This window comes from Lycium barbarum, chromosome 4 (genome assembly GCF_019175385.1).
Source record: "Lycium barbarum isolate Lr01 chromosome 4, ASM1917538v2, whole genome shotgun sequence".
Classification (NCBI taxonomy): domain Eukaryota; kingdom Viridiplantae; phylum Streptophyta; class Magnoliopsida; order Solanales; family Solanaceae; genus Lycium; species Lycium barbarum.
In genome coordinates, this window is record NC_083340.1 from 56,891,779 (window position 1) to 57,035,957 (window position 144,179).

General features: G+C 39.2%; 2 protein-coding genes and 1 pseudogene across 5 annotated transcripts; 1 reads left to right on the plus strand and 2 right to left on the minus strand.

The window, feature by feature from the left end:
* Window positions 1-7,048: 7,048 nt before the first annotated feature.
* Window positions 7,049-11,399, minus strand: LOC132636040 (uncharacterized). Its single transcript, XM_060352700.1, has 5 exons — window positions 9,758-11,399; window positions 8,835-9,671; window positions 8,582-8,731; window positions 8,001-8,066; window positions 7,049-7,867 (listed from the first exon to the last, which is right to left on the minus strand). Exons 1-5 carry the CDS (start codon window positions 9,758-9,760, stop codon window positions 7,172-7,174), a joined length of 1,752 nt encoding a protein of 583 aa, XP_060208683.1. The 5' UTR covers window positions 9,761-11,399; the 3' UTR covers window positions 7,049-7,171.
* Window positions 11,400-11,609: 210 nt separating this feature from the next.
* On the minus strand, window positions 11,610-54,418 carry LOC132636039 (electron transfer flavoprotein-ubiquinone oxidoreductase, mitochondrial). 4 transcript variants are annotated; one of them, XM_060352697.1, is made up of 17 exons: window positions 54,021-54,418; window positions 53,706-53,782; window positions 52,561-52,667; window positions 49,791-49,872; window positions 49,610-49,718; window positions 30,321-30,367; window positions 30,139-30,213; window positions 28,640-28,825; window positions 28,413-28,505; window positions 27,786-27,888; window positions 17,912-18,036; window positions 17,567-17,616; window positions 17,384-17,450; window positions 12,997-13,076; window positions 12,297-12,425; window positions 12,153-12,219; window positions 11,610-11,910 (listed from the first exon to the last, which is right to left on the minus strand). In XM_060352697.1, the coding sequence occupies exons 1-17, from the start codon at window positions 54,304-54,306 to the stop codon at window positions 11,827-11,829; spliced, it is 1,767 nt and encodes a 588-aa protein (XP_060208680.1). In that variant the 5' UTR covers window positions 54,307-54,418; the 3' UTR covers window positions 11,610-11,826. The 4 variants fall into 4 exon arrangements, with proteins under 4 accessions (XP_060208680.1, XP_060208681.1, XP_060208679.1 ...); XM_060352698.1 differs by having other exon boundaries at window positions 11,610-11,902; window positions 49,601-49,718; XM_060352696.1 differs by having other exon boundaries at window positions 49,601-49,718.
* LOC132636041 (uncharacterized exonuclease domain-containing protein At3g15140-like) lies at window positions 15,210-16,367 on the plus strand (annotated as a pseudogene).
* Window positions 54,419-144,179: the final 89,761 nt, after the last annotated feature.

Sequence of the window (144,179 nt, forward strand, 5' to 3'; positions counted from 1 at the left end):
CTCAAAATATTCGTCCCTTCGAGGTGAGACAAGAGCGATCACGAGTATTCCATAATGTAATCGGAGGTCATCGGCCTTACGCCGCTCCGATGGCTATATGATTTTTCCTTGGGCTCCCTTGTGTTCTTATAGGATATATACATATAGAAAACATGTCTATGTATATAAGACATGTATATATAAATATATAACATGTATATGTATATAAGATATGTATAAGTATATAAAAGATATATATGTATATAAGATAAGTAAATGTATATAAGACATGTATATGTATGCAAGCTATGTATATGAACCTGGGTTGGGGGGAAGGGATACATGGGGGAATGGGAAGGGAAACATGTTTCATTGCTACCTGATTAGCTGGCTTATCATCCCGGACGCGGGGTGCCCGGACGCGGGATATATGGGTGAGCCGGTGTATATCGGCGCTATGTGGGTGAGCCGGCATTGATCGGCGCTATGATATGACCTACCATGTCATGACCAGACATGCTATGATAAGATATGCTATGGTAAGCTATACTATGACATGATATGCTATGATCTGCTACGACAGGACATGATATGACAAGCTATGCTATGCTATGATACGCTATGATATGCTATGCTATGGTAAGACATGCTACGACACGCTATGCTATGACACGACATGCTATAACATGCCATGCTACGATATGAGGTACTATGTTATGATATACTATAGCCTGACACTCTATGACACGATATACTATGACGTGATATACTACGACAAGACAAGATAAGATATAATACGATATGATACGAGATGATAACATATGACATGAGATACGTTCTATCTTCTATATTCTGTGACTCCATGACATTATTAATTATACATTATGTTATTGCTAGTGTTATCTTTCATGCCTTACATACTCGGTACACTATTCGTCCTGACGTCCCTTCTTGTGGACGCTGCGTTTCATGCCGCGCAGGTCAGCAGATAGGTGGATTTGATCCTTAGGAGCCTTACCAGCAGTGTTGACAGCGCTCCAGTTGTTCCGGAGCCTCACTTCTGCGATACTATTTTGTGTATGTATATTCGGGCACGGCAGCACCCGGCCCTTTCTATGTATAAGTGTACTACGTCTAGAGGCTCGTAGACAGTTATGTACAGTCAGTTAAGTACAGTTAGATATATGGTGTTTTGGCATGCTAATGTTGATGTATAATTGATAACGAAGTTTATTAGTCTATGTTCAGAATGACGCCGCTAATGTTAATGTTCAAAAAAAAATGGCTCTGTTTACATGACTTGCTAAGAGGTAAAGGTAAAACGATAGACAAGGGGTGCTCGGTACAAGTATCGGGTACTCGTCACGGCCCCTAGACGGGTCGTGACAGTATGCCGACCCCGGCAACCTCATATTACATAACCACCATAAAGTTGTGATGCAAAGGGCATAACTTTGGTTTTCAACAAAATAACAGCATTACGTGACAAATAATCCCCAATAAATGCATTTTGGCTGGTCAATAACTTCAAAGGGTTTGTCTTTGTTGCTGGTTTTGGCAACTTTTCTGAACTTAAATTGTGTCGTGATGGGCAGAAATTCTATTTACAAAATGAGAAACTAAGCCGACCCCGGCAAAATTCTATTACACAACCACCATGAAGTTGTGATGGAAAGGGCATAACTTGGATTTTCAACAAAATATCAGCTTTTATGACACAGATAAGTTGAGATTAAAATGAACACCATCATATTACAAAGGGGCTTAAAGTTGAAATTTATAACACAAACAAACTATACAATCTTATAACATTTACAAAAAACACAAAAGGCGCACGAAAAAAAAATTACATGGTGCAAAAATAACTAAAACAAACTATTTTTTTCCTTTCTTCACAGATCTAGCTCAACTAAAACAAACTATATTTTTTCTTTCTTCACAGATCTTGCTCTCTTTTTCATCTCATAATCACACTCCATATTGTTATGCTCATGATAATCACTTCCAGCTGTATCTGGTGGCGTGTCATAACACTCTTTCAGCTTATCTTTCCCATGACAAACCAAATTGATTGACCACTCTTTCATGTAGTCTATCAAACCAGAACCATCCCAATCAGCAGGATTTTCACCACTAATCAGCATATCAGCAAACTTGATCAAAAAACGACCACAATTATAATCTCTGAAAGTCATAAAAGAGAGATGTTTTAGAACAACAGAAAACCAAAAACAATAAACAAAAAATAAAAATCAACAAAAAACAATGGAAAAAGCTAAAAAAGATAAGAATGAAACGTACGATCCTTGCTTTGGACAGGCAGCCCAGGTATATGTCAGATTACTGAAGTTATTGAATGATAGCCTGAATAATTGAAAATCATTGACCTCCAACAACTTAGGGATCATACCACAGTAGGCCTCGAGAATGCGAACCAAACGATCATCATTATGATTGAGTGAGTTATAAACTACCAATTTATGCTCATCAATCATAAAAACAGCAAGTACATAGTGAGAAATTGCTTTAGGATCATCAGATCCTGGGCGAATAGGAATTAATACCCTGTCGACATTCTCCCACGATATACCACATTTTCCTCTTTGCCCATACACAATATTACTCAGCAAAAATGCATCATCACTGCCGCCAGCGTACCAGTGGTAATTAACCGGGTCTTGGTAGTATCTATTGATGTCAAATTGCACAAGCTGATCAAACATCATATCTACGGTTGTGTACTTAACAGCATTGGCAGCTGGAGGATGATACATCATTTTCTTCCTCAAATAATATAGCATCACATCAATATGTTGTGTTAAGGAAAAAAAAATTAGTGATTCAGCAATAAAGAAAAAAAATGCAAGAAGCAATAACTAATAGAAAAATAAGAAAAGAAAAAGTAAAAGACAATCACGAACCTCATCATTAAGCGCATAGACATCATGGTACAGCTCCAAAAAAAACATCCTATATTTTGGCTCAACATCACCCAACTTATAAACTTCACTCAGTTGGTTCAACTTTCCAGGATACATTACCTCATCTTCTTCCCTGATTAAAGAAAAGGGAACAAAAATTAGAAAAATACAAACAGAAGTTTGGTTCACAGAAAGGAAATTTTATGAATAAGGTTTGCCGGAAGAGGCAAACCTTATGCTTGAAAAAGGGAAAAGTATGCCAGAAGGGGCAAGATTTGGGTTTCAAAAAGTAAAAGTATGCCGGAGTGGACAGAAAATAACTTTTAAGAAAGCACACAATAACTAAAAACTTACCCAGTAGGTCGAAATATACTTGCTGGAAGATTTTGAGGATTGATAAAAAATTTCCAAAAGTTCACGGCAATTTTGCTTTTGAAGTAATGGAATGGGCACATCCTTCTGTACTGTTCATCCCAGTCACTTTCGTCCTTCCGTGACCCAAAAGGAAGATCTTTTCGTCCAGAATATAACATCCATCCGGGTGCCGGGGTATCACCCACTACTTTCCTTTTCCTCTGGCGCCTTGTCTTCAAGGAAGATAGCACTTCCGCCACTTCAACAACTGGTTCTTCTTCAGCAATAGGAGGGGTTTGACTAACAGTACTCTCTATGACAGCAGAAGAAGCGACATTTACAATATCTTCAAAGGACACATATCGAAAATTGTCCTCCATTCCTTGAGAGTTCTCACCCTTTCCATCAACAACAGCTGACTCCTTTGGAGTACTGACTTGAACCGGGTCTGCATTGGCTGGTTCGCTCCTCAATGGCTCAACCGTATTAATAGGCTCGGGCAGGTCTGCATTGGCTGGTTCGCTCCTCAATGGCTCAACTGCATTAATAGGCTCGGGCATAACCCCAATATGAGGAACAACATCATGTTCATCACCCTCGTTAGAAACTTGAGCTTCAGGTGTTTCACGTCTTATATGCTCAAGATTTTCAAGTGTTGTTTGCTCAAGATTTTGAGTCATATCTCCTTTTGGTGGAGATACAATGGATTCTTCGCAATTGGCATCACCAAACTGTTCAACGCCCAATTGTTCCTCCTCAACAACCTACATAAAGTAACAAATTAAGAAACACAACATCCGTCATCAAAGCAAAAATATTAAAATAAAAAATAAACAAATTCTGCAAGTGGTAAAGGATTATGTCGAAACAAGCAGAAATTAGGTTCACAAAAAGGAAAATTTACGAACAAATTTCGAAAAATATGCCGGAAGGGGCAAACCTTATGCTTGAAAAAGAAAAAAGTATGCCGGAAGGGGCAAGATTTAAGTTTCAAAAAGTAAAAGTATGCCAGAGACGGCAGAAAATAACTTTCCAAAAGAGATGAGTATGCCGGAGAAGGAAGAACATGAGTTTCCATATAAAATGTGAAAGTATGCCGGAAGGGGCAAGAGCTAAGTTCAAAAACTAAAAGTATGTCAGTATAGGCAGAAATATAACTTTGCGAAAAAAGATAGTATGACAGAGTAGAGAGAAAATGAGTTTGCAATAAAAGGGTTGATTATGCCAGGAGGGGCAACACTATCATTTGCATAAGCAAAACAGAAAAGAGCAAACAAAGTGTTAAAAATAACAAAGTATAGAATGTAAATTTACCAAAGGCAATTCAGCCTCAACATTTCCAGTTGCATTTCTTTCAGCTTGAGATACAATGGATTCATCATGATGAGGCGACACCAACGTATCACCCTCTTCTATCCTATCATCTCTGGCAGGAGATAAATCTCGTTCGAGATGATCAGAAACCACCATATCTTCATCTTGAATTTGCTCAAGATTTTCAAGCATATGTTCTTTCGGTGGAGAAACGTTGGATTCTTCACGATTGGCGTCACCAAACTGTTCAATGGCAAATTGTTCCTCCACAACAACCTACATAAAGTAACAAATTAAGAAACACAACATCCATCATCGAAACAAAAATATTAAAATAAAAAATTAACAAATTCTGAAAGTGGTAAAAGATTTATGAACAAGTTTTGAAAAAATATGCCGGAAGGGGCAAACCTTATGCTTGAAAAAGGGAAAAGTATGCCGGAAGGGGCAAGATTTAAGTTTCAAAAAGTAAAAGTATGCCGGAGTGGGCAGAAAATAACTTTCCAAAAGAGATGAGTATGCTGGAGGAGACAGAACATGAGTTTGCATATAAAATGTGAAAGTATGCCAGTGTAGGCAGAAATATAACTTTGTGAAAAAGGTAGTATGCCGGAGTAGGCAGAACATGAGTTGCAATAAAAAAGGGGATTATGCCCGGACGGGCAAAACTATCATTTGCATATGGGGAAACAAAAAAGAGCACACAAAGTGTCAACTACCAGAAAAGTGTGTCAGGCAACTTAGATTTAGAAAACAACAAAGTATAAATGTAAAATTACCGAAGGCAATTCAGCCTCAACATTTTCGGTTGCATTTAGAGATTCAACTTGTTCAACATCTGTCTCCATGGGACATGTCACATTTGCTTGGCCTTCTCCAAAAACATCTTCAAATGCCACATTTAGAGAAGCATTTGCATCTTGTAATGTTTTGCGTAATTTTCTTCTCTTGTAAAACAGGATTTTGCCTCCCAACTCTGTCTCATCAACGATTCTTTCACTAGAACCAGCTTGCACATCTTCCATCTGAATTTCTTGATTACTTTCACCCTCAACATTAGACAAATCAACACTGTTGCCCCCCTCATCTCCGGTGGCAGTTTCAGATTCCCAAAATGCCTGTTCAAGATCAGCAACATCTTCCTCAACATCAGACTGCACCGATCTTCTTCGTTGCCCAACGGAAGATTGCTCAACATTTTTAGGAGGCATGGCTTGTTTAGTTTTCCTTTTAGCAGCAGCACTTTTACGAACAGATCTTGTGCTCTTGCGCCTACCCTTTTCAACATGACGAGGAGAATCAACATGTCGACGAACATTTTCAGCATGAGAAGCAGTTTGGGATTCAAAATTTAACCCTGCTTTTTGCAAAGCAGAAATCAGCTGATCCATCCGGGTCTTCTCCTTCTGTTGATTATTCAAAATCCTATCCAATTTAACATCACAAACATTTTCTAGGAACTGTGAATATAAACAAATACAGCAAAGTGTTAAACTCAAGAGAAAAAAAAAAGGAACAAAACTTTTACAGGAAAAACATAGAGGACCCGTGAGAAATACCTCAATGTGACGCTCTAGAGAAGAGCTTTCACTGGATTTGCCAGCAATATTGGCATCTTCAGATTCACTTTCATCAGCACTTGAATTGTCCGGAGATTCATCAACCACCCCTTTACCTCGCTATTGAAATAAAATCCATACAACAATAATAATAAATAATGACATCAAAATAGAAAAAGAAAAACCACATTAGAAGTTCAAATTAGTGCATTTTAAATTGGAATAACTGTTGAAACGATTGGATTTCAATTGAATGAGGATACAGGGAGTTTTGCAGTTTTTTCTAAAAAAAAAAAAAAAAAAAAAAAAAAACCAAAACAGTTAGTGAAATTTGAATTGAGGTAACTGTTGCAATTATTGACAAAAATACAAAGAGTTTTCAGTTTTTTCTTTTTTTTAAAAAAAAGAAAAGAATTAATACATTTTCAATTGGAAGTAAATGTAGAAATACCTATTAGAGATATTGGGAATAAGAGTCACTTTTTCATTATCTTTTTTTATTTCTAGCGAAAAAAAAACTGTTACTACGAATTTAGAAGTATGCCGGAAGGGGCATAATTTCTGTTCCGAACGGGTAAACTTATGCCGGAGGCGGCAAGATTAAAATTATTGATTTTTTTTTAAAGCAAAAACAGTTACTAAAATTTAAATTGGAGTAACTGTCGCAACTATTGACAAAAATACAAAGAATTTTTCAGTTTTTCTTTCCATTTTTTTTAAAAAAACAAAATAATTAATACATTAATTGGAAGTAATTGTCGCACTTATTGGAGATGTTTTGGAACAAGAGTCACTTTTTAATTATCTTTTTTATTTTTAGGAAAAACAGTTACTTCCATCTTAGAAGTATGCCGGAAATGGCAGAACATCTATTGAGAAAATGGCAAAAGTATGCCCGTTAAGGCAGACTACAGAACACAATTTGAAAAAGTGAAACTTCATTATATGTACAGAAATGAAAGACCAATTTACATATACACTATTCGAAAAAGGGAAAAACACAATAACATAACCCTTGCCGTAAATAACAACAAAAAAATCAATTCACTTTCCTAACTCTTCTGCAGTACAGTATATATCTTCAGCAGCAGAACTCAACCGTTTCTCAACTGGAGTACTGCTTGGTGTAAGCAAATACCAATTAGGATAACCATCATCTTCTTTGTTTCCATCTTCGCATCTCGGACGTTTTCTACTACCATCTTCTTCTTTGTTTCCATCTTCGCATCTTGGACGTTTTCTACTATCTTCAACAGCAGCTGCTACTTCATTTACATTTTGTGATGCTTCATTAGAAGAAAACAAAATATCTCCGCGTTGAAAAGCATCATTAATTGCAGCAATTTCATTAAGTGCTTCTTTTTTTGTGCGGTCTTTATTTTCTTTCACATATTCCTTTTCAAACTGAGAAATAGTTTGAGTTTTATCAGACAATTGACTTGATGAAGAAACAGCAGCATCACAGAGCATATCGAGCATGGGAGATGTCTCATTTTTTGTAGACCTTGCTTTACAAGATTTCTTTTCGCTATGCAGTCGAACTAAACTTTCAACACAATGCATCACATAATCAAATTTACTTTCCAAACTATCAAGTCTACTTTCTAAACAAGTTCTTTTAGCACTTTCAGAAGCTGCTACACCTGACTTTGTTTCATCATGTATACGAACTAAGCTATCCACAGCATTAATCGCGCCAACAAAATTTTTATCCAATTCTTCGAAACGGCTATCCAAAGACTACAAAAAAACGAAGAAAAAAAATTAAACAAAGAAGAAAATAAAATGAGAATAAACAAAAACAACAAATGCAGCATGCAAAGTATACATATCATATTAACAAACTCAAAAATAAAAAAATAAAAGGTCATACCTTTACTTGATTGACAATTGTAGATCGTTCATCATCAAGTTGCTTCTTCACACTAGACAAAACACCCTGTATAACAGATCAATAAAACAACACATTACTTTTGATGTCACTAAATTAATGTTGAACAAGTATGCCGGAACCGGCAGAACTGAAGTCTGAAAATGAAAATAGTTTGCCGGTAGGGACAGAATTCAAATATAAAAGGAGAACTGTATGCCGGAAGGGGCAGATTTTAAGTTTGCAAAACCAAAAAATATGCCTCAAGAGGCATAAACTTTCATTTCCAAAACCAAAACAGAGAAGACTGCAAAATGTGTTACCTACAAAAATTAGTCTCAAAATGAGAACAGTATGCCGGTAGGGGCAGAATTGAAAATATGAAAGGAGAAATGTATGCCGGAAGGGGCAGATTCTACGTTTGCAAAACCAAAAAGTATGGCTCAAAGGGCTTAAACTTTAATTTCCATAACCAAAACAGAAAAGACTACAAAAATGTCTCCTACTAAAATACTATACCACAAGGCCTCTAACTCAGAATTCAGTTAAACAACCAAAAACACAAAAAGCAAAGTACAACTTACATCAACTATCTGAGAAGTAACTTCAGATGGCAAAACCGCACGGGAAGAACAAGGTCCTGAATCATCAGGAAATTTAAGTGCAACTGGATAATCCAGCATCTCTTGTTCCGTACCAACAACAACAGCATGGACAATAAATTTCTTGAATCTCTATAACACAATATAAACACATCAATTTAGACAAAAACACAAAAAATAACAAGAAGGAAAAAGAACCAAGAAAAAGAAGCATCAACAAAAGGGGAACACATACTTTTTCAGCATGGAAGAAATTATCAGTAATAACTTTATAATCAACTTGCTTTGAAGGACCCCAAGACAACATACGAGGAGACTTCAGACCATGAAAACTTGAAAACCCTCGAAAGATAGGGAAAACCTCCAACAGCCACACATTTAAAGCGTAAGGGAAACCACTAATCATATAACGTGTAGATGGCGTGCTCTTGAAAGTCTTCACACAACCACGAATCGACCGTACCAACCAATTAAAACTAAGAGAACCCCAAGGATAAGACACCCGAAGACTGTCATCGTCAATTATCTTCATTAGATGACCTTTAACAACACATTTCTCGTTACGACCCAACAAAACCCTCTCCAATATATAGACCTCAGCAAGTCTAATAGGATCACTAGATCTTTCCCAAAAACCACCAGTACGATTACTTGACTTGATCTGTAAAAAACTCCTGAGATCACACAACCTTATTCTATCCTGATTTGGAAAATAAAGTCTCAACAATCTATTTGGTCTGCTAGACACAACACTAAAATCGCCAACACAAGAATCCAACCCAGTAATAAGACGGAAAGACTCGGAATCAAATACACACACGCGATCAAAAATCTTAAACTTTAACGCACTATCATTACTAGATGTAAGTTGCGATAAGATCAAGCAATAGAAAATACTATCACTCAGGCGGACATCAACCAAATCCATAAACTGTCCAAACACACCCTTTTTCAACAACTCCAATTGAGAGACACTCAAAAAGGACAAAATCAAACTCCGAAAATGAAAATCACCACTCCACATGCCACCTCCTTCAACCCAATGTTCAAACTTAACCAAGGGATGTTCCTCCTATAAAATAAAAATTAATGTCAACAGAAACCAAGAGTTTAGATAAGAATAAACCAAAAATGAGAATGAAAATAATTAACATATACCATGATAAAAAATCAGCCCCTAGACTGGTACACAAATACCTGCATAATAGAAGAAAGAACCAAAACACATAAGATTGCATAAAAGGCCAACATTATTAACAAAACAACACCAAAACACATAAAGATTGCATAAAAACCAAAATTATTAACAAGACAACACCAAAAAACCAAGACACACATAAATTAACTTAATTCATGAAGTTATGCCGGAACAGACATAACTTTATGCCGGAACAGGCATAACTTTATGCCGGAACCGGCATAACTTCAGTTTCAAAAAGCAACAACTCTGCCGGACCCGGCATATGTTGCCTCAGACAAACACATTCTTCACAAAACCTAGATTACTAAACAAAAACAACAGCAACAACATAAAACAGTTGTTCACATACAAAACTTCAAAGATTCAACAAAGAGAAAACCAAAACACATATCAAAATCAACTAAAACATATTACGACATTCATAATACGACATTCAAAAAACCAGAATATATACATGGGGAACGAAACTAAAGTTCAAAAAATCATACAGACACTGTAACAAAAACACTATAATTTTAAATAAAAAAGGATCAATTAAATATAAAAAACGACAAAGACAAAGATATCAATTCAACATAAAAACAAATATTGAAACAAGCAAAATATCCAAATTCGTACCTAAATTTTAGAACAGATAAGACAGACACAAAACAGATGAGGAACGAAGAAGCAAAAAAAGAAAAGAAAAGGGCAAATGACGAAATAGAAAGGGTTTTAATGGGGTAAGGGTAATTTCGTCAAAAAATATTCATTAAACAGGCGGCAGGGGCAAAAATTAAAGAAGGCATAAATGAAGGGCAAAATATAAAGACCAGCCCAAAAGAAGGGCACTCTGCGCAAAAAAATTGTCTAAACTTTTTAAATGGCATTTCAATATTTTCAAACCATAAGAAGGCAAAGACGCCACTTGTGTTTCTCAAAATTCTAATATTATTATTTCTTCTTTGAAATCTAAATATTATTTCCATATAGAAAATTTACTAACGTTTAGTTTTATCTTTATTATTTTCTTTCTAAAGTTACAATTGAGGCTTAAATTTATCTTATGCTCAGGTATAAGTTTTTTTTGTTTAATTATTATTTATTACATGTCATATTTCTATTGGATGAAAGTAAAATCCAAACATACCCGACTTTGTCATAAAACATACAAATTATTGTATTTGTTTATAACAAATAATTTATTAGTTCACCAGAAAAACAGCAAAAAATAAAATTATTATTTTATTTGTTCACCCAACTTTGTCATAAACCATATAAACTATTTTGTTTGTCCACCACAAGGACACGAAATTAATGTCATGAACAAAAACAACGAAAAATAAAATTAAGGCTGCTAATTGGTTCAAAAAGGGTAAATTGTTATGAAAAAAATAACAAAAAATGAACAAATACAATAACAATTTGTTGTTGTGGTGAACAAATAAATAATTTGTATATTTTATGAATAAGTTGAATATGTTTGGTAGGGACGGGTTTAACTAAAGGGCAAACGTTTTAGTTTCGTCTAATAGGAATATGACACGTAATAAAAATAATTTTAAAAAAAATTATACCTGAACATACGACAAATTTGAGCCTCAATTGTCACTTTAAAAAAAGAGAAATTTTTTTTTTTAAAGCAAAAATAATATTAAAAATAATTAAAAAAGAAATTTGTTAGTTTTAAGGGCAAAAGTGAGCCAAATAGGCTAGTGGAAAGGTATTTTTAGCAAAATAGGTGAATGAAGGGTATATTTAAACCTTTTGAGATAGTTCGGCAGCATTTTTGGCCTTCTTCCATTGATTAATTTATATATCGGGAAACAATTGAAGGAAAGATGAAAATGGTTACGCACCATCGCATTACATTCAAAATGTTTTGGCCACACAACCTTATTCTTAATTTCCTCTATTTACAATCCAGCAATTTATAGTATCCAAGATAGAGTGTGAGCGCTAAGAGCTTCATTTTTTAACTTTTCCATTCATCTTTACTGCGTTAGGAAGAATCCATCATTAGCAGTTCATGAGGGCTGAAAGTCATCTACATGATTGTGTAACCAGGGCCTCCTCCACCTTCAGGAACTGTCCATTCGATATTCTGTGTCGGATCTTTAATACTGCAGGCCTGACAGAATACAGATTTTTGGATGCCATTATGAAACGTCATAAAGTAGCATATAAGCATAAACTAAGCAAGTGAACAAGAACTTCCAGAGGACTATCAGCAAGAACCCTAGCAGCTTGCTGCACACACAATTATCTTTAATGGATTACTGCATTAGGGATGTCTACACAGGTATCTGAAACAAATTTCACAGCTTTAACTCAGTGCGGGAAGATTGGACCACGGACACAAGACAACATTACCTTGCAGTGCACGCAGTTTTGAGCATTGATCTGCAACTTTAAGTCACCCGTGTCATCCGGTATGTACCTATCATTTTGAAGAGGACAACTGAACACACATGAAAAGGAAATGAAAAGTTATTTCCAGACGAGAACGAATATTACTCATAAACTCGTGCAGGACAATATCGTGCCTCAGGTCCAGCATACTTGGGCAAGTTGACTTTTTCTGGAACAGCAGGATCTCTCAGATGAAGATGAGATGGTTGGTCATGATCATGATTTGTGTTGCTCCTATGGGAAGGAAATTAGAAAGAAAAATCAGCACTTCTGTTATGAAAGAAGATCTGACCACTCAAGATCCTTCAGTCCTTCCTCAAACACATAAAGAAAGAAGGCAATGCAAGGGAACTTCTCCTTTAGCAGGACACTATGTGCTTTTACCAAATGGATCTTACCTCACATATTTTAAGTAATTCTATTTGGCACAGTGATGTGATACGTTCAACCTTGATGGCAACCTCTATTAAACAAGAAAATTAACCAGGATTTCAGTTGATGACAAAACTTAATAAGATTTCAGTTGGCCAAATAATTCCTGATCTGCTCTCAAGAAATTCATTGTTTCCTGCTTCACCATTCTATTCAATTTTTTTTATTTTTTTATTTTTGGTGAAACTGTGCATTAATAATAAAATCATTTAATCGTATTGCATCGTCTTTAACCAAACTATTCCATTTTACTTGCTATAAATTCATTTTCATATAGGGGAAATATAGCTATTATACAATTTGCAGGAGAACGAACAAATTAATCACCCACAGCAATCAGAAAATGTTTTTGACAAACAAACAGATGGTTTACCTGTACAGAGAGGTCGGTACATCAAAAGATACAGCACCATCTGGCTTTGGGTACTCAATTGGTGAGGATAATTTTGCTTCCTGCAGATAAAGGACCAAATTCATGTGATACCTATACTTGATTGGTGAGCTATACTAAACATAACCAACTTCTCTAGAAAGTGCACACTTAACGTCAGCTGGATATTGTGATACGAATAAACACGGAATAGTTTGGAGTCGGCTTGGTAAACAAGAAACTACGGTGTGTGGTTCATTTGATAAATCAGCAACATAGTCTCTTTTAGTTTTGAAGAGAATATACATAAGTATACTTTGGTTTTCTCCAAAGATGCCAATCAATACATGAATGTACTTAGATTTGCAAATCCACAAGAAACCTGATCTGTAGTACTATGTTTACTCTCCTACTTTTAATTTCTCATATAAACAGCTAAAAAGTTCCTGTGCTCTATGAAAAGGAAAGTGAGTCGCTATGCTATTTCCCCATTCGCAAATGAGTAGCATTTACTGATCTGCTTCGGTTTCTATCTTCACCATGAACATTCTTTAGGTCAGTGCAATCAAATTTCATAAATCACACAGATCAACGACAGGTCAACCAGAGTGCACTTCTTCCACAATAAGCAAATCAAGTGAGCCCCACCCATAAGCTACATCGCTGATCTAGTGTCTCAAAAGAATGAACCACTTCAAAGAAACATAGAAAGTTTCCCCAAAAGAGAAGGAAAACAATATCTGAATTTCATTTTGCTGATGATAAAAGTCCTTCAAGGTAATGACTGAATCCATGCAGGGAACGCTAAAAACAAGTACAATTAAGGGAGCATGGTCGTCTGTAGCACAGCATCCAATCCGGAGACATTCTAAAAGAATGCAGCAGGACTCTTGAAGGGGAAAAGAACATCAACTCAACCTGAAAGTTTTTATGCTTTTGTATATTTCTTGGATAGATGATTTTTTAAGGTTTGTGAAGGATACCACTTTTAGATGTCTTCCACAGTCCAGAACCAGAGCATAAATTACATCTATGCTTTAAGCAGGAAAATTGCAAACCCCGTATTGCTCTATAACTAGCTTGGACTAATTTAAGGGCTTAATGGTTGTAGTTAATGAGAGGCCGAGGTGTTTGAGACTTACTCAGGGATGACGGTGTGTTAACGGACATACGATAAGATTTAGGACTTAGTTGGAGTGGTAGGAATGGCCAAAAGAATGCAAAATGGGGAGAATAAATGTTGTCCCAGGCAAAGCAGAGGCCATGAGCCGCATGACCATCGCGTCGGTTGACAGAATAATTTCAGCACTCCCACGCTGTGGCCATGCGTTGCAGCGAAGGTCCCCAATCTTTCCCAGGATAGGTCCATGCAACGCATGGCCGTAACATGACACGTATCAGTATATATGACGGGATTTTTTTTTTGCTGGGGGGGGGGGGGGGGGGGGGGGGTAGGGGTAGGGGTAGTAGAAAACACATCATTTTCGGACTTGGTTGAGAACTTTTGAGAAGGGTTTTCGACCTAGGTACTTCAAGGTACACCAAAAGTTGAGTATTATTAAGATTATTCCACTTCATTAAACATACTCTTACATGGATTTACATCAAAAACCCATAAAATTCACTGTTGGAGTTTCAAACCTTGATTAGAACACCCAATCGAGAATCTTCAAGGTTTCACTGCATTGATGTAATTCTACACCTATTGCATCACTAGTATTAGATTATGATTGTTAACCACGGTTGAATTAAGGTGGTTATTCAACAAGGGATTGAACAAATCCTAGAATTCTATTGATGGGTTTGTTAAGGACTTGGAGGACAACGATGAAATCCTTGATTAGGTGTTGAATATGTCGATTATGAACATCATTAATTATGGTCCCAACCCATTGGATTAGACAGTTGGTAAATTTAGTTCCAACGAATTGGTAGAAAACTCACAAATTAGAGAAATTAAGCTAATGTATTAATGTAAGTTGAACCTGGTTATCATGTAGATTGTGAGTTTGTGATTCGTCATTGCTTGAAGGAAGCGTGAAGTGAAGTTAAGCCTGTAGCTTGAGATAAGTTGCTTTTTTTTATCAGGTAAGCAATTTCATTTCATAAATCAGAAGGCCAAAATCGGCCGTACACAAAAAGTGTACCAAAAGGTAAAGAATCTACAATGAGATATGGTTCTCTCCTTTAGCAGAACTCAAGAGAGCCTTTTTTCCATGGCTATGGGAATTTATAGGGTGCCCTTGCTATGGCGGTTCCGTATTTCTTCTCCAGCGCTACCTTATTTGCTTCCTCACTTACACCTAACCGTAAAATCAACATTATCTCCCCATCTCTTTCTACAACCGAAGAATCAACTTCTTCTTCTTCTTCTTCTTCACTAATTCAGCCTATGCAAATCTCGCGTACTAGGTGGAAGCCAATGTGTCTCTGTTTTACTCAAGGTAAGTGCACTAAGATGGATGATCCTATGCATATTGATACGTTTAATCATAATTGCTCGTTGGAGTTTATGCAAAATGCTGCTGGACTTAAGAATTTGAGGAAGCAGGAGTTGGAGTACTTTTTGGTGCTGGATTTGGAGGGTAAAGTTGAGATTCTCGAGTTTCCTGTTCTCCTTTTTGATGCTAAAACCATGGATGTGGTCAACTTGTTCCATAGGTTTGTGAGGCCAACAAAAATGCCCGAAGAAAGAATAAATCAATATGTAGAAGGGAAATATGGAAAGCTAAGAGTTGATCGTGTCTAGCATGATACAGCTATACCATTTGCGGAAGTTATCGAGCAGTTTGAAGTTTGGCTAGCTGAACGTCAGTTATGGAGAAATGAACAGGGTGGCTGTCTTAATAATGCTGCCTTTGTTACTTGTGGGAACTGGGACCTGAAGACTAAAGTTCCCCAGCAGTGCACCTTAGCAGGGATGAAATTGCCCCCGTATTTCATGGAATGGATTAATCTGAAGGATGTGTTTTTGAACTTCTACAAAAGAAGGGACCCAGGAATGCTCTCAATGATGATGGAACTCCAGATTCCTTTGTCGGGAAGCCATCACCTTGGAATAGATGATTCAAACAACAAGCAATAGTAGTACACCGCATGCTAATTGATGGTGCCCTTTTGCAGATAACAGCTAGAAGAGACCCTCGTTCTCCTGAAAAAGTTGAATTTCTTTTTAAGAATCGCATTGTATAACTAGTTTCTGCTGAACCGTTTTGTTATCACCGAAACATTTTTAGATATCCTTCCCCTTAAGTTGTTCTCAAGTTTCAGTTGAGGTCTCTTGTATTCTGCAAATCATCATACTCACCCATGCACCCAACCCCTGCCGAGAAGTAGAAGGAAAAGCAAAAAAGAAGAGAGGAAGAAGGTAAAAGAAAAAATCTATCAGTGGAAACTTGCATCAGTGTTTGTACGTTAATATCATCTCCTTTCAATTGGTAGATTATGCACCAAGATGGTGTTGTTTTTACTGGGAAAATCATAAACTTTTCTTGGTTGGTTGGGCTGGTTCTACGGATTTTTTCTTGTTTGATCAAAAAAAAAAATAATATATATGGCTCTCTACAAAAGACACCAATCCTCTAAACATCCTGAAACTATATGGGTGCACCAAAAATAAATAACGGATCGGAGGCTACTCCTCAACTGCCAAAAACTCATTTCTACCCTTCCAAAAGCCCTCTTATTGGGATAAGTTGCTAACTTACTAGTTGACTTTTTGATAAGATTACGCCCTCTATGTGTTTGATAACTTAAAAGAAATAAATCATGCTATACCTATTGCCTTGTGTGAACAACCCATATAATCTGTGTTGGTAGTAATCATAAACTTGTTTGTGTGAGCATGTTAACTTGTTCTTGTTATTTCCATTGATTATATGCTTTACCCACAATCAGTTACTGGTGTGATCACATTCATTTTAAAAGAAGTAGCCCACCTCCCCGACCATGAGAGACATACAGGCCACGGTTAGCTACCCCATGCTTGCTAGTGCTAATTGTTTGCCAGCGGGAGAACTCAGTAGCTTTGATTGAAGCGCGGTATATATGTTAAAATATTACTAAATATGTACAAAAATTAAATTCAAAACTCAGTTACTAGCACTCGAGGTCGTTTCAGAGAATCCATAACCCGTGAGGCTCAAATCCTGGCAATGCCTCTGTTTATGTTCATACTTAATATGGAATCACTTATTCAGTTATTGGGTTTTTTTTTAGTATACCATTTCTTCTCAGTTAATAAACTAATTAGAATAACCACAACAGACAGGTCCAGGGTTCGCTTGACTGGTAGTGAGAGCCTGTACCAATCACGTCCAAAGAGGTGACAAAATAAAGCATCTGGTTTACATTACATCAAAAGAACTCCTATGATATAAAAACTTCTTACCCTTGTTGCTTCATGATCAGGTTTCCCATGATTCAGAGTGACCGGAAATTTTCCCTTGAGTATGTAACTGCCAAATATAAGCTGATCCATTAATCATACAGCTTAAGAACATAGTATGGAAAAAAAAAAAAAAAGAAAGAGTGTTGAAAAGACAATTTGACTAAGTTAAATGTGAAATCTTACTGCTCTACAGCACTTAAAGCCAAACCAGGATAGAGCCCATACTTAAATGCCTGCAGCAGAGAAGGTAATTAAAACAGAAGATTAAAACGAGAATATTAACAGGCATCCTGTAGCTAATCTAACAAAAAAATAGTAGCTGACTTCAATCTATAAGAGACAACAAAATGTTGGTCATCAGAGCCATTTGTCTCACTATATCAGGAAAGGCATAGAGGAACCCCCTCTCCAGCACAAAAATATGCACCATGCTCCAAAGGTATGGCAATAATTTTGAGAAGATGCAATGTCATGATTGGTTTACCTAACAAATATGCTCCTAAAAGGCTTTCGAAACACAACACTCACAGGGCGATAATTCCTTGCAGTATATAGTTCTTCCCATATCCATGAACTTCGTAAATTGTCCCAATAAGTTTCCATCTTCAAACCTTCTTGGAGCACGCTGAATGCAGATTCTGCAGCTAGCATTCCTGTGTCAAGACTTTTTAAGTCAACAGGTGCATCATTCATTTTCTTATAGACAAGGAATATTCCCAAAGCACCAAGTACAGAACTTATTACCAACAAAACTAGAAGTGTAAATCACCACTCACGCTCAACATCAACATAATGGAGCGGAATTTCATCAAATTTTTTCTTGCAATATTATTTCCAGCTTTATCCAAAAGAGTAGGCAAACAACTATTGATTTTTGCTCACTTTTTATTACTCCCTCCATTCCACCATTAACTGATACAATATTTTTCAGCTTGATACATTCTAAAAGGTCCGACAATATTCCATCAATAGTATTGTTCGACACAACTTTCACCACTTTGAAGAATTTAAGCTTCATTTACCTATTCAAATTGTTAATATTATTCTACAGAATCTTCACCACTTTGAAGAATTTAAACTTCATTTACGTATTCAAATTGTTAACTTTGATGTGATGTTTTCCTACTAAACTAACTGTAAAATTTGAGAAAGAAGAAAAGGCTTCTTTGTATTTCTATATTGTTTTTTGATGAGTAATAAGGAGATACTATTGATGTGAAACAAACCAGCATTAAGCAAATGCTGGGGAAAAAGTACAACCAAAAGAGAACTTTACAATGTATGTAAAACGAACAAAGAAAGTAACAAATCATCGACTTCCAATAATGAAATGGTTTGGGTATGACACCAATCCCCATACATCAATTAAATAGTTGTCAAAGGAGTTGTACTTTTATTATCACTCAAGGGATAAGAGTTTGTAATATGCTTGCCATATTCACAAGTAACACAAAACAAAGATTCAAAATTAGTTTTGAAAAACAAACTAGGACATAAATTATTTCAAAAGAAAAATAATGGGTGTCCCTACCATTTATGCCACACTATTTTTGCTTTGTTGACATCCTTATTTCCTAAAAGAAGTTTGACCAATGTCTCAAGTACCATCAAACATGTATAAGTCATCATGCAATCTACTGTGGCTAACCCTCTTCCTTGTTTGAAGATACTGAAAAACACAATAATCAGGAAATAACTCGATTACAGTTTAGATCTTTGGTGATTGAGCTAATAGATAACAGATTAATAGGAAACTCAGGTACATGGAGAACGGATGATAATATAGTATTTGGTGTACAAGCTAGGAGCCTGTTCCAAAGACAGGGTAAGAGAGTCATTGGCTATTCTGATATAATCGCCATTGAGACATGGAAAGTAGTTTTTAAAGCCTTTAGGGGAGCATGTCATTTGTCTATTCGCACCAAAATCAATCACCCAAGATTTAAGGTGAGCAGTGAAGGCAGTACTTAAGTGCACATAATTAGATATGGCAACAAAATGTGAGTCAAGTTTCATTAGGAGTTGATAAAGATGTGCATCCGAATACAGTTTCTCCAGAAGCAATTTCCCTACATGTGTCTACATTTTATTTATACATAAATGAGGATGACAAAAACTTGTCGTCCTCACCGTGTCACGACCCATTCAATTTACAGATCAACGATGTGCCCATAACATTCACTTAATAACCGAGTAGTCTTTTAACATCAACGAGCCCATATCAAGAATAACTTTTTGCACCAGTCGTAACCTTATCCTGACACCCATGTCAGATACCAATTTTTTTTTTCCCCAATCTCTCGAAAAGTACTCATGTCCAAGATAGTCTATGAAATCTCACTCCGCTACGCGCTTTCCACAAAGTCTTCCTTCCAGTCCTTATTGTCAACTTCTTTTCTTTATAACACGCGATCACAATACGCTTGTCCACATTCGGTGTCATCACCGAACTTACACTTGTTCTCACCTACCAAAGTCTAATACTCTACCATTGCTGAATCGTCGACCCGCCATTGGTTCACCAATGCCACGCACACCATCATAAAGCCTTGACGAAGCTGAAGTCAAACCGATCATATCATCGAGCAACCCACTATTGAAACATGGAGACCCTGTAACCCTCTAAACTATCCTTCCCATTTCTCACGAACTCTCACAATAAACGAGTCTAATTGTGACTCCGCACAACTACCGAGTCTAATCACGACCCACACAATCGAATCCTTAAGCCATAACTAAGGACTAAACTTGATCACTTTCCCGAATCAGAATAACATATCTCGCACCCAACCCACAACACGCCATAGATCAACCATTCATATAAGAATTTAGGGACAGATGTTCATCTTCCGAGGACGATCAAGATAAGAGGGTCCAGATACCAATTGGAATCGACTAAATACCAATTTGATTAAGGTCGCACGAGAGAATAAAAGAATTCAAAGTTTCCTAAATGTCTTATAGCCTCTCACTGATAAGTACGGAGCTCATCGTACCAATCCACAAGACTCTACTAGACATGCTCTTGTATTATAGACTGCGTAACCTAAGGCTCTGATACCAACTTGCCACAACCCATTTTACCTTCTTCATGAAAAACCCTAATTTCCTACTTTAGAAATCATGGATTAAAGCCTAAACCAAGGGAATGAATCAAAGGGAAATACTTAGATTATAGTTTAGACCTTACCCCATGGAAGAAACCTGAAGAACATCCCTGAATTCTCCCAAACCCAAACTTTCCAGATGAGAAAAACTCCAACAACATTAATAGCCAAAAACGCCCAGCTGTTCTTCCTCGTTTCTTGTGCCAAACGATCCCGAAACTCACTTTTGATGCCTCCAATGGATTCCTTGTGAAATTCCAGTCAATTTAGGCTTTTGAATCACTCCATTTGACCTTATAATGAAGGAGATATGGAAGTTTCAATATTTGAAACAGTGCATATTTTTAAATACGAATTCAGTGGCATTTTCGTAATTAATCTGAAACATCTGGCAACCCAATTCTTAGTAAAATGACCATAAATCCCTCATACGATGTCGAAACTTGATGATTTCAGTTGCTATGGTTCCAAAATTACGATACGGATATAATAGTTCAATTGAAACACGAATCAAAGGCCGTTTGCTCAATATGGTACCCTTTATGCTCAAATCGACATCGAAAACGAAAACAATCACCATACAACCCAAATTTATCCAAAACTCATTGGAATCTAACCAAACTTTGTGGACATGTCCAAAATCATCATACAAACTTATTGAACTTCCAAAACATCGACACGGGATCATCTTGACCCGATGTTGACCGTGGTCAACTCCAATTCTAACTTAACCAGTTTCTTAACTAATGACCCAAATCACACCCGAACCCTTCGGGAACCAAACCAATGATACCACTATGTCATAAATCACCCCCCAGACCTAATGGAACTGTTGGAATTCAATTACGGGCACCCAAAAGTCAACTTCGAGTCAAACGGTTTTTGCTTTATGGCCAAATTTCTAAAATTCATTCCAAAACACAAAATGATGCATAGGGAACTGTGCCACCGGTTCCCGCAGGTCAAAATAGTACTAACAAGGCTCGGGGATGAGTCAACGGGGCAAAAACGATAAAAACGCAATAACGACCAAACGGGTCGTTACACACCGTGGCATTACAATGTAATTTTTCATCCTGCTGCTGTACAAGTGGGCCGTGGCTATTGCCTATTGGATCTTTTACGTAATATTGTCAGTATTTTTTTATGAATTTCTTATTGTCTTTTATTGTTTTCCATTTATATTATATGATATTTTTAACATTTTTATTTAATCCGAGAAAGATAATTATTTATGTAATCAAGAAGATAATATATTTTTTATAAAAGTATTCCTATTTGGGTAAGTGAATTTTGACATAACCTATTAAATAGGTATTAATTAAGCGTAATTTAGTGAAAACACTCTTTAAGGGGTTTTGTCCAAGCTAAAACACCATATAATATGGGCCGAAAAAAATATTAGATTACTCTTTACATTACTTGTCATAATATATATAGGTAAAATTTAGACAACTTTGGAGCCATATTTTCGTTTTCAGCTAGAACATTTATTAGATCTTACTAATTACTCTCTCTGTCTCTCCGTTTCAATTAATATCTTTAAGTAGCATAAACTCTTGCAACATGAATTATCATGAGTAGAATTAAAACTCAATAAGTACAAAAAAATCCATTTTTATAAATAAAGAGATTATATACTCACAAATTCATAAAAGAAAAATCATTTTTTTTTTATGATAAGGGAACCCGCAACCGCTACCCTTTGGGTGCGCACAGGATAAACCCCCCTCCTGTGAATAGACCAAAAACCACATAGGAGAGATAACCCATACTAGGCAAGCCCCGTGCGACGAGCTCGGCCCAGAAGGAAAATCCCCTGCTGTCGTAGACAGGGGATTTCGACCTACATTATGGAAATCCCATGCTCAACCAACTGAACCACTGAATTGTAATTAATTTACATAATTTAACTCATATTACTTTACAGAATGCCGAGTCACTTGTGTCTCTTCGGGATTTACTAATTCTCCTACCAAACTTTCTCCTTCATAAATAAAATTTTGTTTAAAAATTATCTAATTAGGTAGCTACGAAACTTTGATAACTATGAAGACATATCAATAATACATATTTAAATGCCACTAAGTCATATTAATTATTCGACAAAGAAAATACGATACAGAAAATACAATACAAATTATACTTCTTTAATTAAAATATAAATATTTTTATATTTCGTGTTTGCGCCGCATGTAACTAGTAATGCAATATTAGTCAAGCCCCTTGATGAACCTAATTTTTTTCCTCCATGACCTCTAGTTGGTCTACCATGAAGCTTACAACATGTCTCTTTTGTATGACTTGACTTTCCACAATAATCACAATGCATATGATCTTTATAAGAAGTTATTGCCCTAGGTTGCTGATGAAACACAGTTAACCCCGACTTCCTGGTTGGCGCTGAATAAAGCATGAGCCCTCGCCAGCTCTCTTTCTATTGAATATAGGTGTATGCATCTTCAGGAAAAGGAAAAAGAATTTAACCGAGAACTTGAACCCTGATTTTCTCATACTCGTTGATTCAAAAGACCCTTTCCTTTTCAACATATTTTTGAAAGAGAACTGCATCACTACTTTACTTGGAGGTTGATAAGTGATAATGTTTACCCACTTATTACCGTCTTTTACTATTTTTTTAGTCGGAAAGTAACTATTTCATGCTAAAGTCGAATGGGAAGTGCTTTATTTCAGGCTTTGAAGTAATTAACTGGATTAAATAAGGAAAAAGCTGAAAAAGATCAAGTTAAAGCCAAAAGAAGATTGTTGAGTAGGGTGTTGGCCGCACTCACCAAGTGTGGACCGCAAAAGACGAGTGCAACAAAAATACTAAAATACAGGAAACTATCAGAAGTCCTAAATGAATCAAATGTGTACTAGAATACAAGAAAATTATCTATGTAATATTGAACCAGCAGATAGCTAGAAAATGGGAACTAGTAACAAACTCCTAAACTAAAAGATAACAAATATTATCCATTAATAGGTATAAGACAATGATTTTATTGCAATTCTATTAACCTGAGGAAGTTAAATAAGGTTAGACCATTAAAATTGAGGAATAGTGAGTGGTTATCTTAGGATTGATGGTCATAATAAGACCAATCACATAAGTAAGCTTGATTAGTATTAAATCTTTTAGACTCATATCTAGGAGAGGAGAACAACCCTAGGCCTCGTCTCTACTTCATATTACTCTAGTTATATTACACATTTGATTGTTGGTTTTAGATTTTGAGGTGGGTTTTCCTTCCTATCTGGTAGTACTGTGAAAACTTGGATTACTTGTCCTGCTCGTGCCGTTAAGAAGGAACCTGGGGGGAGAGGAGTGGCTCCTTATGATGGGACCCATTTGCTCAAGCTATTGGTTGGCGGAAGGTTCTTGGGATGACCGGGATCAGTGGATTCCTTTTCTTTTTTTTTTATGTTTTCTTTAGTTTTGGCTTCCTGCCGCTCTTTTCCCGATCTCTTTTCCTTTGTAATAAGGCTTTATAAGAAGATACCTTGAAACAACATTTAGCCCCTCCGAACCTCCCAAAATAAGTTGACCCCTTTCAGACCCTTCTCCTACTATCTTGAGAGCTCCGGAATTATACCTTTACTAGACTTTAAGGTCACGGAAGAAATGGGTTGAGGAAAAATTTCAGAGCCACCTGGCTTTGACCCAACCGAATTACGGGCAGATACCAGCGCCGGCATACCTACCAAAGTGGGTCTGGGTGTCGAAACAGTAGCTCGCACCCACTCTTGCCTATATTACTTTGCTTTTCTGCCATTTCAGCGGTTTCAGGCTAAGTTGCTCGGACTCTTTCACTTTGGTGTCGCACTCGTGACGACACCGCGTGGGTGTGGGTGTGGTTATGGGATCCGTACTGGGTATGGTCAACCAATTTTGGGTATTTTGACCAAAATCAATGGAGAAATTTGGGATAGATACAATGATTTTTGTAATCAAAACTAAAGCTAAGGTGAAATTAAAGAAAATGGAATACCTTGCATATAGAAATTTCTATGTGAGTCCTTTTCCTTAAATCTCCTTCTAGGATTCTCCTCTTATTCAATATTTTCTCCTCGGAATACCTTGTAACTTTTCCACATAATGTCTCATAATTTAGACATATAACTATACTTTTTGATATTTGAATTATTTTTAGCCGAATCCCTACCACCCAAATCCATATTTGGACCATATCCCCGAATCTTAAAATTTAGATCATGAAGAATCCGACATCTAGATCTGTACCCGTACCCGAGTTCGAGCAACTTAGCTTTCAGGACTTCCTCCGAAGCTTTCAAGCTTTATCCAAAGTTTCCATGGCAGACAGAGATAGAACTGAGGTATTTGGACAAGAAACATGCGAGCCTAGATGGTTATGAGCCTTGTCACAGGATTGCGACCCCGCATTCCCCTTCTCCTTGAGATTTTGCATGCAGCTGCGTCGCCGGAGTATTTTTTGACGTTAATGGCTTTTTCCAGCAACCTAAAGTGAACTTGTGCGAGCCCTAGATAGAAAAAGATCTGTCTCTTTTGGACCACTAGACTGGTCGATTTTTTGAAAAAAGGCCGGTCTGACCCATTATAATTAGTAAACCGTGATTCACTTAAATGAGGGCAATAGGGTCATATTGCCTTCAGAGGCCCCTTTTCTCCCAATTCAAAATGCTCATCAATCTTATCATAGCTACTAGTCGTTACCGACCTACCAGTTATGGACCAAAACCTAGATCTAAACCCTCCATTGATGCTAACCCTTTCTACTCTCTTCTTCGTATTCCCCATATCCATATACAGAAAATACCTGAGTTTCAAACTCCAGCAAAGCACACACCTTATACCCCAACTCACTATCGTCTAGCACCATAGACACTAGAAGTCTTACCGCCTTTTTCACTACCATTCTTACCCTTGTTAGGTCATGCATACTGAAGATGGCATCCATAAAGCCACCACAAATATCTCCAACTTTCCTGAAAAAATCAAAGTAGCACAAGTGTATAGGCACGCCCGCTAGGTTTATGGTGGCAATGTTGCCGGCGAAGTTTGAATCTGCACACCCGAACATTTCAGACCACCTACTTCAGAAATCGTCCTTCCATCCATCTTTGGCCTTCGTAAAGTACCCGACATGCTTCTTCTTCACCAAAAAATCTAAACCAAAACTGAGTGTCTCCTAAAAGTGATGAGTGTCTCCTAAAAGTGAGGAGAGGTGTGTCTATTTCAGAGAACCAGTTCGGATTCATGCCGGGACGCTCAACTACAGAAGCCATCCATCTTGTGAGAAGGTTGGTGGAGCAGTATAGGGAGAGGAAGAAGGAATTACACATGGTATTCATCGACCTAGAAAAGGCTTATGACAAAGTTCCAAGACAGATCCTATGGAAATGCTTGGAGGCTAAAAGTGTACCTGTGGCGTACATTAGGGTGATCAAGGACATGTATGAGGGAGCCAAAACCAGGGTAAGGACAGTAGGAGGAGACTCAGAGCACTTTCCAATTGTGATGGGGTTGCATCAAGGATCAGCTCTTAGTCCGTTTTTATTTGCCTTGGTGATGGATGAATTGACACGACAAATTCAAGGTGAGGTGCCATGGTGTATGTTGTTCGCGGACGACATAGTCCTGATCGACGAGACTCGTAACGGAGTTAACGCTAAGCTGGAAAGTTGGAGACATACTCTGGAGTCTAAAGGGTTTAAGCTGAGTAGGACCAAGACAGAGTACTTGGAGTGTAAGTTCAGTGAAGCACCTCAGGAGGCTGGCTTGGAAGTGAGACTTGGTACCCAGGCCATCCAGAAGAAAAGTAGTTTCAAGTACCTTGGGTCTATTCTGCAAAGCTGCGGGGAGATTGACGATGATGTCACATATCGTATTGGGGCAGGGTGGATGAAATGGAGGCTTGCTTCCGGAGTGCTATGTGACAAGAAGGTGCCACCAAAACTTAAGGGCAAGTTCTACAAAGTGGTGGTTAGACCGACTATGTTGTATGGGGCGGAGTGTTGGCCGGTTAAGATCTCTCACGTTCAAAAGATGAAAGTTGCCGAGATGATAATGTTAAGATGGATGTGTGGCCACACCAGGAGTGACAGGATTAGGAATGAGCATATTCGGGATAAGGTGGGGGTGGCCTCGGTGGAAGATAAGATGCGAGAAGCGAGATTGAGATGGTTTGGGCATGTGAAGAGGAGAGACACAGATGCCCCAGTGCGGAGGTGTGAGAGGTTGGCCATGGATGGTTTCAGACGAGGTAGGGGTAGACCGAAGAAGTATTGGGGAGAGGTAATTAGACACGACATGGCGCAACTACAGCTTACCGAGGACATGACCTTAGATAGGAGAGTTTGGAGGACCCAAATTAGGGTAGAAGGCTAGTAGATAGTCTCGTTTTCCGTTCTTATTAGTAGTCGCATTATCGCAATATAATTTCTTCTGCTCAGATTTTTGCTATTATCTGTTATTTCCTGTGCTTTGATTATCCTGTGTTATCTGTGTCGCTTGCATTATTTCATTTCATATCGCTTTGATTCTCTTAACCTTATCTGACTTCTTTTTATGCTTTTATTGAGCCGAGGGTCTTTCGGAAACAGCCGTCCTACCTTGGTAGGAGTAAGGTCTGCGTACACTCTACCCTCCCCAGACCCCACGATGTGGGATTTCACTGGGTTGTTGTTGTTGTTGTTACTTACGCCCCAAGCCTCAGCCCCCCAGTTTCTGATGGCTTCTGGGGGCCCAACCCACTCAACGAAACTCCCAACCAAACATGTGTTTAGGAAATTCTTCCTTCTCCTAGTGTGTTCATCAGAAATTCTGAACTTGGGTGCCTTTCCGGCATCCAATTTCCAACAGCTCCCTTCTAGCTCCAGTACCGGCCAAGCTAGTGCTCCTTTAAAAGACATATTCTCTTTCTTCCTGCATTCTAGAGAGAAGTAGGAGTTTATCTCACTAGACTCCATTTTCTTGAAAGAAGATCTTAAAACTTCTATAATAAAAATCCAAAATGTAATCTATGTGAATCTTTTAATATTGAGTCATAAGAGACTGACGATTTTCTGTTAAAACAAGTTTTTGTAATGCAAACTTTGGGTATTATATTCCAGCAATACTTTAACTGACTTAATTTTTCAATCCCATGTTCATCATGAATCTTGCACTCGAATAGCTTAAACTATACATTCTGCAGAGCAAGTTTAAATTAACTGAACATCGTGAGTTCAGTAAATTAACTCAAATAGTAAGCTATTAAACATATTATTCTGATTTTCCAGGTCAGAATAAGTACAAGAACAATAGGTAGTACCTGATTTCATAGCTGTATGAGTGCCCTTAATCTTTGGTACATTTAAGAAGCCAGCTGAGCATCCTACAATTGCTCCACCAGGGAAAACTGGATATGGAATAGACTGAAATTTAACAAAATCAGTTGTATTTGTACGACCAAGAATAAGTTTAATAACATGCCTCAAGTATGTCAAAATTAAGTATGGGAAGCCACCTAAAGAGCATTCAATATATCAGGTGTGTCCTCATATTGAACTAGGGAAGCCCGGTGCACTAAGCTCCAGCTAAACAGCAGGGTCCGGGGAAGGGCCAGACGACAAGGGTCTTTGTATGCAGCCTTACCCTGTATTTCTACAAGAGGCTGTTTCCACTGCTTGAACCCGTGACCTCATGTTCTTATATTGAACTGATATTCACAAATTTCTTTACTAAAATCTAATAAACATATTGGAGTTCGGATAAAATGGAAAGACTAAGCATCACTCATCCTTGTCAGCCACAGCATAGATGTAGTCATTACTATATGGCAAAGTACATAATGCACCAGCTCTTCAGAAACACACTATTGAAGCAGGGGAGATGCTATAACTATGATAAGCAAGATGTGAAAGCCATAAAATAATAGAAAACGTATTATCCAACACACCTGAAAACCTCCTTCATTTAAACACCGAGCACCATATTGGAGAACAGTTCCACCCTCAAGAAGCGGTCTAATAGCAGGATGACGTTTAAACCTCTGAGATTTGGATATGTAGGGTAAGTAACTAGATGCTTAAAACAAAAGGAATCTTGAAATAGCGTATTCTTTGAGGGAGGACCAAAGAGAACAGTAAAGGAACACTATATAAACGATAGCATCCTCATATTTACCTGATATTCCTCATAAGGATTCAAGAAAGGGTTCTGATAATCTAGAGCAACCACAAGGCCGACAGCGACCTGTCTGTCTTTCATATGGTACAAGAAGGAACCTCCATAGCTCTTCTGGTCCAGAGGCCAACCAACTGTGTGAAGCACGGAACCAGGTTGATGTTTGTCTGCATCAATCTCCCAGACCTGAGCTAGAAACAAGTTCAGGAATCCACTAAAGTTGATATAAGTTCATAGTCAATTTAAAGTTTCAGGTGAAGGGTGATGTATATTTTGAAACACTCCCTCTTTATAAGTTTTTGAGAATAGATGAACAACCAAAGAGAAAGTATTTAACTAGACTCTCAAAACCAATCAATGCAGGGGCCTTCAACTGGACAAAAAAGGTTGAAGCAATGAGAATAAAACAATTACTAGTAGAATAGGCTTATTTATACGTTGCTATATCAGGTTATCTGAGACTCTATTAATGGGAATGGACTTTTTAATATTTGATAAGAGTGATGTTCGGGCCAACTTACACGCATCTAGATTATTCTGCCAGGTACCTATTATCTTCCACCAGCACAAGTACCGGTAACTCCGTCCACCCAACCTTAGGCTAATGGGAAAAGATCACCAGCATTTTGTCTCTGTCGGTATTTGAAACCTGGACTCACATAATTTTCACTAACTTAATTGCCACGTATGAATTGTGATATCCATTAGAAGGAAGCTAATATAAATCCAAGAAAGCCTAAAGCACATATGCTCAATTCTGTCTCTTGCAGACACTAGAAAAAATTAGAGAGGAATTTTCTGGGTTCAACAGTACTCATAAGAAAAAGAGAGCAGAGAGGTTGAAGAAAAAAGTAATAGACTGAGAGTACGGCAAATAAAGAGGATAACTTGTTAGAAGAAAAATTGATGGAAAATGCGCTAGTTGCCATTTCACCAAAGGAATGGTGTTCCTAGTTCCTCCTTCTAGAAGTTCGTCCACAAAATGGGACTTATTTCTTAAAGAAAAAGAGAGCAGAGAGGTTGAAGAAAAAAGTAATTGACTGAGAGTACAGCAAATAAAGAGGTTAACTTGTTAGAAGAAAAATTGATGGAAATGCGCTAGTTGCCATTTCACCAAAGGAATGGTGTTCCTAGTTCCTTCTTCTAGAAGTTCGTCCATAAAATGGAACTTATTTCAAAGCAGGTAAATAATTTATATAGGTACCAGGCCTAAGAAAATGAAGAAAGCAATGCCTGCAAGGTAAAGGTTATCTCTGGTGTAAGTTTGCATGTTGGTGAGTTGCATTTTCTGCATACCCATGAATCCTTCCTCCAGGCCCCCCCCCCCCCCCCCCCCCCCTTGTGGTGATCAGGAGACTACCCAGATGACATTGTGAGCTTTATGACTGCCAGGCTGAATCAGGAATTGGATAGATTGACATATCTAATAAATAGATACTTGTGTCTCTTTGTATCGAGTAGCAAAAAGGAGAAAAGAATAGAGATAAAAAGAAAAATACCTCTTTAATTCCTAAAGCATAGGTCTGATGTTGCCCCTGCCCTTTCTCTCTCAAGTTGTACTTCTTGATCAATTTCTGTCAAGAAACATAAGGGTCAACAAATTCAGTACTACACTTCTAAATGATGTCTAAGCCACAAAAATAATTTATGATAAAGACAAAAGAATAAACCTTCATCATACCTCTGATAAAGATCCTCTACATCCTTCTGCAAGGAGAGTAACACGCCCTGCACACCATCACAGATGACGGGGGTTAGTAAACTTGGAAGTATAGGTAATGAGCCAAATGGTGTAGCGTCCCACAATTTTTTTTAGTTTGTTTGGGATTAATACATGCTTAGATCCGTGCTAAATGATGAATAATATATGTGAATGATATCAATATGATATTGAAAGTAGAGATGAAGATATATGTGTTGGGAAGGATTTGGAGTGTTTTAAAGTGGTATTGTAGCAAAAATATGGGAAGATTTTAGAGTTTGACAAGAAAATTACTCTCAGGTGATTCACGCCATACTTGTGCATCATACAGTTATCGCGCAAAGGTCATTTTGGACTGGACAATTTCATGCCAAGGGCCAAAATGGTGAGGCAACGCAGTGGAAGAGAATCGTGTGACACGACAGCTCAGTATGAACAGTTGTATCTCAGGGAAATAGTCAGGTTGCATGGTACTCCAACGTCGATTATATCATACAGAGATGCTCAGTTCACCACATTCTTTTGGTAATCCTTGTTGAGTCCCAAATCGGTTATTAAAGGGACAAGTGGTCTCTTTATATGGTCTTGGGCAATACGCCCCTCCGGAGCTAGATTTTGGGATTGTCTTAGGCCCATGATCCACGCCACAAATAATTGAAATTTAATTTCTTGAAAGCATGACCTGTTCTAATTCTCGGTTTCCCAATATTGGGCCCCCATGTTATATTGTCCATGCTATAGATGTCCAGTTTTGGCCGTGTGAGGGAATGTTGAGTCCCGCATAGGTTATAGCAAATAAATAGAATTGAATGGTATGTCAATCCCATATAGCAATTGATATTCACATATATCAAGATAATATTGTAGATTGATCTATACTCGCGGTAATAATTGTGCCAATTTGCCTAAATGATCAATGGGGCTCCCTTTTTCAATAGATGAGATTAGGATTGGATGGTCTCTCTGTATGATCTTGGGCAATCCTCCCCTCAGAAGCTAGTTTTGGGGTTGAGTTAGACCCAATGACTTTCTTTAATAATCCTTTCTAGAGATTTCGACTTGAGCACGGTTTATCACCCTTAGATCGATGGGCAAACCGAAAGACCTACTCAAACACTTTATTTTTTTTTAATAAGGTAACATTTGTATTTCATCCAAAAGTGTCGGCATATAAACTGCTGCTCAAGGTACTTTACAAGTAAAACCACAAGCAATGGCCTAGGGTAAAAGTCAAATTACAATTTACATATTGCCTAGAAAACCTACCAAATCTCCTATCTCCCCAACTATATCTTGTTTACACCAAAAATACAAGAGACTAAAACATTTTGTTTTAACTATCTGAATAGAATTTTCTTTGTCATCAAATTGCCCCGAGTTTCTCTCCTTCCATATTGTCCACCAAATACAAGCTGGAATGGCTTGCCACCAGTCTTCTTGTGCATTTCTTCTTCCAATTGCTTTCCAATTGAATAAGAGTTCTAAAGTTGATCTTGGCAATACCCAATTCACCCCAAGTATACAAAAGAACATGTGCCACAGATGTGCAGTTGTCTCACAATGAAGGAATAAATGCTCATTTGTTTCTGGATTTTTCCCACAAAATAGACATCTTGAGCATATCTGTAGACCTCTTCTTTGTAAGGACTCTTGTGTAAGACAAACCCTCTTCAAAACTAACCAAACAAAAGCAGAAACCTTATATGGAATTTTGACTTTCCAAATAAATTTCCAGGGCCAAATCAGTGATGGGTTCACAACCTTGTTTTTTCTCCCAGTATAGTGACTTAACAGTAAAGTTCCTTTGCTGCATAGTTTCTAGACCAGGATGTCTGGGGTATTTGTGGTACCAGTGAAGGAATTAAGCAAAAAAAACAGATATGACACTCCCTATTTCCCAGTCATTCAATGCCCTTCTAAACACCAGATTCCATCCCTGTTTTGTCCACATTTGAGATATTGTTTCATTCTTTTGGAGACTGATGATGTGTAAATCTTGGAACAAAGTTCTGAGATTACAAGGACCAATCCATTGATCTTCCCAGAAAGAAGTTTTTGTCCCATCCCCCACCTTTAGGCTCAAATTCTCCCTACATTCATTCCACATTCTTCTAATAGCCTTCCAAACACTGCATCCTTAGGTAGCATGCACTTCATTTGTTGCCCATTGGTTCATCAACCCATATTTATGAGCTATGCAATTCTTCCAGAGAGACCTATCTTCCTTGCAAAACCTCCACAACCACTTCTGTAACAAACTCTGATTGTGTAAACTAAGATTCTTAATCCCCAAGCCCCCATGTTGCTTATTAAGGATCACAGTCTCCCATTCCACCAAGTTGTAACCTTTTTTTTCTTAGTTACCTTGCCAGAAAAATTCCCTTCTAATTTTGTTCAGCTTCTTCTCTATACCCCTAGGATAGGGAATACAGACATCATGTAAGTAGGCAAAGCATCCAAGACTGAATTTATCAATGTCAGGCTTCCCTGAAGTGAAAGGTATTGACTTTTCCACCTTGATAATTTCTTTTCACATCTTTCAAGCACATCATTCCACATCTTCTGTGCCTTATGATTAGCACCCAATGGCATTACCAAATATTTTGTGGGCAGTGACTCAGTTTGACACCCCAGATTACCTGCCAACGCTTGTAAATCATTCACCTGATTCATCGGATGTAAACAACTTTTATTCCAGTTGACATGAAGCCTAGAAATGGCTTCAAAGATGGTCAAAATAGCCCTTAAATGTCTGATTTGATCAACCTCTGCCTCACAGAACACCAAGGAATCATCAGCATACAATAAATGTGTTATTTCCGTGTCTTCTCCCCTGTTGTTTTGAGCCCCAAAGCCCCTTATCCATCCATTTATTTGGGCTTTTCTGATCATGCAATTTAACCCCTCCATAGCCAGTAGGATAAGTGTATACGGTAAAAATCGGATATATGCTAAACCGGTAAGACCGGAGACCGAGGGAAGAAAGAAACAAGCACGAGCATGAAGACTTTCTTTCGGAACCGGAGGAGTGCTTGAACCGAAGAAAGCGAAGGACATCGTTTGGTCCGGTTTCTCCATAGCCGAGTTGGTCATGGCCGTTGGCCCGGTTGATCGTGGTCGTTGACCTGGTTGATCGTGGCCGTTGGCCCGGTTGATCGTGGTCGTTGGCCCGGGTGATCCGTTACACAATTGCCACGCGTCAAGACCGTTCTGCCACATTGTACTGTCAATCGTATGGGTATCAGACCGTACGACCAACCTTATCCTTTTAGGGTTTTTCTTTATTCAAAAAGGCTTTATGTTGTATGAGGCCCATAAGGCAAAACTATAAATAGGGGCCATTACCCTACTTTTAGAGGTTAGCTTCTTCAGATCTAGAACATTTGTAAAAGCAAAAATATATAAATCTCTCCCTCTTATTATCTGATTTTGGTCCGGATTTATTGTGTTCTTCTTTAGATTTGTTCAATCAAACGATACTCAATATATTGGCACATACGTTTAGTGTAAATCATCGATTACTATTCAGATTATTCATAGCTGATCCTACTCCATTTTCTCTCAATTAAAATAGATTAAAGTTCAACCACATATCCTATACCTCATTTACAAATTCAATTGATTATCCAAATTCGGGATAAACAGTTTGGCGCCCACCGTGGGGCTAGGATAATAGTGGTCTTTGATCTTAATTTATCTCTCACCCGTCAGAATCGAAAAAAACTTTTGTTCGTCTCTTTAAAAACGGACCAAATGGTTAACAGGGGACAATCTGGTCACATCAACAACAACGAGATTGTGGCCGAAAATGAAGACAGCGGACCACGAGGATTACCAGCAAATCCCGCTGACCCGAACCCCGTTAATTCGTGGGAGGGCCTCAATCGGTAAAACACCGTGAATCAGGAGAATGCCGCCCAACCGGCCACCGATCCTTTAAATACTCACAATTCAATTACTTTGTCCCGGACACAAGGCCGGAAAGAACCGGATACCCCGGATGATAATATTGACTTACGTTTAATTTTTGAAATGTTGTAGGAACAGAGAGTAGCGATTGCCGAACAAGGAATCGCAATAGCCCAGTTGCAAAACAGAAGTGATAAAACGACCCCGGAGAAGGCGAAGGGTGTTACTGAACCCAGAAGGGATGAGGCATGGATGGTTGAGAGCAATGGGTCCGGAGCTGGTTCATCCACCGAGGTTCTGAGAATGCTCGAAACATTGGCGAAGCGGGTAGACTCGACCGAAAAGAGGGTGGAAACATATAACTCTCGGGTGGATCAAATACCGAGGGCTCCGTCTATTCTCAAAGGACCGGATTCGAAGAGGTACATTCAGAGGCCTTTTCCTCCCAGTGCGGCTCCGAAATTGATCCCGAAGAGGTTCAAGATGCCGGATATCCAGAAATATGACGGCACAATGGACCCTCAGGAACACGTGACTTCATACACCTGCGCTATAAAAGGCAATGATGTGGAAGAGGATGAAATTGAGTCCGCGTTGCTGAAAAAGTTCGGGAAAACACTATCAAATGGAGCATTGACTTGGTACGACCATCTGCCCGAGCATTCGATCACTTCTTTCGAAATGCTCGCCGATGCTTTCATAAAAGCTCACGCCAGTGCCAAAAAGGTGCAGGCCCATAAGGCGGATATTTTCCGTATAGCCCAAAGAGACGATGAGTTATTGCGTGAATTTGTCAACCGATTCCAAAGAGAACAAATGGAGCTTCCTCCGGTTCCAGAGGAATGGGCTGCACAAGCTTTCACAAAGGGTCTCAATCCTCGGAGCTCGACGGCCTCGTTCAAATTAAAGGAAAACTTGCTGGACTACGAGGCTGTGACCTGGGTGGATGTCCAAAACCGATACGAGTCAAAGATTCGGGTAGAGGATGACTAACTCGAGCTTCCCCCGGGGCCCATAAATATGAACAAAATCTCGGAAAGATCACGAAAGAATTACGAACCGGAGGCCAGACCATCGAGGGAAAGGTATCGGCCATACCCTCATTCGGAAATCCGAAACCAAGCTTCAGAACGGAAAAATCAAGGGTTGGCCTGAGTCGTTTCTCCGAGAAGTGGGGAGGGGTGATAAATGGGCCGAGCGCCCGTCGAACAGTCAAGGTCTCTCATTCAGGAGCGAAGCCGGAAGCTCGGCCAGCAACAAAGACTTGCCGAGGATATCGGAGTACAACTTCAATGTCAACACTTCGGACCTCGTCTCGGCTATTGGCCGTATCGCAGATGTAAGATGGCCGAGACCACTAAGGCCAGACCCGGGCCAACGGGATCCGAGCGTGATGTGTGAATATCATGGAACCCATGGGCACAGAACTGAAGATTGTCGCCAGCTAAGAGAGGAGGTGGCTCGGTTACTGAAGAACGGCCATCTCCGAGAATTGCTAAGTGAACGAGCCAAAAGTCACTACAAGGAAAGGGAGACTCATAAACGGGCCGAACCAGTAGAACCTCAGCATATAATCAACATGATAATTGGGGGTACCAATACCCCACGAGGGTCGGTGATGAAACGGACCAAGGTTTTTATTGTCCGTGAGAAGCGCAGCCTGGATTATTTACCCGAGGGTTCCATCTCTTTCAGCAACGAGGATGCAGAAGACATTATCCAACCGCACAATGATGCATTGGTAATCTCTATACTTATTTTTAAAACTCAAATTAAATGTATTTTGATTGACCCAGGTAGCTCGGCCAACATCATCCGGTGGAGAGTGGTCGAACAGCTAAGGCTACTCGATCAGATCGTACCGGTAGCCTGGGTACTCAGCGAGTTCAACATGGTGAGCGAAACCACAAAGGGAGAGATCTCATTGTCGGTAAACATTGATGGCTCTATCCAGCAAACGGTGTTCTATGTAATCGAAGGAGATATGAAGTATAATGCATTGCTGGGAAGACCTTGGATACATAGCATGAGGGCTGTGCCGTCGACATCACATCAGCTGCTGAAATTCCCGACCTCGGAGGAGATAAAAACCATCCGAGGTGAACAGCTCGCTGCAAGGGAGATGTTCGCGGTCGAGGAAGAGACACCTCAACCCAAAAAATTGGATCAAAATGAAGAAGATTCAACCGGGGGAAAGGACACCAAATAGCAATCAAAGCACACGGGGTTAGACCCGGGATATGAAGAGGATGATTTCAGTGTACCCAGATCATTCGTCATGCCGAATAACTCGGATGCGACCAAGTCAACAGTAGAGGAGTTGGAGCAAATCACCTTGTCCGAATGTCTACCGGACAGAAAGGTATACCTGGGCACGGGGTTAATGCCGATTGTTTCGCATGGTCCCATATAGATATGACAGGTGTGCCACCGGAAGTAACAACTCACAAGCTCAACTTAGACGGGAGGTTTCCCCCGGTGAAGCAGAAGAGAAGTCTCATGGCAGAGGCAAAACACGCCTTCGTAAAGGATGAGGTAACGAAGCTTTTAAAAATAGGCTCTATCCGGGAGGTAAAATATCCAGACTGGCTAGCTAACGTAGTAGTGGTGCCGAAAAAAGGTAATAAATTTCGAATGTGCGTTGATTATAAGGATCTAAACAAAGCATGCCCGAAGGATTCATTTCCGTTGCCTCACATCGATAGAATGATCGATGCGACGGCCGGGCATGAAATGTTAAGTTTTCTCAATGCTTACTCCGGGTATAACCAAATCGGAATGCACCCAGAAGATCAAGAGAAAACATCCTTTATTACCCGATATGGGACTTACTGTTACAATGTCATGCCTTTTGGATTAAAAAATGTCTGTGCAACTTACCAACGCCTAGTTAATGTAATGTTCGAAGAACAAATAGGGAAAACAATAGAAGTTTATATTGACGACGTCAAGTCCTTGGAAACAGAGGACCATTTAAAGCATTTGTAGGAAACCTTCGATGTACTCCGCAAGTACAACATGAAGCTTAACCCGGAAAAATGTGCCTTCGGCGTCCGATCTGGCAAATTTTTGGGTTTCATGGTGTCAAACCGGGGGATTGAAATCAACCCGAACAAGATCAAAGCCATCGAGGATATTGAGGTGGTGAATAACGTCAAAGGAGTGCAAAGGCTCACCGGAAGGATAGCGGCGCTGAGTCGTTTCATATCGAGGTCCTCGGACAAGAGTCACCGCTTTTTCTCCTTACTAAGGAAAAAGAACGACTTCGTTTGGACACCGGAGTGTCAAAGAGCTTTACAAGAATTGAAAAGGTACTTGTCTAGCCCACCGCTATTGCACACACCAAAAGCGGACGAGCAGCTTTTTCTCTACCTTGCTGTCTCCGAGGTAGCGGTAAGTGGTGTTTTGGTCCGAGAGGAATCAGGTACGCAACTCCCTATATATTATGTAAGTAGAACTTTGGGGGCTACGGAGACCCGTTATCCCCACTTGGAAAAGTTGGCATTGGCATTGGTAAGTGCTTCTAGAAAGCTCAAGCTTTACTTTCAATGCCATCCGATATGTGTAGTGACCACTTACCCCCTAAAAATCATCATGCACAAACCGGAGTTATCGGGTAGACTAACTAAATGGGTCGTAGAAATTAGCGGATATGATATCGAATACAAGCCTCGGACGGCCATCAAGTCCCAGATCTTGGCCAATTTTGTGGCGGACTTCACCCCGGCTATGGTCCCCGAGGTTGAGAAAGAACTTCTGTTAATCTCGAGTAAAGCTTCGGGTATTTGGTCGCTGCACACGGACGGAGCCTCAAACCTCAAAGGTTCCGGGCTAGGAATCGTCCTTAGAACCCCGGCCGGGGATGCCGTTCGACAATCCATTAGAACTGTTAAATTGACTAACAATGAAGCCGAGTATGAGGCTATGATTGCCGGTTTGGAATTAGCCCGGAGTATGGGGGCCGAAATAATCGAGGCAAAATGCGATTCTCTTTTGGTCGTTAACCAGGTGAATGGCCTTTTCGAGGTCAAGGATGAACGGATGCAAAGGTATCTGAAAAAAATCCAAGTGATACTACACCGGTTTAAGGAATGGACCATGTAGCATGGAAGGAGCAGAACAGTGAAGCCGATGCATTGGCCAATTTGGGATCCTCAGTCGAAGGGGAAGAAATCAACCCCGGGACTACGGTGCACTTGATGAATTCAGCAATAGAAAACGGACATGCCGAAATAAACTCAATGGGTTTAACTTGGGATTGGCACAACAAATACGTCGACTACTTACGAGATGGGAAGCTCCCGAGTGACCCAAAAGAATCACGGTCACTAAGGACAAAGGCTGCACGTTTCTGCTTGGTAGACGGTCAATTGTATTGACGGTCTTTCTTCGGACCCCTGGCCAAGTGTTTAGGTCCCGGAGAAACGGAGTATGTGATGAGAGAGGTGCACGAGGGGACCTGCGGCAACCACTCCGGTGCTAAAGCCCTGGTCCGGAAGATTATCAGAGCCGGTTATTACTAGAATCGAATGGAGGAAGATTCGAAGAATTTTGTCCGAAGATGCGACGGGTGTAAAAGATATGCCCCAATGATTCATCAGCCCGGAGAATTGCTGCATTCGGTGGTGTCACCTTGGCCTTTCATGAAGTGGGGAATGGACATTGTTGGTCCACTGCCATGGGCACCAGGTAAAGCCCGTTTTATTCTGTTTATGACTGACTATTTCTCCAAATGGGTTGAAGCGCAGGCCTTCAAAAAAATTAGAGAGAAGGAAGTCATTGACTTCATATGGGACCACATCATTTGTCGTTTCGGCATCCCGGCCGAGATAACTTGTAACAATGGTCCTCAATTCGTGGGCAGCAAAGTCAATGATTTTCTCGAAGGGTTGAAGATCAAGAAAATCGTATCAACTCCATACCACCCGTGTGCGAACGGACAGGCGGAATCCACGAATAAAACAATAATTCAAAATCTAAGGAAAAGACTTGAAGCGTCAAAGCATCACTGGAGGGAAATACTACCGGAGGTACTGTGGGCTTACAGAACCACATCGAAATCAAGCACGGGGGAAACACCTTTCTCGTTGGTCTACGGGGCCGAAGCCCTCATTCCCGTAGAAGTTGGTGAACCGAGTCTCCGATTCAGGTATACCACCGAGGAGTCAAACGAGGAGGCCATGGCCGTAAAACTCGATCTCACGGATGAACTTCACGAAAACGCGTTGGTCCGTATTACAGCCCAGAAGCAGAGAATGGAAAGGTACTATAATCGGAGAGCCAATTTTCGACATTTCCAAGTTGGGGACTTGGTGCTTCGAAAAGTTACCTTGAACACTAAGAATCCCAACGAAGGAAAACTAGGTCCGAACTGGGAAGGACCGTACAAGATAACCGAAGTAACGGGCAAAGGATCGTATCAGCTGGAATCCATGGACGGACAACGGTTGCGCAATAACTGGAATGTGGCCCATTTGAAGAGATACTCTAGAATCCACCAGCTCATTTGCAAGTAAAGTTGCATCCATAATTTGTCTTCCCCTTAAAAAAGCCATTTGATGAACATCCACTAGCTTTTCCATGACAGTCTTCATTCTCTCTGTGAGTATCTTGGGTATGATCTTGTAAATGCCCCCTATCAAACTTATAGGTCTGAAATCCTTTAATTTTTCAGCTCCAAACTTCTTAGGGATTAAAGCTATGAAGGTAGCATTAAAGGATTTCTCAAATATCTCATTTTGATGAAAATTGTTGATGGTTTGCATAATGTCACCTTTTAGTATTTCCCAGCAACTCTTATAAAAACACATGAAAAAACCATCAGGACCTGGAGCTTTGTCAACTGCACACTGATTCACTGCTTGCAACACTTCAGATTCTGTAAATGGTCTTTGGATCCATTCTTGTTCCTCTTGTGTTATATTTGGAGAGTCAAGATATTCAAAAGATGGCTTCCATGCTTCAGCCTCTGAGTATAGCTTCTCATAAAAATCAACCATAGCCTCTTTGATCTTTTCAGGTTCTTTTATTTCTTCCCCTCTAATCATCAACCTGTCAATTGTGTAATACCTCTTATGGGCAGTTGCTATCCTTTGAAAAAATCTAGTGTTTCTCTCCCCTTGTTGTAACCATAGAGCTCTAGATTTTTGCCTCCAGCTGGATCCCTCTTTTTTTGCTAGCTCCTCTAATTCCACCAATACAGTAGCCCTTACCATTAATTCTTCCTCATCCAGGACTCTATTTTCTTGTACTAAATCTAAATCTGCCCATTCATTTAACAGACTACTCTTTTTGTTGGCTAGCTCTCCAAACTTCTCTTTGCTCCAGACATTGATTTTGTTTTTCAACATTTTGAGCTTGGTGCTCAACTTGTAATCTGGCCATCCTTCAACTTCAAATTCATTCCACCATTTGTTTATCAGATCAAGAAAACCTTCTTCCTCAAGCCACCAGTTCTCAAATTTGAAGTAAGAATTTTTCCTCTCCCAATTGCCACACTCCACACTCCAGAATTATTGGACTATGGTCAGATCTTGTCATTGGAAGGATTTTCTGCCTAATATTCTTGAAAGCTTCATCCCATTCCATAAAGCATAAAAATCTATCCAATCTAGTAGCACTAACATGATTTAAGCCTCTGAACCAAGTGAAATTGCCTCCATTAAGATGTGGATCATGTAGTTCCACCTCTTCAATCCACCTGGAGAAATCAGACATTATGTTTGTGATCCTATTGCATCCCCTTCTTTCCACCGTAGTTCTGTTAGTGTTAAAATCTCCACAAGTGATGCAAGGACCCCCACATAAATCTCTCATTGCAGGAATTTCCTCCCAGCAATCCAATTTTTCAAATCTTGTGTGGGGAGCATACACATCTGTAAGATACCAACTAAAAGTATGATGAACTGAATCAAATCTATAGGTAATGGAATATTTCCCTATATCCACCAGTTCCCTAGCCCAAAGTCTACTGTCCCACATAATCAGAATACCACCTTTGCTTCCTTCTTCAGCCGGAAGAAAACAAATTTTCATCCATCTACAAGACCATAATTGTTTAGCATATGCTTCCACTTCTTTTCCCAATTTTGTCTCTTGCAAACAAACAACCTCAGCCCTCCACTTCAGCATAAGACTCTTAACAAGCTTCCTTTTAGAGATTTTGTTAAGGCCCCTCACATTCCATGATATCAAACTGACTTTCATTGATAGGTCAAATTTTGAGTTTTCTCCCTGCTTCTGACCCCTTTAACTTCTTCATTTAAATCTGAAGCCAAAATTTTCAGTTCATTCTCCCCGATAGCTCTGCTTTTTGGGGTCTTCACCTTATCCAACTGGTTTTGTTTCTCCAAGAATTCTCTTCTGGCATCGAATTTGGTTAGAAGTGCCATAGCTTCCACCTCGTGGCCTTCAAACGCAGCTACATATATGTTGCCCAATTCCAAAATATTAGAGTTGTGAGCTCGCTCACATTGCCGGTCTCAAGCCCGGATAAAGGAGGAGGGTTGCCGAGGGTCAATCGGAAACAGCCTCCCTACCCAGGTAGGGGTAAGGCTGCGTACATCTTACCCTCCCCAGACCCCACTATTGTGGGATTACACTGGGTAGTGACCAAGACCCAGTTAGAAGCTGCAGTCTAAATCGCCCGACCACTCTGGCTCTGAACAGCTACTGGTTCCACTTCATGAATTTTTCGTATCTGCATGTCTTGGTCGATAGGTGTTGATTGGCTTTCTCTGTTGCAGAGATTTATCATCAGTGCATGACAAATATTATTAGCATCTTCCTTCGCTCTCATTGCCCCGCTTGATTGTATGGAATTCCTTCTTGGTTTCCTCTAGTCGTGTTGACTGTATCTTGTGAGGTTTCTGATCTTTCCTCCCACTGTTTAAAAGACTCAAGAAATTTGGTTGCCATGTCTTTTAGGGCTTTAAGTGATTCATCCACTTCTAGCCTCACATGCTTGTCACGTGCCTCATTTAATGAAGAGGCTGAAAGCTCGCCTATTTCAATTGAGAATTGGCCCATATTAGTTTGGCCCAAACCACTTCCGTCCCCTTCAAATAAATTGTTGAAGTCCATATTGCTTATGAACCGGCCCAAGCTTTGTTCAGATTGTGGATCACGTGGAAACTCACGTGCTGGGACCACATAATCTTTAAAAGCCAGGTTGTTATGCTCCGGTTCTTTACCCTTTGTGGATTTCATCGATATCAGACTTGGTCCCTTTCCAATTCTTCGATACGAAATCTTACCGGCAATTCTGACCATATATGGACTTTGAAGAAAAGCCCTCCATTCTCGATAGTTACTTCCTGTAACACCTCGTACCATTAAACTAGATTACGTTCATGATTTGAGATTTAGAAGACCAGATGAGAAGTGTGGGAAATAAATTTGTCTCAGTTCAGCAAAGTTCCATTTATACTACCAGTTATACGGATCTTATGTTATTATGTGGGCCGTATAACCAGTCCGTGTTACGCAGGAGGAAAAATTCTAATTTCTGCCAAGTTGTGAGATTCTTCTATACGGACCGTATTTCAGTTCGTGGAACTCAATTGGGAAATTCCAATTTTTGGGATTTTAATCATGGTCAAATACGGCCGAGTTATACAGACCGTATAAGTTGACCATATAAATTCCCGACACAGTTAAGTACAAATACGTCATGTTCAGTTCTTTTTCCACTTTTCACATTCTCCAAGCCCTAGAACGAAGGTTTTCTTCTCCCAACAATCCAAAATAACAAGGTAAGCCTATTCCAACCATTCCAAGTGAATTCTAACATGTATCCATGAGTTCTAAGTAAGAGTTCATCATTCTTAACCTAGGGTTTTCAAGAAAACCCATCCAAGGCTCAAGGTTTAACCTTTTGGAATTCTACTACAAGTTTTGGAGCATTACCTGGTATGTAGGGTTTCTATCCACGTGTGGGAACATCTTTGTTCTTCTCCACGCCACGTTCTTCCATGGTTATATAAGTTACACCAAAACTAGGGTTTTAGCCATGTTCATGATACCCCTAAGTGCTTGTACCATGATATACTATTTTTGTATGATTACTTCGTTATTGTGTTCTTGATAGTCCCTTTTGGTTATTGAGAATCTGTCCGTAATCCATGAGAACCCATACTTTGCATTCCATGGGTTCTTACATGCAAGTTATGAAATATTATGGTTATCTTCATGAAAATCCTACATGGTTCCATGGTTTCATACAAGTTATATATATATATTACCTTCATGTTATAATACAAGCAAGTTATATAATTCATGGGTTACTAAGCCAATTATATCTATGTTCATGAAATTTGGGAGTTGCACAAATTACCGAGAAGGTTTCATACCTGAAACTACGCATGCCAACGTAGGATAAGGATCGCTCCGCCCAGTAGGATGATTCCTTCATATTTTCCCCATTGAGGGATTTGGATCCATTCATGTTCATGTTCATGTCTTGTACCCCAACAAGGTACAAGATGGCTTAGCTGGTCGGGCAAAGATCAGATGCCATGTACTAACATGGTAGTTACATGTCGGTTATACTAATGCTCTCCCACAGATACTTTTCTCCTGTTTTATATATATATATATATATATATATATATATATATGTATGTATGTATTTACGTTCATGCTCATGATCAGGTTTCAGTTTCAGTTTCAGCCCTTACCATGTTATTTCATGGCACATGTCTATTTCATTTAGTTGCTTTACATACCAGTACATTCAATGTGCTGACATCCCTTTTTATTGTCCGGGGGGCCTGCAATTCACGATGCAGGTACGGATATACAGGACGACGCATCTACTCAGTAGGACAGCATTCGTATCAACTTTTGGGTGAGCCCCATTCTCTTCGGGTTTAGTCCGTTATTTACTTTCATGATTCGTTATTCATTAAAGGTATGCTGGGGGCCTTGTCCCAGCAAGTATGTTTAGCAGACTCACGTTCATGTTAGAGGTTTCATATACTATGCAGTCAGTTGTGTCAGATTCTTAGAGTTGAGTAGCCACCTTTGGCTCGGTTTTGATATTTCTGCATTCATGATTTAAACAAGTGTTTTATTTAATATTATGACTATTCTTGTTTTATAAAGGCTCATCATGTTCTCATGTTATATTTCGCTCATGTATGCTTCATGATGATTCAGCAAGCCATGTGGTTCGCTCGGTTACATGCAGGCACCGAGTGCCGTGTTTCGCCCAGGCCATGGTTCGGGGCGTGACACTTCCTTCGGGATAGATGACCGTCTCCATGAATTTTGATTCTGGCCCATTTGAGATGATTTCTCAGTTGCGTTTCTTCTTCTATTTCTAACCATCCACTGCAAAAATCTCCGATGGCCTTGAAATTCTTTTTGCGACCAAAGATGCGGAGGAAGACCAACAATTCTAGCCCATGTTGAGTTAATATTTGCTTTTTCTTCGACGGCTCCAACTGTGGGGCTCCACCACTGGAACCTGCTGCGTAGATGCTTCCATAACCATTCTCCAATCATCACTTGTTCAACCGCAGCTTTAGAAGCAAACTCAAAAACGAAGAGGCTATTTCCCATTTCATAGATATTCAGCCCAAAGATTTTCCTCCAAAGGTAAGAAGACCATCTTCTAATCTCTGAGAGAGTTGGAGTTTCAACAGCCTTGAAGTTGCCGACCAGACTCCTATAAATAACTTCATTTTGGTTGTTGGGGTCGTCTTTAATGCAAATTACTCCTCCCTTCACTGAAACGTCTGCATTAAATGAGGTTTCCCCTCTGTTGGACCATTTAATACTTCGAAGGGCTTCAGAATAAGGAATGTTCTTGTCAGCCAGCCTTGGTTCCATTTTATCTTTTTCATTCCTGTGGGAGTTAACAAACCTTTCCAACTTTTCTGCAATGAAGCTCCAACCTGAGTTGAAGAATAACTCAGGAATTATCAACACCGATCTCCTTCTGCCATTCAGATTAATGATGCTAATATATCTGCCAAACTTGTTGAAATTCCTTGCACAATAAGTTTCAGAGAAACTTCCTCTCCTCTTCCACCTTCTCACTGATCTTCCCTTTGATAAAGAAGCTTCTTTCAATCTTTGGATCAACCATATCATCGTCCTTCTGGTAAACTGAGTTCTTGTGTTGGAGTTCCTACTCCTTTCAGTCCATTCGTACCAGTCCCCCCCTACATCTGAATCTCGTGAAACATCAAAAGATTTGAAACCAACAGCAAAATAAATGATATCGTCTGCCATCAAAACTGGAGGAAGTGGGTGTCAAAAGAAAGAGGAGAGAGAGAAAGAGAAGAGAAGGGAGGAGAGAGGGAAAGAAAGAGAAGAAGAAAGGTTGAATCCGGTGATCAGAAGGATCACCGGAAGGGGAGCAGGTATCAAGAAGGGAACTAGGTCATATTCTTAGGGAATATGCCTGGGAGAGTTTGAAATAGGAGAGAGAAAAATTACTTTTTCCACTTATTCCTATTTTCATTTTTCCTACTCAAACACTTCAGGATATATTATGGGCATGTGTCATAGACTTTGGTCGCAATTGGGATGAGCATCTACGATTAATAATGTTTGCTTATAGCAATACCTTTAAAGTGAGCATCAAAATGGCTCCATTGGAACTTTGGAGTATTATATGGGTGTCAGTGTAGATCGTCCATTGGATAGTTTGAAACGCGGGAGACAAATTTCTTGGCTTGAATCTAGTACAAGAATCATTGGAGAAAGTTAGACATATTCAAGAGAGGCTTAGAATGACTCGAAGTAGCGAAAAGTCCTATTCTGACAAAAGGCACTGAGAGGTCGAGTTCATGGTTGGCAACTATGTGCTTTTGAAGATTTATCGATGAAAGAAGTAATAAGGTTTGGTAAGAATGGTAAGTTGAGTCTGTGGTTGAGCCTTATGAAATACTCAAGAGGATTGAAACGTGGCCTATCAACTTGCCTTGCCACTAGAGTTGTAATTCGTGCATCCTATCATCCATGTATTGATCCTACTAAAATATGCGTGTGAGCCTTCGCATGTGGTTCCATCTCTGACTGTGGAACTTGATGATAAACTATAATGGGAAAAGACATAAATTAACCCTTAAACTATACCCCAAAAGTCATTTTCACACTTAAACTATCTTGGCAACCCATTACACACCTAATATATGAAAAAGTGATATTTTTTACTCCCTGATACAATATGACCAGTTGCACTAAGGGAGAGTGTACACACTCTCTCCCCACATCAATGCCACATCAGTCCACATCAGTGCCACGTCAAAAAATCCTCTAATTTTTAATTTTATATTTTTTTCCCTCCCCCACCCTCCTTTTCTTCTTCATCCCTACTCCCTTTCTTATTGCATAACCACCATTGTTTCCAATGAGCTTTAATATTTTTCGGTGAATTTCAATATTTTCCGGTGAGCTTTCATTTTTTCCGATCTTCTTCATTTTCCCGTCACCAAATTTGCATCTAATCTACCTATAAAATAATAATGAGCTTCAATATTTTCCGGTGAGCTTCAATATTTTCCGATCTTCTTCATTTCCGGTCACCAAATTTGCATCTAATCTATCTATAAAATAAAATGGGAAATATTGAAGAAATTTGCATCAAATGGGAAATTTTCCGGTCACGAACTGCCCATTCAAATTGCACGGACTGCCCTTCAAATGGAAGTGAAGAAATTGCACGCACTGCCCTTCAAATGGCAGTGAAGAAATTGCACAGACAGCCCTTCAATGGGCAACAATGAAAAAATTGCATGAACTGCCCTTTGGGGGTTGGTGGGAAGGTGGAGGAGAAGGGGGTGGGTGGGGTTAGGGGTGGCGGGAATGTGGAGGAGAAGGGCGAGGGGTTGGGGGGGATGGTAATAAAGAAGAAGAAGTTGCAAAAAAAAAAAATTATAATAATTTAAAAAAAAAAAAAAAAAAATTGACCTCACTCTCTTATTATTTAAATATAAATTTTATTTATGCCACATCAGCTTTGGAGGGGTAAAAAATATCACTTTTAAATATATTAAGTGTGTAAAGGATCGTCAGGATAGTTTAAGTGTGAAAATGACTTTTGGGTTATAGTTTAAGGGTTAATTTATGTCTTTTCCCAAACTATAATATGAAGCAGTTCCTATGGCCATACTTGACAGGCAAGTTCACAAATTCAGAACAGATAGAGCTTGTTTCCGCCAGCAATGTTGCAATGAAGAGACAATTGGGATAGTTGCGAAGGACATGAAAACAAAATATCCTCACCTATTCCAAAACACAATTATTCGAGGATGAATGTTTTTAAGTGGGGAGAATGTAGCGCCCTACAATTTTTTTGACTTGTTTAACCTTAATACATGCTTAATTACATGCTAAATGATGGAAATATGCATAGTTGACATCATATGATGTGGAATAAGTTGAGATGATTATATATGTGCTGGAAATGATCTGGATTGTAATGGTGTGGTATTGTAGTAAAAAGGGAGAACAATTTTTGGAGTTGGAGATGAAAATCACTCCGTACTTGGGCGTCGCGAAGGTGTCGCGTCAAGGTCATTTTTTGACTGGACAATTTCACGATATAGCACAAGTAATGTATGAAGCGTGATAATGACCAAAGCTCCAAAAAGGCAAGGCAAGGCATCGCAGTGGAAGAGAACTGCGTGGGTAACACAAACGCCAAATATGAATGCCAGACAGGGGCAAGTAATGGCCTCACATCGCACAAGCAATCCAAGTAATGAATGTGATAGCTCTGCATCGCGCGACTATCGTGTCAGACGGAATTTAGGTAGGGGCTGGCCACGGACGAGACGAGACAGTACATTAAGTCCCAAACACGTGATTATTGCATAAGCCTTTCCTGGTGGTAGGCCATTAAGACACACGTTGAGTGAGTATTGCGCGAAGTCCTTAGATGGCTAGCTCTATAAATAACCAAAGAGGGATTTCTTGCTCCAAAAACAAGACTAAGAGCTAGGGCGTACTGTTCTGAGAGCAAGTTCTCCCAAGATCAATTTCAACCACCCAAGTAAGTATATTTATAAGGATTGGGTGCACTTATGATTCTTAAATGCTAGCCTAACAACCCTTAAATATTGAATTAGTCTAGAATCTTGAATCTCCCATGAAATCTTCCAAAACAAAAAAACTTGAGTTGGACATCAAAAAAGCACTTTTATCCCTGGTAACTCATTTATGTCGTATAATGAGCATGGGTAGAGCATCTACAGGCTACATTTATGATCGTATTGATGTTTGGGATGAGCCCTAATTTGAGGGACAATAATCGTGGTTTTTGGGGATCAGTAACATCGCGAATAGTAGTTGGGTGAACTAATTGGTCTTATAAGACCACAAACGACTTAAATAGTTTTTTGGGTGAACTGAGAATGGCATGGGTGAATCTAGATTTTCACCCTACACTAAAAGTTGGAATTTGGGTGGCTTAGGGCCAATACCCAAAGTGTTGATTTGGATGAATCGGTATGTGAATTGACGCGTTTAAGTTATAATTAATGTCGACTGACTTGTTTGGAACGTGTACTGATTTCCTATTAGTTGTCATGTCTTCTTCATTTCCGTATTTCCTTTCTCAAACTGCTTTGAAATGTTTTACCTGAGCCGAGGGTCTATTGGAAATAACCTCTCTAACTCCACGAGGAAGGGGTAAGGTCAACATACACTCTACACTTCCTAGACCCCACTAGTGGGATTACACTGAGTATGACGGTACGGAGCTGCATGAAGTCTCATTTGCATGTGCTTGCTGGTACGAGGATGCTTAGATCCTCATTATGTGCTAATATTGTGTATGTTGCAATAAGTGTTGGTTCTCCTAATGTGGGAATTTTGGCATCGGTTGCCGTCCATGTGACCCATATTTCGGGGCGTGACAAATGGTATCATGGTCTAAAGGCATACGATTAGTATTTCTTGTCCTTACCATACGAGTTACCTTTCTGCCCCATAAAGATCCATATGAACAGCATCATGTTCCAACTGATACTAATTGAACTGATGTTCCAGTTTGCATTTGTATCCGATGAGTTTCCATAATACACACAAATACTGACCAGAAACTTCAGGAATAACTAAACTGAATTGGGGTGTTGTAATGTAAGTCGATATTTGATTAACTCTTTCTCGAATCTTTACAGGGCACAAATAACATTGACAATTATACTCAATTTTACTTGGATTCTAGAGTCAAATCACATATCAAAATTATCACGGGGGACAGTTAACGTTAACGTAAAGGAAAATCTAACTTCCATTTGATAGTCATCGAACAAACTGCAATAACTGTGGACAGAATGTAATTTTGGAAAGCTTCTTTGCAGAAAACAGAACAAGGAAAAAAAGAATTCAGTAACTGAACTTGCCCTTCAGTGCAACACCACACTGGTAGTTCTCTTTTCTGGAACCATCTTTAGCCACTCCCATATCATTAGTAGCAATACCAGTAACCTCGTTATGTTCGTTGCATAAAATCTGAAACTTTTCCACCTTAGCAAGCAAAAACTAAGCAAATAATGAAATAATCCAGAAAAATGAGGGTAGTACCTCACTAGCAGCAAAACCTGGGTATATTTCAACTCCTAGTTCTTCAGCTTTCTGCCCCAGCCAACGAACCAACTGACTCAAACTGCATTACCATGATTGTAATGATATATAAGATATACAGAAAAGTCATAACTATATCAGTAAAATGCGCGTTCCATTAAAGAAGAAAACCATGCACATTTCTGTCTGTATGATGATACCAGTGTGGGTATGGACCACAGAGTCTGTAAGTGGGGATCCCCATCTAGTGTTTTAACTCTTACATATTTGCAAGGAAACTGAACTCGCTTCCCTCTTCACATACAAGGAAACACCCATCAAGCACCAGTCAAGGCCAAAATGGACCAAGTTAACCATTGGACTAATTCCTTACCCCTCCAACTATGTTACCCCACTTAATCAATGAGTATGTGAATATGCCCTGGCCCAGCAATCATTCGCTATAAGTTGAAGCTTCATGGTTAGTAAAACAAAATAGGAGTGTAGTAGGCGTTTGGACATGAATTGAGTAATATTTGAAAAAAAGTACTCCCTCCATCCCAATTTATATGAGGGTGTTTGACTAGGCACGATGTATAAGAAAGAAAAGAAGACTTTTGAATTTTGTGGTCTTTTTCGATAAGGTAAGATATAATTTAAAAGTGTACCAGAAGGAATTGAACTTGCGACACTGGAGAGGAAACATGAGTTTTGAATCTTGTGGTCTAAAACAAGCCAAAGAAATTTTTGTGGCCAGAAATCATTTCATTAAGGGTAAAATGGGAATTTTAGAGTTAAATTGTTGCTAAATATAGAAAGCTGTCATTCTTTTTGGAACTGACTAAAAAGGAAAAAATGTCATATCAATTGGGACGGAGGGAGTAGTATTTAAAGTTAAGTTAAAAAAAGGTATTTGGAATTTATTTATTTTTTGATAGGGTAAAAGTTTTATTAACATAAAAGGTATTTGGAAGTTGAAGTTGTGTTTGGACATGCATTTCACTTGAAAATATATTGAAGTTTTGTGAGGGAAGACTTTTTTTATAACCAATGTATAACAAATAGGCTTTTGAAAAAGAAAAAAAAAACTTGAAGAAAAGCAAAAGAAATTTCATGTCCAAAGGGTCCTAAGAAGGAAACAAATATTCCTTTCGTCCCAATTTGTTTGATACTTTTCACTTTTCGAGATTCAAACTTCTTAATTTTGACTGTGCGTTTGACCTAGAATCTTTAAATTTTTCGAAATAAAACTTACTTATTTGGAAACTACGTAAAAAGTATTATAAGTCACCATAGTTAATAATTTAAAGTATTTGAAAGACATGAAAAAATTACGGTCAAAGAACAACTCATTTGACTCTCGAAAAGCGAAAAGTGTCAAACAAATTCGGACGGAGGGAGTAACTTGTAGGTCGAATGTACATCCACGGCATACTTTGCTTCTTCTCAATTTTCAAAAAGCACCACCATTCAGTCCCTACACATTTCCATATCTCAAAACTGTCCCTGATACGTCCGAAAAATAGTCAATCGAGAACTTGTGGCCAATCTTTTTTCTTTTTTTGTCTTTTGATACCATGGTGTCTGGGTCAGCTTGCGTGTGCACATTGACTAATTCCACGAGGCACCTGTTACCTCTCACCAACAAAGGGGATACTCTATGCACCAAGGTTTGGATAGATAGGAAGGGGCTTGTGGCCTAATTTAATTACCATAGGAAGGGGCTTGTGGCCTAATTTTATGACCAACTTTACTCTTAACCATTTTCAAACACATCCAACTTCTCTTTCACCCACTAGCAGAGCTCCTTCAACATTACCAAGACCTTATTGCTGCCTTTGCTCCTTTTCTTTTGGTTTATGTCACTTTAAAAAAAAAAAAAAAAAAAGGCTCTTCATTTTCCACCCCTGTTGATCAATAACAGTGCGGAAACTACATTGATGTTCTCTAATTATATCAGTACTAAAACAGTCAACCCTGCACGCACCAAAGCCATGGCCTCGCATGCACAAAATCGCAACTAAAACAGAACCTAATAGCTGTTGAAAACCTAGACAGCGATGCATAGCACACAGTGATACAGGAACACATAAAACACCATGCCTTGATTCTCAATCTGGTCATTGAGAATCCTATAAGACTTCTGGTTGTTTTCTTCAATATCCTAAGTATTGGACATCAAAAACTAAATGTTAATTGGCTGATATTGCATTACCCATGCAGCAAGAAGTTTGATTATGGATACCCCTTCCAAGGGAATTTACATAGTGATTTACAAGGATTTTTTGAGAAAAAGTTCTATATAAAAAATAAAAAAAAAAGGTATTTTATAGTAGATCAATCTTCTTTTTCTCATGCAACCGAGCACGTCTTATTCAGTCTACACTTTTTCTTTAATCAGATTATTTTGTCCACCGTCCTTGTACAAGTTCTTCTTTGTACAATAAAATATTCTTCTATCTCGCAGTTCCATTAGTTTTTGTCACTTTTCACTGGATATTCTGTCGTACTTATCCAATTCTGCCTCTAAAAAATTGCTCAAATACCTTTCATGCATCTAGATTAATATGAAGTGAATACATTAGTACGATATTTTGGAATAATAAGGATCATCTGCAAGAGGCAATTTAAGAATCTTTTCTCCAAAAGCCCCCTCCACCAGACACCAAAACAAAAAAGGAATAATACTAATCAATAAAGAGAGAAACCAAGACTGGCAATTTGAGGCAAAGGAGTAATATCTTTACATGCACACTTGAATCCAAATGTTTCAAAGTAAATATAAAAGTACCTTATGACATAGTTACCATTATTATCAAATGGGCTTGGAAGTGAAAAGGTATGATTTTTGGAAAGCAGCCAAAAATTATCAGAAGTAACAGGGACATCAACTGGAGCCTGCAATCAGAAACAGAGCTTTAGCAAATGATGGGATTACACAAAGACCAAATTGTTATTTGCAACTTCATGTTCAAAATATAGAAGTAAATACAGACCACTTTATCTCACTCCTAACTTGATATTAATTTTAGTTCTGAATTAGCTATTTGAATGGCAAAATCATTGGTCTTAATATAGAGAAATCATATGCATAAATAATCATATGAACTATGTATGTCAAGAAAGAAAGAGCCTTTTGGCTGCCTAAATAACCAATCATTGAAGGCTAATCAAGTAACACGTCTGGAAACCTTACCAACTTCCTTTCATAGCAAGGTGAAGTGAAGAAAATGGATGAAACTGAATTAAAATAAGGGAGTGTTCGGTATGGAGGAAAACATTTTCCCATTTTCTCATGTTCGGTTGGTCAAAAATTTTGGAAAACATTTTCGGTAGGAAAACAAGTTCCTTAAAAATGAGGAAAATGAGTTCCCTAGTGGAAGGAGGGACAACAAGTTCCACAAGTTGCATTCCACATTGATTGTGATCTACCCACCCTCCAACACCCCTCTTCACCCCCAAACCCGTAGCCCCCATCCCCACCACCCCACCACTCACGCCACATCTCATAGTGTTTGTCTAGATTATGTACAAATGCTTTTAGGATAATGTGCTTTTGCTTACATACCGAACACAAAAAAATAAGTAAGAAACTCACTTATTTTCCGAGAAAACATTTTCCTTCATACCGAACACACCCTAAATGCAGCAGAATTTGTATACTCCCTCTGTTTCAAAATGTTTGCCTGGGCACGGAGTTTAAGAAAGCAAAGAAAACTTTTGAATCTTGTTGTTAACTGAAGATATATCAAATGTACCAAAATGTCCTTTAATCTTGTGGTCTTAAACATATCATGTGGAGAATTGAAATTAAAGAGTTGTCAAAAAAAGGAAAGAGTAATTCTTTTTTAAACAGACTGAAAAAGAAAGCTAGACAACATTTTAAAACCGAGGAAGTGCATGATTAGCATGTATATAGGTAGAATGAAGTAGTACCTCTTCCTGTTTCCAGTGGGGAAAGAGTTCATCAAGTGCCCGTGGCTCAAATACATTTCCTGACAGGATATGAGCACCTGTACAATCCAATCCAATACAATCAATAAAAAAAGCAGCCCGATACACTAAGCTCCCGCTATGCGTGGGTCCGAAAAAGGGGCCGCACCACACGCAGTCTAACCTGCAAGAGACTGTTTTCACAGCTTGAACCCCTAATCTCCTAGTCACGTGATAGCAACTTGACCAGTTACGCCAAGGCTCTCAATCCAATCAATAATCGAATTAATAACATTAAGAAAAAGGATTTTAACATACCAACTTCAGCTCCTTTCTCTACAACACAAACTGATAAGTCAGCATCCTTTTGTTGGCACAATTGTTTGACCCTAATAGCTGCTGATAAACCTGCTGGTCCACCTCCAACTATCACCACATCATAATTAATTGCTTCTCTATATGTATCTGTTGATGATGATGATTCACTACTACTATGACTCCTTGAATATTTACCCAAAACCAAATTTGCTGATTTATACAAGGTTGACTCAGATAAAAGGGGTATCAATCTTGATTTTGAGCAAGAATTTATCAACTTATACATGATGAACAAGACTGGTCCGATGATTTCAATAATCACAATGATACGAGGGAAGATATCTATGCTTGAGTGGAAATATACTTCATGCTTTAGGGATGGTACATAACTGTTAAGAGCTGAGTAACAGTTATAAGTTTAAGTTCCTTTATATACGAATAAGTCCCATTTGGGTTTTAAGTACAACTTTGGGTATTTACATATGTGACCCCATAATTGTTTAGCTTTATTACCTTAGTCCAACATAGTAATTACACTTTGTCAGTAGCTAATTCCTATTTTGCCCCAAAAGAATAGGATATATCTCTGTAATCGATTATTGTTCACTATCAATGAAAAGTATCTCTATTTTGTTGCCTTAATTTCCTTAGCTTGTAGCTGTAATTTTCTCTTTTCTTCCTGTATTTCTGGTCATGCAACAGTGGTATCAGAGCATTTTCTTGGCTCTGTGGGAATGATGGCAAGTGATTTGCTGGAAATTCGAAGCTTACTGCAACAAATGACCAGAGAAATGGCCAGCTTCAGTGCTCGACAAGATTAGGTGGAGGTGAACCATGAGAGATCTCTTCGCAAGCTAAAACAATCAGTGGAAGAAGGAAGGAGACCAGAAAGAGGCAAAGATCCATTGTTAACTATACCAGAAGATGAACTTTACTCCCCCTCGGATAACCCTCTAATTTATGTGAATTTATCTCCCCATAGCACTCCTAGATCGCAATTAAGAACCCTTTTGAACAACTCCCCCCCCCCCCCCCCCCCCCAATCGATTTTGCAACCCCCAAATTCTAACCAGTATAACACCTTACCCATTTATTCTTCACAAACCCTAAACCCTGTTTCCAGCACTACACAAATTCCACCCCTAATCCCCATTTCTAGATTACAGAACCCCATGATTTCAAATAGCCCAAGATTTCACATTCCACCAGTTTACTCACACAATAGTCAACAATTCAAGCCTATATATTCCATAGCTCCAAGCCCCACCTATCTAAATGCACCTATGCCACCTTCCTTCTCTCAGGGATATAAGTCCTCCTATATTCCTAACCAGTTTTTTGGACCCCCATTTCAACAAACCCCATCTTTAACTCAGCCAAGTCAGTATTATACCCCTCTATATGGCCAACCAAATACTCATAACCACAATCCCCTTTAATATCCAGCTTTTACCAAGTACACTAGGGTGGAATTTCCTAAGTTTGATGGGAGTGATTTGAGGGATTGGTTGTATAAAGTCGAGCAATTTTTTTCCATTAAAGAAGTTCCCACTCACCAAAGGCTCAAGTTAGCTGTTATACACTTTGAGGGAGTGGCCTTGCAATGGCACCAAGGGTTTTTTTGAGAAGAAGGCCACCTGGAACACCCCTTACATGGAAGGAGTACATATATGCCTTAGCTGATAGATTTGGGGCGGAATACACAGACCTAATGACTTAATTAATAAGAACTAAACAGACTGGATTTGTCAAAGATTTTCAGGCTGCTTTTGATAATGTTATGACAAGGGTATCCTTATCTACTGATTATGCTATTAGTGTGTTCTTAAATGGACTCAAACCTAAGCTTAGTGATGCAGTTAGAATAGGGAGGCCTTGCAATCTTCCTCAAGCTTATTTTCTGGCCAGGTTACATGAGAGTTCATTTGCTGCTCAAATCAAGGTGATGAGGAACTCAAACCCTAGATATGTACAAGGACAAGCTCGTGGAACTCATGCATTTCAAGGTGCTAAGAAACCTTATCCTGCAGTTATAGATGCCAATAGGAGAAGAAGGTTGACCCCTGCTGAAATGGATGCAAAAAGAGCTCAAGGGCTTTGCTATTCTTGTGATGAAAAATTTATACCAGGTCACAAATGCAAAGCAGCAAAAAGGCATTTGTACTGTATTGAGCTTGAAGAACCAGAAGGGTTGTGCCCTGAAGAAGTAGAGGCTCCTGTTGAGGAGGATAGTACTAAATCCTTAGTGAGAGATTTTATTGAGAATTGTGAAATTTCATTACAAGCTTTGAATGGAACAAAAGGATACAGAACATTAAGGATCAATGGGTTAATTTATAAAAACCTATTAATATCCTTATAGATTGTGGTTCTACCCACAATTTCATTAATGAGCAAGCTGCTCTAAGGATAGGGTGTAAGGTGAAACAGATTAATCCTCAGGATGTGAGTGTAGCTGATGGAAGAACTATTCAATCATTCACAGGATGCTAGAAATTTAAATGGTTGATGCAAGGGTCCACATTTGAAGATGAATTCTTCATACTACCTATTGGTAGTTGTGATGTGGTTTTGGGAGTACAGTGGCTATGCAAACTAGGGGATATTCACATGAATTTTGGGAAGTTGTTCATGCAGTTTGAGTACTTAGGGAAGCCAGTGAAACTGTAGGGTAATTACCCCTCATTTAAGACAGTAGAAGCCAATGCTTTGTCCGGTGTTTCTGAGGAGGGTGCTCAAATTTTCATGATTAAGGTGAAAGCTGTTGCTAATCACCAAGAAGAGGAGTCACTAAGTAGTATTGAAGGGCCTGTAGAAATTCAATTACTACTAGATGAGTACAAGGAACTTTTCAATGAGCCCAGTCAACTACCTCCTTCTAGGGGGGTGTTTGACCATCACATCCCAATTAAAGAAAATAGAGCACCTGTCAATTCCAGACCTTACAAATACTCACCCATCCAAAAGGATGTGATTGAGAAAATGAATCAAGAGGGCCAGATCTTTAGATATCGGGGGTGAGTCCAGGGGAGGACAGAGACAGCAGTATCCCCGATACCTATTCCATTCGGCAGGGAGTGCATCTCTGCGGTTTTCAAGTCCGAGATTTGATCGGTTTTTTTATTCCAGAGCGGCTCAGAGTTCTAGAGCTTTGGGTTCTCAGCATAGATCGGAGTCAGGCTAGATGAGACCCCCTTTGCCACGGTGTGCCCAGTATGGCAAGTTACAAGCAAGTCAGTGTCGGCTGGGATCAGATATTTGTTATGCTTGTGGCCAGCCAGGTCATAGGATGCGACAGTGTCCGATGAGAGTGAGTGGGGGTATGGTTCACCCTACAGGGTCTGTAGCTGGTTCTTCTTCTGCAGTACGCTCTTCAGGGCAAGTTTCTCCGATAGCAGCGGGACGTGGTAGAGGGAGGAGTGGAGCACCTAGCTCGAGTGGGCCTCAGCACCGCGTTTATGCATTGGCTGGTAGACAGGATCGTGAGTCGTCTCCTGATGTCATCACAAGTATATTATCAGTTTCCTCCTATGATGTGTATGCATTGATCGATCCAGGATCTACCTTATCATATATTACTCCCTTTGTTGCTGGCAAGTTTGGGAAAGATCCTAACTTGATTGGACCATTTGAGGTGTCTACGCTAGTTGGTGATCCAGTTATATCTAGGCGAGTATACCGAGGCTGTGTAGTGATAGTCTGTAATCACCGTACCTTAGCAGATTTGATAGAGCTAGACATGATGGATTTTGACGTGATTATGAGTATGGATTGGTTGGCTTCCTGTTATGCTAATGTTGATTGCAGAATGAAGATAGTTCGATTCCAGTTTCCAAGCGAGCCAGCTCTTGAGTGGAAGGGCAAGGCTTCTTCGCCGAGGGGTAGGTTTATTTCCTACCTTAAGGCAAGGAAGATGATTAGAAAGGGGTACATTTACACTTGGTTCGGGTTCAGGACGTACAAGCAGAGTCACCGACCCTTCAGTCTATCCCTCTGGTTAATAAGTTTCTAGATGAGCTTCCAGGCATTCTGCCAGAGCGAGAGATTGATTTCACTATCGATTTATTGCCAGATACTCAGCCAATATCTATTCCTCCTTATAGGATCTGTGGAGTTGAAAGAGTTGAAGGAGCAGTTGAAGGATCTACTTGAGAAGGACTTTATTAGGCCCAATACATCGCCTGGGGAGCACCGTTATTGTTCCTAAGGAAGAAGGATGGCTCCTTGCGAATGTGTATCGATTACTAGCAATTGAATAAAGTGATTATGAAAATAAATATGTTACACCCCGTACTTTCAGAGAAGCACTTATTAAATTTGAACGTAAGCATGTCGAGCTATGGCTAAGTAAAATAACTTTGGATTATGTGGAACGAAGCATTTTTTTAAGTATATCGTATGAGTAAAGGATGAATTACAATCTCGTAAGTCGTAACCGAAAAGGACAACCTTGGAACCAAAGGACATGAGTATTATCAAGTATGATTAATGATAAATATCATGTATGGAGAGTTTCGGAATATTTCGGGACCAAGGAAATCGAAGAAAATAAGTTTGTCGAAAATTTGGAAGAATTGGTAGAATTTTTGACAGAATTTTGGGCCAACTTTGGAGGGGTATATCTCCTAGTATATTAGGAGTTTTAAGGTGTTTCAAAATCCTAAAATGAAGTTTGTCAAGTCTAGTTTCCAACGCAACAAACCGCTCGTCGATACGACATCGGAGTAGAGAATTATGGACGTTACAAGTTTGGCTGAGAGAGCAGAAACGCGCGCTATAGTAACCGAGCTGCTACAGTAATCGCTACAGTACCGAACCGACTCTAGAACCTTCAAAAAGGGGTTTTACCCCTCATTTTTATCCAAACACCTGTCAAAATATCCCGAACTCCCTAGAACATTCTCCCAACATCCTCCATAGAATTTTAGCACAAATTAAGTGAAAACTCCGAATTTAGGTCCGAAAATAGCGTATAGTTGTGATTATAATATCGTATTGCGGTGAAACTGGGCTTGGATTCAAGGTGACTATTGAGGAAATTGCGGTTCTAGTGGAAGTAAGGTATGAATCTTCCCTTATAAATATTGATTTGAGCTAACTTATGGAAGAAATGTTATTAAATGATCATATAATGAATTTATGGGTTGAGAAATTAGATAGAACATCGTGGGGGATGTTTATGGAATATATTGGTAGTGATAATATTGTTGTTGATGTTGGTATTGTTGGTTGCTGGATTGTGATTTCGGGCTAGGCATATAAACAGAGGAGATGCTGCCCGAATTTCAGCAGATTTTAAATGGATTTTAATTCAAGGTTTGAGATAAGTGTATGATGGTGCGCCTAACAATAGTATGAATGGTCTTATATGTATATTACGAGACTACGAACAATCATAACTAGATTGCAAGATAGGAGGTAGGTTGGAGAGTCGGAAAGTAAGCTTCCAGGTATGTTAAGGCTAAACCTTTCTTTCTTAAGTCATGATTCCTTTGTTGTGAACCTATATATGACATCTTCAATAACCTTGTTTCAAAAAGTACCAAAGCTTACAGTTCCCGATGTTCTTGTGATATTCTTGAGCTTGTTTCATGGCTATTGATGTTATTCATTGATGTTGATCTCATCTTATGACTTTGTTCCTTTAAGGTGAGATATGTTCATGATGACGGTTCCATAATAATAATCCAATAAATTTAGGAACAGGTCCTTAAGGAATGTTTTATAGGACATGAATAGAATGCTAGCAGAGGATCTCTAATGAGGTACTTAATGTTCGAAGAGAGGTTCATGTTGTATCTTAGGATTTGGTTATAGTCTAGTCAAGTGGGAAGAAGTACTAATGGCCTGAGCTGTGCTTATAAGTCTTATGTGATTATGTAGACCCTACGGGTTAAGTGATGGCCACGGGAAGTGTATAGAGATTACTTGTAAAAGTTTAGTTATGATGTTGATTATAATTACCACTGGTCTACGACCAGTCGGGCAGATGTTACCATCGAGCTACGGCCGGTTGGGCAGTTACCACTGATCAGTCGGGCAGTTGCGCTCTGCCGTCGGGCGATAATCGGACGGGCAGTTATTACCATCGAGCTATGGCGGGTCGAGCAGTTACCACTGATCAGTTGGGCAGTTAGCACTAGGACAATAAGTATGTTAGAGATACAGTATTGTCCATAGATGCAGTTAAAGATATGAGAGTATTAAGAGACCTGCGAACTAGATTCTCATCGGTAAGTCAGAAGTGCCAGGTTGACTCTTATCCTCTTTATTTGCAGCATATGTTGATTATGTTACATTTCTGCCTTACATACTCGGTACATTATTCGTGCTGACGTCCCTCCTTGTGGACGTGGCGTTCATGACGAAGGTGTAGACAGATGGGACGAAGATCTTCCGCAGTAGGCTACTTTCAGGTACTAGTTTTGATTGGTGGGCTCCATTTCTTCCTGGAGCATTGCCGAGTATGAGTTGTATATGTTTTTTTTGTGACAAGAGGGTATGTTGGGGGCCCTATCCCGAATTGTGTACTTCAGTCATGTTCATAGAGGCTTTACAGGCAGATTCTTGTGTACAACTCAGTTATGTTTTGTCAGTGGATATGTGGACGTCGCAGGCCCATTGTATATATACGTACGCATGATATTATATTCATAGTTGGCCTTCTTGGCCTTATTTTTTTGTTTGAGACATAAAGGATGCGAGTTATCAGTTGGTTCGCTTGGTTTCCGTAAGGTGCCGGGTGCCAATCACGCCTCACCAAGGTTGGGGCGTGACAAAATATCCACTTCCGAGAATTGATGACTTGTTTGATCAACTACAAGGAACTAAATACTTCTCAAAGATAGACTTGAGATTGGGCTACCACTAGGTTATGGTGAAGGAGGAAGACATTCCAAAGACGGCATTCCAGACTAGATATGGCCACTATGAATTTCGTGTTATGTCGTTCGGGCTAACTAATGCTCCAGCTGTGTTCATAGAGTTGATGAATCGTGTATTCAGGCCCTTTCTAGATCTGGTCGTGATTATGTTTATAGATGATATTCTGGTTTATATACCGTCGGAGGCTGATCATGCAGAACATCTACGAGCAGTTCTTAGAGTTCTTTGAGGTAGAGAGTGGTATTCCAAGTTCTCTAAATCTGAGTTCTGGTTGAACTCTGTGGCTTTTTTGGGTCACATTATTTCATATGAAGGCATTAGAGTGGATACTCAAAAGATTGCGATTGTGAAGAATTGGCCAAGACCCACAACACCAACAGAGATACGTAGTTTCTTGGGTTTGGTTGGTTATTATAGAAGGTTCGTAGAAGGAATTTCTTCTCTTTCACCCCCGTTGACTAAGCTGACTAAAAAATCAGCTAAGTTTCAGTGGACGAATGCGTGTGAGCGGAGTTTTCAGATATTGAAAGATAAGTTGACCTCTGTACCCGTTTTGACTCTTCCAGAGGGAACAAATGGCTATGTGGTATATTGTGATGCTTCAGGTATTGGTTTGGGCTGTGTATTAATGCAGCACGGCAAGATTGTCGCATATGCTTCAAGACAGCTGAAGTAGCACGAGAAATATTATCCAACCCATGATCTTGAGTTAGCTGTAGTGATTCATGCCTTGAAAATGTGGAGGCACTATTTATACGGTGTTCATGTTGATAGCTATACTGATCATAAGAGCCTCCAGTACATCTTTAAGAAGAAGGACCTGAATTTACGCAAGAGACGATGGGTAGAGTTGTTGAAAAATTATGATGTTGACATTCTGTACCATCCGGGGAAGGCCAATATAGTAGCCAACGCTCTTAGTCATAAGTATATGGGTAGACTATTATATTTGTAGCCAGAGAAGAGGGAGCTAGCTCATGATGTTTGTCGGTTAGCTAGTCTGGGATTCCGGTTGATAGACTCAGGTGATGCAGAAGTTACAGTCCAAAATACAACAATGTCCTCTTTGGTTGCAGAGATAAAGGAGCGTCAATACGAGGATCCTTTTTTAGTTCATTACCGAGATACGGCACCTTAGAAGGAAAAAACACCCTTTGTAATTACCGGGGATGGAGTACTCCGGTATCGAGATTGATTATGCATTCCTAATGTTGCAGGACTTCATCAGGAGGTTGTGGGAGAAGCCCATTATTCTCGGTATTCTATCCATCCGGGCACAACAGAGATGTGATCATGATCTCAAGGAAGTGTATTGATGGGATGGCATCAAGAAAGATATAGCGGAGTTTGTCGCTCAGTGTCCAAATTGTTAGCAAGTTAAGATAGAGCACCAGAAGCCCAAAGGTTTATTGCAAGCTATGTAGATTCTGACATGGAAATGGGAGATAATTAATATGGATTTTATTACAGGTTTTCCCCGTACTCAGCAGAAGTATGATTCAATCTGGGTTATAGTTGATAGGCTTACAAAGTCAGTCCACTTTCTACCTGTTAGAACTACTTATGCAGCTGAGGATTATGCGAAGCTTTACCTTAAGGAGATTGTATGACTTCATCGTGTTCTTATAGCCATTATTTCAGATAGAAGAGCGTAATTTACAGTTAACTTCTGGAAATCTTTTTAGAATGGATTGGGGACTCAGGTGAGCCTTAGTACCGCATTTCACCCGCAAATAGATGGACAAGCGGAGCGTACTATACAGACACTTGAGGATATGTTGAGAGCTTGTGTACTTGATTTCCAAGGCAATTGGGATGATCATTTACCTCTTATCGAGTTTGCCTACAATAATAGTTATCATTCCAGTATTCAGATGGCTTCTTATGAGGCTTTGTATGGGCGAAGATGTAGATCCCCTATAGGGTGGTTTGATATTGGAGAAAACCAGTTAGTGGGCCCAGATTTAATCCAGCAAGCAGTTGATAAGGTGAAAATGATTCAGGAAAGATTACTAACAGCACAGAGTCGACAGAAATCCTATGCAGATAATCGGCGACGCAGGTTAGAGTTTGAGGCAGGCGACTGGGTTTTCCTGAAGGTTTCGCCTATGAAAGGGGTAATGAGATTTGGCAAAAAGGGTAAGTTGAGCCCTCGATATATTGGACCATATAAAATTATTCGTACAGTGGGTAAGGTGGAATATGAGTTAGAGCTACCTTCTGAGTTGAAGTTTGTACATCCGGTATTTCATGTATCCATGCTCGGTAAGTGTATAAGAGATCCTTCAAGAGTCGTACTGGTAGATGATATTCAGGTGACTGAGCAGCTATCATATGAGGAAATACCAGTGGCTATATTAGAGAGACAGGTTCGTCGATTACTAACTAAAGATGTGGCTTATGTTAAAATACTCTGGAGAAATAATAATGTTGAGAAAATGACTTGGGAAGCGGAAGAGGAAATTGAGGCTAAATATCCCCATTTATTTTCGTCATCTCAAGAGGCTCCGTCTGAGGCATCATCTCCTCCAGGTATTGGTTTCCTTTATAGTTATTGTGATTGGTCGTGTGAGGCCATGATGTTGTATATTTTAGCATGTGGCCCTGTGTGGCATTATTTTGGGTTGCTGTGTGCAGGTTGGATTGGTATATTTACAGGGGAGACTCTGCCAAAAATTTTTATAGCCCATGACTTGTATGAACATTCGAGGACGAATGTTTCTAAGATGGAAGAATGTTACACCTTCCGTTTTTGTCGCAAGAAAGTTTTTGGCTTATTGCTGGCATATGTCCTTAGTATGGAAATCCACACCCGAGTTTTTAGATATTAAGTGCTTCATCTCGCGTGCACCAAATTATAGGTAAGTGTCCTTCGTAATATAATTGGATTAGGAGTTAAATGGATTGAATCGTCGCAGCTGGGGGACTCAGGGAACTAGCAGGAACTAGTCCCCTTCGATGGACCGTCAGCGTGTCGACGATGGCGTCAACCCACACCGTGGACACGCCGCCACCTCTGAATCTCAAGTGGAGCAGGGACGGTGCAAGTCGACGGACTGTCGACCTGCTCGTCGACCCGCTACCGCTGGGGCTGTGTTGCCCAACCTATATATATGGAGCCCTCACGTTTTATTTCATTATTTTCCACTCCCAAATCAGAGAAAGCCCTAGAATATTTCCTCTCTATAATTTCCATCATATTAGTGGGGATTTGGTAAGATCCGAGTCCCGTAAACCCGAGCTTGTGAAGAAGAAGGTGGTTCCTAGGGTTTCATTAAAGTTGTGAAGCTTGGGAAGTTAGAGTTGAAGTTGATCCTTGGAATCTTAGACCCCTCAAGGTATGTAAATGATTCCTACCTCTGTACTTAAGTTAATTACTAAGAGTTTTAGTGGTTTTAAGTAAAGAGAAGATAGCTATGAAAGTGGTAAGTTGATGAAGGGTAAGATGGTGATTAGGGGTTGTTTTAAGAGATGATTGGGAATGGATTTGAGTATATCTTGATATGTAAATGTTGTCATTGTTGTTGTTGATATTGTGGTTGATGTTGGATTGAATTGGAAGTTAAGGATTGTTAAGTTTCCACAATTCGTTAAGCTCATTTTATATTTAAAATGGTTAGTAAGTGAGGTAAATAAGTCTAATTAAGGCCTATGTTATCTTGATTGTAGACTCATGAGTTCGAGAAGTAGAAGTTGGACGATTAGATACACTTCAAGGTATGTTAAGGCTATTCCTTTGTTATTTTGGCATGATCCTATGTTATGACCCAACAAGCGATTGAACGAGCTTCAATATTACTCTACTCTTAGAAGTACTAGGAGTACCTCAGTCTTTGATGTTCCTATACCCCGTATGATTGTTCCTTCTATTCATGGGTCTTGAGATTTCTTATGTTGATGATGTTAGCTCTAAAGTTGTCCATCGGAGGTAATATGACCTTATGTCACTCCGAGAGTTCTATGTGTTCATTTCAGTTATGCACTACATTCATATACATATGCATATTGACCCATGACCAGAAGGCGTTATATACGCGAATATTATATGTACATGGGGTATGGGAAAATAGATAGGCGTTATATACGCATTACCACCTGATCAGCTGGTGCACCTTGATGATGATATATGGATTGGGCCGTACGTTCCTCGGCACTATTATATGATATATGGATCGGGCTGTACGTTCCTCGACACTATTATATGGGATATGGATCGGGCTGAATGTTCCTCATCACTATGACCTATATTTATTTACATAAGCATGATTATCATTGGGAGCATGCATATTATACGTCCACAGAGGCAAAGTCAGTTGTACAGACTTATGCAATTACTTACAGATACTCGTTCATACAAATGCATGTAGAGTTGTATAGATGTGATCAGATATCTAGTCATACAGATGCCGTCAGACAGTCATTTCAGCTTATGAGTTTCAGATTTCATTCATGATTCTTATTTATACGTTATTCTTATGCTTTACATACTCAGTACATTATCCGTACTGACTCCCCTATTGCTTGGGGGGCTGTGTTCATGCCCGCAGGTTCGGGTAGACAGACAGGCGGTCCAGCTTAGTAGGACCTCTACCCAGCGGTGGTTAGTGCACTCCATTTGATTCGGAGCTGCAATTTATTTTGGTATTGTCACACCCTAGAGCCTGTTTGGATGGGCTTATGCCTATAAGCTGCAAACAGCTTATAAGCTAAAAAAAATAAGTTGGGGTAGTCTAACTTATTTTTTTTGGCTTATAAGCTGTTTTCAGCTTATAAGCTGTTTTAGATAAGCTAAGTCAAATGGACCCAATTATTTTTTTGAGCTTATTTTAAACACAAAATGACTTTAAGCTGGCCAGCCAAACACTCAAAAAAACTGAAAACAGCTTATAAGCAACTTATAAGCCAATCCAAACGGGCTCCTAGTCTCACTAGGGTGTGATGGGCACCCGACCCCATACTCGGAGCCTAGCGAACCCGCTGACTCTTATTACACACATAGTCTCTTTGAACTCTTAAATCAAATAAAATGGAATACATAGTAAAGATTTCAGAAATATTCTTTTTCGCTGTTCTCAAATCAAACAAAATCTGTAATTATATGGAATTTATATCATAACACAAAATGACACATCGGCTGATGGAGCCGCTTACAGAACTGACATTCTATACCCATAACTCTGTCTGCAAAGTCTCTAACATCAATCAGAAATCATAACATATATACTCTGACTCGGCAACACTCCTAAAGGAAGTGGAGCTCGCCAATCCAGCTGAAGCATCTTCTAGCAATGTCCTTTACTCATCTGGGTGTACCTGCGTGACATGAAACGCAGCCCCCGAAGAAAGGGGGTCAGTACGAAATATGTACTGAGCATGTAAGGCAGGAATACAGAAAACAGAACCATAGTTGAAACAAGCAGTACAAAAGGTAAGTGCATTAGCCAGAATACCAGAGTGCTTATCTTCCGAACGCAAATCATGTGTACCGATGTCATATGTCAGAAAAAGTACATAAAATAAATAGATCATCCAGAGTGCCACAATGCTTACTTTCCAAACACCGACGTGCAGCCCGATCCATATACATATATTATATTGTTGCGGAACGTGCAGCCCGATCCATATACATATATTATATTGCTGCGGAACGTGCAGCCCGATCCATATACATATATTATATTAGTGTCGAGGAACGTACGGCCCGATCCATATATAACATAACATGTTAGTGCCGAGTATAACATGGTGCACACAATGACACAACCGGCCCGGGGCTCGGCAAACGATATAATAGTAGTACGCACGAGCAGAGTAGTGAGAAACCATATGCATATAAATCAATTCTGAGACTCGATGGACAAGTACACTTACCGACACCTGAAGGCTCAGAAACAAGTTTCGGGTCAATCTGATTTAGTATAAGAAAGTTATGAGCGTTTGAAGTACAGAACCTTCTACGAACGTTTCAGAAGCCATTTTTGGAAAAATCAAAGCAACAATCATGTTAGGTACCTTTCGAATATCGTTATGGATCAAATCGGATAGAGCTTTTGGAACCATATGTACGTATCAAAATGTATCAAAGACTCGATGGAATAATCAAACGTGCTATCATTTGAAAGCCAAGACATTAGTCATATCAATTATCTCTTGAATGCCATTCGGAAACATATCAAATAGATCTTCGGACATCATAGATACGCATCAAAACCATATGAAATAGCTTATGGAAGTCAAGAATATTAGCCATCCTAGTGGCTCTAAGAATAGGAATTTCTTTGAAATCATACATATACGTCATTTGTTCGTTTCATAAGGATCATGCCAAAAGAAAGAAAAGGTAAGCCTTACATACCTTGCCCGCTTTCTACGCTAATCCAAACTTAAGTCTTTGGCTTCGCAAGATCTACAACAATATTCATACATACCAAACATTAGCTATAAACACTTAAGAGTCCAATTCTAAACCAACACTTTATTTACAGAAATTTCGGCAGCATTTCCCCTGTAAATACAACCATCCCCGAGAATCCAACTCGGCTAAATCATCAACAACAAATCCGAGAATTTAACTCGGCCAAATTATCAACAACAATACCAACAGTTATTCTAACAGTATCAACAATCAATTCAAAACGCATTCCAACATTAGCAACTTCTTTCTACAAACATCAACGGCGTTTCATTTATGTTCAATTCATAATTGCTCACATATTCAAGTACTAATCCGAAACCTTTCAAACAATATTCAAGAACACTTCAAACAATCCGCACAATATTCTAAACAACCCAACCAACATGCCCCTTTACCCGAAATCTTCCAAGTTCGACAAGAACATTAGCAACACATTTCCTTCTTCCAAATTCATGAACCACACCAACAATTCACACACTAACAACATTATTTTCCATAAATGCAAGAAGATTATATTCAAATCACATTAGCTTCTAAAACAACTCTCCAACCACTACAACTTCAACTAGAATCATTAAACTTTCATTTTCATCATAGATTCCATTACAACAACAACCAAAATACTAGATAAAATTGGTTCATCATCCCTACACAATACAACACATACACGGCCACACACTACATATACACGGCCACAACAAAACATCCATATTTTCATGAATTTCACCCATTTCTACATACTACAACATACACAACCATCCATAACATATAAAAAGAAGATTAAATCTTACCTTTTCTCCTTAACTTCTCACTTGGCTAGAATTTGTAGCTTGCAAGAATAAATGTTTTACTTGCTCCAACAATTATCCCACGTTAAAGAGGGACTTCCAATTGGTTGAATAGCTAGAAGAAATGATTTTTTTGATCAAGATTTGACGGCTCCAATTTTTGCTCACCTTGGTCGAATATGGCCTCTTTCTTTTTTTCTCTCAAAGTTTCTTGAATTTTCTTGAGTTGAAGATGACAAATGATCAATTGGGTCATCTTTTAATACTTATTAAGCTTTCATATGGGCCTTGGCCCATTCCACCTTGGACGGCCACACTTGGCCCTTTTTGTCTCAAGCCTATTTTCTTTTGTTGTGTGATTCATGAAAAAATATTTTCCTAATTCCGAATTTGCCTTAGCCTTCCTCAATATTTCCATGAGCCATCTTGTGAATTTTCCTTTTTTCCCCTAGCCTTTCTTAATATTTCCGCATCAAAAATTTTCATAAACAACCTTTGTGTTAAACAAGATAAAAAATATAGCCTTGCTCTTAACTTCCCGCAATTATCTTGAATTATCCGAATGTACAAAATGCAGGATATAACAAGTATGACATTCTTTTGAGATGTATATGCACATGGGTATGACGAGGCCCTGTCCCGTCCTTTCTATGGCTTTATTCCAGTAGAGGTCTGTAGACAGTTGTATGTATTTGTCAGATGATGTGGCCTTATCGGCTTCTATTTTTTTGTGTACAGTAAATGTGGTTGCCTAGCTGGCTTGCACTGTTCTTTCAGCATGTATGTGTATATACAGATTGTACAGAGTTATGATGTCACCTCTTCATGAGGTAGTATAAGATCAGTTTAAGTCACTTATGGGTCCTTGATGTCCAGTATGGTTCAAATATGAGTATAGGGGTGTTTGGTCACTAGAGCTCAGACACTCGTCACGACTCATCCGTTTGGGTTGTGACAGTTTGATTGTTCATGCCTCCAACTCGGCAGCCACGTAGGTTATGCCTTACCTTTTTGGTTAGACTCTAGTTAGCGAAGCATATGTAGAAATTAGTTATTGAAGGAGAAAGCATGTTAAGCCTTCAGGTATGAAGTTGGGATGGATATTCTTAGGATTGGTATTGTTGACTGATTTGTGGGCTTATGCCTCTTTGTGGTTTACTAGCCTGTTGCCTTGTGTGTGATATTGGACTTATACTTAGTTGTCATATTGTGATAATGATATGATTGTCTCTCACTTGTCTTGATATTAACATGGATAGAGGACAGGACTTGACTTGATATTGATATTGTGATACTTGTCCATGTGTGGCACGATTGAGATTTGATTATGATTTACACTTGAGATTGATACATGCATATCATTCATACACATCTACATGATTCATTGACGTGAGCCGTGATTTGATAGTAATAATGATAAGAGGGAAAGTGAAACATCCGAGACTTCTTATTATGGTATTTGCAATGTGCATATTTTGTATGGCCTCTCTTGCATATATATTTTGTGTTACCTATGTGGTCCGAAGGGAAATTATTCCGAACGTGGCATTGTACAGAGTAGGACATAAGTTCATATTGGTAATTGATTTACGAGTATTGTTATGCTTGTTCACTCTCATGATTATTGTTAAAATTGGCATTCATACATGCATTTCATCACGCATTTCTCATGACACATGATGAAAGAGTTATTAAAATGGATTCGAAATGGAAAGAATGAGAAAGATGAAAGTAAAATGATTATTGCTATAGTCTGTGGTCTGTACCGGATATAGTGGAAGAGTCATGATTCGAGGTCTGTTCTGGAGTGGCTGGTAGATGGACTTTACGGGTCCCCCATGGGTCATGACTATCGAGATGTGGAGGTATTATGTCCGTAGCATGTGTGTACACTATGAGACTGTTGACTAGTGCATTGCATTGCATCGTACACACATTTATATTACATCCATTCATATCTCTGATTCTGGTTGTTGTATCTGTTGTATTGGATGGTGCGTTTTAGCCTTGATTCTTTAGTTGTTGATTTATTTGAGATGTTGTGTGCTTGTTAATCACTGACCTAGACACTTGATGGATTCAAGGGCTAGAGGTTCCGCTTAGGCTATGACTGTAGACTACTGAGATCTAGTGTGGTTCAGTTTATTGTAAGACTTACGTGGATGTGTGTAGTGACTTACGTGGATATGCTTAGTGGCTGCATTTGGACTGGTTATGTACCTATCTTTCAGTTTCTTTCTTTTATATATGTTAGCTAATTGTTGTCGGCCTATGATGTCTACCAGTACATGTTGTTTGTATTGATCCTCCTCTTGCTACATACTTTTTGGTGTATAGAGTGGTTCCAGGTACTTGAGCGAGATTCAGTTAGCCTTCAAGGATCTCACGGAGTTCATCTAGACTTTTCTGTTAAATTCTCATTCTAAACAGAAGTAGTATTCAGGTTGTGGTTGTAACTTTTATTCAAGTTGTTTACTTAAAAGCTCTTATACTATTCAGACCAGATTCCTTGGTTAGTTTATAGATTTCCGAAATTATTACTGATAAGTCCAAATCCATTTGTATTTTGATGATTGTCAAACTATTTCAGAACCAGATAGAGACCTGGCCTGCAACCTGCTCTCTGTGCACCTTGCACCGTCAGTAGGGAATAGTTGTAAAGTCGAGCCACTTGGTGCACACAAGTATAGCTGTGAGTTGGCCCATGCTTTAGGTCAAAATGAATAATTGATCTCTATCCATCCCACATGCTCCCACTATATATACAACATGATTGCAACATATTGAGTAGACTTGAAAAACCTAATCCAAATTGTGCAAAATCTGCCGACGCAAGTTTCTCAAGATCTCTCAAGAACAAAGCCATCTACTGGCTAAAGAACCTGATCCAGATAGAAGATATTGTCTATGTTCTTTAGGTTGTTGTAAGTCTTTGTTTACTTGTGCTTAAACTGTAAACCTACTCTTCCAAAAAAGGAAGCTGCTTTTAGGTGTTCTAAATTCTCAAGGTTGCTTCCACAAGCTCGAGTGGTACACTAGGCTAGAGTTAGCTTAATTGTATTAGTTGAATTCTCAAAGGTTGCTTGTTGGAAGAGTGTCTTCACAAGAACTTTGAGTGGTATAGAAGGCTAGAGTAAATCTAAGCGTATTAGTTTCCTTGGCTAGAGTTAGTCAAGTGGTGATGTTTCAATCGGTGTGTTGCAAAGGTGGAGGGACTATGAGAGTTAGTTCCTAGGTTGCAACTATTGTAAGGGTGAGGTATTATGGGAGTTAATTCCTAGTTTGCAATAGGTTATAATTGGAAGTTGCTCATGTAGTGGAGTTGAAATCCTACTGGGGTAGGTCGTGCTTTTTAATCCCTTGAGCAAGGAGTTTTTCACGGTAAAATTGTACCTTTTTTACTTACTGCATTGCATAAGGGAACTGGTACACAACCAGGTCCCTCGTATACTGTTTGGTGGATGCACAACCTATAACAATTGGTATCAGAGCGGGTTCTTTCTAAAAGGTTAACACCTAGAAAGAATCTGTAAAATGGCTGCTCCACCCAATATGGAAGGAGGTCAATCTTTCACCAGGCCACCCAGATTTAACGGAAAATACTATGGGTGGTGGAAGACTAGAATGCACGACTTCATCATGGCTAAAAACTCAGAACTGTAGAATATCATCTGTGATGGCCCCTATATTCCAGTACACACAGGTGAAAATAGTGTAAAAACCACTGCCAAAATGAGGAAAGAATACAATGATGCTGACAAGAAGGCAGTGGAGAAAAATTATAAAGCTAAGAAGATCCTTGTGTGTGGAATAGGGCCTGATGAATACAATTGAGCTTCAGCGTGCTCAACTGCTAAAGAGATCTGGGAAGCTCTTCAAACTGCCCATGAAGGAACAACACAGGTGAAGAACTCCAAGATTGGCATGCTCACCACAGAGTATGAAATGTTCAAAATGAAAGAGGGAGAATCAATTCATGATATGCACACTAGATTCACCTCTATCATTAATGAGCTTCATTCTCTAGGAGTGGACATCACAACTACTAAACTAGTGAGGAAGCTGCTTGGCGTTTTGCCAAATTCTTAGGACAACAAGGTAAATGCCATTTCTGAAACCCAAGACCTCACCAAGCTGACAATCGATGAACTCATTAGAAACCTTAAAACCTATGAGATGAAGATGACCTTGAAGAAGGATGAAAAGAATGAAGTAAAAAGATAAAAGAGTCTTGCTCTCAAAGCTACCAGAGAAGACTCAAGTGATGATGAATCTGAGCTGGCATATCTCACACGAAGATTTATTAAACTGATCCGAAGAAGTGGTGGAATCCCGAAGGTAGGAAGCTCCAGCAGAAACTCCAGAGAAAATGACTATCTCTGCCATAGGTGTGGTAGACTTGGTCACTTCGCTAAAGAGTGTTCTCTGAATAAACAAGACACTTATGACAGAACTACAAGGAGAAACCAGCTCCCTGACAAAAGGCTCAGAAGAAAGGAAGCTGCTGATGAAATAGTAAAGCAGGGACTTACTGCATTAAGAGACTGCTCTAGTGAGTCTGAAGATGAGGACGACAGAGAGGATACATCCATGATGGTCATTGAAAACGAAGCCTTCAAGTATAAGTCTATCCTTGCCCTCACGACAAAGTCAGATTCAGATAATAGTGACGAAAGTGATGAAGTGGAAGAGGTAAATTTCTTAGAGGTAAAGAAAAAACTAAGAGCCTACTCTCTAAATAAACTCATGTCACTATCAGGTGTGTTAATTGATGCCTATCATGACCTTATTGCTGAAAAAGATGCACTAACTCTTGAAATCAGTAATTTCAAACTTGAAAGAGACAATTTGTTGGTTTTTATTGGAGAGATGAGAGAGCAGGTTGATAAGAACAATCAACTGAATGTTATCCTGGAAGGTCAAATAAAAGAGGATACAGAAGCTTCTCTTAAAGGGAAGGGTGAAGCTAGTAAAATTTACTTGGAGCTTAAAGATGAGATCAAAAAGGCAAAACTAAGTCTCACTACTGAAGTCGAGAGGATCAAGCAATTAAAGGAAGACTTGAACAGATAAAACTCTCAAGTGGATCCGGTCTTCTGATGTAATTACCTCCATGTACAAAAGTAAAAGAAGCGGTAAGGAAGGGATTGGTTACAAGAAGACACGTTACAATCCCACAGCAAGTATGTCTCTACCATCGAGAATTGGCTTTGCACTCATTATGTGTTATACCCCGTATTTTTATACGTCAATTTATTCACAAAAGAATCGACGTGAGTTAAAGACGGAACCCTTCCCGGACACGGAGTAGAAACCTTTAATTTTTAAAATTTCTAAATTAGAACCAATTGTTTATAAATTTCATTTAGTGTAAAAATATTATTGGAAGATTAGGAATTTATTAATTGTGATTATATAATTATGTAGGAATTAGTATCAACTAAGCTAATTAGATTAATTAGGCTTAATTAACCATGTGAGGCCCACCCGATTTTTTTTAAAAAAAAGAGAAAACGGGACATGGTGACACATAAGAAGACACGTGTGGTATTTAGGGAGAGGATATATAAGTTGAGATATGGGTCATACGTAACATTTGCATTAGAAAACAAATCAAGAACAAAGAAAGAAAAAAAAAATGAACAAAAAAAAAAACGAAAAGAGGCTCGGCCATGGAGCAAAATAACCAAGAGGGAGATTGAAGAAAAAGGAAAATTTGAGGTGTGGAATTGTTGTAACATTCAAATAATTAGCAAGGTTAAGAAGCCAAGTTGATTAAGGTAATGTTTTATATCTTTTTATACACATTTTTGAGGTGATTAAACTTGTATAAATTGGTAAATTGTGATGAATGTGAGAAATTGTAGATGTTGATGTTAAAATGTAAATTTAGCCGTGTAGGGGGGGGGGGTGCTTTAATTGGATATAGTAAATTTATTTTAAGTTGTATTATAGTTGTTGTTGTTGTCATGGATTATATGGTGGAAGAATGAGAAGAATTAGAAAGTTAAGGTTGAAGTTGTGTTGATATGAACATGTTGTTATCCTTATGGAATTGAAGGAATTGAAGGTATGATTATATCCATATGTTGTTGTTGGTATTTCTGTGTCAGCAGGAAAGCAATTGGAAATTGGGATAGGTGAATATATAGGGGAAGTGCTGCCGAATTTTCGCTAAATTATTAGATAATAGAAAACCCTAAACGAGAATATATAAACTAAATTGTAAATCCTATAAAAGAGTGGGCTATAGATTTGTGAACGAGAAAATGTAGTTACTAACGATAACGTTACTTTTATATAAATAGGCTAAAAGAGCGACGAGGCGAAAAGGATTCACGAATAGTCGCTGACAGGTATGTAAAGCTAACCCTTCTTTCTTTTGGCATGTCTTAGATTTAAGTGATGAATGATATGAACTTTGGGGTAATCCTATTCATAAGTCTTGAGTGCGTTTCATGATTCTTATTCACTTCTTGATGTTAGAACTCTTAAGTGATTGAGCTCCCCTCTTCAGTTTCCTATACGATGGATAATAGTCGATATATATATATATATATACGCTCCTATTCTGTTCCGAAGGGAATACCCATAAGGTGCCAGTTGAGTTGTGTATATGGTTTTACTAATGATTTCGAGGAAATTAGTTTATACTAAAGGAAATATGAAGTTTGATTTTCAAAACCACTCCGAAAGGGGTGCGATATTTTACTATTTCATTTCATTTACGATTTAAGTTTACATTCCATAGCATCATCTCTTTGTATTGATATTTGTGGATTAAATTTGTGTGGACATGATTGTGATATTAAATCGAAGGCGGCTGCCCGAAGGGGCCATCATTATTATTAAGCCGGAAGCGGCTGCCCGAAGGGGCCATCATTATTATTAAGCCGGAAGTGGCTGTCCGAAGGGACTATTGTTTTGTTAGCCGGAAGCGGCCGTTCGAAGGGACTATTGTTTTGTTAGCCGGAAGTGGCCGTCCGAAGGGACTATTGTTTTGTTAGCCGGAAGCGTCCGTCCGAAGGGACTAATGTGATACTATATGTATATTGTGTATTCTAGAGTTTGTGTATGCTATATTTATATTGTGTATGCTAGAATCTGTGTAAGGTACCATATGGCACTGTTCAAAATACTGTTCCAGGTTACTCCCGGGTTGCTTTCTAAACTTTTTTACTGTTACGATTTTCCTTGTTTATGATTCAGTAATGCTTTACATATTCAGTACATATTTCGTACTGACCCCCTTTCTTCGGGGGGCTGCGTTTCATGCCCGCAGGTTCAGGGACGCGATCAGACAATCCAGTCACCTAGGGGGAGTCAGCATTGAGGGTCAGACAACTCCACTTGCTTCGGAGACTGTTCCTGTTTTGGGCACGGCGGGGCCCTGTCCCGTCACTTATGTACGGTCATACTCCTCTAGTAGTCTGCGAACAGCGTGGGTGTCAGGGATACTGTTTGGCCTTGCCGGCCATTGTTTTGTTGTACAGAAGTATCGGCAGCCTCGTTGGCTTGTATTGTGATACGTTACGTATATATATAAATATGTTTTGCGATGTTTGAGTACAGGTAACATAAGTTGGGTTATCGGGCAGGTTAAGCTCGGTCACTCGTCATGGCCCTAGATTGGGTTGTGACATTATGGCAAGCAAGTTACTACAAAGAGTCTTGCAAAGTAAGAATTGAATCTTTTTAGAGGAACAAATAATTCATCAAAAGGAAAGCAAGTTTGGGCACAAAAGGAACTAGTTCTCAAAAGAAAGGACCTCAAGAAGAAAGAGAATGTGTTGCCTATTTGGGCGAAGAGGAACTTGATCCATCATTTTTATAATTGTAAGGGACCCAAGCTTGTTTGGGTTCCCAAAACCAAACACTGACATCATGTGCAGGTTGGGGAGAAAGAAGAGGAAGGTGGATGTGACAGAAAAAGGGGTATGCACACATGGGAGGTGCAGGACAGCTTATGAACAAAGTACAGAACTGCTGCTCAGCACGGTCAAAACTATCCAGAGACCGGGTCTCTCTGTGACTCAGGTTAGTAATTCTTTCAGTACCTTCACATGTTCTTAACTATCCAAGTGCCAAGTCGGTCAAGCGTCTTCTAATTCAAATTTCAAACCTTAAGTCTTCCAATCGATGCTTCACTTCTGATCCAATCTGTCTCGTCTCTCACATTTGTCCTAAAATGTCATCTCGGACAACTTAAATGCATCTCTCTTGTCCTTCTCTCTCTTTTCTTACCAAAATTGTCAGACCATAGAACTTCTCATTCTCTCTTCTGTCCTATACAAGACCGTCTAAACCAACTCTTATCTCATCACTGTTACCGAGTACAAATATCTCAAAACCCTCCTTCAAGCCAAATCAAAATGAACTCCCAATCGTCATCCTCAGAGCACTCAATCTCCTTTAACCAAAGTATATATACATCTCCGGTGTCTTCGAACTAAGAGGACCCTTGAATCTTGAGGAAAGATCATCAGACTCCTCTTCAAAAGAATCGCACGAAACAAGTGGAGAGTTTGAAATAGGAAGAGGTAACATCGACAACTCTAAAGGACAACAAGTCAGAAATCTTAACAGGAAAGAAAAGGCTACAAATGTCATACCCGTCTCTCACCCTGAGAAGAAAACTTGGTGTCCCATCTGTGCAAAAGCACCTGGTGCCTAAAAAAAAACTCAGGAGAAAATATTGAATCCGATGGTGATATCATACTTCGCTCAGTGTGCAATCAGATCTTTGGGGGTATGAAGGAAACAAGAAAAGGAAATTAGAGGAGATGGGAGGTGAAGAAAGTGATACTCAATCTGCCTCACAAAAGAAACGGAGGACAAGTGCCATTGAGAGACATGAAATTTAACTGAGAAAGGAACATCTCCAAACACAGAAGATTCTCTTCGGGATAATGGCTGATGTAAACCTGGAAGAGGAGACTGGAAAGAAAGAACTGTGAGAGATGGTGGAATTTCAAAAGTGGAATCATCTTCTTACTCCACCGGCTCCTTGTGTGTATGAAGCTGAAGTAATGGAACTGTATACAAATTTACTTCATCTTGTTGACAGTGCTCTGGCCCTAACAGTGAATATGATAGACTTTATGCTGACTGAAGCAGTACTAGCTGAAATCTTGGGAGTACCAACCGAAGGAATGAGGGATGTGACTAGAAAGGCTTTCACCTCTTTAAAAAATATTATTATTAAGGAAGGCAGGTTAGTCCGTCCAGGAAAGCTCTTCAAACAGGATCTCTAGCCTACTTGTCAACTGATTTTCGAGTTTGTGGACAAGGTACTCATACTAAGAAGTGGAAGGGAAGGCAGTGTCACTGCAGAACATATGGTACTCATGGAAGCTTTGTCAACTCTTGAACCAATCAATCTACTAGAAATCATGATCAATCACATGATCACTGTAGTGAGCACAAGTGAAAATTATCCTGGTCTTCCTTATGGCTTTTTCTTGACAAAGGTTCTTGGGCATTTTAATGTGAGGACTGGCACAACCACCTTGGGAACATAAGAGAATGTGATCTCTATGGCTACTCTAGAAGATTGTGAGTGTGCGCGCAAAGAAGCAGGCTCCACCTTCTATGTTCTCACCAAAGCCCTAAAGCCGGCACTTGCAGAAATTAAACAGATAAAAGGTGAGAATGCGCTTCTGAGGTATCAGTTGAAGATCAAAGTAGAAGATCTCAAGAACCAAATGCTCCAAGATCAGGGCACTTATATTGAGAAAATTGACAATTTTCTTCAAACCTTGGATCACCCCCAGTAATCAGCTCCTAGCATTTTCCTTCAGTCTCTGTTCCCTTCCCTTGGATGATGTCTTAACCCCTATGTTCTCTACCTTTTCTATCTGACTGGTACATTAGTAGTTTATTTTGACATATGCTTGTACTGCTTGAACTACTTCCTATTCTTGGGCTTTTATATTTTTTATGTGCTATTGCTTGCTTGCTCATGTTGATTCCGCTCATAATATTCTCTGCTTGTACCTCTTACCGGCTGCACTGTGGTTGCTTTTCTGATGATGCCAAAACGGGGAAAAATGAATATTTGTGGATATGTAGTGAATATTGTGCATATGTGGTGAATATCGTGCATATGTAGTTAAAGTGTGGTGATGGGATCACTGTGCTGTGAGAAAGAATATAGTGGATGTGCTGGAAGACATGCTGCTGAACTAAGGGGGAAGACATGCTGTAGAAATGTGTTGCGTTATTGCTAACATGTTGCAGGTGCTCTAAAAGAATGGTCTGCTTCGCAGGGGGAACAAGTGGGAAGTTGGTTTTCAGGGGGAACATTATCTATGAGTTTGTCATCATCAAAAAGAGGGAAATTGATAAGTCCAAGTGCATTTATGTTTTGATAATTGTCAAACTATTTTAGAACCAGATAGAGCGTCAATAGGGAACAGGTGTAAAGCCAAGCCACTTGCTGCACACAAGTACAACTATGAGTTGGCCCATGCTTTAGGTCAAAATGAATGAGTAGTCTCTATTCATCCCATATGCTCCCACTATATATACCACATGTTGGCAACATATTGAGTAGACTTCAAAAACCTAATCCAAATTGTGCAAAATCTGTCGACGTAAGTTTCTCAAGATCTCTCAAGAACAAAGCCATCTACAGGCTGAAGAACCTGAATCAGACACAAGATATTGTCTATGTTCTTTAGGTTGTTGTAAGTCTTTTTTTACTTGTGCTTAAACTGTAAACCTACTCTTCCCAAAAAGGAAACTGCTTATAGGTGTTCTAAATTCTTAAGTTTACTTCCACAAGCTCTTGAGTGGTATACTAGGCTAGAGTTAGCTTAGTTGTATTAGTTGAATTCTCAGAGGTTGCTTGTTGGAAGAGTGTCTTCACAAGAACTTTGAGTGGTACACTAGGCTAGAGTTAATCTAGGTGTATTAGTTTCCTTGGCTAGAGTTAGTTAAGTGGAGGTGTTTGCAATTAGTGTGGTGCAAGGTGGAGGGACTATGAGAGTTAGTTCCTAGGTTGCAACTATTGTAAGGGTGAGGGATTATGGGAGTTAATTCCTAGTTTGCAATAGGTTGTAATCGGAAGTTGCTCGTGTAGTGGAGTTAAAATCCTACTGGGGTAAGTCGTGTTGTTTAATCCCTTGAGCAAGAGTTTTCCACGGTAAAATCGTGTCTTCTTACTTACTGCACTGCATAAGGGAACTGGTACACAACCAGGTCTCTCATATATTGTTTGGCAGACGCACAGCCTATAACAATTACTTTTGTATGATATTTGAGACTTATTAGCATTTATATTATTCTTCCGCATTGATAGATTATATGTTGGCTAAGGGAAGGGTTCGCCCACCAGGGGGGAGTGTGTGGGTGCCCGCTCGATCTTCGTTGGGGTCGTGACTTTTATCTAGATTTGGTAAAACTCCTTTATATATATTTCAATTCTCTATCGTACTTGTTCATTTTTCAAATATTCCTTTCGCATTTGTGAAATATTTGTAACATCATATTATGAAAACTTCAAAGTCCTTTGTTACATCAGTGACAAAAGATAAATGTAATGTTATTACAAATAATAATAATAAAGTTAAATCAAGCATGGAAATATATTTTGATAATTTGGTAAAACTCTTCTATATATTTTGATTCTCCATTGTACTTATCATTTTTTAAATATTCATTTTGCATTTATGTTGCATTTGTGAGATAGTTCTATACATCATATCCATGAAAATTTCAAATTCCGACTTTACAAAATATTTTGACAAAAGATATTTGTTAAAAATTGATTATATCTCCTAAATTTTGATGACTGATATATATGTGGTACGTCAAATGTTGACTTGATTTATTTAAGCACATCAAATTATACAACAACAACAACAACAACCCAGTGAAATCCCACATCGTAGGGTCTGGGGAGGGTAGAGTGTACGCAGACCTGACTCCTACCAAGGTAGGACGGCTGTTTCCGAAAGACCCCCGGCTCAATAAAAGCATAAAGAGAAGTCATATAAGGTTAGATAAGGTTAAGAGATTCGGATAAGAGATTTAAAGCGATATGGAAATGAAATAATGCAAGCGACACAGATAATACAGGATACTCAGAGCATAGAAAATAACCGATAATAGTAGAAATCGGAGCAGATGACACAGGATAACCAAAGCACAGGAAATAACACATAATAACAGATAATAGCAGAAATCGGAGCACAAGAAATTATATTGCAATAATGCGACTACTAATAAGAACGGATAACGAGACTATCTACTAGTCTTCTACCCTAATTTGGGTCCTCCAAACCCTCCTATCTAAGGTCATGTCCTCGGTAAGCTGTAATTGCGCCATGTCGTGTCTAATTACCTCTCCCCAATACTTCTTCGGCCTACCCCTACCTCGTCTGAAACCATCCATGGCCAACCTCTCACACCTCCGCACTGGGGCATCTGTATCTCTCCTCTTCACATGCCCAAACCATCTCAATCTAGCTTCTCGCATCTTGTCTTCCACCGAGGCCACCCCCACCTTATCCCGAATATCCTCATTCCTAATCCTGTCACTCCTGGTGTGGCCACACATCCATATCAACATTCTCATCTCGGCAACTTTCATCTTTTGAACGTGAGAGATCTTAACTGGCCAACACTCCGCCCCATACAACATAGTCGGTGTAACCACCACTTTGTAGAACTTGCCCTTAAGTTTTGGTGGCACCTTTTTGTCACATAGCACTCCGGAAGCAAGCCTCCATTTCATCCACCCTGCCCCAATACGATGTGTGACATCATCGTCAATCTCCCCGCTGCCTTGCACAATAGACCCAAGGTACTTGAAACTACTTTTCTTCTGGATGGCCTGGGTACCAAGCCTTACTTCCAAGTCAGCCTCCTGAGTTGCTTCACTGAACTTACACTCCAAGTACTCTGTCTTGGTCCTACTCAGCGTAAACCCTTTAGACTCCAGAGTATGTCTCCAACACTCCAGCTTAGCGTTAACTCCGCTACGAGTCTCGTCAATCAGGACTATATCGTCCGCGAAAAGCATAAACCATGGCACCTCACCTTGAATTTGCCGTGTCAATCCATCTATCACCAAGGCAAATAAAAACGGACTAAGAGCTGATTCTTGATGCAACCCCATCACAACTGGAAAGTGCTCTGAGTCTCCTCCTACTGTCCTCACCCTGGTTTTGGCTCCCTCATACATGTCCTTGATCACCCTAATGTACGCCACAGGTACACTTTTAGCCTCCAAGCATTTCCATAGGATCTGTCTTGGAACTTTGTCATAAGCCTTTTCTAGGTCGATGAATACCATGTGTAGGTCCCTCTTCCTCTCCCTATACTGCTCCACCAACCTTCTCATAAGATGGATGACTTCTGTAGTTGAACGTCCCGGCATGAATCCGAACTGGTTTTCTGAAATAGACACACCTCTCCTCACCCTCATCTCCACCACCCTTTCCCACACTTTCATAGTATGGCTTAGCAGCTTGATACCTCTATAGTTGTTGCAACTCTGGATATCTCCCTTATTCTTGTATAGAGGGATCATTACACTCGCCCTCCATTCTTCGGGCATCAATGCCGTCTTAAAGATGACATTAAACAACCTAGTCAGCCACTCTAAACCTTCCGGGGCCGCGCTCTTCCAGAATTCCCCCGGAATCTCATCAGGTCCGGTTGCTCTTCCCCTGCGCATCCTACGAACAACACCCTTAACCTCGTCAACCTTAATACTCCTGCAATAGCCAAAGTCGCGACGCCTTTCTGTATGTTCTAAATCACCCAACACAATGTTTCTGTCCCCTTCTTCATTCAAGAGTTTGGAGAAGTATGATTGTCATCTCCGTCTAATGACAGTTTCCTCTAGCAATACTTTGCCATGCTAGTCCTTGATGCATTTTACTTGATCCACATCACGAGCCTTTCTCTCCCTTGCCTTGGCTAGCCTGAACAATTTATGTTCCCCTCCTTTCTCTTCTAGGTCAGCATACATGCGTTCAAAAGCTGCCGTTTTTGCCGTCGAAACCGCCAACTTCGCCTCCTTCCTCGCCATCTTATAAAGTTCTGTATTCGTCCACTTCTCCACCTCATCCTTGCTTTCTATCAACTTCGCATACGCCACCTTCTTTTCTTCCACCTTCCCTTGAACTTCTCCATTCCACCACCAGTCCCCTCGATGCTGACCACGACTACCTGTCGAGACCCCCAACACTTCCCTTGCTACCACCCTAATGCAACTAGCCGTCTTATCCCACATACTGGTCGCATCCCCACTACTATCCCAGGCCCCCATATCCTTCAATTTCTCTCCCATCTCCAGGGCACTAATAGTGGTCAAACTCCCCCATCTGATCCTAGGTCGGTCCTCTACGACCCTCTTCTTCCTCGTCATCTTGATCGCTAAATCCATCACCAAGAGCTTATGTTGGGTTAAGCACATCAAATTATATTATTTTAAAAAAAAATTGCAGCTATCATAGTAATTCGCAATGTAGGGTATCCGTTAATAAAAAATTCTATAAAGCAAAAAAGTACGAATCATATTATTATGAAACAATTTTTATTCCATATTTTTTCAGTCATTATATAACTGATATTATATTAATTTAAAGTGTAAATATCCTCATAGTATCTCAACCCCCATCTTTGTACATTTTTTTCCTCATAGTGTTCCTTAGTATTTTACTTCCAATGTCATATTTAATACTAAATCGTGATTTTAATTCAGCCAAATCCAAACAAATTTGTCATTTTATTATTTTGTTATAAGATATATCGATACATTTAATGATTGTTATTTTTGCATTATACATAATAACAATTAAGATTTACTTCTCTTTATTTTCGATATAAAATATAAAATTCCTTATCTCAAATTCAAATGAGTTTTATGTTTCTTATAGACATAAAAATTTTCTTTTACAAAAATCCTCATTTTACTCGTTGCTTATCAATATTACATTATTCTTGTTATATTGTCATGTGACTTTTTTATTAGCTTCTTGAATGACTTTTGTTACCCCCCTTTTAATATGACTAGATGTCGTAGCTGTGCTTCACCACCCAATATTTTTGTCTTTCCCTTGATATGCTTTTTCTTAGTATTTTACTTCTTCATTTTATTTTATTATTGCTTTTTTGGATTTCATTCCTCATGTTATTACTAATAAAGTATTCACTCGTATGTTTTACCGTGACTTTCTGAAGATAAGTTTGATCTTAGTATACTTTTCCCTGTTTTTGTTTTCTATCTCTAATGGGGAAGAAGTCCACACAATTAAAAAAAAAAAAACCTCTGTTAACAGATAGAGGCTTTCTATTGTAAAATCAACAAAAATTATCAACAATTTTTTTTTTTTTAGTTACAATTCAACTCACAAACAATACAAAACACATGTAGTTATAAAAGCGAATCAGTTCCTCTTTCCAAACGTAGAGGGAATTTTCATTTGGTGAAAGATGATGAAGTAATATAAGAACACTATCTCCTTACACAGAGAGATATATAAGACAGCTGCAAGATTCTTCAAAAACGTCATCTCTATTGAGGACAGTCTGTTTCAAGATTCCTAACATGTAGGGCAGTACATAGAACTACATTCTGTGAGTAAATAAGTTTAGATAATGTGATTGGTCTAAGCACTTCTTTGATATGTTTCTAATCAGCTAGAACATCTTCTTAAAGGCGCTAACCAAATCTTATCTTTTTATCCGAAATAATATCTAAAATATCTATTGGATGCAAAGGAAAGTCGATATTTCAAGACTGTTCGAAGGAATTATACGCGACATCATATGTAAAAGAGTAGAATGAATCTATAAATTCATGTTTTTTGGGTCGATGGGGTGATAAATAGGTGTTTATAGTCAAGTTAAATCTAAACAAAGATATCTTAGATTCCCTCTTTAGCTGTGCCTATTTGATTGTCGTGGTTCAAATGTGCTTCGCTCTTTGGGGAAGTGCATATGACTTGTCTGCATATTTAAAGTAATAAAATCAAAATGGAAAAGCTAAATTGACTAGTAGTAGCAGTTTCTGAAGTTGCGTTGCCTGAAACCAAATTATGACTTGTAGAAACTAAGGCTCACTAAAGTGTCAGGTTTCTATCTTATGTGTTTGTCCACAGAGATGAGAGCTTGATCGATGATATTGACTTGAAAAATAGAGTAGCAGTAGCTTAGTAGGAAGCATCTTGTTAATCTAACATTGAACCTATCAATCTGACCTTCCATGGATATACCACAAATTTGTTCATTTCCACATTTTCTGCATTTCTAGTTACCCTTAAATGGATATCAAACTACCATCCAAATCTGGAACATAAATCATTTTACAGAGGAAGAGAAGAAAAGAATTGACACATTAGATAGAGGCACAATACAAATTTAGCAATTTAATGGTTTATGCTTCCTCACCAGCCTTGAAAAATAGATGCTCAATTCTCATTTTTACCTTTTTATGGTGTATCTTCTCAAAGTTTTAGCAATAATAGTTTTGACTCCCCACCACATAGTATTCTTCATTAGGAAATGCTATAGAAAGAAATATAAGAAGATCAACAGAATCTCAAGTCAAAACATTCAAAAACTTACCAACAACATGGGGATCTATGCTGCCGAAATCTCAGAGGGAAGCACGATTTGCAGTTTCTTAATTCTGTTGCCAACTCCAACTAATTGGGTTGTCAAAGAGATACAAGAATAGCTTGTCAGTAACCAAACAATTATAAATGACATATCTTGAATAGTAATACAGATCAATCGGGAAAACCATATCACCTTTCTCACAAGCAGTAAAAAAGAACTTATGTGTTTAACTTACCACCCTCAATTTGTAGCAAAGAGCTTTCGACCAGTAAAACAAATTACCTCCAATAAACAAACTTTACTAGCATTGTCATGTTGGACCAAAGATCTATGCCCAGAAAAAAAGATTGTCTAGATAAATATTAGGAAAAGAAGGTTTTACTTTTTCAATGGTTCATAAGTTTTGTTGGATTGCTTACGGTGGATTTCAGCTGAAGATTCCTCTAGAGGAATTTTGGGTATGCGTGTTAAAGAGGGAATGGAAATAATAAATCATACATGCTCTCCAGAAAAGCACTACCATCTGAATATTGCGAACAACCTCCTCCAGCCCTTTCATGTGAGTTCATCATTCGAAGGCTAAACTTCCAAAAGAATGAAAAACTTTTCAACTACAAAAGTAAGAACGTACAAAATGAAGCATATTGATGATTTACTTGATCAAAGGAATATATTTTCCACATTCAAGTTCTGATGTGTTTTGCATTTTCTTTCTACAGTAATTGTGCATTGGATGCAAAGAAACTAAGAAGGAAATGGCAAAGCTCAGTATCTTTCTTCTTTGTAGATGCCTTAGCAGCCTCCCTTGCTTCTGTTGCCTTCTCTTTCTTCCTTTGTATCCTCTCCAAGGAGGTCAATATCATCGCCATCAACATTATCGGCAGGCTGCAAAACATCTTATTTTCCAAACTACACTTTATCATAAAGAAAATAAACATTGATTCGAGAAAATTTACTTTCCTATTCTAAAGAATAGCTGACTGAATATTAAATTAAATTTTGCAGCCAATATCAAAATGTTAACCAGAGCATGGGCTAGCTAAAAGCGAAATGCACATATCTCCTAACAACATGCTAAAACAAAATTTGTGAACTTCAATACTCCAAATAAAATGAGTCAAACATATCATCAAACACCGTTCCTGAGGTCCAGTTGAAATATGCAGGAAATGATGGAGGAAGGAAATAATTTATAGCTGGAATGAAGAAGGATAAAATAAAATATAATTTGCTATCTTACCAGTCACCACCAAAGTAACCGCTAAATATTGTTACTAATCTATTGAGGAATTGAGAAGTTCAATATGTACCTCTCAAATATGAGCCACCCAAAGATCACTATCAAGTAGTTTTCATTGTTGGAGTCATCGCATGTTTCTAGCCACTGAAATCAAAAAATAAAAATCCGACATGCAATTAGTTACCTTCTATAATTTGGTGTGAAAATTCTCAATTTTCAAATTTAAGACTGTAACGACCCGTTTAGTCGTTACCATAAAATTTTTGAAATTTTCGTAACTGTGATATCCTGGACGTTTCAGTTCACTAAGTATTTCTGATGGACATCTAGCTTAGCGAGACCCATTGTACAGGAAGGAATCAAAGCATAGAAATCTGGGTTGGGGGACCCAATCAGACCGCCCTAGCGTTGGGTGGACCGCTCCAGCGATGATGACCCCGCTGAAGCGCAATTTGGGTCTAGCTTCAGGTTGCCGCAGCAACATGGATAGCGCTGAAGTGGCAGGTCGACCGCTGCAGCGGTGACGCACAGTAAAATTTCCTATTTAAGTGCCATTTTGGGATTTGACCTCATTTTCCCAAACCCTAAAGAGTCCAGCCGCCTTTGGAGCATTTATGGAGCCAAAAATGATATCTTCTTGGGAAAGGTAATCCTTCTAACTTCATCCATTCATTCTTCACATTAGTGATTCTTATTAAAAGTCCCTCATCTCCAAACCACAAGAATGGATATCACAATTTACTAGACTTAAAAAGATGTTTGGTTAGTTGTTCTTAATATGGATTTCATTGAATTATTCCCTCTTTTTCATAACCCTATAATGGTTACTAACTTAGTTTCTCATTTTATTACGAGATTATAAATGGATCTCGTCCATGAATCTTGAAAATGGATTTCTCAAAGATAAGCTTAAAAATAGTAACTTTACCTAGCTAATAGCTTAAAATAGTTGACCTTATTCATGAAAGGAGGTTGATAAATCACATAGTGTTGTTATGAATAAAATTTAGAGGTAGGCTAAGTTCCCATATTTACCTTATCAATTCGAAGTCTTTTATAAGAGTTCTAACAATGATTCCTATTTTGGGTCTCATGATGGTATCGAGTTACTTCGTGCGGATTACGACGTGGTGAACAAATTGAAGGATCAAAGGATGCTCGTGGCACCCTCTCGGCCTTGAGGTAGGTTACGACTTTCCTTTTTGGTAGACTCCGGTTAGTTCCTATATTCATGTATTAGAAGGAACGGAGAATGCATGTGTAGCAGTTAGAGATTTGGGATGGATTCATAGGATGGTATTGACGTGTGATTTGTGTATTCGGTCTTGTGGCCTGTAGATTTCTTAGGATGCTTGAATTGGTTTCCTTGCGCATCGGCGGTTTCTACGTGACTTGGAAGGAGTGGTTGATTCATACTTTTCTATGGTTTGGGTGAGAAATTCCTGTAAGATGCGCCTAGATTGTGCTATGCTATTATAGTGGACCTAATCGATATTAGGCGGATAAAATGTACCAATGATGGTGAATTAATTCTAGATTGGTAGTAATGATGTCATGTAAGTAGAAGGTGAAATTATCATGTAGTAAGGATTGATAGGCAGTAAAAGGGAAAGTGGTAATATTATGTTGTGATTGATTGTCCTATTGTTGTTGGCTTGATGCCACGTGCTGTTAGTAGATATTAGAATCTATTGTTCCTTCTTGATTGTGATATTGTTATATCTTACGGACTGACATTGATACAAGGATAGAGTTCTATATGACTTGTGTAGTCTTTCATGACAATGTTGGCGTACCCATGTTGGTACTTGTGACACTTATAAATTATTGGCGTACCCCTTGTTGGTACTTGTGATACCGATAGGATTATTAATATTGATGCATGCCTTGCACACACTCTCATGATATACTGTTGATACATTATTGGTACTTGATGAAACACTGTGATGAGCTGAGCTCGGTTTTCAAATGAGAGTGACTTGAGAGTCCGATATCTGATGTTAGTCCCGAAATCGTGGATTAAGTGAGTGCATGGACTCCGCGGGTCCCCCAGGGTTGTGCCGGTGAGAACCCCCATGGGAAAAGATTCGGGTCTTATCTGTCTGTTGGGCAAAGATCCGAGATGAGTAGCACTTTGACTTCGTGAGTCACCTTGGGTTGTGCTACCGAGACGTCGATACTTCCGTCCGGAGTACATGTGTACACATCATTTGCATGGTATTGCATTGCATTCATACACTGTTGTATTGCATTGCGTCACGGCTTATATTGAGATGATTTGGTGTTTTTACTTGTGATGTTGGATTCAGATTGGACCCATTGGAACTTGGCATAATTGGGTTTAGATGCTCTACTTAGGCGATGACGTGTACTTGATTGTGATTATGGTTGCCTTATACCTGTTAATTTACCTCTTAGATCATTCGTAGGATCATTTTTATGTTGGGCTTACAAAGGGAGGTAGGATAAGGAATACCTTAATGATGAGTAGACTCCTATGCTAAGAAACAAATGGCATGATGGTATATGACTAGCGTAAGATTATTGTGAAATTGATTGGTGTCTATTAAAGGAGGGTTTTGCATGATTTAAGGGTCTCGATGTTATAGCGTGTGGTAAATAGAGGTATGGTATTGATCTAGTTGCTTATCCTGCTTATTTGTGAATTCTTTTACTGATATATGTTTCTAACCATTGTCGGCCTATGATACTTACTCAGTACGCGTTGATTGTACTGATACTACTCTTGCTACATCCCTTTTGGGGTGTAGAGTGTTTTAGGTGATTGATTGCAATACGTTGGGAGATGCACGGTACCTATCTTGAAGATCTCCTCCCACTATGCACGGTACCTATCTTGAAGATCTCCTCCCACTTTATTCTGGGATGGAGAATTAGTCTTAGAGTTGTATTCCATTCTAAAATTTCATTAGTTGCTCTTGTACTAGTCTAGACCAGGTCGTGGGATTTGGAATGAGTCATGTAATTATTTAACTGTTGTAGTCTTTTTCAGATCTTGAGTCTATTTAATAATTGATTTGCGCTGTTAACTATATATTCATTGGATTAAATGAATTGTCTTTATTTGATTGATGTGTTATTTAATTGAGGGTTTGCCTATCGTGGAGGGAAAGGTAGGTGCCCGCGCGATCCTAAATTGGATCTTGACAAAGACCCAAGATTACAAAATAGTAAGTAGAAGAAATTACCAATATGCAACACTTGGGGAATCCTAAAGTAACCATAAATGACTAAAGGACAGATAGAGACGAACAGAAAAATCAGAGAAAAATGAGAAGCAATTTCGCAACAGTCTATTTGGAAGAAGAAGAGTCTAGATGAGACTCCAATTTGTAAAATTAACTGTTGCACACGTGTCTCTTTGAGAAGGCATGAATCACCAATTTTTCCTTTAAAACATCCGAAATCACAAATATGCCTCTGTTCGCCCTTGTCCGTACACCCCAACTCCCGTTTCTAAATATTAGAAATCTAGGTTATTCTTACTCTAGATATTTAATATAGTTTTGCAGGTTTCTTCTATTGTTTTAAAATTTATCAAAATATTTTTGAGTATTAATGAACTATCTGGCTAGACTATTAATTTGACTATTTGGCTTTATTTTTTACTTTGAATTTGGATGACTTGTTGAGTCTCTATTGTTTGATTTTAAACTTTTGAATTGTAATATTTATCTATAAATATACAAATAGAATTAAATTCGACTAAGTTTTCTATATCTAGGTAAGGTTTAGACTTTTGATCTTTTTTCTCCCGGGTTCTTTCTTTATGTTTCTTAATAACAGTGAATACTAGTTGTTATTACATAATCTAGGTTATATTTTCCTTGAGATCTATATTATATTAAAATGAAGGTAGTCTAGCTTGATATTAAACCAAGTGGCATAACATGAACAAGCCACTTGGCAACAAATTTTGTTTGTAATAATTTTTTTTAAAAAATTAATTGACATTATTAAAGTTAGTATGTGCTTACCTATTTTGGTGGATTTGATTGGAGAAATATATGAAATGAGAGATACAAGTAAAAAATTTGAAAGTTCAAATTAATATAGTACACTAACCTATTTTAGTAGGACATTAGTCTTGAAACAAGATCCCATGCTCAAAGGGAGTAATTGTAGGACTTTAACATATTTTATGTTTTGAAAAAATATTTAATGATATAAAATTACCGATATGCAGGTTTCGCATCAATTCTACATTAATTAAGATTACTGCCACGTAAGGAAATTACAATCATTGCTACATTTCAACTAAAAATATTAAAAATTATAATTATTTCCTCATTAATTATAGCTTATTTCTACATTTCAACAAAAAAGAAAAAGATAAAGCATCATGTGAATAAGACTGTATGACTGAAATCATAAAATATAAAATCAGATGTAAAAATGAAAAAAGTTCAAGCAAAGATTAAATAAAATATAGTAAATCTCTCACGTAGGAAACATAAATAAATGTAGCAATAACCTATCCTTTTATGTTGAAAAAGGTATAAATTTAGAAAGAAAGGAAAGAAGAGAAAAAACGTAAGGAAAAGGTAAAAAAGACAAGGATAATGTTACACCTCGGACATTTCGTGTTGTTGTGCTGTGAATAGACTAACACAAGCTTAAGGTGAACATGAAGTCCATATGACCTTAAGGAGTGTATTTGGTAGCTTAAGGTGAGTACTACAATATTTTTGAAGTATTACGAATCGGAGAAATTAAGTTTGTCGAAGGAAGTAAAGTATAAGTTGTGTTTGGGGAAGGTTTCACAATTATCGAGTTAATGATTATTTAGTAATGTCTTGAGGAGAAGCTATAGGGCTCCTTAGATGATTAATGAAGTGTTATACAAGTGCCAAGAAGGTTCCATAAGGATTTGAGATCGAACGAATCAACTAGAACAATTTTGGAAAAGTTGAGTTATACGACCACTTATACGGTCCGTATAACTTTATACGGTCCGTATAAGGGTCCATATAACCTTTACAGAGAAGGTCAATCCCTGGTGGGATTATACGGTCACTTATATGGACCGTATAAATGTGCGTATAACCAAGACGAGCAGCTTTATTTTTTTGTTATAAATAGATGACCCAAATTCATATTTTTCGTTTCCCATCTTCTCCACAACTCTTGAGAGCTCTAGAACATTCCCCACACCATATCAACAAAAACCCAAGAGAAATGAAAGGTTAAATACAAAGAACCAAGAGAATCAAATGCAAAGAAGCTCACTAGGGTTTGTAGAGGTCAAGATTTCCTTTGGTATTGAAGTTAGGGTTTCTCTCAAGTGAAGTATATCCATCCGAAGTTCATCCTTATATGATCAAAGGTGATTTTTACATTCATTCCATGTTGTTAAAAGTATTTGGTTGTTGAATAACTTGTATGAGGGAAGAAAGTAAAAGATGGAGTTCAAATATGGATTTAATGATATTTTTGGGTAGTAACTTAACTTGAGTCATAATTCTTAGTATGCTATGAGTATAACCTTGTTGTGGGTGGTACTAATGATGTTGAGGAAGTATTATATGTAAATGAAAATGGCGTTGTGTTGTAGTTATTGTTGTGGATAACTTTGAAAGGGAGTTTTGATAATTGAACAATGTTTAACTTGAAGAAGTTTATTGATTATGATATTATGGACATTGCTATTGATGCTTGGGAGTTGTTTATTAGATGGAGAAAGTTGATGAAACAAAGGAAATGCTGCCCAAATTCCGTTAGCTCTTAGTTGCTCTAGTTTAACTTAAGCATGTCCTCAATGACCTAACCTTAATACGGATTCTCTTGAATGTAGAGTCGTGAGCTTGGAAGGAGAACGTTTAGTTATTAAGGAGACTCTGTTACACCTTGAAAATTCTCCGTACGTGTACAGTGAATAGGTGAGCGAAGGACATAACATATGCGATGTTTTGGCGAGCAATAAGGGTGTAAATGGCCCTAATTAAGATTCTCAAAGACATCCGAGATGAGGAACGAAAGTTATTAAGGGAAAGCGAGTCGCATGTTGTATATCGGACAAGAATTTTGAGCAACGAGTTAACGAGGGAATAATGATGTCTTAAGTAATGACGTCCCTTAGATCGGTATTGAAGTGCTAAACAAGTATTAAGAAGGTTCCATAAGGATCGAAGAACAAACGAGTCGACGAGAACGGAAGTCGCTTCAGTTGGCATTATACGGCCAAACATACGGTCCGTATAAATTATACTGGCCGTATGTTGGACCGTATAATTGGCCAAGACGAAGATAACATTCTGGGCCAAGTGTACGGTCCAACATACGGTCAGTAAAAATTATACGGACCGTATGTTGGTCCGTATAAAGTCCCTCGGCCAGATTTCAATTTTAAATATAAGGGCCCCTTTTCATTTTATTTTCATTTCATTCCCACTCTCCACTTCAAGAACCCTCTAGAGAATACTCTAACATTCATCCATAAGAAAAATTCAAGGGGAATTGATGATCAACAACATAAAATCCATGGAGCAAAGCATATGAAACTCAAGTAGGATTCATCTTCTTCAAGAAAACCCTAAGGAGGCGAAGTGAAACTTTGGTGCAAGAGGAAGAATTCCATTCAAAGCTTGTTCCACCATCATCTAAGGTATGTTTCATGATTTTACTATGTTGTTTAAGGTATTGGAAGGCTAAGATGCTTGGATTGTAGAAAAACATGAAAAATGAGTTTTTAAAAGGATGAGTAGTGTCACAATTGAAAGGTAGTTGGATGGAAATCATGAATGTTGATATGTTGTGATCATGAATACATTATAAATAACGTTTAGACCATGGGATAAGTGTGACGTATGAGGAGATGTGATGATAGGCTAAAACCACTAAATGTGGAGAAATTGGAGGAAATTGGTGGATTTTGCTAAATGTATATAAACGATGATTGTTGGTTTCTATATTGTGATTATTGTTGTGAATGTTTGGGAGCCGAAATAGAATATGGGAAACGTAGTAGAAACAAAGGAAATTCTGCCCAATTTTCCCTAGAAATAGAAGTCCGTTCTTATAATTGCTTAACTAACGACGACATGAACTCTCTTGAAGGTATACACGAGTGCATCATAAGGGAAACGAGCAAGCGATAAGAATGGTAGACGTCCAAGGTATGTGTGGCTCGTCCCTCTCTTTCAAGGCATGATCCCTAGGTTATGATTTCATAACTGTTTCCATATTTCCCTTGTTATCAACAGTTAAAGAGTAAGATCCCAGGGTATGATTTCCTTCCTGATAATCCATAAGTGTTTCCCAAGATATTCGTATTCTCCAAACCAAAGTTTGTGATTATGTGAGCTCTTATGATAAAAACGATGGATATGTTCTTCCATGACACCGATGATGTCAAAAATGAGAATATCATTATGATGAGAACGATTTTATGTTTAAAGGTTCCAAGTTTACGATTTCAAAGATGACATGAGAATGTTGAGCCATCTATTGACTTCTCGATTTTATTCATGGATGATGACTACATTTTCTTTAAGATTCCAAAAATATATGGATTGACTTCTTATAAGATTATGACCTTATGTTATGTTTCCTCTTGATGTTATTATTCATATCAGTATTCTTCATTGATAGTCCCACCTTATAATAATTGTTCCTTCAAGGTGAGACATGACGATCATGATTAATCCATAATATAATTGGAGGTTACCGACCTTACGTCACTCCGATAGAGCCATAGATTTTGCTTGGGTTCTCATGCATGCTATGTATATTATATAAGTAAATGATATGTATATGTATACAGGGGATATGGGGAAAGGGGAGGCGCTATAGACACATAGCCACCTGGTTAGCTGGCATATTATGATCTCATCCCGGACGCGGGATGCCCGGACGCGGGATGCCCGGACGCGGGATATATGCGTAATGGATCGGGCCGTACGTTCCACGGCATTATACTGATACATGATGATATATGGATCGGGCTGCACGTTCCGCAGCAATACACGATATGGTGTTTATGAGTATGCATGCGTGAATCCGCCTTAAGAGGCAAGCAGTTACGGGTTATCTTCTTGTATTCACTTTATCTTCTTATTCTTTCCTTTATTTCTTGATGCATGCCTTACATACTCAGTACAATGCTCATACTGACATCCTTTTCTTATTGGATGCTGTGCTCATGCCCACAGGTAGACAAGGAAACGGTGCAGATCCGTAGGAGCCATCTGCAGATTTACTGGAGCACTCCATTATTCTGGAGGTGCTATTCGGTTGATCCTTTTGTGTATATTGGTATATGTCATCCAATAGAGGCTCGTAGATACTCGATGTGGGTTATGTGGTTCCACGACGTGGGTAGTATGTATGTGTATAAGTATATTGGAATATGTTCTTGTATTAGAGCATTATATTTTGTAATGAAAACCAGATCCTTTTTAAAGTTAATAGGGAATCGATGAATGATTATTAAATGGCTTAAGGAAATGATAGCACGAGCGGTGCTCGGTGGTTAGCCCCGGATACCCGTCGCGGCCCCAGCTGGGTCGTGACAGACACAAAGGTATGTTAAGGCTAGTCTCTTTCTTTCAAAGGCATGACTCCTATATTACGATTTCCTCTCTATATTTTCATGACCTTCTTACATCCCAAAAGTTGAAAGCTAAATATTCTTAAGAGCTTCTTATGAGAAAGAGATAAGATATGTTCTATGATGATGATGATGATGATTCTATTTCTAGAGATTCCAAAACTTATGAATTGATGCTGCTATGAGCTTAATAATCTTATTTCATAATTTCCTTGATGTTATTCATTGTTGGCTATCTCACCTCATGATACTACTTCCTTCAAGGTGAGACATAGCGATGGTGGTTGTTCCATAATATAATCGGAGGTTACCGACCTTACGTCACTCCGATAGAGTTGTAACTTTCACTTGAGCTCTCATGCATGCTTTATGTTATGTATATGTAAGGTTACACCATGCCTAGTTGGCCTGGTATACACCACTACGATGGGCGTAGTGGGCGGCTGTGATGATAATTACACCGTGCCTAGTTGGCCGAGCAGACACCACTAGTGGGCGGTATGAGATGATTACCCCGGACGCGGGCTAATGATGATCACACCGTACCTATATGGTCAGGAAGTTTATATATGTATGTATGATATGATGATGTTTTAAATATAAAGGTTAGCATGCATGACTCCGCCTTAAGAGGCAATCAGTTACAGGTTATCACTTCATCTATGCTCTCTTATTTCTTGATTATGCTGTTATACATGTCTTACATACTCAGTACATTGTTCGTACTGACGTCCTTTCTTTTATGGACGCAGCGTTCATGCCCGCAGGTAGACAGGGAGACGGCACAAATACTTAGGAGCTTTATCAGCAGATATACAGGAACACTCCACTACTCCGGAGTTGCAGTTTATTGGTATATTATTTTGTGTACATATTTGGGGCATGGGGGGGAGGGGGGGTCCTTTCCCGTCCTTATGATTTCAGTACCCCAGTTAGAGGCTCGTAGACATATATGGGTAATAGATGTTTTATGATCTCGGTAGTGCATATTTTGTATGTCATTTCGTAGCCTCGTGGCTTCTGCATATATATATATATATATATATATATATATATATATATATATATATATATATATATATATATATATATATATATATACTGACTGTCTCATTTGAACTGGCACACACACCCAAAATATATATATACACAACTTAGCAAGCCGACGAGGCTGCTTTGATTGTACAAAACTAACAGTATCCAACAGACATATACAAGCCGACAAGGCTATCACACAAACATACTATATACAGGACTCGTCTACAAACCTCTAGGGAAAGTATGACTGTACCATGATTGGGACAGGGCCCCGATCCATACAATATGTAATCAAAAGAGAGAGAGACTCCAAAGACCTGGCGACTCTGGACAAAAAGGGATCTCACCAATCAGCTGATATCAGATCCTGCCTACTGGTGTGGTCTATCGGTCTGTCGATCTGTACCTGAAGGAATGAATGCAATGCCCTCGGAAAAAGGGACGTCAGTACGAAATAATGTACCGAGTATGCAAGGCAAGTGATAACTGAAACTGAACTGAAACAATACAATCTAGAGGCCAAAAGATGCCCGGAATATCTAACCTGACCTGTCTCATATGAAATGCAAAATAATACTATTATATATCTTACTGACCAAGCGGCCAGGCAACTGTAAAATCTCACTAGCCCGTCGGCCAAGCAATCTATCTCATTGACCCGTAGGCTAGGCAATCTATCTCACTGACCAAGTGGCCAGGACAAAGAAACTATATGTATATCATGCATATGCTGAAAATACTGATACTATAACATACCTCTGCTGTCTCCCTATAAACTCAAGGACATAGGGAGGAGATATGGCCCCTCAGAAAGAATAACATTGTAACACCCCGTACCTTTAACCTAAGCTTTGACCATGATCCTAGACTTAGAAAACCAGATAAAGAATGTGGGAATTTGAAATTTCCTCTTCAGCTGTAAGATGGTGGTTTACGCCCATGAACAGTGACCGTATTTCAGTTTACGGGCCGTAAATCAAATCGTAAACTGGTAGTTGAATGTCATATGGTTAAATACGGACCGTATTTCACAATACGGCCCGTATTTCAAATCGTAAACTGAAACCAAGGATTTCTGAGCATTCTGGAATTTGGCAATTTGATGTCAAATGGTTAAATACGGACTGTATTTCAAAATACGGCCCGTATTTCAAAATGTATTTGGAATTGGGAAAACTTCCTTCATGAAAGTTGTAGAGCATTGAAATACCTTTCCAACGGTATATTATGGGGGTCAACCGGACATCTGTGCAAAGAGTTATGGCCATTTTACTGAAGAGAGGCAGTGCAATCCATATGTCAAAATACGGATCCTATTTCAAAATACGGCCCGTATTTCAAAATACGGCCCGTGTTTCAAAATACGGCCAGTATTTAACTGGGCCGAAAATCTAATTTTTCCAGAACAGTATATATTCATCCATATCAGTTCAAATCATTATTTTTCATTCCTTCAAGCCTTAGAACGACTTCCTACCCTCTTGCATCATCAAGAACACCAACGTAAGCCTACTCTAATTATTCCAAATCAATTCTAATACCTATCCTTGTAATCTAAACAAGAAATTATCATTCCTAAACTAGGGTTTTCCAGAAAACCCATCTCAAGGTTCAAGAATTCAAGATTTTGGAAATCTTCTTCAAAGCTCAAGTCTTTAATTCAAGTTTTGGAGCAATTAAGGTATGTAAAACTTCCATCCACATGTGGGAATCTCTACGTTCTTCCCCATGCTCCATTTCTTGATATCCATGAAGTTCAAACCCTAGGGCATTAAACCCAACATATTGGTAGCCTGTATTTATGTATTTATGTACATGAATTTTGTATCTTTATTCGTTATTGTATTCCTAATCTTCCATTACGGTTATTAGGAACCCTAGCTTAATCCATGAATCATGAATTCTTCCTCATGTATTCTCATTATGTTTATATGAAACTTTATGATTTTATGTAGCAAGTTACAAACATGTTTTCAAGTCAATTATATATATATATATATATATAATTATGAACTATTGTTATTACTCATGAATCAAGAACATGTTTGCAAAACTATGACAAGTTATCTCATGAAACCATATTACAAGATATTTCATGAAACCATGTTTACAAGTTATTTCATGAAATCATGATTACAAGTTATTTCACGAAAATCATGGGCTTCTTAGCCAACTATATCATGTTCATGTTTTTGGGAATTGCTTAGTTAACCGAGAAGGCTCAGATAGCCTGAAACTACATTGCCACCGTAGGATAAGGGTTGTCAGCAAGGAGGCAACACCTTCATTATGCAGTTTGGATCCTTACATGCTTATTATTACTTAAATCTCATATCCCTGGCAAGGTTGTGAGTGCTCTGCTGGTAGGACGCAAGTACCAGACCATGTTGTCGGGTATACTATAGCATTCCCCACGTTACAAGCAGTTTTACATACATGTATTTCCATTGATTTACTGTTTTCAGACTTTACTCACGTTTTATGCTCATGTCCAAGTTACATTCAGTTTCAGTTCATGTCCTATACCTATACTGTGCCATGTTCTTCATTTCAGCAGGTTTTACATACTAGTACTATTCACCATGTACTAACGTCCCTTTTGCCCGGGGCCTGCACTTCACGGTGCAGATACCGATTTTCAGGAGCATACATCTGCACAGTAGGATCACTTCAGTTATCAGCTTATTGGTGAGCCCCACTCCTCTCGGGGTTCAACATAGAGTCTGCATTAGTATTCAGTTTATGGTAGTCCAGGGCCATGTCCTGATAGTTAGTATTCAGACATGTTTTAGAGGTTTCATAGACAGATGTTAGTTCACAGAGTCAGTTGTGCTTTCATGTTTGCAGACTATTATGTTTTCATGATATTTCATGCTATGAGAAAATTTCAAGACTTTATTCCGCAAATTACATTTTCTTGATTCATTTAAATTGCATCATATAGATTATGTTGTTTTGATGCCCATGTTGACAAGCAAGCCATGAGGTTCGCTCGGACACATGCAAGCAAGGCCCGAGTGTCGTGTTACTCCCAGGCCATGGTTCGGGGCGTGACAAAGCTTGGTATCAGAGCCCTAGGTTCAAGTGTCTTAGGGAGTCTATGAAACCGTGTCCAGTGGGGTCACTTTTATATGTGTGTGGCGCCCACACATATAAACAGTTGACCACCAAGACATTTAAGATTGTCTCCCTTCTTTCAACTCTAGATCGTGCAATAGAGTTGTGTTCTCAGAAATCACTCGAACTCATGTTTGTTTCCCATTCTACCAAATATGCCTAGTCTCAATGGATGAGGAAGATGTAAAGCTAGTTGTTATCGATGTGTTTCTCTCCGATAGAGGCATCAGGAATTATTCTAACTCGTGTCATGACGCTTAGAGTAGTAAGTAGCATTCTCTTTCCATCGAATTCTAAACGTATCGAATGCGTAAGCGGCGAGAAGGAAAATTCGAGACCCAAGACTTACCAAATAGTGCACGGTGTGTTTATCAGGTGATAATACCCTTTTAAAAACAAGTTTCGGCATGGCAGTATACATAGGTTATATACCTTACAGAATAAGTTTATTTGGATTATCTAACCATGGATCTATAGTATAAGGGTGATGGTTTATATTTAAGACCCCACCAGGTAGGATGTTATGAAGTTAACCGCAGCAGGCATAAATTGTCCACGGTAGTTTTAAGTAGGAAATAGCCTAAGAGCCAATCACCTGTAATACTAGAAAGTATCGACTTTTTTTTAAGGATATATATATTTTTGTCATATGATCTATGCACATGACTAAGAAGGGACTGATGCGATAAGAAAACCACGAGCAGACGATATAAATTTTTGTAGGGTTAGTTTTAAATTATTTCAGCTTATTCAGATCAGACCTAGAGAGTATGACGTTAGTAAGCTACTAAAAGAAGCAGATATTACTACGAGATAAAAGATATGACAATTCTCTCTTAGGTTATGTGATTAAATATTTATCCCTGGTGTATAGTATGATATAAATTTTGAAAGTGTATAGAGAGTTTGGGGTTAGTTGATCCAATTCCTTGTTTAAGACAGATGAAATTTCCCTAAGTGTGATCCATGTCTATAGTTCAGAAAGATAGTATACAACTCCAGAATAGAGTCAGATAAGGAGGAAAAGTTAGAAATAACCTTATGCTTCACTTTAGTACTCAGAGAAGAATTAGAGATTATGATGCTAGTAAGTGGTCAACAGAAGTATAGTGAGTAAGTTTGAATAGACACAGTGAATTAGAAAATTTCAGCAGAGTTAGTAGAAGTATGATTTGAGTTACTTAGTCAAGTTAGCACTACTAAGGTAACTGCCTGAATACACCGAAGGCGTGTTAGAACCCAAAGGGTTTAAGATAAATTTGAGGTATAGAAATTGGTGAAAGAACAAAACCATCTAAGCAGTAAGAGAGCAAGCTACATAAGAAGAGTCTTTAAGAGTTATCAGAAAAGAGTTTTCCCCAAGACTGACAAAGCTAGCATGCGAGTTATGTACATTAGAAACCCGTTCATTTAAGTAATCCAGTTTTCCCTGTAAGTAAGACTTGCTTGAAGTAAGCGGAAGAAATGAGTCGTCAGTATTTTTGAGGAGATTAGCAGAGCCACTAGATGACCACTTATCGCTAACTCGAGAGATCCACAGGCTTTAAATGTTAAGTTTTGAACTAAGGGGGAGATTGTGTGATAAGGTACCGATATAGATTATGTGTTTCGTAAGTTGATAGGTGTTGAGGAGATTATGTTAGAGCATCACAGTTTTATGAACCCAAAATAAGATGCATAAAATGTGATTTTTATCATATTGTTGAGATCAAGTACTAGGTAATTATGTTATAAGATAAAGTTCTAGAGCGAATAGTGGGTTTTAAGGGTATAACGGTTCCAATTCCAGAGTAATTCATGTATTATGTGGTACTAATGCCCAGACGTACTCTACTCGTGCCTTTCGTACCCATATCATGCCCATGTTAGAGATTGATACTCTGCGTTTAAGATACAAGAATTAAGACTTCATACGATAGTAAGGTATGCAAGGGAATGTCCTTTCATGTTTCGCACATCAGGTGTGCTCGTGTCTAAAGTTAAAAAAAAAAAATCGCATTCAGGTCTCACGTATCTGTCATGCTTTTATACTCATGTCCATGTTCTAGCATCTAAGTGCTTTTCAAATCTGATGATGATCTTGACCCCTATGATTATGTTATCCATGTTACCACATACTCGTGCCCCAATTCATTTCGCTATGCATTCCATTTATAACGGTATTGTAACAATGATTTTGTGAGATAATAATGAAGGTGAACCAAGATGGATGTCCTACCCATGCTTCTATGTAATTCATGCTTATGTTCCTTTAGCTAATGTTTTACGATCATGACGACATGATTCCTTTTTTTCCTTTCGCTAAGTATCTAGGTCTCGTTATGTTCAAGGTGACTTTCTATCCATGTATTAGATGCTCGAGGAACGAGTTATACATGCCTATAATCCATTCTTTCATGTGCCTTATTTATAACACGGGCGTTTACTCACGGTGATAAGAGTAAGCTATGTTGAGCCATGTCCTATTTTTTTCGGTATATCTAAATTCTAAAGGTAATGTTTTATCCATGCCTTAGTCTCTGAGTACCCAAGAGTTAGCCTACAACTTGTGCTCTATGCAAGTCAGACTAACGCCTTAGTCTTACTTCAATACTCATGAACTCAAGTCCATACGCCATGGTATGTAGGTACTCATATAAACGCCATATTTTTCATGGTCCCATGCCCCATGTCATCCTATTCACGTTTCATGCCATATGAATCACGTTCCCATATACGCATGTTCCATGTTACGTCCTCCATGTATAATGCACCATGCCATGTCTGTTCTCTAGAGCAAAGTATCTTATGTGAATAGTACCAATAATTCTTTTTCTCTCAGTCCTCTATAATTCTCTCATGAGAATGAGCAAGATGAGCTAAGGAATTCATAATCATGATTAACAACTAACAAGATAAGCAGAAGTAAGATGCATTCCTATATTCAAATAGATAACTTTTCATATAACCTGTGGTACTTATCTCAAGAGTGTGCTACTCAGATTCGACGTATTCATGTCATGCCTATGCTAGAGATTTATGAATACCTATGTTAGGATCATATTCTTGTTATACGATTCAAGTCTGTTGCATTCGCATCGAGTTGCGCTTACATTCAAAGCCTAAGTCATACTCCTATCTCATATTACCATGGTGACATACGAACGTCTGTGATTAAGTCTCTAAGTATCCAAATCCTACACGCGCTTAGTATTCAACCCACGTGTTGTAATAATCGTATTTTCGATATTCAGATCCCATGTTACGATATCCATTTTCACACGTATTCGTATCTCATGACAGTTTAGCACTCATGTATTCATGTCATCCAGTTTCATGTATTTATGTCCCACGTCATGCGTCTCATGCCCAGGTAATCATGTCATGTTCGTGCCTATTTCCAGTACTTCTGTCATTCATGCCTATGGATTTTCTTCCAAACCCCATGCATAGTAATCATATAATCATTCAGCCAATATCCGTGTGTTCAAGCCAGCTCAGTATATATGTTAGCTACATTCAAGATCCAGTAATCACGTTATATCACATCATGCGTATTAAGATACCGTGTGAGTTGTGTGTTGGTACTTTAGTTAGTTGGCAGGCGTTTGAGAAATGTCGTGAGGGTCCGGATTATGAAGGAAGTCCTACCATAAATTTTGTAGATTCCAGAGTTAGTAGCAATTCTTAACCACTAGCCATAAATCGAGGACAAATGTTTCATGATTCTCATTCATGTAGGCGCTACTCAGTTTCATGTTCCCCATGTACATGTTTCCATGTAATCACGTACTCAGTTCTCATGATCCATGACCATGTTCCCTCGTAACCATGTCAAGCTCTTATGTTTTACGTCATGTTTCTTTCATGTTCATGAATTCAAGCCATGTCCAGCCATGTTCTTAACCATGACCCATCATTCGAGGACGAATGATCCCAAGGGGGAGATATTGTAACACCCCGTACCTTTAACCTAAGCTTTGACCATGATCCTAGACTTAGAAAACCAGATAAAGAATGTGGGAATTGGAAATTTCCTCTTCAGCTGTAAAATGGTGGTTTACGCCTATGAACAGTGACCGTATTTCAGTTTACGGGCCGTAAATCAAATCGTAAACTGGTAGTTGAATGTCATATGGTTAAATACGGACCGTATTTCACAATACGGCCCGTATTTCAAATCGTAAACTGAAACCAAGGATTTCTGAGTATTCTGGAATTTGGCAATTTGATGTGAAATGGTTAAATACGGACCGTATTTCAAAATACGGCCCGTATTTCAAAATGTATTTGGAATTGGGAAAACTTCCTTCATGAAAGTTGTAGAGAATTGAAATACCTTTCCAACGGTATATTATGGGGGTCAAACGGACATCTGTGCAAAGTGTTATGGCCATTTTACTGGAGAGAGGCAGTGCAGTCCATATGTCAAAATACGGCCCGTATTTCAAAATACGGCCAGTATTTAACTGGGCCGAAAATCTAATTTTTCCAGAACAGTATATATTCATCCATATCAGTTCAAATCATTATTTTTCATTCCTTCAAGCCCTAGAACGACTTCCTACCCTCTTGCATCATCAAGAACACCAACGTAAGCCTACTCTAATTATTCCAAATCAATTCTAATACCTATCCTTGTAATCTAAACAAGAAATTATCATTCCTAAACTAGGGTTTTCAAGAAAACCCATCTCAAGGTTCAAGAATTCAAGATTTTGGAAATCTTCTTCAAAGCTCAAGTCTTTAATTCAAGTTTTGGAGCAATTAAGGTATGTAAAACTTCCATCCACATGTGGGAATCTCTACGTTCTTCCCCATGCTCCGTTTCTTGATATCCATGAAGTTCAAACCCTAGGGCATTAAACCCAACATATTGGTAGCCCGTATTTATGTATTTATGTACATGAATTTTGTATATATATTCGTTATTGTATTCCTAATCTTCCATTACAGTTATTAGGAACCCTAGCTTAATCCATGAATCATGAATTCTTCCTCATGTATTCTCATTATGTTTATATGAAACTTTATGATTTTATGTAGCAAGTTACAAGCATGTTTTCAAGTCAATTATATATATATATATATATATATATATATATATATATATATATATAATTATGAACTATTGTTATTACTCATGAATCAAGAACATGTTTGCAAAACTATGACAAGTTATCTCATGAAACCATATTACAAGATATTTCATGAAACCATGTTTACAAGTTATTTCATGAAATCATGATTACATGTTATTTCACGAAAATCATGGGCTTCTTAGCCAACTATATCATGTTCATGTTTTTGGGAATTGCTTAGTTAACCGAGAAGGCTCAGATAGCCTGAAACTACGTTGCCACCGTAGGATAAGGGTTGTCAGCAAGGAGGCAACACCTTCGTTATGCAGTTTGGATCCTTACATGCTTATTATTACTTAAATCTCATATCCCTGGCAAGGTTGTGAGTGCTCTGCTGGTAGGACGCAAGTACCAGACCATGTTGTCGGTTATACTATAGCATTCCCCACGTTACAAGCAGTTTTACATACATGTATTTCCATTGATTTACTGTTTTCAGACTTTACTCACGTTTTATGCTCATGTCCAAGTTACATTCAGTTTCAGTTCATGTCCTATACCTATACTGTGCCATGTTCTTCATTTCAGCAGGTTTTACATACTAGTACTATTCACCATGTACTAACGTCCCTTTTACCCGGGGCCTGCACTTCACGGTGCAGATACCGATTTTCAGGAGCATACATCTGCACAGTAGGATCACTTCAGTTATCAGCTTATTGGTGAGCCCTACTCCTCTCGGGGTTCAACATAGAGTCTGCATTAGTATTCAGTTTATGGTAGTCCAGGGCCATGTCCTGATAGTTAGTATTCAGACATGTTTTAGAGGTTTCATAGACAAATGTTAGTTCACAGAGTCAGTTGTGCTTTCATGTTTGCAGACTGTTAGGTTTTCATGATATTTCATGCTATGAGAAAATTTCAAGACTTTATTCCGCAAATTACATTTTCTTGATTCATTTAAATTGCATCATATAGATTATGTTGTTTTGATGCCCATGTTGACAAGCAAAGAAAAGAGGTTCGCTGGGACACATGCAAGCAAGGCCCGAGTGCCGTGTTACTCCCAGGCCATGGTTCGGGGCGTGACAAACATAACACTCGGAAACTATGCAATTATATGGCAAGCTCTACTTTGACAAATCCCTAGTCATAAGGTTCATTACATTTTTTACCATATATGGAATCATGCCAGGAAAAGAAGGAACATCCTTAACATACCTTTGGGTCTCTTTACTACTTAACGCTTATCCTCCCAAGCTCGTAAATCTACAATCAATAGAATTCATACTATTGTTAGGATTATCATCATATGCATGTCTTAAGCCTTCAAATTGAATCCTTTTAGAATCTGCCGAAATTCGGGCAACATCTCCCCTATTTATATCCCTAGCCCGAAATCACAATACCAACAACCAACAACAATAACAACAACACTAACATCATCATTAATACCAAAATACTCCATAAAACATCCCATATGATGTTTACCCGATTTCTCAACCAAGTAGTTCATTATACGACCATTTAATAGTTCTATCTCCGTAAATAAACCTAAATCAATACCAATAAGGAGAGATTCTTACCTTATTCGTACTAGAGCCGCAATATCTTCAATTTTCACCTTGATTGCAAGCCAAGATTCACCACAATACGATATTATAATCGCAACTATACGCTATTCGAACCTAAATATCAAGATTTCACTTGATTGGACTAAAATTTTATGGGTGGAAGTTGGGGTATTGTTCTAGAGGATTTGGGATATGTTTAGGGGTGTTTTGATAAAGAAATAAGGGGTATAGGGTTCTAGAGTCGGTTGGCACCGACCTAGAACTTTGCGCACTGTAGCAGCGTGTCGCGCACTATAGCTACGTGCCTCTGCTCTGCTGGCCTAACTTGTAACGTCCATAACTCTCTTCTCCGATGTCATATCATCGAGCGGTTTGTTTTGTTAGAAACTTGTTACACCTCGGAAAATTCTCCGTTGATGCACAGTGAATAGACTAACGAAGGACACAAAGTATTCGATATTTCAATAAGTAAGAAATAGAATTTGATGACCCTAATTGATATTTCAAAGACATTCGAGGTAAGAGAAAAAGTTGCCAAGGAAGGCAAGGTATAAATTATGTATCGGAAAGGATTTACGAGTACCGAATTAATGATGACTTAATGATGTTTTGGAGAAGAGTTATAATGTCCCTTATATTGTTAATGAGGTACTAAACAAGTGTTAAGAAGGTTCCATAAGGATTGGAGATCAAACGAGTCGACGAGATCGAGTTCGGAGAAACTGGGCATTATACGGCCCAACATACTGGCCGTATGTTAGGCCGTATATTCAGCCCAGATTTCCAGCCTCGCTGGACCAAATCTACGGCCAGACATATGGTCAGTATAAATTATACGGACCATATGTTGGTCTGTAGAATTTGGTCGGGACAGATTGTGTATTATTAATAAGGGGACCAAGTTCATTTCATTTCATTTCCTCTTCACCCCCTTCTCTCTAGAACTCTCTAGAACATTTCTCCACACCTCTCCCATAATAATTCAAGAGATATTAATGATCAACGTCATCAAACCAAGAAAATCAAGTGTAAGAAACTCATTAAAGCTCATCCAAGACAAGAAATCCAAGTGGAGGTGGAACTAGGGTTTTGCTCAAGTGAAGTGTTTCCACCCAAGGTCCGTTCCTACACCATATAAGGTAAGTTTTATGGTCTTTACATGTTGTTTGAGGTATTGAGAGGTTGATAGACTTGGATTGTAGAAGGAGATAGAAAATGGGTCATGAATGTGAGAATAGTGATATTTTTGAGTAGTAGCTTTGATTGAGTCATGATTCTTGATATGTTGTGATTATGATTATGTTATTAATGACATTTAGAACATGCGATGGACATTGTATATGAGTGAACGTAATAGTGTGCTATGACCATGGATATGGATGATTTGAAGTGAATTGGGAAATATGGATAATTTAAGTGAATAAAGACTATTATTATGATGTTGTGAAGGTTATTATTGATGTTTGGGAGTTGCTATATGATATGGAGGAATTCGTATAAATAAAGGAGATGCTGCCCAATTTTCTCTAGCTTTAGTCAAGTATGCTAAGCTATTGATTTTCTACTGTTAGTGTAACTCTAATGAAGGTAGAAACGTGAGCATTGAAGGAGAACGTTCAAGCGATAGAATAGTAGAACAAAAAGGTATGTAAGGCTAACCCTTCTTTCGATAAGGCATGGTTCTTTGGCCATGTATCTATTCTTTCATGAGCCTATGATGTCCTCCAAATGATTCTATCTCTAAAGCTACTAAAGCTCACGATTCTCGTTGTGTTACGATTCTATGAAATTCCTTATATGATAAGTGATTCTTTAAGGATAGATGTAATGAAACGATGATAGTAATGATGTCAAAGATGCTTATGGGCTCTCATGTATATGTGTCTATTTATGGCTATTATGTAACACCGAGCTTATATGGCCGGGTATGATATGTATTGCGCGCGCATCACTGCAGTTGGGTATGGATAACCCTGAGCCTTGGTAGGACCAGGTATGTATAATCACCGAGCCTTGTCATGGTTGGGTATGTGAAACACCGATCCTTCATGGTCGGGTATGCTATGAATATGAATATGTAAATGAATATGAATACGAATGTGAATACGATTATGAATATGAATATGGGTATGAAAATGTAAATGAGTACGGATATGAATACGAATACGGATATGGATGTATGTACACAATCACGTATTAGAAATGGAAGGTCCCTATGAAAAGCAAGTAAGTGTTTATGACTATGGTTCTATTACCTCCCTTCTTATGCTATTTCTTATGTTGTCTATTATGCTTTTATAATGATGCTGATCATGCTTTACATGCTCAGTACATTCTTCGTACTGACGTCCTTTTGTTTGTGGACGCTGCGTCATGCCCGTAGGTGGCCATGGAGACTGTTACACCTCCGAAATTTTTTCGTTGGTACGAAAGTGAATGAACTAGTGATGAATATGAGTGCATGATGTCCATGAGCAAGAAACGATGTTTGATGACCTTAGGCGAGATTGCAAAGGTATCCGATGTGAAATAAGAAAGTTGGCTAAGTTAAGATGAGATACAAGGGAAGCAATGCATGTGCATGGACGTGGGTGATTAAAATGAGAAGTCTAACAAATATGGGAAGTTGCAGATTTGCAACTGCCCAGTGGTCGTAAAGTGCTAGGATGGACCGTAAATTGGTATACGGTCCGTAAACTAGCAGGTCGTAAATTGGCATGCAAAACTTCAGCTTTCTGCCAGTTGAGAAAATGGCTAAATACGACCTGGAGGTTGGACCGTAAAGTGATTTACGGCCCGTAAACCATGGTCGTAAATCACCATGTTGCAGCCTTAAGTTTCTGGTTCTGAATATGGTTAAAGAGGACCTTGAAGGACGGTCCGTGAACTGGAATAAGGACCGTAAACCCCCATGGACGACCATTGTGCACTTCAGTTTAGATTTTGCAAGTCATTAAATAAAGGGACCAACACTTGTTTTATTTCATTTCAACATTACACCACTTCTCTCTAAAACATCTCTCTACATTTATTATCGAAGTTTTCAAGGATCATAAGTCATCAACAACATAAAACGAAGTGAATCAAGAGTGAGAACATCATCAAAGGTCATCCAAGTCAAGAAATCCAAATGGAGAAAAACTAGGGTTTCGCTCAAAGTGGAGTATTATCAACTAAAGCTTGTTCCTACAACTTCTAAGTTAAGATTCATGATATTTATATGATGTTTAAGATATTGGAGAGTTGAAATGCATGGATTGTAGAAAATATGGTCAACTAGGTCATGAATGATGAATAGTGACATTTTGAGGAATAGTTTGAATTGAATCACGAATGTTGTTGTGTTGTGATATGAATGTGTTATAAATGGTATTAAAGATCATGAACTAGACACTTTAGACGGATGGACGAAGTTGGGTGTTATAACCTTGAATATGGATGAATTAGAAGCAAGTTGAGAAATCTAGATAATGTGGATAATGTGAATGACTAATGGCCATTGTTGTAATATTAATGAAGGTAGAAACGCTAACATTGGAAGGGGACGTGCAAGCGTAGAATAGTCCGACGAAAAGGTATGTAAGGCTAATCCTTCTTTCATAAGGCATGGTTTCTTGGCCAAACCTAATTCCTCTATATGAGTATGTTGTTTCCAAATGATTAATATTCCGAGCTCATAAGCTCACGATCCTTGATATGTGCTACGATTGTACTACGCACCTCATACGACGAGTAAGGCCATGATATAGAAGTAGCGATAATGATGACGATAGTAATGATGATGATATTAATAATGATGCTAAAGGTGCCTACGGGCTATTATACTTATATGTGCCTATGAAAGGCTATAATGAAACCCCGAGCTTATGCCGCCGGGTAGAATATATGTATATGAATATGTATAAAGTATGTATACGATTACGAAATGCGCGCACACCTCTGCAGATGGTACGGATAACCCTGAAGCCTTGGTAGGGCCAGGTATGAGTAACCTTGAGCCTTGGTTGGCCAAGTATGTATGAAACACCGATCCTATGAGGTCGGGTATGCTATGTATATAAAATGACTAAGTATATAATATGAATATGAATGTGATAAGACTATGTATGAGAATATGACTAAGGACATGTATACGAATATGAGCACGAGTATGGTACGAGTACTTTTATGGAATACGGATGATGACGTAGGTGTACGAATACGTATGAAAAATGGGAAGCCCCTATGAAAGGCAAGTAAGTGTAATGATGATGGTGTTATTGTCTCCCCTCCTATGCTATTTCATATGTTGTTCTTTATGCTTATATATATATCGATGCTGATCATGCTTTACATACTCAGTACATTTTTCGTACTGACGTCCTTTTGTTTGTGGACGCTGCGTCATGCCCGCAGGTGCACAGGGAGACAGACTTGATCCATAGCTGCTTATCCAGAGATTACATAGCAGAACTCTATTTCTTCCGGAGTCATAGCTTTTGGGTATTCATTCTTTTGTGTATATAAATATGGGCATAGCGGGGTCCTGTCCCGCTCATGTGATATGTTATACTCTTCTTAGAGGCTCGTAGTCACGTGTATGTGTTTGGATATGTCTGGCCTTGTCGGACTATGTTTTGTATATCATTTTGTCGACCACTTTGGCCCATGTACATTGATGTGGCATAGATGCCTATAATGATATAAATGTGCTGTTGTCCAAATGGGACTAGTTGACGAATGAATGGAAATGCATGCATAATTATGTGGCTCACCTAGATGTAAGCATAAGAGTAAGTTAAGAGGGTGCCTGGGTGGGCTAGCACCGGGTGCTCGTCGCGGCCCCGAGTCGGGTCGTGACAGAGACAGGCTTGATCCATAGCTTTATTACTCAGGGACTACGTAGCGGAGCTCCATATCATTCGGAGCTACAGCTTTTGGTATCTATTCTTTTGTGTACATACTTATGGGCATAGCGGGGTCCTGTCCCGCCTATGTGATATGACATACTCTCCTTAGAGGCTCGTAGACATGTACATATGGTTAGATGTATTTGGCCTTGTCGGCCTATATTTTGGATATCATTTTGTTTGCCTCGTCGGCTTATGTACATTGTTATGGGCATAGTTGTTGATGGTGATGTGAATGTATTGTTGCCCAATGGAAATAGTATGAATGATGGATAAAAGTATGATTTAGCTATGTGGCTCACCTAGATATAAATGTGTAAGCACGTTAAGAGGTGCCCTGGTGGGTTAGTACCGGGTACCCGTTATGGCCCTTCGGTTGGGTCGTGACAAAAGTTGTATCAGAGCAGTTCTGTCCTAGGGTGTGTCTATGAGCCGTGTTCAGTAGAGTCTTGGTTATGGGTGTGTTGCACGCCACACTTATAAACAAGAGGCTGCGGGCATTTTAGGAATGAATGAGCTTCTTTTTTCATAAGATCGTGCGATAGAGCTATGACATAAAAACATCATTTTTCTTAACCGTGTGTTATGTATTTCAGAGATGCCTGTAAAGAGAAAGGCTACGACAGCCCAAAAGGGTAAGACATTGGCAGGAAAGCGGGATGAAAGAGCACCGCCAACGGTTGTAGAGGAAAGTGAGTCCCAGAATGCGGTTCAATCTCAGACCTCCCATTCAGTGCCTATTCCTGAGGAGCATGAGGGAGCCCCAGCCCCAGCTCCAGCATCTCCAGCTCCTCCATTGGTTGCTTCAGGCTAATATGTAAAAGAGGTCATACATTTGCTTACTCAATTGGTTGCTTCCCAGACTCAGTGGCAAAGTACAGGGCAAGGTGATAGGGCTGTTAGTGCAAGGGTCCGTGATTTTATTAGTTTGAACCCTCAGAAATTCTTTGGATCAAAGCCGGATGAGGAACCTCAGAATTTTATTGATGGTATGTTGAGGACACTTCGGTTGATACATGCTTCGGACACCGAATCGGTAGAGTTAGCATACTATAGATTAAGGGATGTTGCGGTTCATTGGTACAAGGTATGGATGGCTTAACGGGGAGCCAATGCGCCTCCCCCGGTATGGCAGGAATTTGTAGATGCCTTCCTCCGACCTTACCTGCCTCCAGAGGTTCGGCGAGCTAGAGCCGATAAGTTCTTGAATTTGAGGCAAGGAAGTATGAGTGCTTTAGAGTATAGTCTCTGCTTCATTTGGTTAGGTATGCTTCAGCCATGGTAGCGGATATGGGTGACCGAGTGTACTGATTTGTGAGAGGCCCAGGGCCACATTTGATAGACAGGTGCTTGATTGCGTCCCTTCAGGAGAATATGGATATTTCACGCATTCAAGCCCATGCTAAAAATTTAGAGGAAAGCCAACAGCAACAAAGAAGTGAGCGTGAGCGTGATAGAGGGTATAACAAGAGGGGTAGATCTTCGGGGTTCGATGAGTGAGTTTAGAGGCGGGCACAGACAACCGTTTTCTAGGCATTCAGGCCATTCTATGACTAGTGCGCCTCCACAGTTTACAGGCCAGAGATTTGATAGATCCAATCATTCCGGGTCGAGGCAGAGTTTTTCTAATTCACAGTATAGAGGTGATTCGGGTCAGGCGAGGCCACCCGTGCCACGATGTTCCCTGTGTAGGAAGTTACATTGGGGCCAGTGCCGATTAGGCTCATAGGTTTTCTGTGCATATGGTCGGCCAGGACATATTATGCGTGATTGCCCCTCAGTTGGTGGTAGAGGTAGGACCTAGCCTTCAGGGTCGGTAGCCGGATCATCATCATCTATACGCCCTATGGGGCCAGGTTCACATGCGCCAGTCGGCCATGGTAAAGGAAGAGGGAGAGTCCCCAGTTCTAGCTGTCCTCAACATCGTATTTATGCTTTGGCTGGACGCCAAGATCTTGAGTCTTCCCCTGATGTCGTCACAGGTATATTACCGGTATTTTCTCATGATGTGTATGCTTTGATAGATCCGGGCTCCACATTGTCATATGTTACTCCATATATTGCGAGTCAGTTTAAAGTCAAATCGGAGTCAATCAAACCTTTTGAGGTGTCTACACCTGTTGGTGAATCGGTAATAGCTAGCTGAGTATATAGAAATTGTGTAGTTGTGATTTGTGACCATCGTACTATGGTTGACTTACATGAGTTAAAATGGTAGATTTTGATGTTATTATGGGCATGGATTGGTTGGCTTTCTTGCTATGCCAATATTGATTGAAGAAGGAAAATGGTTCGTTTCCAATTCCCGGGAGAACCAGTTTTAGAATGGAAGGGGAATACTGCGTCACCAAAGGGTAGGCTTATTTCCTATCTTAAGGCAAGGAATATCTTAAGGAAAGGAAAATGATCACAAAGGGTTGCATTTATCATCTAGTTCGGGTCCGAGATGTAGAAGCTGAACCGCCAACTCTTCAATCCGTCCCTGTGGTGAATGAGTTTCCGGATGTATTTCCAGATGAGCTTCCAGGCCCTCTTCCGGAAAGAGAGACTGATTTTGCTATTGATGTGTTGCCGGACACCAAGCCTATATCTATTCCACCTTATAGAATGGCTCCCGCAGAGTTGAAAGAATTGAAGGAGCAATTGTAGGAATTGCTTGAGAAAGACTTTATTAGGCCTAGCTCATCCCCGTGGGGCGCACCCGTGTTGTTTGTCCGAAATAAAGATGGCTCCTTGCGTGTGCATTGACTATCGACAACTGAATAAGGTGACGATTAAGAATAAATATCCTCTTCTGAGGATTGATGACTTATTTGACCAATTACAAGGCGCCAAATGGTTTTCAAAGATAGATTTGAGATCCGGGTATCATCAAGTGAGAGTTAGGGAGGAAGATATCCCTAAGACAGCCTTTAGAACAAGATATGGCCATTTTGAGATCCGGGAATGTCATTCGGGCTAACTAATGCACCGACAGTATTTATGGATTTGATGAACAATGTATTCAGGCCCTTCCTAGATTTATTTGTGATTGTACTCATCGACGATATCTTGGTGTATTCTAGGTCCGAGGGAAAACATACGGATCATTTGCGTACTGTCCTTAGAGTTCTTCAAACTCGAGAGCTATTCGCCAAATTTTCTAAGTGTGAGTTTTGGTTGAACTCAGTGACATTTTTGGCGCACGTTGTTTCAGCCGATGGTATTTGAGTAGATAGCCAAAAGATTAAGGCCGTGAAGACTTGGCTAAGGCCTACGACTCCTACGGAGGTTCGTAGTTTTCTGGGCTTAGCAGGTTATTACAGGAGATTTGTAGAAGGATTTTCATCTATTTCTGCACCATTCACCAAGCTGACCCAGAAATCAGCAAAGTTTCAATGGACAGATGCTTGCGAACGTGGTTTCCAAGAGCTAAAGGATAGGTTAACTTCTGCCCCAGTCCTGACACTTCCAGAGGGATTGGAAGGTTATGTTGTTTATTGCGATGCTTCAGGCATTGGGCTAGGCTGTGTGTTGATGCAACATGGTAAGCTGATTGCGTATGCTTCAAGGAAATTACGGAAGCATGAGAAAAATTATCCAACTCATGACCTTGAATTGGCTGCGGTGATTCATGCATTAAAGATGTGGAGATATTATTTGTATTGTGTCCATGTGGATATTTTACCGACCATAAGAGCCTTCAGTATATCTTCAAGCAGAAAGAGTTGAATTTGCGACAACGACAATGGTTGGAATTGCTAAAAGATTATGATGTTGATATCCTATATCACCCTGGAAAGGCAAATGTTATGGCTGATGCTCTTAGCCGTAGATCTATGGGAAGTTTGTGTGATGTTCGGCCAGAGAAAAGAGAAATGGCTCGTGAGCTCCAGCAGTTAGCTAGCCTAGGAGTTCGAGTATTGGACTCAGGGAGCTACCATTCAGAATTCAACAGCCTCGTCGCTAGTAGTGGAAGTGAAAGAGCGACAATACGAAGATCCCATGCTAATTCACTACAGAGATACACTCCCTCAGAAGGAGAAGTCATTATTTGAGGTCTCAAGAGATGGAGTTGTCCGATGCCGAGGCAGATTATGTGTTCCTGATGTGGCAGGATTACGCCACCAGATATTGAGAGAAGTCTATTGCTCCCGTTATTCTGTCCACCCCGGAGCAACGAAAATGTATCATGATCTTAAGTTTATATATTGGTGGAATGGGATGAAGAAGGATATAGAAGAATTTGTAGCTCAATGTCCCAACTGTCAACAAGTGAAAATCGAGCACCAAAAGCCAGGCGGATTGTTGCAAGCTATAGAAATTCAACTTGGAAGTGGGAAGTAATTAACATGGACTTCATTTCAGGCTTACCCCGTTCTCGATGTAAGTATGATTCTATATGGGTGATTTTGGATAGACTCACTGTTACACCTCGTAGTTTTGTCCATTGAGATTCGTTAGGCGTTAGTTGTCCTAATCGTGGAAACAGGAGTTACCTTAGGATATATGAGATTATATGTTCCCATATTATGGTTATGGGGGTTTAAGCCCATGAAATGAGCTATGGAAGGATTTAAGAACAACAAATAAAGGAATGGATTTTGTGGGAACTTTGGTAAAACTTGGCAAATTTTCGGACAGGATTTTGGTCCAGATTGGGGGAGGAATATCTCCTAGAATATGAGAAGTTTTGGTGTATTTCTTTTGTCCAAATTGAAGTTCATCGAGTCTAGTTTCCAACGCAACAAACCGCTCATCAGTGTGACGTCTGAGTAAAATGTTATGCATGTTTTACGACAGACTGTCTGAGCAAAAAATTTCTGCGGACCATTTGATGGCCCGCAGGAATTTTGACGCCCCGCAGAAAATTCTGCGGTCTATCAAATTGCACCAACCCAGCGTCAAATGGTCACAGCGAAACATATTTGACTGGGCAATTCTACGGACCATTTTGACGGTCTGTAGGAATTTTTACGGCCTGTCAAAATGGGCGCAGAATTGCCCGATGGGATTTTAAGTTCCGCTTTATATAATTTACTTCACTTCATTTGGACATTTCATTTCACCAAATCAGATCCAAACGCTCTCCAAAAACCCTCTCTTCCACACCATAAACTAATCCAAGCCAAAATCTAAGGGAGATTAAATATCAAGAGGCAAGGATCAAGATACCCATGTGCTAGAGGTCTTGCAAGGGTTAATAAACTCCAAGAATTCTTTGGATATTGAAGCTAGGGTTTTTATTTAAGTTGATAGCTTGATCCAAAGTTCATTCTTATGAGATAAAAGGATAGTTTTCATACTTATTACATGTTATCAAGAATGTTTAGTTGTTGAACAACTTGGGTAGAAGAAGAAAGTAGATAATGAGTTCTAAATGTAGTTTTTATGATGTTTTTTAGTAGTATGCTAACTTGATTTATGATTCTTAGTATGATATGGATATATTCTTGCTATGGGAGGTAATAATGGTGATGAGGAAGCATTATATGAAAATATGCTAAAATGGCTATGAAGTGGCTAGCATAAGTTAAATATAAGGATGAATTTTGAAGGCTTAACCAAGTGTGATCACTTGATTATGATATTATGAGTATATTAAGGATGTTATTGTGGTTGTTGGGAGTTGTTTTGTGATATGGTGGAAGTTTACGAAATAGGGGAAATGCTGCCCAATTTTCATTAGATCATGAATCATTCTAGTTTGAATTTAAGAGTACCATCAAGGCTTAACCATGGTATAAAATCCTTCTAAATGTAGATTACTTAAGCTTCAACGGTGAACGCTAAATAGTTAAGAAGTCGAAGAGGTATGTAAGGCTAACCCTTCTTTCATTCCCTTGCTATATGTATGCTTTCAGGAGCTCCATAATGTCTTCCAAATGACTCTATCTCTAAGATTTCCAAAGCTTAAGATTCTCGATACGTTCACGATTCTATTGTATCTTTTATATGATAGTTGATCCTCTAAGGATAGATATAACGAAAATGATGATGTCAATGATGGCGATGATACTCATGAACTCCTACGTATACAAATTTAAGTATGTATGGCCATTATGTAACACCGAGCTCATATGGCCGGGTATGATAAATATCGCGCGCACACCACCGCAGTTGGGTACGGATAACACTAAGCCTTGGTACGGCTAGGTATGTATGACACTAAGCCTTGTCATGTCCGGGTATGTGAAACCACCGAACCTTCATGGTCGGGTATCCTATGGATGCGAATATCTATATAAATACGGATACGAACTTGGATACGGATATGGATATTTATATATGTATATTTGTTTGTACACAAGCACGCACTAGAAATGGAAGGTCCCTATGAAAGACAAGTAATTACGACGATGGCTACTATCTCCTGATTCTCCCATCTTATGTTGTCTCTTATGCTCCTGTTATGATGTTGATTATGCTTTACATACTCAGTACATTATTCGTACTGACATCCTTTTGTTTGTGGACTCTGCGTCATGCCCGCAGGTGGACAGGGAGACAGGCTTGATCCATAGATATCGTATTCAGGGACTGCATAGAGGAGCTCCATTTCATTCGGACTTACAGCTTTTGGTATTATTCTTTTGTGTACATACCTATGGGCATGGTGGGGTCCTGTCCCGCCTATATGATGTGACATACTCTACTCTTCTTACAGGCTCGTAGACAGTTGTATATGATTAGATGTCCTTAGCCTTGTCGGCTCATATTTTGTATATCATTTTGATAGCCTCGTCGGCTTGTATACATGGATATGGGCATTGCTATTGATGATGATATAAATGCATTGTTGCCCAACGAGACTAGCCATATCGATGCATATAAATTATGAGTAAGCCATGTGGCTCACCTAGATGTGAATATGAAGTACGATAAGCGGTACCCGGGTGGGTTAGCACCAGGTGCCCGTCATAGCCCTCCTGTTGGGCCGTGAGAAGTGGTATCATAGCAGTTCTGTCCTAGGGTATATTTATGAGCCGTGTCTAGTAGATTCTTGTTTATGGGTGTGTTGCGCGCTACAATTATAAATGGGGGCTGCGGGCATTTTAGGAATGAATGACCTTCTTTCTTCATAAGATCGTGTGATAGAGCCATGATATAAGAATTTATGTTTCCCTAACCGTGTATTATGTGTTTCAAAAATGCCTGTAAAGAGAAAAGCTACGACAACCCAAAAGGGCAAGACAGTGGCAGGAAATCGGGCTGAAAGAGCACCGCCAACGGTTGTAGAGAAAAGTGAGTCCCAGAATGCGGCTCAATCTCAGTCCTCTCACTCAGTACCTATTTCTGAGGAGCATGAGGGAGCCTCTGCCCCAGCTCCAGTACCTCCAGCTCCTCCACCGGATGCGTCGGGCTAAGATATAAAAGGGGCCATTCATTTACTTACTCAGTTGGTTGCCGCCCAGACTCAGCGGCAAGGTACAGGGCAAGGTGATAGGGCTGTTAGTGAAAGGGCCCGTGACTTTATTAGTTTGAACCCTCTGAAATTCTTCGGGTCGAAGCCGGATGAGGACCCCCAAAATTTTATTGATGGGATGTTCAGGATACTTCGGTTAATGCATGCTTCGGACATTGAATTGGTGGAGTTAGCATCCTATAGATTGAGGGATGTCGCGGTTCATTGGTACACAGTTTGGATGGCTTCACGGGGAGTCAATGCACCTCTCCCGGTATGGCAAGAATTTGTGGATGCCTTTCTCTGACGCTACTTGCCTCCAGAGGTTTGGCCAGTTAAAGGCGATAAGTTCTTAAATCTTAGGCAAGAAAGTATGAGTGCTTTAGAGTACAATCTCTGCTTCAATTCTTTAGCTAGGTATGCTCTGGCCATGGTAGCGGATATGGGTGACCGAGTCCACCGATTTGTGAGAGGTCTAGGGCCACATTTGATGGATAGGTGCTTGACTGCATCCCTTCAGGACAACATAGATATTTCACGCATTCAAGCCCATACCCAGAATTTGAAAGAAAGCGAACAACAACAAAGGAGTGAATGTGAGCATGACAGAGGGTATAGCAAGAGGGATAGATCTTCGGGTCCAACGAGTGAGTTTAGAGGTGGGCAGAGATAGCAGTTTTCTAGGCATTCAGGCCATTCTATGACTAGTGCGCCTCCACGGTTTACAGGCCAGAGATTTGATAGGTCTACGTATTTCGGGTCGAGTAAGAGTTTCAGGGCTTCGGGTTCTCAGTTCCGGGGTGATTCGGGTTAGGCTAGGCCACTCGTGCCACGATGTTCCCAGTGTGGGAAGTTACATTGGGGCCAGTGTCGACTAGGTTCAAAGGTTTGCTATACATGTGGTCGGCCAGGCCATATCATGCGTGATTGCCCCTCGGTTGGTAGTAGGGGTAGAGTCCAGCCTTCAGGATCGGCAGCCGGGTCTTCATCATCGATACGCCCTATGGGGCAAGGTTCACAGGAACCAGTTAGCCATGGTAGAGGTAGAGGGAGAGCTCCTAGTTCTAGTGGTCCTTAGCACCGTATTTATGCTTTGGCTGGACGCCAAGATCTTGAGTCTTCCCCCGATGTCATCACAGGTATATTATAGGTATTTTCTCATGATGTATATGCTTTTGAGGTATCTACACCCATTGGTGAACTGGTAATAGCTAGCCGAGTATATAGAAATTGTGTAGTCGTGATTTGTGACCATGATACTATGGTTGATTTACATGACTTAAAAATGGTGGACTTTGATGTTATCATGGGCATGGATTGGTTGGCTTCTTGCTTTGCTAATGTTGATTGTAAAATGAAAATGGTTCGTTTCAAGTTTCTGGGAGAACCAATTTTAGAATGGAAAGGAAATACTGCATCCCGAAAAGGTAGGTTTATTTCCTATCTCAAGGCAAGGAAAATGATCACTAAAGGTTGTATTTACCATCTAGTTCGGGTTCAAGATGTAGAAGCTGAATCGCCAACTCTTCAGTCTGTTCCAGTAGTGAATGAGTTTCTAGATGTATTCCCGGAAGAGCTTCCAGGTCTCCCTCCCGAACGGGAGATTGATTTTGCTATTGATGTGCTACGGACACAAAACCCATATCCGTTCTTCCTTACAGAATGGCTCCCGCATAGTTGAAAGAGTTGAAGGAACAATTGAAGGACTTGCTTGAGAAAGGCTTTATTAGGCCTAGTTCATCCCCGTGGGGAGCACCCGTGTTGTTTGTGCGAAAGAAAGATGGCTCCTTGTGAATGTGTATTGACTATCGACAACTGAATAAGGTGACGATCATGAACAAATATCCTCTCCCAAGGATTGATGATTTGTTTGACCAATTATAAGGCACCAAATGGTTCTCAAAGATATATTTGAGATCCGAGTATCATCAAGTACGAGTTCGGGAGAAAGATATTCCTAAGACAGCCTTTAGAACCGGATACGGACATTTTGAGTTCCGGGTAATGTCATTCGGGCTAACTAATGCACCGGCAGTATTTATGGATTTGATGAACACTGTGTTCAGGCCCTTCTTAGATTTATTTGTGTTTGTGTTCGTTGACGATATCCTGGTATATTCTACGTCCCAGGCAGAAGATGCAGATCATTTGCGTACCGTTCTTGGAGTTCTTCAAACTCGAGAGTTATTTGCCAAATTTTCTAAGTGTGAATTTTGGTTGAACTCAGTGACCTTTTTGGGGCATATTATTTCAGCCGATGGTATTCGGGTAGATACCCAAAAGATTGAAGCGGTGAAGACTTGGCCAAGGCCAATAACACCTACGGAGGTCTGTAATTTTCTGGGCTTAGCAGGTTATTACAGGAGGTTTGTAGAGGGATTTTCTTCCATTTCTGCACCACTCACGAAGTTGACCCAGAAGTCAGCTAAGTTCCAATGGACAGATGCTTGTGAACATAGTTTCCAAAAGCTAAAGGATAGATTAACTTCTGCCCCAGTCCTGACACTTCCAGAGGGATCGAAAGGTTATGTTGTCTATTGTGATGCTTCAGGCGTTGGGTTAGGCTGTGTGTTGATGCAACATGGTAAGGTAATTGCGTATGCTTCGAGATAGTTGCAGAAACATGAGAAAATTATCCGACCCATGATCTTGAATTGGCTGCAGTAATTCATGCATTGAAGATGTGGAGACATTATTTGTATGGCGTCCATGTTGATATTTATACAGATCATAAGAGCCTTTAGTATATCTTCAAGCAAAAAGAACTGAATTTACGGCAACGGCGATGGTTGGAATTGTTGAAAGATTTTGATGTTGACATCCTGTATCATCCCGGGAAAACAAATGTAGTGGCTGATGCTCTTAGCCGTAGATCTATGGGAAGTTTATGTGATGTTCAGCCAGAGAAAAGAGAGATAGCTCGTGAGCTCCAGGAGTTAGCTAGCCTAGGAGTTCGAGTAGTGGACTCAGGTAGTATGGGAGCTATTATTCAAAATGCAGTGGTCTCGTCACTAGTAGTGGAAGTGAACGAGCATCAATACAAAGATCCCATGCTAATTCATTACAGAAATATACTCCCTCAGAACGAGAAGTCATCATTTGAGATTTCTGGAGATGGAGTTGTCCGATGCCGAGGCAGGTTATGTGTTCTTGATATCGCAGGATTATGCCACCAAATATTGAGAGAAGCCCATTGTTCCCGTTATTCTGTTCACCCAGGATAAACTAAAATGTATCATGATCTTAAATATATATATTGGTGGAATGGTATGAAGAAAGATATAGCAGAATTCGTAGCTCAATGTCCTAACTATCAGCAAGTGAAAATTGAGCACCAAAAGCCAGGTGGATTGTTGCAAGCTATAGAAATTCCAACTTGGAAATGGGAAGTAATTAATATGGATTTCATTACAAGCTTACCTCGTTCTCGACGTAAGTATGACTCTATATGGGTGATTGTTGATAGACTCACGAAGTCAGCTCATTTCTTACCGGTCAGAACTACATATGTAGCAGAAGATTATGCAAAGCTTTATGTTAAAGAGATAGTGCGACTTCATGGTGTTCCAGTATCTATTATTTCCGATAGGGGGACTCAGTTTACAACCAACTTTTGGAAATCATTCCAAGAAGGTTTGGGGACTCAAGTGAGCCTTAACCCGACATTTCACCCACAGACGGATGGGCAAGCTGAACGTACCATTCAGACTCTTGAGGATAAGTTACGAGCATGTGTATTTGGATTTTGGAGGTGGTTGGGATGATCACTTACCACTTATTGAATTTGTGTATAATAAAAGTTATCATTCTAGCATCCAAATGGCCTCGTATGAGGCTTTATATGGGATAAAGTATAGATCTCCAATTGGGTGGTTCGAAGTAGGAGAGACCAAATTGATAGGGCCAGACTTGGTCCAGCAAGCTATAGAGAAAGTCAAGCTTATACAGGATCGATTATTAACAGCTCAGAGTCGTCAGAAATCCTATGCAGATAATCGTCGAAGAGACTTAGAATTCCTAGAGAAAGATTGGGTATTCTTGAAGGTGTCGCCAATAAAGGTCATCATGAGATTTGGTAAAAAGGGCAAACTTAGTCCTCGGTACATTGGACCTTATGAGATTGTACGCAAGGTAGGCCAAGTGGCTTATGAATTAGACCTACCTGCGGATTTGGAGTCAGTCCATCCAGTTTTTCATGTATCGATGCTTCGTAAGTGCATTGGAGATCCGTCTATAATTGTGCCAATAGATGATGTCCAAGTTACTAAACAATTGTCTTATGAAGAAGTCCCCATTGCCATTTTAGATAGGCAAATACGAAAGCTCAGAACCAAAGAGGTAACTTCAGTTAAAGTTTTATGGAAGAATAATAATAGAGAGGAAATGACTTGGGAAGCCGAAGAGGACATGAAGTCCAGGTACCCGCATTTATTTTCACCTTCAGAAGAAATTCAGGCAGAGACGCCATTAGCCTCAGGTATGTAATGCTTTTCTTGATGTTTTCTTGGTCGTGTGTAGCCATGGTTATGGTCGTGTTGTTATAGCCCTGTGAGGCGATATATTTTGGGTTGCTGTGCAGGATGGTAGTGCCATATTATAGGGGAAACTCTGGCGAAATTTTTGTAGAATCCCCAAGAGTCTATCATTCGAGGATGAATGTTCCTAAGAGGGGAGAATGTTGCACCTCGTAGTTTCGTCCATTGAGATTCGTTGGGCGTTAGTTGTCCTAATCGTGGAAACGGGAGTTACCTTAGGATATATGAGATTACATGTTCCCATATTATGGTTATGGGGGTTTAAGCCCATGAAATGAGCCATAGAAGGATTTAAGAACAAACAAATAAAGGAATGGAGTTTGTGGGAACTTTGGTAAAACTTGGCAAACTTTTCGGACAGGATTTTGGTCCAGATTGGGGGAGGCATATCTCCTATAACATGAGGATTTTTGGTGTATTTATTTTGTCCAAATTAAAGTTCATCGAGTCTAGTTTCCAACGTAACAAACCGCTCGTCAATGTGACTTCTGAGTAAAACGTTATGCGTGTTTTACGACAGACTATCTGAGCAGCAAATTTCTGCGGACCATTTGACGGCGCGTAGGAATTTTGACGCCCCGCAGAAAATTCTACGGTCCGTCAAATTGCACCAGCCCAGCGTCAAATGGTCACAGTGAACCATATTTGACTGGGCAGTTCTACGGACCATTTTGACGGTCCGTAGGAATTTTTACGGCCCATCAAAATGGGCGCAGAATTGCCCGACGGGATTTTAAGTTCCGCTTTATATAATTTACTCCACTTCATTTGGACATTTCATTGCACCAAATCAGATCCAAAGGCTCTCCAAAAACCCTCTCTTCCACTTCATAAACGAATCCAAGCCAAAATCCAAGGGATATTAAATATCAAGAGGCAAGGATCAAGATACCCATGTGCTAGAGGTCTTGCTAGGGTTAATAAACTCCACGAATTCTTTGGATATTGAAGCTAGGGTTTTTATATAAGTTGATAGATTTCTCCAAAGCTCATTCTTATGAGATAAAATGTTAGGCTAACCCTTCTTTCATTAAGGCATGGTTCCCTTGCTATACGTATCCTTTCAGGAGCTCCATAATGTCTTCCAAATGACTCTATCTCTAAGATTGCCAAAGCTTACGATTCTCGATACGTTCACGATTCTATTGTCTCTTTTATATGATAGTTGATCCTCTAAGGATAGATATAACGAAAATAATGATGTCAATGATGGCGATGATACTCATGAACTCCTACGTATACAAATTTAAGTATGTATGGCCATTATGTAACACTGAGCTCATATGGCTGGGTATGATACCTATCGTGCGCACACCACTGCAGTTGGGTACGGATAACACTAAGCCTTGGTACGGCCAGGTATGTATGACACCGAGCCTTGTCATGGCCGGATATGTGAAACCACCGAACCTTTATGGTCGAGTATGTTATGGATGCGAATATGTATATAAATACGGATACAAATATGGATACAGATATGGATATTTGTATATGTATATATGTATGTACACAAGGACGCACTAGAAATGGAAGGTCCCTATGAAATACAAGTAAGTAATTACGATGATGGCTACTATCTCCTGAGTCTCCCATCTTAAGTTGTCTCTTAAGCTCCTGTTATGATGTTGATTATGCTTTACATACTCAGTACATTATTCGTACTGACGTCCTTTTGTTTGTGGACGCTGTTTCATGCCCGCAGGTGGACAGTGAGACAGGCTTGATCCATATATATCTTATTCAGGGACTGCATAGAAGAGCTCCATTTAATCCGGAGCTACAACTTTTGGTATTATTCTTTTGTGTACATACCTATGGGCATGGCGGGGTCTTGTCCCGCCTATATGATGTGACATACTCTATTCTTCTTAGAGGCTCGTAGATAGTTGTATATGATTAGATGTCCTTAGCCTTGTCGGCTCATATGTTGTATATCATTTTGATAGCCTCGTCGGCTTGTATACATGGATATGGGCATTGCTATTGATGATGATATAAGTGTGTTGTTGCCAAAAGAGATTAGCCCTATCGATGCATATAAATTATGAGTAAGCCATGTGTCTCACCTAGATGTGAATATGAGAGTACGATAAGAGGTACCTGGGTGGGTTAGCACCGGGTACCCGTCATGGCCCTCCGGTTGGGTCGTGAGACTCACGAAGTCATCTAATTTCTTACCAGTCAAAACTACATATGTGGCAGAAGATTTTGCAAACCTTTATGTTAAAGAGATAGTGGGACTTCACGGTGTTCTAGTATCTATTATCTCTGATAGAGGAACTCAGTTTACAACTAATTTTTGAAAATCTTTCCAAGAAGGTTTGGGGACTCAGGTGAACTTAGCACGACATTTCACCCACAGACTGATGGACAAGCTGAGCGTACTATTCAGACTCTCGAGGATATGCCATGGGCATGCATGCTGGATTTTGGAGGTAATTTTGATGATCATTTACCACTTATTGAATTTACTTATAATACTAGTTATCATTTTAGCATCCAAATGGCACCGTATGAGGATTTATATGGGCGAAAGTGTGGATCCCCAATTGGGTGGTTCGAAGTAGGAAAGACTAAATTGATAGGGCCAGACTTGGTCCAGCAAGCCATAGAGAAAGTTAAGCTTGTCACGACCCATCCAGAGGGCCATGACAGGTACCCAGTATTGGCTACTGAGCACCCCTTATCGTACTATCTATCGTTCAACCTGTACTGACACGACTCAACCAGATGGACACTTATCATACTTGCGTTTAGCATATTAAGGGCTTTTATAAATGCAAGACAAAACGTTATCTAAAACTGTTGCGTATAATATCACACACAAGCCGGTCAGGCTGTCGTAGTGTAGAGAAATGCCAAACGTAAACCATACTAACTTAACTTGACAATAACCACCCATGACCCACATACATGTCTACAGGCCTCTAAGAGTATCAACAGTGTCATATGGCGGGACAGAGCCCCATCGTACCCTAATTAGACATATATATACATATTCACAACAGAAGGATCTGTACCAAAAGTATAGGCTCCGGAACAAGGGAGCACTTCAAAGTAGCAGAATGGATGTCCTAGGCTGACGGGTCACCGCAACGAGCGTCGGTACCTGCGGGCATGAAACGCAGCCCCCGAAGAAAAAGGGGGTCAGTACGGAATATGTACTGAGCATGTAAGGCATGAAATACAATAAAGAGGATCATAACTAAAATAGAGATTTGCCAGAATCAAGTATGACTTTTAAAAACATCAATACACTTGCCTTATGAAATGAAAGTCATGCATATCATCATCATATATCATATATATATATAACGTGTCCCGGCCCTCTAGTGAGGGACTCGGTGAATAAAGTCATGCATGTCAACATCATATATATATATATATATATATATATAACGTGTCCCGGCCCTCTAGTGAGGGACTCGATGAATAGAGTCATCATATGCCATCCTGGCCGCCACCCCCGTATCATCATATCATCATGTCATCATATCATCATATACATATACATATAACGTGGAGTGCGCACGAGAACGTGAGGGACTCGGTGAACAATGCAGTGGAGTGCGCACGAGAACGTGTCCTGGCCCGGGACTCAGTGAAGGAAGTAATGACGACATGCACGAGCAGAGTAGTGAGAAACCATATGCATATAGATCAAATTTTAGGACTCAATAGGTAAGTACACTAATCGACACTTGAAGGATCATAAACACGTTTCGAGTCAATCCGAGTTAGCATAAGAAAGTTATGGACGTTATTCATTACAGAAACCTCTATGAACGTTTCAGAGCAATCCGAGACCGCCTATGAAAGTTAGGGACATTAATCCTTATAGAACCCTTTTTGGAATAGGGACTCTTTATGCTTTGCTCTTTATTCAATCATACAATAGGCTCGACTATACCAAGTATGCTCGTGTCATGAAGTGAATAAGAATCATAAACAAGCTCGGAATCAAAGAATAGAGTTACCCCAAGATGCGTGTCATACCTTACTTAGCTCTAGGACATGCCAAAAGAAAGAAAGGGTAAGCCTTACATACCTTGCCCGCTTCCTAAGCTAATCCGAACTTAAGTCTCGACTTTCCCAAGATCTACAACAACGTCAGAAGATAGCAAACATTAGCTATAGGTGTTTAGGAATCTGATTCTAAGCTAGCAATTTACCTACAGAAATTTGGGCAGCATTTCCCCTATAATTTCCACCAACCCCGAGAATTCAAACGGCCAAATCATCAACAACAATACCAATAACCACATTAACAACTTCAACAATTAATTCAAAATGCATTCTAACGTTACCAACCCTTTCTACATAATTCGATGACATTTCATTTACCTTCAAGTTAACCACAACAACCCAACTTACAATCTTCCAAACTCAATAAGAACAACAACAACACATTCCTCGCTTCCAAGTTCATGAATTATACCAACAACCACACGTTAACAACATCATTCATACAAATATAAGAAACCATGCTAACGTCACATTAACTTCTACAACAACCCACAACGATTACAACTTCATTTTAAGCCATCAAACCTTCATTTTCATCATGGAATCCACAACAACAACAACCAAAAATACTAAATAAAATCAGTTCATCACATCTTACCAACACAGCCCCTATTCGGCCACAACCTACACACACATATTTTATTAATTTCATCCATTTCTACATACTACAATACTCATAAATCATCCCTAACATATAGAAAAGGAGATTAAATCTTACCTTTATCCTTTAACTTCTCAACTTGGCTAGGGTTTATGAGTTGCACAAATGAATGCTTTGCTTGCTCCAACAACTACTCCACGTTAATAAGAGCCTTCCAATTGGTTGGAATACTAGAAGAAAATTATTTTTTTGATCAATTTTTATGGCATCAATTTTGCTAGCCATGGCCGAATGCTTCTATATTTTTTTCTTGAAGTTTCTTGAATTGTGAAGAAGATGACTATGTCTTGCTATGTCATCTCTATCTATATATATACTTTGCTCCTACAAATATAAGGTGGACACATTCCCCCACTCATGGTTTGAGTTAATTGGCCAAGCCATGGGTGGGACCCACGTAAGCCACACGGCCACTTGTGGCTTTCATGACCATTTTTTTTCCGTTTTACCCCTAGCCTTTCTCAACATTTTCATACCACTAATAACTAACTTGTGTATTAAAATAAAATCGGAAGGAAAATAATAGCCTTGCCCTTAAATTATCGCGATTATCTTGAAACATCCGAATGTACAAAATACGGGATATAACAAAGCTCATACAAGATCGGTTATTAGCAGCCCAAAGTCGTCAAAAGTCCTATGCAGATAATCGTCGAAGGGACTTAGAGTTCCGAGTTAAAGATTGGGTGTTCTTCAAAGTGTCACCAATGAAGGTTGTAATGAGATTTGGCAAAAAGGGAAAGCTTAGTCCCCGATACATTGGGCCTTATGAGATTGTGCGCAAGGTAGGCAAAGTGGCTTACGAATTATATCTACCTCCTGATTTGGAGTCAGTTCACCTAGTTTTCCATGTTTCGATGCTTCGTAAATGTTTTGGAGATCCTACTAGGATCGTGCCAGTGAATGATGTTCAAGTGATAGAAAATTTGACTTATGAAGAGGTACCCATTGCCATATTAGATAGGCAAGTACGGAGGGTTAGAAACAAAGAAGTGGCCTCAGTTAAGGTTTTGTGGAGAAACAATAACCGAGAAGAAATGACATGGGGAGCGGAAGAAAATATGAAATCCAAGTACCCGCACTTATTCCAACCCCCGGAAGAGATCCAAGATGAGACATCAAGATCATGAGGTATGTATGTTTCCCTTTTTTTTGCATTTGGGTCGTGTGTGGCCAAACTCTATTACTATTATGTTGTGGCCTGTGAGGCATTTTATTATGGGCTGTTGTGATAAGATGGTAGTGCCCTATTACAGGGAAACTCTGGCGAAATTTTTATAGAATCCCCGAAAACTTAACATTCGAGGACGAATGTTCTTAAGGGGAGAAGAATGTTACACCTCAAAAAATTCTCCGTTGATGCACAGTGAATAGACTAACGAAGGAAATGAAGTATTCGATATTTCAATAAGTAAGAAATAGCATTTGATGACCCTAATTCAGATTTCAAAGACATTCGAGGTAAGAGAAGAAAGTTTCCAAGGAAGGCAAGGTATACGTTATGTATTGGAAAGGATTTACGAGTACCGAATTAATGATAACTTAATGATGTTTTGGAGAAGAGTTATAACATCACTTAGATTGTTAATGAGGTGCTAAACAAGTGCTAAAAAGGTTTCATAAGGATTGGAGATCAAACGAGTCGACGAGATCGAGTTCAGAGAAACTGGGCATTATACGACCCAACATACTGGCCGAATAAAATATACTGGCCGTATGTTAGGCCATATATTCAGTCCAGATTTCCAGCCTCACTAGACCAAATCTACGGCAGACATACGGTCAGTATAAATTATACGGACCGTATGTTGGTCCGTAGAATTTGGTCGGGACAGATTCTGTATTATTAATAAGGGGACCAAGTTCATTTCATTTCACTTCCTCTTCACCCCCTTCTCTCTAGAACTCTCTAGAACATTTCTCCACACCTCTCCCATAAGAATTCAAGACATATTAATGATCAACATCATCAAACCAAGAGAATCAAGTGTAAGAAACTCATTAAAGCTCATCCAAGACAAGAAATCCAAGTGGAGGTGGAACTAGGGTTTTGCTCAAGTGAAGTGTTTCCACCTAAGGTGCATTACTACACCATCTAAGGTAAGTTTTATGGTCTTTCCATGTTGTTTGAGGTATTGAGAGGTTGAAAGACTTGGATTGTAGAAGGAGATAGTAAATGGGTCATGAATGTGAGAATAGTGATATTTTTGAGTAGTAGCTTGGATTGAGTCATGATTCTTGATATGTTGTGATTATGATTTTGTTATAAATGACATTTAGAACATGGGATAGACATTGTATATGAGTGAACGTAATAGTGTGCTATTACCATGGATATGGATGATTTGAAGTGAATTGGGAAATATGGATAATGTAGGTGAATAAAGACTATTATTATGATGTTGTGAAGGTTATTATTGATGTTTTGGAGCTGCTATATGATATGGAGGAAGTCGTATAAATAAAGGAGATGCTGCCCAATTTTCTCTAGCTTTAGTCAAGTATGCTAAGCTATCTATTTTCTAATATTAGTATAACTCTAATGAAGGTAGAAACGTGAGCATTGAAGGAGAACGTTCAAGCAAAAGAATAGTCGAACAAAAAGGTATGTAAGGCTAAAACTTCTTTCGATAAGGCATGGTTCTTTAGCCATATCTATTCTTTCATGTGACTATGATGTCCTCCAAATGATTCTATCTCTAAAGATACTAAAGCTCACGATTCTCGTTGTGTTACGATTCTATGAAATTCCTTATATGATGAGTGATCCTCTAAGGATAGATGTAATGAAACGATGATAGTAATGATGTCAAAGATACTTATGGGCTCTCATGTATATGTGTCTATGTATGGCTATTATGTAACGCCGAGCTTATATGACCGGGTATGATATGTATTGCGCGCGCACCACTACAGTTGGGTACGGATAACCCTGAGCCTTGGTAGGGCCAGGTATGTATAATCACCGAGCCTTGTCATGGCCGGGTATGTGAAATACCGATCCTTCATGGTCGGGTATGCTATGAATATGAATATGTAAATGAATATGAATACGAATGTGAATACTATTATGAATATGAATATGGGTATGAAAATGTAAATGAGTACAGATACGAATACGAATACAGATATGGATGTATGTACACAACCACACATTAGAAATGGAAGGTCCCTATGAAAAGCAAGTAAGTGTTTATGACGATGGTTCTACTACCTCCCTTCTTATGCTATTTCTTATGTTGTCTATTATGCTTTTATAATGATGCTGATCATGCTTTACATACTCAGTACATTATTTGTACTGACGTCCTTTTGTTTGTGGAAGCTGCGTCATGCCCGCAGGTGGCCAGGGAGACAGGCTTGATCCATTGCTTTATTACTCAGGGACTACGTAGCGGAGCTCCATTTCATTCGGAGCTACAGCTTTTGGTATCTATTCTTTTGTGTACATACTTATGGGCATGGCGGGGTCCTGTCCCTCCTATATGATATGACATACTCTCCTTAGAGGCTCATTTACATGTATATATGGTTAGATGTATTTGGCATTGTCGGCCTATATTTTGGATATCATTTTGTTAGCCTCGTCGGCTTATGTACATTATTGTGGGCATAGTTGTTGATGGTGATGTAAATGTATTGTTGCCCAATGAAAATAGTATGAATGATGGATAAAAGTATGATTTAGCTATGTGGCTCACCTAGATGTAAATGTGTATGCACGTTAAGAGGTGCCCAGGTGGGTTAGTATCGGGTACCCGTCATGGCCCTTCGGTTGGGTCATGACAAAACTAGACTCAATGAACTTCAATTTAGGCTCTTGTTCCACTTCAAAATGTCATGACCCAAATTGATGAGTCGTGACGAGTGCCTGATCTCTATTGACCAAACACCTCTATACTTGTACCTGGGTAACACTGAGTAACAATGGCCCATAAATATCTCCATCTGAACTATACCACAAATCATCAAGGGATATGTATCAAGAACTATCAACCAACTGCATGCATGTATATATACCGAAAATAGCAATGCAAGCCGACCAGGCTGCGACATGTGCTGTACACAAAGGAATGGCAGCCGACAAGGCAAAATCACGTACCAATTATATACAACTGTCTACAGACCTCTAATGGGATAGAAAACTGTAGAAAGGATGGGACAGGGCCCCGCCATATCCATATATGCATGTATATCTCAAAATAACATACCAAAAATAGACCGCAGCTCTGGATCGAGTGGAGCGCACCGAATACAGCTGAGGGGAAATCCTACTGAGCTGGATCGTCTCTCTGTCTACCTAAACCTGCGGGTATGAACGCAGTCTCCCGAGCAATAGGAAAGTCAGTACGGAAAATGTACTGAGTATGTAAGGCATAGGAACATCAGTACACAAGAATCATGAATGACATCTGAAACATGAAAGCTAATCTCAATATCTGAATATATCTGTAGCTTAACATCTGGGAACATCTGCATAACTGAAAGTGCCTCTGAGGGCGTATGATATGCATAGGTCATAATATAACTGTTAGTGCTGTAGAACGTACAACCCAATCCATATCCCATATGTCAATGCTGAGAAAGGTATGGCCCGATCCATATATCATATGTTAGTGCCGGGGAACGTACGGCCCGCTCCATATATCATATGTTAGTGCCGAGGAACGTACGACCCAATTCATATATCATCATCATCATTACTGTGCACCAGCTGATCAGGTGGTAGTGCGTATATAACGCCTATCCCTTTCTCCATACCCCAAATACATATAATATACGCGTATATAACGCCTTCTGGTCAAGGGTCAATATGCATATGTATAATGAATGCAATGCAAAAACATAATGAGTAACTAGAACTCTCGGAGTGACATAAGATCGTACTACCTCCGATAGACATCTTTTGGGCTAACATCATCAATATAAGAAATCTCAAGACCCAAGAACATAAGGAACAATCATAGAAAGGTATAGGATCATCAAAGAATGAGGTACTCCTAGTGCTTCTAAGAGTAGAGTAATATGGAAGCTCGTTTACACGTTTGTTCACTCATATCATATGATCATGCCAAAATAAAAGAAAGGATAGCCTTAACATGCCTTATTCGCTTTTCAAGCTAGCTATCTTACTATCCCGAGCTTGACAAATCTACACACAAGACCAAGCACCAATTATTAGACTAGAACATACTCATATACCAACCTTAATCTAGTTTACAACTTTACACAATTTGGGAAACAACTCATTTGCAAACTTAATAACCCTTCAATTCTAATCCAACGCAAACATTAATAACAACATCATCCATAAAGATATCAATTCCTACACATCACAATAGAGTCAATTCTACCCCAAATCATCCCTCAAAATAGCCTTTAAGCCCAACTTTACCCTTATTCAATACAACTTCCATAACTGTATTTCCTTTACTTAAAGCCACTAAAACTCTTGATAATTAACTTAAACACAAGGGCAAGAATCATATACATACCTTGGAGGGACTAGAATACTAAGAATGAACTTCAACTACAACTCCCCAAGCTTCACAACTTCAATGAAACCCTAGGAACAACTTTCTTCTTCACAAGCTCGGGTTTACGGATCTTGGATCTTACTAAAACTCCTCCAATATGATGGAAAAGGTAGAGAGGAAATATTTTTGGGTTATCTCTATCTTGGAACTGAGAAAATAAGAAATAAAGTCATGGGGCTAGACATATATAGATGGTTTAAGAAACTTCCAGGGGTGCAGTTGGACGAGCAGGTCGACGGCCGTCGACTTGCACCGTCAATGTAGCCACCTGAGAATCAGACAGGGTGGCGTGTCAATGGCGTGGGTTGATGCCACCGTCGTCGCGTCGACAGTCCATCAAGAGGGACTGATTTCTGCCAGTTCCCTGAGTCATTCCGACTCACGACGATTTGATTCGTTTTAACTTCTAATCCTATCGTATTGCGAAGGACTTTTACCCATACTTTGGTAAACGCGAAGTAAAGCACTTGATATCTCAAAAACTCGAGTGAGGATTTCTATACTAAGGGTATAAACCACCAATAAGCCAAAGACTTCCTTGAGATGAAAACGGGAGGTGTAATACAAAACTTCTGATATACTAGGAGATATGCTTATCTAAAGTTGACCCAAAATTTCTGTCCAAAATTCTACCAAATTTTCCCGAATTTTTGACAAACTTATTTTCTTCGATTTGCTTGATCCCAGAACCTTTAGACACTTGCTTAACACTTGTTAAGTGTATTCCTTAACCTTATAAGGGTTCCATGACCTTTTCGAGGTTATGTTGGTTTACTCATGATGCAAACGACGCGAAAAATTTCGAGGTGTAACATTCTCCCCCCTTTTAAAAACATTCGTCCTCGAATGTTAAACTCTCGGAGATTCTATGAAAGTTTCGACAGAGCTTCCTCTGTAATTATACCACTACCATGTTGTCACAACAATCCAAAATATACAATGCCTCATAGGGCTACAACAACAACGACAATAATAGCCCCACACGACCAAGAAACTATAAAAAGAAAAGCATTACGCACCTGAAGACAAGGATGTTTCTGTCTAAACTTCTTCTGGGAATGGAAACAAATGTGGGTATCTGGACTTCATATCTTCTTCAGCTTCCCAAGTCATTTCTTCCCTATTATTGTTTCTCCAAAGAACTTTAACTGAGGCTACATCTTTAGTTCTTAGCCTCCGAACTTGTCTATCCAGGATTGCAATGGGAACTTCTTTGTAGGATAGTTGCTCAGTGATCTGGACATCATTCACAGGTACCACTCTAGAAGGATCTCGAACACACTTAAGAAGCATTGACACATGAAAGACTGGATGGACTGTCCCCAATTCTGAAGGTAGATCTAACTCATAGGCTACTTGGCCTACTTTGCGTACAATCTTGTAGGGTACGATGTATCGAGGGCTAAGCTTACCTTTCTTACAAAATCTCATAACGCCTTTCATCGGCGACACCTTCAGGAATACCCAGTCATTAACTTGGAACTCTAAGTCTCGTCGGCGATTATTCGCATAAGACTTCTGTTGACTTTAGGCTGCTAATAATCGATCCTGAATAAGCTTAACTTTCTCCACCGCTTGCTGGATTAAATCTGGCCTTACTAGCTTCATCTCTCCCACTTCAAACCATCCAATTGGTGGTCTACATATTCGCCTATATAAAGCTTCATACAGGGCCATCTGAATACTGGAATGGTAACTATTATTGTACGCAAATTCAATAAGCGATAAATGGTCATCCCAATTACCTCTGAAATCTAGCACACATGACCTTAACATATCTTCAAGGGTCTGAATAGTGCGCTCAGCCTGTCTATCTGTCTGGGAGTGAAATGTTGTGCTAAGATTCAATTGAGTCCCTAAACCATTCTGAAAGGATCTCCAAAATTTTTTCACAAACTGCGCACCCCTAGCGGAGATAATAGATACAGGAACACTATGAAGTCGGACTATCTCCTTAATATAAAGCCTCGTATAATCCTTGGCGGAGTAAGTAGTCCTGACAGCTAGAAAATGTGCTGTCTGTCTATCAACAATTACCCATATAGAATTAAACCTACGCTGAGTTAGGGGTAGGCCCGAAATGAAATTCATATTAACTATTTCCCACTTCCAAGTTGGAATCTCCATAGCCTGCAATAATCCGCTGGGCTTCTAATGTTCAATCTTTACCTGTTGACAATTAGGACACTGGGCCACGAACCCTGCTATGTCCTTCTTCATTTCATCCCACCAATAAACCTCTTTGATGTCGCGGTACATGTATGCTGACCCTGGATGGATAGAATAGCGGGAGCAATGAGCCTCCACCATAATCTTCTGACGTAACCCGCAATATCGAGAGCACAAAACCTACCTCGATACCTGAGGACTCCCTCTCCAATAATCCCGAATTGTGATATCTTCTTTTGCGGAGCTGTATCCTTATAATGGGTCAATGAAGGGTCCTCATACTGACGCCCTTTTACCTCGGCTACTAAGGATGCTGTTGCTGTAGTCTGAATAGTAACTCCTGTGTCTCTTGAATCTATCACTCTAACCCTCAAATTGGCTAGCTAAATAAACTCATGAGCCAACTCCTCTTTTCCAGCCCGCAGGTATGCTAAACTACCCATAGATTTTAGGCTGAGGGAATCTGCTACCACATTCGCTTTTCCCGAGCGGTACAAAATATCAACGTCGTAATCTTTCAGCAATTCTAACCACCACCTTTGCCGCAAGTTTAGCTTCTTCTGCTTGAAGATGTACTGAAGACTCTTATGATCTGTATAGATGTCAACATGAACACCATATAAGTAAGGTCTCCAGCTTTTAAGTGCATGAATCATGGTTGCTAACTCTAAGTCATGAATCGGGTAGTTCTTCTTGTGCTTCCTAAGCTGTCTAGAAGCATAAGCAATCACCTTTCCATGCTTCATCAGTACGCAACCCAATCTGATCCTCTAAGCATCATAATAGACAGCATAACTCTTGGATCCATCTGGAAGCACCAGTACTGGTGCCGAAGTCAACCTATCTTTCAATTCCTGCAAACTCCGCTCGTAAGAATCTGTCCATTAGAACTTGGCTGCCTTCTGAGTTAACTTCATCAATGGGCTGAAAGAGAAGAGAAACCCTCCGCAAATATTCTTTAATACCCTATTAAACCAAGAAAACTACGAACCCCTGTCAGCGTCGTGGGTCGAGGCTAAGTCTTTATAGCTTCTATCTTCTGAGTATCCACTTTGATGCTTGCATTCGAAATAATATGCCCTAGGAAAGCCACAGAGTTTAGCCAGAATTCACATTTGGATAATTTCGCATACAACTTCTAGTCTTGAAGGTCTCTGAGAACCACACGCAAATGATCTGCATGCTTAGTCTCTGATCGAGAATAAACCAGAATATCATCTATAAACACAATCACGAACAGGTCTATGAAGGGTCTGAATACGCGATTCATCAGGTCCATGAATACAACTAGAGCATTAGTCAACCTGAAAGGCATAACAAGGAACTCAAAATGACCATATCTAGTCCTAAATGCTATCTTAGGAATGTCCTTCCCTCTAATACTGACCTGGTGATAACCTGACCTCAAGTCTATCTTCGAGAAATATCTAGCACCCTGCAGTTGATCAAATAAATCATCTATCCTCGGAAGTGGATACCTATTCTTAATTGTCACCTTATTCAACATCCGTAGCGAACCATCCTTCTTTCTTACAAACAATACAGGGGCTCCCCACGGTGACGTGATACGCTCAAATTACACCTATTAATGGTATAACGCGGACGTTGTCAAATATAGTAACCCAACAAGGTTGGGGTGGAATCCCACAGGGAATATGGTGTGAAAAGGTTACTAAAGTCGTAGGATGCTAAGCTTAGGTCTAATGTCTTAATCCGATGGTTTTGGTAATAGTTTGTTTTTCTATGACTAATTGCTATCTACTTGCTTTGGTTGAAATTTATGGTAAAAGAAACTAAGGTTGTGTCCCCGTTAGATAGAGTATATGATCATGGGTATTGGTATTGATACACTTCTAATGGATCATTATATGAATGCACTTAATCTCTATATGAATCTCTACTATTTCCCAATAAATAAAGATTATCTCTTTCTATGATTTTCCCAAATATAAGAAAGTAACTATGAAAAACGATTAATCATGCCAAGTAAATTCTTCTTATTCCTAAGTGAATTTATTAAACAAAGTTTAAAGCTTTGAGTCCTTGTTATTTATTCTTACCAACCCTTATTATTTTCCCAAATAAATCAAGGTTTATGGCTTTAATCAATGTTTGCAACCATTAATTATGAATGAAGAATGAAGAATAAATAAACCCTAATAATCCATTATGTATATATCAATCACAACCCAATCACACAACACCCATCATTGGGTTCACAACCCTAGTAAGGGAATTTAGCTACTCATGACAAAGAACAAGAAATAAGAAATTGAAGAATTCATAATTGCTTACTTTGGAAGAAAAGAGGAATTGATAATACTTGAATTGATGTTGAACCTTCAAAAACTAGAGAGTATTTTATGTTCTAAGCCAAGAGTCAAAATATAATAACTGATAACTATTAAAACCCTACAATGACTATTTATAGGTTCTGAAAACGTGAAAGTTGCAGATTTGCACTTTGGTCCCTGTCGATACGAAATACAGTCCGTAAAGTGAAATACGGACCGTAAACCAGTTTACGACCAGGTCTTCCTTCCAGTTTTGAGCAACTTCAATCTCTTGAAATACGGATCGTAAATTGGTTTATGGTCCGTAAACTGCCCAATCGTCTTTCAACTTCCAAAACTTCGACTTTCTGCCAGATGATCGAATGGTTAAATACGCTTTGAAATATGGACCGTAAAGTGGAATACGGTCCGTAAAAGTTGTTTGTAAATCACCATTTCCTTAGCCTGCCTTTCTGATTCTTCTTATTCTTTAATACGCCCATGGAATACGGCCCGTGTTTAAGAATACGGGTACGTAAACTAAGTTTACGACCACTTATGTACTTTCAACTATTTTCATTCCGAATCCGTTCCATTACCTGAAAAACACTAAAAACCACGTAAAATCACATAGACTTGCTTAAAAATAAGTAAAACTAATAGCCGAAAAGCATCGATTATGGCGTAAAATCACGCCACATCATGACGTACTAGGCCCGGTAAAGCCTTTCTCTAGTAGATCCTTCAACTATTACTTCAACTCCTTCAACTCAGCAGGGGCCATCTTATAAGGAGGGATGGATATCGGTTGAGTCCCCAGTAGTACATCTATAGCGAAGTCAATTTCTCGCTCTGGTGGGACACCTAGAAGCTCGTCTGGAAACACATCTGGGAACTCATTAACTACAGGAATGGATTGAAGAGTTCGCGGTTCTGCTTTCATATCCTGAACTCGAACTATATGATAGATACAACCTTTCAAAATCATCTTCTTCGTCTTGAAATAGGAAATAAACCTACCTCTCGGTGAAGCCATATTACCTTTCCATTCCAGGATTGGTACCCCTAAGAAGTGGGATGTGTGAGTCTTCGTCCAACACCCCACATTAGCATAAACAAAAGCTAACCAATCCATCCCCATAATGACGTCAAAGTCGACCATCTGTAATTCTATAAGATCGGCTATGGTTTGACGACCACAGACAACTACAGAACAAGCACGATTAATCATCCTAGCAAAAACAGGTTCACTAACAGGTGTAGACACAGAAAATAGTTCACTCAACAATTCTGGCGCTATACCAAAATTTCCCATAATAAAGGGAGTGACATAGGACAAATTGGTCCCCGGATCTATCAACGCGTAAACGTTATATGAACAGACTGTTAACGTATCTGTCACAACATCTGGTGAGGACTCCAAGTCCTGACGACCTGCCAAAGCATAGATGGTGTTCTGAGCCCTGCCTGCACTAGAAGCTCCTTCCCCACCTCTGCCTCTACCTGCTGAAGGCTGAGGCCTGTGCCCAGGAGAACGCACAGATATTGATAACCCTGCTATAGAACCCGTCGGCTGCACCATACCAGTAGGTCTCCCTTGTGGGCAGTCTCTTTTGAAATGATCTGGGCTGCCACAAGTATAAAAAGCCCTCGACCCATACTGACATCGCCCATAGCGCGCTCTACCACAATTTCCACACTACTGTGGTAGTTATCTAGCCCGTCCTGGACCCCTCTGCTGCTGTGAGCTGGATGTACGGGAACTCTCTCCTGGTCCAGATGGAATATAATACCCTGATCTATATCCCTAAGACTGAGCTAATGGTGGCCTAAATGGCCTACCCTGGTACTGGGGTCTGAAACTCCCCCTACTCTCACCCTGCTGACCAGTAATCCTAGCCCTCTTATGATACTTCCTCTCCATGCTCTCAGCCGCCCGCCGCTGACGCCTACGATCCTCGCAGTTTTGTGCGAATGCCTGGATACGACCAAGGTCTATATTATCATTCACCACCATAGTGGTACAAGCCTCAACATAATCGAGGTCCAAACCTGATATGAATCCTGGACCTCGATGAATCAAAGAAGGATGGAGCATATCTGGCCAAGGAATCAAATCAGAGGCAATAATCACGAATGCTGGAGCTACCTTGCTGAACAGTCAAGAACTGATCTACCCTCGCCTCTCGTATCTCCAACGGTAAATAATGATTAAGAAAGGCGTCTGAAAACTTAGACCAACGCGCGGGAGGTGCCTTAGGGCCTCCGGCATGCTTCCACCTCTCATACCATAAGATCACCATATCACGAAGCCTGAATGTCGCTAACTCTGCCGTCTCGGTCTCAGTAGCATGCATGACCCTGAAAATACGCTGCAACCTATCGACAAAGTTCTGTGGATCCTCATCCCGCTTAACCCTTGAGTTCTCTGTGGGGTCAAGTGCTAAGAAATCACGAACCCTCGAACTGTTGGACCCATCAGTGGTCACTGTTCTAATAGGTACTCTCGACTGTCTTTGTGTTGTCACGAGCTGAGTCAATAAGTGCACCGCTCTCCTAAGATCGTGGTCGTTAGTGTGGGAGGGGGTACTGCCTTCCTTGGGAGCTCCTCAAGCGGTGGAGGCATCGATGATGGTTGGGATAGGGTCTCACCCTGGCCCTTAAACTAGGCCTCAACTGTCGGGTGTGTCCTGTTGATTCCCTCACCAGCTGCCGTATCACTTCTTCGGTTAACCACAACCTTCCTAGTCACCGGCATAGCGGTGTACAAATATGGGAGGGTAAGTTCAACTCAAATCTCCTATGACTTGGCTCTACAACACGATTTAGATCTGAAAGAAAGGTAACCAATTCCTAAATGCCCTGTAGCTCCCTGTTTATATGATGTGGTGTACAACACATCTATAAAAATACTCTACTAGACACGGCTTGTAGACTCCCTGGGACAGACCTACTCTGATACCAAGTTTTTCACGCCCCTAATCGGAAACAGCATGACCGGCACTCGATGCCAAACTAGGCCCGAGCGAACCACTCTAAATCTAAAACTCTAGGGAGTAACCCCTAACTTAAACCGATAGTGTCTGAATCTGGATATATATATATATAAATACTGACTGTCTCGTTTGAACTGGCACACACACCCAAAATATATATATACACAACTGAGCAAGCCGACGAGGCTACTTTGATTGTACAAAACCAACAGTATCCAACAAATATATACACGCCGACAACGCTATCACATAGACATACTATATACAGGACTCGTCGACAAGCCTCTAGGGAAAGTATGACTGCACCATGGTCAGGACAGGGCCCCGGCCTGTATAATCTGTAATCAAAAGAGAGAGACTCGAAAGACCTGGCAACTTTGAATAAAAAGGGAGCTCACCAATCAGCTGATATCAAATCTTGCCTACTGAGGTGGTCTATTGGTCTGTCGATCTGTACCTGCAGGCATGAATGCAGCGCCCGCGAAAAAAAGGACGTCAGTACAAAACAATGTACCGAGTATGTAAGGCAAGCGATAACTAAAATTGAACCGAAATAATACAATCTAGAGGACAAAAGATGCCCTGAATATCTCACCTGACCTGTCTCATATGAAATGCAAAATAACACTATTATATATCTTACTGACCAAGCGGCCAGGCAACTGTAAAATCTCACTAGCCCGTCGGCCAGGCAATCTGTCTCACTGACCCGTAGACCAAGCAAAAGAAAGTGTCTCACTAACCAAGTGGACAGGCCAAATAAAATATATGTATATCATGCATATGCTGAAAATACTGATACTATAACATGCCTCTACTGTCGCCCTATAAACTCAAGGACATAGGGAGGAGATATGCCCCCTCAGAAATAATAACATAACACTCAGAAACTATGCAATAATATGACAAGATCTACTTTGACAAATCACTAGTCATAAGGTTCATTACATTTTTTTTTACCATATATGGAATCATGCCAAGGAAAGAAGGAACAATCTTAACATACCTTTTGGGTCTCTTTACTACTTAACGCTTATCCTCCCAAGTTCATAAATCTACATTCAAGCGAATTCATACTATTGTTAGGCTTATCGTCATATGCTTGTCTTCAGCCTTCAAATTAAATCCTTTTAGAATCTGCCGAAATTCGGGCCGCATCTCCCCTGTTTATATCCCTAGCCCGAAATCACAATACCAACAACCAACAACAATAAAAACAACACTAACATCAACAACATCATCATCAACACCAAAATACTCCATAAAACATCCCATATGATGTTTACCCGATTTCTGAACTAACTAGTTCATTATATGACTATTTAATAGTTCTATCTCCGTAAATAAACCTAAATCAATATTAATAAGGATATATTCTTACCTTATTCCTACTAGAGCCACAATATCTTCAATTTTCACCTTGGTTTCAAGCCAAGATTCAACGCAATACGATATTATAATCGCAACTATATGCTATCCGAACCTAAATCCTGAAATTTCACATGATTGGACTATAATTTTATGGGTGGAAGTTGGGGGAATGTTCTAAAGGATTTGGGATATGTTTAGGGGTGTTTTGATGAAGAAATAAGGGGTAAAAACCCTTTTATAGGGTTCTAGAGTCGGTTGGCACCGACCTAGAATTTCGCTGTAGCTGCGGGCCTCTGCTCCGCCGGCCTAACTTGTAACGTCCATAACTCTCTACTCTGATGTTATATCGATGAGCGGTTTATTGTGTTAGAAACTAGACTCAATGAACTTCAATTTAGGGTTTTGTTCCACCTCAAAACTCCTGATATACTAGGAGATATACTTCTCTAAAGTTGACCCAAAATTTTTGTCCAAAATTCTGCCAAATTTTCCCAAATTTTTGACTAACTTATTTTCTTCGATTTGGTTGATCCCATAATCTTTAGACACTTGATTAACACTTGTTAAGAGTATTCCTTAACCCTATAAGGGTTCCATGACCTTTTCGAGCTGACGTTAGTTTACTCACGACGCAAACGACGCGAATTTTTTTGAGGTGTAACAGATATAATATTTGAATTTTAAAATTTTGAGTTGGAATGAATTTCCAACTTCTTAACTTCTTTTATATGTATCCTTTCAGTAATACATAATGTTAGATATTCTCCTCTTTTGATAATAATTGTTAGACGTTAGCTCTATTTACGAGTTTATATATACAACCTTCTTCATATTCTTCATTTTTCAAAGATTTCTTTAGTTTTAATGTTTTCATTTTTTATGCGCAGATAGTGATAGTCGTATTATAGGAAATGATGCTACTAAAATTGGTTTTGTTTCCTACTATACCCAGGTCTAAACTTAAATAGGTAGTATTTCTTAATGTAATTATTTTAATTTTGTTCATTTATTTTTTGATAGAAAATGAATACACTTGACTACATAAATAAGAAATCACTTTCTTATTGAGAATTTAATTAGTCGACTCGATGCCTTCTAATTGCTAACTTTTGTTACTATTTTTAGGTTATTATTTATCGAAACTAATGCTCATAGTGTTATCATCTTTTGGTTAATTTTATGTGTTTATGTTATTTCTTAATGATGGTGATTGTAACGACCCACTAGGTTGTTATGTGCGTTTTTACCATTTTACCCATGTCAGTTCTTTTTCAAGACTAGGAGTGAGTCTAGTGAAAACTTTATGATTCAGAATTATAAAATAAAGGCATTTAATTGAAAACTTATTTTAATCAGCTGGGTGGGTGGGCGGGAGGGGGGGTTACTTAGTAAACTAGATCTCCGTTGGGGAATTCTGAGGCTGCGGGTGAGTCCGTAGCGTGTTTTTACTTATGTTTGCATGTCTGATTTGTGTACATAGGGCCTCAGATTGATGTTGGGATTTGGATAAAAAACTTGACAAAAAACCAGAGATTACTAGTTCTGATGCGACCGCTGCAGCAGATGGGACAGCCACAGCGAGTTCTCCATAGCCGGGCGCTGGCCGCCATCACGAGATTTTGGATTTAGGGGGAAGTCCACCATAGCAAGTGGTGGACTGCCATAGCGGGATAGCTACGGCGCAGTCTTGATCGCTATGGAGAGTCTGGACAATTGATAATGTCTGCCGTAGTGGTGGGTATTACCGCTACAGCGAGACTGCTGCAGCGAACCTACTGACCATCGCAGAGGTCGACAAGAGGCAGAAAACCACTTTTATATTGACAATTTTGAGTCATTGATCCCGTAACTCTAAAAATAGTTTCCAAGAGAGAAAGAGGTGAATTTATTCTATTGTTTGGTGGAGGCATCTTTGAGGGTAAGTCTTGATCGTTACTTTGTTTGTTCCCTTTTCTTCTTTAAGTTCCATGGCAAATTAAGGTTCTTTAATGGTGAATGAAAATCCTAGAACTAGTAAACCCTTGAATAAATGGTGAATTGTTGATTTCATTACCGTTCTAGCATCTAGGAGTGTAGGTTGTGATAATTATTTATTGAGACTTAGGGTTCCACCCAAATGGAAAGCTTTACCTAAAATTTGATTTGAAAGGGTTAAAGTGATTAGAAAACCCATAAATTGGAAGACTATGATTATAGAGATTGAGGGTAGGATAAATTCACCCTTAAATTCTAGTTTCACCCATTCAAAAAGGTTAGGGGTATTTGGGGCCTTCTTCCCCAATGTTGATGCTTATTTTGAGTAGATGGCTTGATGCTTACTTAGTGTTATATTGCTATACTTTGAGCATTTCGAGGCGTTATGAAAAGGAACAGATCTAGTAGAGTACCTTGCCATTTTTTCCAGTTCTACACCTGAGGTAGGTTATGGTTTACTTGAGTTAGACTTGGATTAGTTGATTGTATATGTAGAAGAATTGACTGGAGAAATCATGATTAGATCTTTAGACATGACATCTGGTTGGATATTACTTTGGTTGGTATGATTTTTGATTATGTGGGCTTGTCCCTATTACTGTATATATTTAACCAGAGGTTTATTTGCTATGATAGGGAAGGAAGGAGTTGATAAATACCCTTCTTGTTGATTGAGATGACCTATGCATTTATGTTATTGTTGAGTTGATTTATCTGAGTCTTGTTACGACTTGTGGTATGGTGCCTTGTATTCCTTGACATTGATAATATTGACTAATCATGTTTCATATTGAAAGTTGAATTGGAAATACGTAGAGATTCATTTTGTGATCAAATACAAATATATATATATATATATATATATATATATATATATATGTGGCCTAGTTGGGCTAGTGATCCGAGGTCAATTCCAGAGCGAGTGGTATATGGACACCATGGGTCCCCTGCAGGTCATGACTATTGTGCGAAAATAGCCTTTAGCATGTGTGTACGCTTGAGATACTATCATTAGTTGCATTGGACTTATCTTATTCGTGTGATTGGTTGATGACTGTTGTTGGTTAATTTAGTTGTTGTGCT

Bases quoted from the DNA above. Each gene is read 5' to 3' on its own strand.
- LOC132636040 (XM_060352700.1), bottom strand. The intron at 8,067-8,581 runs GTAAGTTGTACT...TCTGTTATACAG, and splicing joins TTACTTCTCAGATAGTTGAT to GGTGTTTTGTCTAGTGTGAA. The intron at 7,868-8,000 runs GTATGACCTTTT...GTTTTTTTGTAG, and splicing joins CAATTGTCAATCAAGTAAAG to TCTTTGGATAGCCGTTTCGA.
- LOC132636039 (XM_060352696.1), bottom strand. From the start codon at position 54,306: ATGTATAAGTTGATAAATTCTTGCTCAAAATCAAGATTGATACCCCTT. The intron at 53,783-54,020 runs GTATGTTAAAAT...TGGATTGTACAG, and splicing joins AGAGAAAGGAGCTGAAGTTG to GTGCTCATATCCTGTCAGGA. The intron at 49,873-52,560 runs GTACTTTTATAT...ATGGTAATGCAG, and splicing joins AATGGTAACTATGTCATAAG to TTTGAGTCAGTTGGTTCGTT.